Genomic DNA, 144,179 nt, shown 5'->3' on the forward strand with positions numbered 1-144,179 from the left:
ACAAATAAAAGAACATGAACTCATTGCTAACCACTAGAGACAATACATCAGGATGCTAAGTTGAAGATGTTTATAGTTTATATTGATAACCACACAACAAGCCACGTATGTACAGGACGCATGCAGCCACGCATGTACACACGCCAACGCACTAATGCCATCCGATCCAACTCATGCACATACGTGCACAGCATGGAGCACACAACGCATGTACACAACACGTGCATGCACACACACTCGGCCGTAGAATGCACGTGAATAACACATGCATGCGCACACACCCGGCTGCATGGAGGCGTGCGCCATCTGTGACGACGTCCGGTTCGTCGTGCTACAACGAAGCTCGCACACAACGGCGCCTACGCATCTCTTGCAGCACCTCTTTGCCGACATTGCTCAAGAACTAGTCGGAGACGAAGACGACCGCAGCCTCGGCCTTAGAGCTAGCACCAATGGAAAAACATGCACGCTGCATGCACACAAGCACGTACAAAGTGCCCACAACGTGGTGCGTCCGTAGTCGCCTCTATTCCTTCTGCGCATGTTGTCTACCAAGGCGGCTGCAGGCCTAATGATGATGTGGGTGAGATCTTCTAGGACACAGATGATGACGAGGAAAATTATGAGACTACCCACAGTGGGAGTAACATAGATAGTAAGATCACACATGTCTAGATAAAGTAGATGATCTGGCAAGCAATAAATGAAGAAAGAGAGGAAAGTAGTAACATCACACATATCAAGGCAAGATGTGTCTATAACATAATAAATGAAGTGTTGCATATTACCACACATATGTTACTATAGAGGTAGTAACATAGACTAGTAACATGAGCATGTTACTAGTCTATGTTGCTACCTGTTGTGGCTACTTTGAGGGGGGTGTCTCCAACAGTGTTCCTCGACTCGCACCTCTTGCATCACGATGGTCGAGCTTGGAGTCATTCATCTGGTACATGTGGCATCTCAGACCTGGACACAAGGTGACGTACACCATCAAGGTCCACGGTCAAGGGGGTTGCTAAGTGCTAAGTGCTTCGATCTGCTTAGATGATGTGCTAAGTGCATTAAATGGCTTAGGAACTCAAGTCTCCAATGAATAATAGGTGCTTAATTTGTTGTTGCTAAGCTTGTTTCATTTAATTAGCTATAGACTCAAAACTGTTTTCCACCGTTTCATCCTGCGGTCACCAAACTAGTCTCTCTCTCTTCTTAATTAACTTGCCACATCATATTTTCTGCCTACGTGGCAAGCTTAGCAGCTATACATGGTGGAGAACTTGGAGAGGCCAAGGCTGGTCATAGTGGGGAGTAACTTATACTGTAACATATTACTATGTTACTATAAACATCTCTATAAACCGGAAAGGAGGGAGTAGTAACATAGACTAGTGTCATATGCATGAAACTACTAGTGAGTATGGGAGCACATGATATTTCCCCGTCCGGAGAGACCCCAAGTTGGCTTCTCACCTTCTTATCCCAACAAACCCCCCCTTCCCGCGCGCGCTTCCTGCCCGGCGCCAGCTGAGCTCGCCGCTCCACATTGATGGCAAGTCAGTGCGACGCGACCTCTCACTACTTCCGCCATTGAAGCGGCACGCCGACCGAGGGCATCACCCACTGCACGCCCGACATTTCAGACTACACAATGGAGAGTAACTTTAGAGCAAGTACTACAATTCGATGACATAAGCAGGCTATAAGGATTTAAATATAGTATTTGTGCTTAGTTCAAGGAGAGAGAAGAGGAGAGAGAAGAGAAGCGGGTTGTAAACTTGTAGCCGGTTGTAGCAGGAGCTCCAACATACTTTGTGAGAAAAAAGGTGGGGCCATTATTAATGATATAGTATTATACTAAAGGGACTAACTATTGTACTAGTAGGCTATTAGGTTGGTTCTAGATGATGTGTCAACTTCATATAGCCGAATGTTGGCTATACTATTAACCATGCTCTAAGTGTGGTGTGAGTGGGACTAAAGTTTAGTCCCATACTGCTAGGTGGGTGTGATTTGCGCCACTTTATAATGTGATCTATTTTAGCATTTGCATGAGCATGATAACAGGAAACCTACATGCGCACTTTCGGGAATGAGCCTGTCTAAGGACAAAAGCTATCCACGTGGTCTATATCTTTGTTGGTCGGAAAATTTATTTTAAGTCATTAATTAATAATTAACGGATGCCTTAATTACTTAGCTTTTTTTAGACAAACCTTGGTGGGGCTATTATTGACTTGGACGTGGGGTTCTGGCCAAGGAAAACGTTTAAAATCCACCGGATGATAATGAGGAAAGATAAGCCGCTCGTGTTGCTTGACACATGGCCTCTAGGCCCATCCACCGCTTCCCCCAGCTCGCCTTATCTCTTCGACCCCCTCTCTCCTCCACACATTCTCCCTCCTTCCTCTCTTATTCTCGTCCACATTCCTCGTACTCAGGCGAGGACTCCCACCGCAATGGCGACCACCATGCCACCGCTGCTGCAATTTTCGAGAGAACAAACGCGACCACGTCCACCTGCAACTGCCGCAACTGCACCTTTTTTTGCCGCACTGCTGCTATGCAACAAGCAAGGGCGGCAGAAGCGGGGCTGCTCGCCGCACTGCTATGGCGCCATCGCTACCCATGCTCACCGCCAGTGCTGCAATCTAGTACCAAGAGGAAGGCCAGAGGGGGCGCCACTCCCGCCCGTGTTGCAACATAGCAGCTGGAGGCAGCAGCCGGTGCTACAACATATCACGAAGAAGAAGCCCGGACGAGACCGCTGCTCGATGTCAGCACGGCAACGCAACAAGAAGAGGAGGCCGGAGGAGACCGCCGCTCGACGTCAACGCTGCAACACAGCAAGAAGAGGGAGCCCGGAGGTGGAGCCACACCCCGTCAGTGCTGCAATGCAACACCAAAGCGCGGTTGCCGGTGGCCGCCGCTGCTCGTCGTCGGTGCTACAACGCAGCAGACAAGGGAGGCGGAGGCGTGACGCTGCAGGGAGCCACCTGGTGCTATGATGCAACTTCGATGACTTGGTGCTCCTGCTGTTGTGATGCAGCACACAGGACGCTACGATCCAGCGTCGCTGCAGGGAGCCACCTAGTACTATGATGCAACTTCGATGACTTGGTGCTCCAGCTGTTGTGATGCAGCACGCCGGACGCTGCAAGCCGGCGTTGCTGCGACGGCTTCCTAGTGATGCTGCATGGCAGCTAAGAGTTAGGGGGCGATGCTTTTCCAGCGGGCGACGGCGCGTGTTGCATAGATGCAGGCAGGAGAACAAAAGGAGGTTGCATAGATGCAGCCTGAGGGCGATGACCTGGGCGTTGGCGTTGACTGGATCGAATGACTACGCAGGGAAGGATCTGACGGTTACGACCCAACTGATTTCTCTGGGAAATCAGCCAATTAATTTGTAGCAGTGGCCTTGGGCCAAAGGCCTACTATTATACTTGGTCCTACTCGCACGACCGACCTGACATGCTCTACCCTAGCCATCGTTGTATCATATGGTTTCGCACTGTTCCAGATCTTAGCGCCGCCACATAATTCTTCTGCAGCCCTCCTTCGGGCGTGCACCGTGAGAAGGGACAACAGTCCTTCGAACCCCGCCTTTCATGGTCCTATACGGGAGAGGGGCGATCAGGTTTTTGGGGAGCACACTCCTGTGACTGCTGCCAGGACGACTTCCTCAACGATAGCCTTCTTCCTCGACCTCAGTAACCTCTTCATCAACGACATGAGTGACAACATCAACCACAACGGTTCTGCTCCCGCTGTACAGTATGTGATTCTATCCTCCTGGTTTATTCCACATCATTACTTTGATCTTTGCAATTGTCGTCACGATCTATTTACTGTTGATTTGGATTAAATCGCATAGTAAATTTCTCATATATTCAACAATCCAATCCAAAAACCTGACTATAGTCAATTTACTCTGAGTGATTTTGTTGCGCTTTTGAAGCCGCCTACTTTTAAGAGGCTGCAATGTAAAAGGTGGCGCACAAGAGCAGTATATTGGTTTCAGATCATGTACTGCTATGACGCCACTAAGGGTAAGCCTGAGGGCGATCTTAATCCTACAAAGCAGGAAGCTTTTGAGAACATGGATACCCTCTTCAAAGCCGCCCTGCTGAGTGTTCTTGACGATTCCATTGTGGATTCATATATGTTGTTTGACAGCGACAAAGACATGTGGGGCTGCGCTCGAGTCCACGTTTGGGGCCTCGGGCGCTGGCAACGATTTCTACGTCATGGAGCAATTCTGTGACTACAAGATGAATGATGAGCGCTCTCTTGTTCAGTAGACTCATGAGATACAGTCACTCTCTAAGGAACTTAAGTACTTTAAGTGTGTGTTGCCGGACAAATTTGTTACTGGGACCATCATTGCCAAGCTTCCACCTTCGTGGACCAATTTTGCTACTTCTATGAAAAACAAGAGACATGAGTTTTCTGTTTTGGATCTCATTAGCACTCTTGATTTTGAAGAGAAGGCGGGAGCAAAAGACACATGTGATCGGGTTGCTGAGGGAGCTTCTAGTGCCCACATGGTACATGAGAAGAACTTCTAGCCCAACCAGCCCCAAAACAACAAGAACAAATCTCAGGGGAAAGGCATGTTTGATGCAAAGAACAAGTCGTCACATTCTACCAACTTCAAGAAGAATTCTCATAATAGGAAGGGATACAAACCTCAATTTTGGTAGCACCGCACAAAATTTATATGGCTGCATCTACCTGCTATCAGCGAACCTCATGGTGCTCCAGGTATTCCTACATTGACTAGGTACAATGACCACCGCAAGATGAAATAAGCTTATTCGTACGTTGACTTGCTGATCGTGGTGCGGAACGATCCTGTCATGTGTGGATGAGCAAACAAGCAGTGCACCCGAAGGTGGAAATCAACCAAGGACTTATGAAATTATATACAATCTTCCTCAGGTAGGTTAGTATCCCCTTCGTCTAGATGATCGTGTTTTGTCATGCCGAGCTATTGATATGTGCTACTATTTTGCAACATCATTTAAGTATAGCTATTGTTTTCCTATCTTTTCAGATTCAGGACAATGAAGATGATTTGAGGGGAACTGCACAATATGGACTCATGTTGAGCAATCTCTATTGCCTCATGTGTTTGCTGCAAATGTGTCAACATCAATTGCAAGATGAGGCAGCTAGCTAGCTGTGGAGTTGCCAACATGCTCAAAGTGCTCGCAACATTGAGAAGAAACAAGCATGCCTAGGAAATTAATGCGTGCGCAGGGAGGCCCTTTGCTCAGAGAAGCATCGATTGAGTTTCTTTATTTCGACACCTTCTCACAACTTTGTATTGGTTATAGTATGGTGAATCATTGAGATGCATAAACATGCTAAACTTTTGTTCTTCTCAATGTTAGTATGCATACCATATCTTCTGAAGCTTAGTTTAGTGTGAGTGTCTGCATCCAGTACCGCATCCTCTAATTTGGTGGATGCCAATTTGAAAAAGGTTACCGATGAGTAGCCATAAGCTGGAGGCGTCTCTTTTTTTTCTTTCGAATGGGCAATAAGCTGGAGAGTGTCTCAGGCTGCCTCTAGCACAAGGCCCTCCAGTACGAAACACGGGCAGCCGACTGGGCCAATACAAAATCCTATCCATCTTAAAGCCCATTTATTTTTGTTTTTTGCGAGGAGTAGCCCATATTTCTTGAAGAGGAGGCGTTCCCAGAAAACCCATCCTTCCTCCTTGCTTCCACTTATACTCCCTCCATTTGGGTTTATTAGGCCCATGAGCCAATTGCTAAGACCAAGAAGATGCACACAGAAAAAATAAATCTCCTTAATTTACTCCATAACCACCCTATTAAATAGGCCTAGTAATAAACTAGGCGCATGCAGTGGCCGGCGGGCACATGCATCCTCCATGCATGGCCAATGAGCCAAGTCCATGCGCCAGCTCCAATGCAGCAACACAAAAGAAGAGAGCGATTCTTGGGAAAAAAGCGAGTAGTTTGTGCAGTGGCCTTATAAACACAAACAGCTCGCTCTCCCGCTTCCGTCTCCCCCAACCCTCCTGCTCCCCATCTTCCTCACTCATCCAGAAAACCCCACTCACCTTCTTCCTCACTTGTACAAAAAAGCCTGCTCTTCTTCTTCCACTCCTACATAAATCCCCAGCCCTCCTTCCCCACTCACACTGCCACTAGGCTTGTCTCTGGCTACTCTACTAAAACCCGTGAGCTCAGCGCAACACCCACACAGAAAAAGGAGTTGGCTGGCCCCAGGGCCTATAAGATGAGGCTCCTGCCAGCGGCGACGCTGGTTGTAGATCTCGCACCCGGCAGTGTGGGGAGAAGCGGCGGGCCACCACCACACGGATCTGAGGAACCAGTAGAATCTCCGGTGGACTGCATCAGCGATCTCTCGGCTGGCATCCTTGAGAAGATCATCTCGCTTCTCCCCACCATGGATTGCTGCCGCACACAAGTCCTCTCAACTTGGTGGTGCCCTCTATGGCGCACCGCGCCCCTCAATCTCTACTGTCGTCAGATACCTGTCCTTCCTGAATTTGATCTCCTCAGAGACATCATCTCCTCTCACTAGCAGGGCCCCATTCAACACCTCTGCATTCCGACACGCTACCTGTTGTCCATACCCGGCACTGTGGAAGCTTGGCTGACATCCCCTGAATTCGGAAAACTCCAGTAGTTTGAGTTGTACCATTACCACCAAAGTTTCATTCCACGAACACACCAAGAATTCATGCCCACACCACCATTGTCCATCTCGCGGTTTTCCTCCTCTCTCCACACCGCCACCTTCGCCCGGTGCCATCTACCAAACGATCTAGTACAAATGCTTTGACTCCCACTGCTAAAAAAACTTTCGCTTGTGGTGGTTTATCTGTCGGAGGGCTCACTGCACAGCATCATCCACTCCAGTTGCCCTGCCCTGGAGCGCTTGCTGATTGTTTTGGGAATAGAAATCATTATCAGTTGTCTTCAAATAAAGTCGCCTCATCTTAAAAGCATTGGAATTTGTTTTGAAGGACAGCAGCTCATCGAAGATGCCCCTTCACTTCAAAGGTTGCTCTTTTATAGTTGTTATAAACCTTCACAAATAACTGTCGTCTCTGCACCCAAACTGGAGACCTTGGGTGTAATTCGTGACCTGTTTAATGATGACAAGAAGTTGGTGTTTGGCTCCACACTTTTTCAGGTACTGTATATTATCAGCTACACATTTGTAATCATAAGCTGCATTTTTCATTTGTGCGCATAAGTTTTATATCATCTTGGAGTACACTTTGGGTCCTAATTATATGTTATATGCTCAATGAAGAGTTCGTCCATTGATATTCTATCAATACTGCTGGATTATGTCAAGATCTTATGTATCGGAATGTTTAGTTTTGATCTGAGCATAATTATTGGCTTGCCGCGATGCTTTTGATCTCTGGAGAATTTATATATAGAGGTGATGATTTCATGCACATTGAAAGCCCGTATATATTGTACTAGAATTAACCGTTCAGCTATCGTTCTTTCGACATACTCTTTTTTCAGACATTAACTGTTTTCAATCTTCATGTCTTCTTAGGCACAACCACGTGGAGCAAAATATATAACCAATCAGTGGCGTAATAAGCAGCATGATTTTCTCAGATCTCATGAAATTCGTTTGAGGACGATGGAAGGGTATGCATCCAACTAGGCAAACAGAAGCTTTGTCACATTCTTTCTGTTGAATGCGAGGTTACTATTGTCCATGAGGCTTAAGTTTTACCGCAAGAGATTTCTCACAGACGGACACGTTGAACAACAAAAAAAGAAGTTTCATGTGGACAAATGGGCTTCTAAACGTGCTTGCCTTCTATTCACAACAAGTTGTAGTCTGTCGGCGTTCTGGGAACGGGGGTCCCCAGACTTGCTTGCCTGCGGCCTGCGGCGTGGCTCAAGGGGTGGCCTAGTACGGCCCATCTTCATCAACTCAAGATCAAGACCCTCGCGAGGGGCCAAGCCTTGTGGGGCGGACGACGCAAGGCTTCCTCAGGAACGGCCTCACTAGGCCGGCTCGCGAGGAGGCGGAGAGATCAAGACAGGGGTACCTCACAAGGTGCTCATGACGCAAGCCGTGACGATCGAGACCAGGCGGGCACCGGCCTGCGCAGTGTCCTTGTTTCCTCTTTGGCCCAAAGGGGGCAAGCGCATGCGTGGAGTACCGAGGCATCAAGCAAAGGTTACCATTTCGGTGCAACGAGACCAGGACCAGCAGAGCGGCAGGACGGAGGTCACCGTGGAGCCCAAGACGGCGTCATCGCCAGTGCCTTTGGTAGCCGAAGACCAACTTTAGTCAGGATAACTTGTACTAGATGTTCCCCTTCAAAATGGCCGTTGTTGGCGCCCTTCCCGCTCAATATTTGGGAAGAGGCAGACTAAGGCATAGCCTAGTGGTGGGAAGGGGCTGATGCCTTCCCACCCACCCAGGTTCAAGGCTTGGTACTTGCAATTTGGGTTTGTTGCACCAATTATGCTGTAGGGGGTTCCCTTACAGTCTTTCGATCAAAAAAAATATTTGGGAAGAGGACCAGGGCCTCTATATATAGAGATAGCCACCACAGTAGAGGGCATCGAGTTCTCATCAGACCCAGAGGCGATCGAACTCACCCAAGTAGTTCATCGCACCAGCTCAAGAACACCTCTCACGAGGTTGTTCTTCCTTTGTACTATTCATCATCAGCCCCTGAGGCAATCCAGTGGCCACCGCAGGCTGCCGCGCCTTCACCACCGAGCTACACAGTGTCGCCTGGCCGGGCAAGTTCAAGCCGGATCTGCCTCCTCGCTACGACAGCACTGCCGACCCCGCAGAGTTCCTACGGCTCTATGATCTGGGCATCGAAGCGGCCAACGGAGTCTAGAAGGTCATGGCGAATTGGTTTCCAATGGCGCTCAAAGACGGTGCCCGCACCTAGCTTCTGAACCTGCCTCCTAGCACGATCTCATCCTGGTACGAGATGCGCACCCGCTTCATCGCTAACTTCCAGGGCACTCACGACCGTCCTCCGGTCGTGGGTGACCTGCGCTGCATTAAGCAGCAACCTGGAGAAACCCTGTAGAAGTACATCTAGCGTTTCAAGAGCGCTTGCCTCAAGATTCCCAAGGTGGCCGAGGAGGCCATCATCTCAGCGTTCTCTGATGGCGTCCATGATGTCAAGATGAAGGAGGAACTGGCAATCCACGAGGATCTGTGCACATCTCTGGAGTTGTTCAACCTGGCGACCAAGTGCGCAAGGGCTGAGGAGGGACACCTCTCCCTTCTCGAGCTCCCGGCTACTGACCCTAAAGAGAAGAAAGCCAAGGCCAAAGATGAGAAGCGCAAAGGAGCAGCCGTGCTCGCAGCAAAGCCAGACACGAAGCGCGTCAGGGACAAGCCGGAGTCGTCCAGGGGAAGCCGGTACTATGTGTACCACGACCTCCACACCCACAACACCAATGAATACGAAGAGCTCAGGGCTGTGCGAGAAGGACGTACTGGTCGACGCCCCGTGCGCAATGATCAGGGCTATGGCCGAGGAGGAGGAAGAGGTGGAGGACGATGGGACGACAGAGGCCCTTGCCAAGGGTGGCGTGACCGACCTTGCGAGGACCGCTGGCAGGACCAGCCTCGCGAGGGGGCTTGGAGGGATCAGCCTCGCGAGGATCGCCCGCAGGGCAACGCATGCCTTCCTCCTCTACCGCCACCGCCAAGAAGATATGACGACCATCATCAGGAGGAGGGGGCTGGGGGCTTCCAGGAGCCGCGTGCTATCGCTTGCATCTTGGGCGGTGCCTAGGCCCCAGCCTCTCAGCGCATCTTCAAGCATTTTGCTCGCGAGGTGAATGCAGTCCTCCCCAAGCTCGAGGCCACGCGCCCTCTGAGGTGGTCCACGTGCGCCATCACATTCAGCTCAGCGGACCAGCTCAAGTGCGCGGCAACAGCCGGGGTCCTCCCGTTGCTTTGTTCCCCAGTCATTAGCAATGTGCAAGTTACCCGGACCCTGATTGATGGTGGCGCAGGGCCCAACGTCCTGTCTGTCGAGATGTTCAACAATCTCCAAGTGCCATATGATCAGCTTCAGCCAACCAAGCCTTTCTCAGGAGTCACTGACGGCTCCACCACCCCGATAGGGCAGGTCCGCCTCCCTGTCACCTTTGGACAGCGCAAGAACTACCGTACCAAGCTCATCGACTTCGATGTTGCCCACATTCACCTTCCATACAATGCCATCCTCGGGTATCCAGCCCTGGCCAAGTTCATGGCAGTGACTCACCATGGATACAATGTCCTCAAGATGTCGGGAAGCGGCGGAGTCATCACAGCCCCCTGCGAGGAGAATGATGCGGTGTGCTCTCTTGAGCGTGCCTTCCAAGTTGCATCAGTTGAGGACCCAGACAACAAGAGTGGGAACCTTCCCGAGGCAGTTCTTAAGAAGAAGAAAACATCACCCAACTCAAGGCCTCAGGAGGCAGGCATCTCCGGAGGCACCGCGCCAGGATCTGCGCCCGTCCAAGGGGCGCCTCCCTCCGTCGCATAGGAAGGCGCGCCCGGTGCCCACCTCGGGCAAGGCTCGGGGCTCTCTCCTGGAGGGCCTCAGACTTTGCCAAGGTCACGAGGGAGGCGCTCGGGCACCAATTGGAGGCGTGCTTCGCGGCACGTTTCACTCAGGAAGGCATGAGGCAAGGAGGGCCCAACCCTTAGGAGTTCATCACCAAGGTTACTTAGGAGCTGCAGGAATCAAGAGTCATGCGCGGCGATCGCCGCCTACCCAGTGTAGCTCCCCATCCAGGCGAGGATGGCAGGCTGCGCGTCTGCATCGACTACCCAGGGCTCAACCGAGTCGCGTCTCAGGAGCGTTTCTGGCCTTCGCGCGTGGGACGCTTCGAGGGTCCACCTCACAGCTATGATTGCATCCATTTCGGCCTGCCGAACGCGGCTGCTGCTCACCAGCGCTGAATGAGAAGCATTCTGGAAGGTCAGGTGGCCAGGCACCGCGCATTCCTGGCGGAGATGGAGATGGACCTCAAGGAGCCGCCCGGACCCCTGAGCCTCTTCCTGGCGGAGATGGAGATGGACCTCAAGGAGCCGCCCGGACCCCTAGAGCCTCCCGAGGCTTCGGGCTTCGAAGGCTCGTGAGGATTGGCTTCTTCACCGTGCATCATCAGCTACTCCAACACCCGCTCTCTAAGGATACTAGGTGACATATTTTCGAGTTTCATTTCATTTGGGAGCACCCTCAGGGCTGCATTATTCCTAGGCCGCGTGGGTCCGTCCCTGCAGCACGTATCCGTTTTGCTTATGTCTTTAGTTCACTTCGCTGGGGGCGCCCCTCGGGCTGCATCATCCCCAATCCGCTCGGGCCTGACCCAGTGGCGTGTAACGTTCCTGCATCTATCTAAGCTGATTTGCTCTTCATGCTTAATTTGCCTACGATTATCATCTCCCGTCTATCGCGGTCCCTTCTTTCTCCCTCATGCAAATCGCTTGCACATTAAAAGGGGGGCGCCTGGGCATCGCGACTCAGGAACTCTTACCGGCTCTCCAGCCCTCACCCCCTGGCCTTGTCCACAACATCGCGACCTGGCATACAAGCGGCGGCTGAGCTTGCTCGAGGGCCGGGACCTGAGGACGTAGAGAATTTGCATCTAACCACCTTGCAGGAACACTCAGCCACCCAAGGCTCAAGATCAGGCACAGCCCGCCTTGAGGTAGGGCCTCGTGAGTCCCGTGCTGGCTCACGAGTGCCCAGATACACCTCGTCTAGCCCTACCGTGCTAGCCATGTGTCTGGGTGGGGCTGTACACGCCCCGGGGGCTCCTCCTAGACGGGCCCCCCTCCCACGTACCAGTGGAAGCACCATGCTCCGCGCTGGCTGACGACACTACCGAGGAGCGGCTATGCTCGTACACATATGGAAGCGCTATGCTCCATGCTGGTGATAAACAACTGAGGGCAGCCCACGGCTGTGTCAACCTCAGGGAGCCCAGAGCTTAGTGTCTGGCCTCGGGAGCACCGTGCGAGTGGGCTGGACACGGGAGCTACGCCCGGGTCATGCCCGAGCGCACGCCACCCAGCCAGGTCCCTCGGACCTGGTCGTCATGCGCCCCTCCCCGAGCGGAACCAAGGTATGAAAACCGTTTGAGCATCGCGACTCAGGATCCTAACTAGTCATGTAGCCCCTCACTCCTTACTTCCGAAAGACTAATGGTGGTTGAGGTATGCGCGGGGCTGGGCCCTGCCGACGTAGAACGACAGATCTACTCCTACACCCCTCCCTATTTGTTGTTTGCGCGTCAAGGGGGACTCCTAAGCATCGCGACTCAGGAACCTAACTTGCCACGTAGCCGCTCACTCCTTGGTCCCGTCTTGCTGATCCGGTCGGGGCTAACAGAGGCTGAGGTATGCGCGGGGCCGGGCCCTGCCGGCGTAGAACACAAAGCAAATAGGAAGGAAACCGCCAAATGTCGCAAATTCAGAAGCAAATATTACAGACCATAAATTGTCCTCATGATACCAAACACAAGCTTAAACGCCTCCACGAGGCACGGTGCATGTTGCAGGAGTTCAAACAGGAAAGAAGCCATGAGGAGATCACCCTTGGGCAGCGCCGTCGCTCGTGGTGGGGTCGGGCTTGTCAGGTCCACCTCCCGAGGCCGCGGAACCAGCAGCACCTGCCTTGGGCGTAGTGGCGAAGGCGCGGAACTTCGCCAGCAAGGCCTCCGCTCGGCCCTTCACGGTCTCAGCAGCAGCGGTGGAGCGCTCAGCGTCCACAGGCTCCAGGAGGTCTTCAAGGTTGGCGTCGGGGTTGCGAAGGTAGACGTGGCTGAGGATCCGCGTCAGCGCTATGGAGGAAAGGACGCGAGCTTCAACCTCAGCCATGGGGCCGATGCTGGTAACGACCTCTTCAAGCGCCTCGACCAGGAAGGGAAGCAGCTTGGCGGGGCCTTCCGTGGCTTCGGCCAGTGGCTTCTCCAGACTATCGTCATAAAGCGACTTCAGCGCCTGCGAGATCTCACCTCGTAGTCCATGAAGGCCGCGCGATCATCGGCCAAGACCTTCGCCTTGGCGTCCAGCTCAGTCCTCTCCGCCTTCAGCTTGTGCTCCAGTGTCTTCAGCCGGCCGCGATCAGTGGGCAGTTTGGTGTCGCGGTCCTTGACGGCGGCCTCCCGATCCTTCATCTCTTCCTCTTTCGCCTGAAGGTCGCGAACCTCCTTGGCGAGCTCATCACGCAAGCCCCGCAGCTCGTCCTCCAGCGCCTTGCAGCGGCCCCGGATAGTTGAAGCATTTTTCAACGCCACGTCGCGAGCGGCTATGGCCTGGGAGGTGACTTGCTTCTCCTCCTCGGAAGCTGTCACAGCCTGGCTAAGCACCGCCCGGACGGATGCACCAGAGTGAACCTAGCCAGAGACGAGCTCTAGGCGCCCGACCACCAGGTGGGGGTTGGCACCCTGGAGATCTTCTCGTAGCTGACCCGGCTCAACAGCGGCATGGTCGAAGGCGGCGGAGGAGGCAGAGGAGACAGGAACCGGTGGAGTAGGAGGAGAAGACGACAGCGTGATCACGGCTTGAGAGGCCGGGATCTCCTGAGCCTTACCAACCTCGGCGACAACGTCAAGCGCAGGGGCCTCTAGAGTCAGCGGGGCCACGGGGGCTAGCCCCACGCCAGAGTGTCCCTCCTGGCCTCGCCAGGATGATCGGGTAGGGGAGGTGCGACCTCCACTGCCTCCCCTTCCCGCAGATGAAGGCACGGCCACAGCAGACGATCTTGCCTCGACCGGGGCCACCGTGTCCCCCTTCAACCTCTTCGCTGTAGGCGGCGGCCAACCCAAACAATGGAGGGTGTCAAGCCTTGACAGCAAATCGAGAGCAAAGCAGAGTTCGAGCACTTATTGATTAGCCGCGGCAAGCTCCAACGGCCTCTTGCCGAGCTTAAACCCCGAGAGCCTCTTGTGGAGTGCCACCTCGAGAGGTCCGGCAGTAGAGGAGGGCACACCAGAAGGGCTGGAGCTGGCTTCGGGCAGCACCGGGGCTGGGGTAGACCCCTCGGAGATCATCCCCGACTGTGCTTCTTCGGGATCACGAGTGGGTCCTCTCCCCCTCGCATGGTGCCGGCCTTGTCGTCGTCCGGCATGGAGCAGAGGGCGTTGGACCTGCGCTAGGGGGAAGTCTCCCCCGTCTCCTCGGTGGTCGCCTCAGAGTCATGCTCCTCCTCCTTCTCATCTTGCTCCTCTTCCCCGCCGGAATCATCGAAGGACAAGTCCACTGTCGCCGCCTCTGCCTGGCCCTCAGGAGGCACTACCGACACTAGAACGTCCCCGTCAAAGGTGGGCATGGCGTCCACCACCCGCTCCCAGTCATTGCGGAGGAACAAGAGGACCGGAGCGCCCTCCGAGCTTGCCACATCCTCTCCGACCAGGAAGCGGAGAGCTGCGGCCAGATCTTCATCAGCCAGGGCCTCCGAGTTCAAGCGGAGGTTGGCGTCCGCATACTCGAGCGTCCACAACGGGCGTGAGTGCGCCTGAAGTGGAGCCACCCGATGCGCCAAGAACTCCCTCAGGAGTGAGGCCCCGGTCAGCCTTGCCGCCTTCATGTTGCTCGGCCTCAGGTCAGCGTTCATCTTCTCCAGCACCAGCTTCGCCCGTCGGTCGTCAAGCTTCACACGGGACCATGCCTCGATGGTCTGGGGCAGCCCCATGGGCAGCGCCAGCCGAGAGTTGATGCATCCGGCATCCAGCATGAGCCACTTGCTCCGGAAGCCGCCGGCCCTCTTCCCGGCCTTCGAGACTGCGTTGGCTTTGGAGTACGCAACAAATCTTGCGCACGCCGAGATATTGGCGCTAGTGACTCCGAGGAAGAAGAAGTGGCGCAGCAAGGCCACGGAGGGCATCACCCCGACGTGTGCCTCGCAGTAGTAGGTGAAAATCGATAGAAGGAGAACAGAGTTGGGATGGAGATCCAGAGCCTGCATCTTATAATGGCGGAGGACAGCATAGAAGAACTCGGAGAAAGGAGGCACCAGGCCAGTGGTGATGACGCTCATGAAGAAGGGATAGAAGGTGCTCATCTTGTCCTCCGGCTAGGCAGAGCCAGGCCGGAGCACAGTCTCCCCCATCTCGCTGCCTTGCGCCGCCATCATCAGGCGTGTGAGGGCGAGATTCTTCTTTGTCATTTTTGGGGGATCCAAAGCCGGCGAGTACCAGCCCGATGGAGCCCCGGCCGCGGTCTTGCCGGGCGCCATTGCTCGCTGAAGGAGATAGGATGAGGCGGATCTGGAGATTTCAGAAGCAGGAGGGCAAGAGCAAGAAAGGGGATCTGGAGCAAGGTGAATGAGAGCAATGAAGGTAAGCCTAACCCGAGCCAGCCTTTTGGTCAGACGGGCAGCTGTCGAGGCAGCATGGGGAAGCGGAGATACCCACGTCCAATCAACGGCCACACGACGACCAAGGCCATAGGCTGTTGGGGCCCGCGGCGCTCCGCTCTTGCCCTTTGCTTCGCTGCTAAGAGAAGTTCGAGCGTGCCTTGGGCCCGGGGGCTACTGTCAGCGTTCTGAGAACGGGGGTCCCCAGACTTGCCTGCTTGCGACCTTCGGCGTGGCTCAGTACGGCCCATCTTCATCAACTCAAGCTCAATACCCTCGCGAGGGGACAAGCCTCGCGGAGTGGACGACGCAAGGCTTCCTCAGGAACGGCCTCACCAGGCCGGATCGCGAGGAGGCGGAGAGATCAAGGCAGGGGTACCTCACGAGGTGCTCATGACGCAAGCCGTGACGATCGAGACTAGGCGGCCGCCGGCCTGCGCAGTGTCCTTGTTTCCTCTTTGGTGCAAAGGGGGCAAGCGTAGGCGTGGAGTACCAAGGCATCAAGCAAAGGTTACCATTTCGGTGCAACGAGACCAAGACGAGCAGAACGGCAGGACGGAGGTCACCATGGAGCCCAAGACGGCGTCATCGCCAGTGCCTTTGGCAGCCGAAGACCAACTTTAGTCAGGATGACTTGTACTAGATGTTCCCCTTCAAAATGGTCGTTGTTGGCGCCCTTCCCGCTCAATATTTGGGAAGAGGACCAGGGCCTCTATATATAGAGATAGCCACCACAGTAGAGGGCATCGAGTTCTCGTCAAACCTAGAGGCGATCGAACTCACCCAAGTAGTTCACTGCACCAGCCCAAGTACACCTCTCGCGAGGCTGTTCTTCCTTCGTACTGTTCATCATCAGCCCCTGAGGCAATCCACCACACCACACACTCGAGTAGGGTATTACACCACAACGGTGGCCCGAACCAGTATAAACCTTGTGTCCCTTGTGTTGTTCATCATGTAGCTTAGATTCATAGTGAAGCATTGGGACGTGGATCGGTAGGGGGTAGATCTTCGCGCGCACCCCAGAGTTCAAACCTTAAGTGTTTTGGCGAAACCCGATATCCGACATTTCGCTCGCCAGGTAGGGTGCGCCGGAATCTTTCTGCCGTTGTTCCGTGTTCGATCTATCGTCACATCCATGGCTGATGCTCGCCGAGCTCGCACCGAGCGTCGGGCTGCTCTCACCGCCCGCGTTGCCCAGACAGCTCCCGTCGATGGGCCTCCCCGTCGTTTCCTGTTGCCTGCCGCCAACGCCGCCACCGGCCCGGCGGGGAATGAGTAGCAGGCATCGTCGCTGCATCCCTCGGTGCGGAGTGAAGGCCGAACCGCCACTCTGTTGCTGACTCCAGCTGGTTCATCATCGTATGCCCGTCGCGGTCCCACAAACGCGCATGACGCGTTGCTCCTGGCACGTGAGCTCCTACACTACTGCCCTGTCGACGACCTCTATGAGGAGTGGCTCGCTCGCATCACCGAGCTCGTCAGCACCGCAGGGGGCTGTCGTGCGCCATCCCTCTCGCTACCTCGCCCCCTGTCCTGAGTGGGTGATGCAGCTCAGGAGGTGCCTCCGCCACCTCCTCCCCAAGAAGGCGCCATGGCCCCAAGGTGCGCGGCCCCTGGACGAGACCCACCGTGTCCAGCGCCCGCGTGACAAGAAAGGAGTTGCCAAGAAATCCCGTGCTGCCCATAGCGGTGGCAGGAGGGAATTCCCTGGAGCAAGCCCCGCATCTGCAAAGGGCTCCGGTGGCCACCGCAGGCTGCCGTGCCTTCACCATCGAGCTACGTAGTGTCGCCTGGCCGGGCATGTTCAAGTCGGATCTGCCTCCTCGCTATGATGGCACTGCCGACCCCACGGAGTTCCTGCAGCTCTACGAGCTGGGCATCGAAGCGGCCAACGGAGACGAGAAGGTCATGGCGAATTGGTTTCCAATGGCGCTCAAAGACGGTGCCCGCACCTGGCTCCTGAACCTGCCTCCTGGAACGATCTCATCCTGGGACGAGATGCGCACCCGCTTCATCGCCAACTTCCAAGGCACTCGCGACCGTCCTCCGATCGTGGGTGACGTGCGCCGCATTAAGCAGCAACCTGGAGAAACCCTATAGAAGTACATCCAGCGTTTCAACAGTGCTCGCCTCAAGATTCCCAAGGTGGCCGAGGAGGCCATCATCTCAACGTTCTCTGATGGCCTCTGTGACGTCAAGATGAAGGAGGAACTGGCAATCCACGAGGATTTGTGCACATCTCTGGAGCTGTACAACCTGGCGACCAAGTGCGCAAGGGCTGAGGAGGGAAGCCTCTCCCTTCTCGACCTCCCGGCTGCTGACCCTGAAGAGAAGAAAGCCAAGGCCAAGGATGTGAAGCGCAAAGGAGAAGCCATGCTCGCAGGAAAGCCAGACACGAAGCGCGACAGGGACAAGCCGGAGTCGTCCAAGTGCAGCCGGTACTACGTGTACCACGACCTCCATACCCACAACACCAACGAAGGCCAAGAGCTCAGGGCTGTGCGAGAAGGATGTATCGGTCGACGCCCGAGCGCAATGATCGGGCTTATGGCCGAGGAGGAGGAAGAGGTGGAGGACGATGGGACGACAAAGGCCCTCGCCAAGGGTGGTGTGACCGACCTCACGAGGACCGCTGGCAGGACCAGTCTCGCGAGGGGGCTTGGAGGGATCAGCCTCGCGAGGATCACCCGCAGGGCAACGCATGCCTTCCTCCTCTACCGCCACCGCCAAGAAGGAATGACGACCATATCAGGACGAGGGGGTTGGGGGCTTCTAGGAGCCGCGTGCTATCGCTTGCATCTTGGGCAGTGCCTAGGCCCCAACCGCTCAGCGCATCTTCAAGCAGTTTGCTCGCGAGGTGAATGCAGTCCTCCCCAAGCTCGAGGCCACGCGCCCTCTGAGGTGGTCCACGTGCGCAATCACATTCAGCTTAGTGGGCCAGCTCAAGTGCGCGGCAACATCCGGGGTCCTCGCGTTGCTTTGTTCCCCAGTCATCAGAAATGTGCAAGTTACCCGGACCCTCATTGATGGCGGCGCAGGGCTCAACATCCTGTCCGTCGAGATGTTCAACAATCTCCCTGTGCCATATGATCAGCTTCAGCCAACCAAGCCTTTCTTAGGAGTCACTGACGGCTCCACCACCCCGATAGGGCAGGTCCGCCTCCCTGTCACCTTTGGAAATCGCAAGAACTACCATACCGAGCTCATCGACTTTGATGTTGCCCACATTCGCCTGCCATACAATGCCATCCTCGGGTATCCAGACATGGCCAAGTTCATGGTAGTGACTCACCATGGATACAATGTCCTCAAGATGCCGGGAAGCGGCAGAGTCATCACAGTGCCCTGCGAGGAGAAGGATGCGGTGTGCTCTCTTGAGCGTGCCTTCCAAGCTGCATCAGTTGAGGACCCAGACAGCAAGAGTGGGAACCTTCCCGAGGCAGTTCCTAAGAAGAAGAAGACATCACCCAGCTCAAGGCCTCAGGAGGCAGGCATCTCCGGAGGCACCATGCCAGGATCTATGCCCGTCCAAGGGGCGCCTCCCTCCGTCGCATAGGAAGGCACGCCCGGCGCCCTCCTCGGGCAAGGCTCGGGGGCTCTCTCCTGGAGGGCCTCAGACTTTGCCAAGGTCACGAGGGACGCGCTTGGGCACCACTTGGAGGCGTGCTTCACGGCACATTTCCCACAGGAAGGCATGAGGCAAGGAGGGCCCAACCCTCAGGAGTTCATGACAAAGGTTACTCAGGAGCTGCAGGAATCAAGAGTCATGCGCGGCCATCGCTGCCTACCCGGTGTAGCTCCCTATCCAGGCGAGGATGGCTGGCTGCGTGTCTGCATCGACTACCCAGGGCTCAACCGAGTCGCGTCTCAGGAGCGTTTCTGGCCTTTGTGCGTGGGACGCTGCGAGGGTCCACCTCACAGCTACGTTTGCATGCCTTTCAGCCTGCCGAACGCGGCTGCTGCTCACCAGTGTCTAATGAGAAGCATTCTGGAAGGTCAGGTGGCCAGGCACCGCGCGTTCCTGGCGGAGATGGAGATGGACCTCAAGGAGGCGCCCGGACCCCCAGAGCCTCCCGAGGCTCAGGGCTTCAAAGACTTGTGAGGATTGGCTTCTTAACCGCGCATCATCAGCTACTCCAACACCCACTCTACAAGGATACCAGGTGACATCTTTTCGAGTTACATTTCATCTGGGAGAGCCCTCAGGGCTGCATTATTCCTAGGCCGCGTGGGTCCGTCCCTGCAGCATGTATCCGTTTTGCTTATGTCTTTAGTTCACTTCGCTGGGGGTGCCCCTCGGGCTGCATCATCCCCAAGCCGCTCGGGCCTGACCCAGTGGCGTGTAACGTTCCTGCATCTATCTAAGCTGATTTGCTCTTCATGCTTAATTTGCCTACGATTATCATCTCCCGTCTATTGCGGTCCCTTATTTCTCCCTCTTGCAAATTGCATGGACGTTAAAAAGGGGGGCGCCTGGGCATCGCGACTCGGGAACTCTTATCGGCTCTCCAGCCCTCACCCCCTGGCCTTGTCCAGGCATCGCGACCTGGCATACCAGCGGCGGGTGAGCTTGCTCAAGGGCCGGGACCTGAGGACGTAGAGAATTTGCATCTAACCACCTTGCAGGAACACTCAGCCGCCCAAGGGTCAAGATCAGGCACAACCCGCCTTGAGGTAGAGCCTCGTGAGTCCCGCACTGGCTCACGAGTGCCCAGATACACCTCATCTAGCCCTACTGTGCCAGCCATGTGTCAGGGCGGGGCTGTACATGCCCGGGGGCCTCCTCCCGGACGGGGCCCCCTCCCGCGTACCAGCGGAAGCACCATGCTCCATGCTGGCTGACGACACTGCCGAGGAGCGGCTATGCTCATACACATACGGAAGTGCTATGCTCCACGCTGGTGATAAACAACTGAGGGCAGCCCACGGCTGTGTCAACCTCCGGGAGCCTAGAGCTCAGTGTCTGGCCTCATCGCAACGGCTCCCCTTAGGAGCGCCACACAAGGGGGCTGGACACGGGGGCTACGCCCGGGTCACGCCCGAGCGCACGCCACCCAGCCAGGTCCCTCGGACCTGGTCGTCGCGCGCCCTTCCCCGAGTGGAACCAAGGTATGAAAACCGTTTGAGTATCAAGGGGGACTCCTGAGCATCGCGACTCAGGAGCGTAACTGGTCATGTAGCCCCTCACTCCTTAGTTCTGAAAGGCTAACGGCAGTTGAGGTATGCGCGGGTCCGGGCCCTGCCGACGTAGAATGACAGATCTACTCCTACACCCCCTCCCTATTTGTTGTTTGCGCGTCAAGGGGGACTCCTGAGCATCGCGACTCAGGAACCTAACTTGCCATGTAGCCCCTCACTCCTTGGCCCGTCCTGGTGATCCGGTCGGGGCTAACGGCGGCTAAGGTATGCGCGGGGCTGGGCCCTGCCGACGTAGAACACAAAGCAAATAGGAAGGAAACCGCCAAATGTCGCAAATTCAGAAGCAAATATTACAGACCATAAATTGTCCTCATGATACCAAACACAAGTTTAAACGCCTCCACGAGGCACGGTGCATGTTGCAGGAGTTGAAACAGGAAGGAAGCCGCGAGGAGATCACCCTTGGGCAGCGCCGTTGCTCGTGGTGGGGTCGCGCTTGTCAGCTCCACCTCCCGAGGCCGCAGAACCAGTAGCACCTGCCTTGGGCGCAGTGGCGAAGGTGCGGAACTTTGCCAGCAAGGCCTCCGCTCGGCCCTTCACGGTCTCAGCAGCAGCGGTGGAGCGCTCGGCGTCCACAGGCTCCAGCAGGTCGTCAAGGTTGGCATCGGGGTTGCGAAGGTTGACGTGGCTGAGGATCCGCGTCAGCGCCGTGGAGGAAATGACACGAGCTTCAACCTTGGCCATGGGGCCGATGCCGGTCACGACCTCTTCAAGCGCCTCGACTAGGAAAGGAAGCAGCTTGGCGGGGCCTTCCGTGGCTCCGGCCAGCGGCTTCTCCAGACCATCGTCATAAAGCGACTTCCGCGCCTTGCGAGATCTCACCTCGTAGTCCGTGAAGGCCGCGCGATCCTCGGCCAAAACCTTCACCTTAGCGTCCAGCTCAGTCCTCTCCGCCTTCAGCTTCTGCTCCAGTGTCTTTAGCCGTCCGCGATCAGCGGACAGTTTGGTGTCGCGGTCCTTGACGGCGGCCTCCCGATCCTTCATCTCTTCCTCTTTCGCCTGACGGTCCCGAACCTCCTTGGTGAGCCCATCACGCAAGCCCCGCAGCTCGTCCTCCAGCGCCTTGCAGTGGCCCCGGATAGTTGAAGCATCCTTCAACACTGCATCACGAGCGACTATGATCTGGGAGGTGACTTGCTTCTGCTCCTCGGAAGCTATCACAGCCTGGCTCAGCGCCGCCCGGACGGATGCATCAGAGTGAACCCAGCCAGAGACCAGCTCCAGGCGCCCGGCCACCAGGCGAGGGTTGGCACCCTGGAGATCTTCTCACAGCTGACTCAGCTCAACGACGGCACGGTCCAAGGCGGTGGAGGAGGCAGAGGAGACGGGAACCGGTGGAGTAGGAGGAGAAGACGGCAGCGTGATCACGGCTTGAGAGGTCGGGATCTCCTGAGCCTTAGCAACCTCGGCGGCAGCGTTAATCGCAGGGGCCTCCAGAGTCAGCGGGGCCATGGGGACTAGCCGCCCGCCCGAGTGTCCCTCCTGGCCTCGCAAGGACGATCGGGCAGGGGAGGTGCGAGCTCCACTGCCTCCCCTTCCCGCAGGTGAAGGCACGACCACAGCAGACGAGTTTGCCTTGAGCGGGGCCACCATGTCCCCCTTCAGCCTCTTCGCCACAGGCGGCGGCCTACCCAAACAATGGAGGGTGTCAAGCCCTGACAGTAAAACGAGAGCAAAGCAGAGTTCGAGTACTTACTGATTAGCCGCGGCGAGCTCCAACGGCCTCTTGCCGAGCTTAAAGCCCGAGAGCCTCTTGCGGGGCGCAACCTCGAGAGGTCCGGCAACAGAGGAGGGCGCACCAGAAGGGCTGGAGCTGGCTTCGGGCGGCACCGGGGCTGGAGTAGACCCCTCGGAGATCATCCTCGACTGTCCTTCTTCGGGATCACGGGTGGGTCCTCTGCCCCTTGCATGGTGCCGGCCTCATCGTTGTCCTGCATGGAGCGGAGGGCGCTAGACCTGCGCCAGGGGGAAGTCTCCCCCGTCTCCTCGGTGGTCGCCTCCGAGTCATGCTCCTCCTGCTCCTCATCTTGCTCCTCTTCCCCGCCGGAATCATCGGAGGACAAGTCCACCGTCGCCGCCGCCTGGCCCTCAGGAGGCACTGCCGGCACTAGAACGTCCCCGTCAAAGGTGGGCATGGTGTCCACCACCCGCTCCCAGTCGTCACGGAGGAACAAGGGGACCGGAGCGCCCTCCGGGCTTGCCATGTCCTCTCCGACCAGGAAGCGGAGAGCTGCGGCCAGATCTTCATCAGCCAGGGCCTCCGAGTTCAAGCGGAGGTCGGCGTCCGCATCCTCGAGCGTCCACAATGGGCGCGAGTGCTCCTGAAGTGGAGCCACCCGATGCGCCAAGAACTCCCTCAGGAGCGAGGCTCCGGTCAGCTTCGCTGCCTTCATGTTGCTCGGACTCAGGTCAGCGTTCATCTTCTCCAGCACCAGCAGAGAGTTGATGCATCCGACATCCAGCATGACCCACTTGCTCCGGAAGCCATCGGCCCTCTTCCCGGCCTTTGAGATTGCGTTGGCTTTGGAGTACGCAACAAAGCTTGCGCACGCCGAGATATTGGCGCCAGTGACTCGGAGGAAGAACAAGTGGCGTAGCAAGGCCACGGAGGGCATCACCCTGACGTGCGCCTCGCAGTAGTAGGAAAAAAATGATAGAAGGAGAATAGAGTTGGGATGGAGATGCAGAGCCTGGAGCTTATAATGGCGGAGGACAGCATAGAAGAACTCGGAGAAAGGAGGCACCATGCCAGTGATGACGGCGCTCATGAAGAAGGGATAGAAGGTGCTCCCCTTGTCCTCCTGCTGGGCGGAGCCAGGCCGGAGCACAGTCTCCCCCATCTCGCTACCTTGCGCCGCCGTCATCAGGCGCGTGAGTGCGAGATTCTTCTTCGTCATGTTTGGGGGATCCAGAGCCGGCGAGTAACAGGCCGATGGAGCCCCGACAGCGGTCTTGCAGGGCGCTATTGCTCGCTGAAGGAGAAAGGATGCGGTGGATCTAGAGATTTCAGAAGCGGGAGGGCAAAAGCAAGAAAGGGGATCTGGAGCAAGGTGAATAAGAGCAATGAAGGTAAGCCTAACCCGAGCCAGCCTTTTTGTCAGACGGGCAGTTGTTGAGGCAACGTGGGGACACGGAGATGCCCACGTCCAATCAACCACCATGCGGCGACCAAGGCCACAAGCTGTTGGGGCCCGCGGTGCTCCGCTCTTGCCCTTCTCTTCGCTGCTAAGAGAAGTTCGAGCGCGCCTTGGGCCTGGGGGCTACTGTCAGCGTTCTCGGAACGGGGGTCCCCAGACTTGCCTGCCTGCGACCTGTGGCGTGGCTCAAGGGGTGGCCCAGTACGGCCCATCTTCATCAACTCAAGCTCAATACCGTCACGAGGGGCAAAGCCTCACGGAGCGGACGATGCAAGGCTTCCTCAGGAACGGCCTCACCAGGACGGGTCGCGAGCAGGCGGAGAGATCAAGGCAGGGGTACCTCGCGAGGTGCTCATGACGAAAGCCATGACGATCGAGACCAAGCGGGCGCCGGCCTGCGCGGGTGTGGGGTACCGAGGCATCAAGCAAAGGTTACCATTTTGGTGCAACGAGACCAAGACCAGCAGAGCGGCAGGACGGAGGTCACTGTGGAGCCCAAGATGGCGTCATCGCCAGTGCCTTTGGCAGCCGAAGACCTACTTTTGTCAGGATAACTTGTACTAGATGTTCCCCTTCAAAATGGCCATTGTTGGCGCCCTTCCCACTCAATATTTGGGAAGAGGTCCAGGGCCTCTATATATATAAATAGCCACCACAATAGAGGGCATCGAGTTCTCATCAGATCCAGAGGCGATCGAACTCACCCAAGTAGTTCACCGCACGAGCCCAAGAACACCTCTCGCGAGGCTGTTCTTCCTTTGTACTGTTCATCATCAGCCCCCGAGGCAATCCACCACACCACACACTGGAGTAGGGTATTACACCACAACGGTGGCCCGAACCAGTATAAACCTTGTGTCCCTTGTGTTGTTCATCGTGTAGCTTAGATTGATAGCGAAGCGTTGGGAGGTGGATCGGTAGGGGGAAGATCTTCTCGCGCACCCCAGAGTTCGAACCTTAAGGGTTTTGCCGGAATGCAATACCCGACATGGTCATCCTAAAATAATTGTTTTTGCACATGATGTTGATTTTATGGATCAGACCGATCCATTTGTTTGTGACTGCGAAAAAGAGTGGCTGGGTTAGATGTTACTGCCCTGTTCAATCTGGGTTTTGTCTAAAAATTTGATGAACAATTAATCCTTGGGCTTTTTGTACCATTTGTAAGCTGGAGTTGCATGCTGTTGCCCTCATACTCCCCTCCACCTGCCACTACACTACCGCATCTTCCACGGCTACTGATTGTTCCCGTCTGAGGCCTCGCCGTCATTCTCCGCCTTGGTTCGCTCACTATGCCTGCCGCCATCTCGCGTTGTCAACATGGTCAAAAATCAAGAGCAATTAGGAGATGATTGTACGCGGAGAAGCTGACAGTAGGGACCCACCAGGGTCATTGCATTACGCAAGCAGGTGCCTCGTTATTACAAGCCAAAAAGATACTTCCTCCTAATTGTTTGAAAACTAGGTCCCACGCCATTGTCTATGTAGCCAATAAATGATAAAATTACACAATGAGCGGATAACACCAGGGACCCAACAGCTCACCCAGTTGTTTTTTAGTTTCAGAGATGGAGTTCAACTGCGCGCTGTGCGGAGGTTGTGGCCCGTCTAGCCCACGCTTACGCTTTTATTTAAGCACATGACGAGCCCAGTTGATATATTTTTTTCTTTCTGAAAATGGCTAGCGCACTTCTTTTTTATGGATAATACCAAAACCAAGGCCTACTTGCTTTCTCAGCCCTGCTGGGCTGCAAATCTTTCAAGACAAGGAGGGATGTAAGTAGAAAAATGGGCTTCCCCAGAAAATGGGCTATAAGTTGTAAGAAATGGGCTGTAAATTTTTAAACCAAAGCCAACCAGCAGTTGCATTAGAATATCATTTTTATGGATTTCTCTACTCTCTACTCTTATAAAAACCAAAGCAACCTGGCAATTACATTAAAATATCATTTTTTCTCCCACAAGATAAACTACTCATACAAATGCATCTTCATGTTCCGTGCAATGAACTGGCATCTTGCTAGCTAAGATTTTAAATTTCATTCATTTTTTTGTGGATAATTGTTTTTTGAATTTTATTTTGATATAATTTTTTAAAAACTATTTTTAACGTGACTCGAAATCTGGGCATACGCAAGGCTTTGTCAACTTAGTCAACACAGAGCAGTGACTGTTGGATGTCCATCCAACGGCAGCCGTGATTCTTCAATCTCTAATCTTCCTTCTCCAGCCGCCCAAACCAGTGCCGATGGGACTGCCTGCTCCTTCCTCTCGTGGCTGGCTGTGCTGCCACCAGGCCATCCCTCTACCCACCCACCCATCCTGTTATTTTTCGGCGACGTCAGCCTCACCCCGTACCCAACCAGCCCATGCTCGTACTCCCCTCAGCGTGGGCATTCGCTGCGGTGGCTTCGCAGGCTCCGGGTTGTTCCCTTCCTGGGCCTCGCCCTCGTCCACCACGTTTGTGCTCTCGGTGCGGCGAGGTCAACATGGTCAACAAATAACAGCCATCGAAAGACGCTGACAGTAGGAGGCCACACAAGGAAATGCCTCCTTATTATGTGCAAAATAATGATTCCTCAACCTGACAGCTGGGACCCACCGGAAGGGCCTCTGTATTTCATGAAAATATTGTTCCCCCCACTGTCAGCTCAGACCCACCAGCTATATCTTCGCACGCAAGGAAGTTCCTCCTTATTACACACAAAAAATGAATACCCCCTGCTAGCTGGGACCCTCCATGGTGGGAGGCTGACTTGTGGGCCTACTAAGTTGACAAGGACGGAGGGCTTTGTCAACTTAGTGAATATGAATGATTCTAGCTCCAGTGACCATATGATGTCCATCCAACGGCCGTAGTGCTTCTTCAACCTCTGGTCTTCTTGCTCCAGCCGCCCAAAGCAGCGCCGGTTGTGCCGCATGCTCCTACCTCCCATGGCCGGTTGTGCTGCCGCGGAGGCCTCACCGCCCCCTACTATTCCCACATTTGGCCAGGCCCTGCAGCGACGGCAGCCTCACATCGCAGCTGAACCAGTGAACCCTCATACTCCTCTCTGCGCGGGCTTCCACTACCGCGTCTTCCCCGACTCCGCATCATCCCCTTCCTAGGCCTCACCATCTTCCACCGCCCTGGTGCTCTCGGTGCAGCGTTGTCAAGGAATGACTTCCATCAGAATAGTATTGTACGTCGAGAGGCTGACAGCTGGGTCGACGGCGGCCGCAAGGAAGTGCGTCCTTATTACGCGCAAAATAGTTATTCCTCCACCTAACAGCAGGGACCCACCTGACTGCTGGGACCCACCAGCTACATCTTCGCACGCAAGGAAGTGTGTCCATATTATGGAGAAAAATGATTCGCCCCCCTGACTGCTGGGACCCACCAGCTACATCTTCGCACACAAGGAAGTGCCTGACAGTCGGGACCCACCTGGTCGAAGCGTTGTCATTCTGGTCGCGAATGTGTACGTACATACTGGTCGATGTAGAGGCGCGCACATACCGTAGTAGAGGCGCGCACGTGTCATAGTAGAGGCGCGCACGTAGCATGTACACGTACGTACAGCGGCCAGGGTGAAAGAAAGAAAATACAGCCACGTATGTACATACGGGCGAGATCTCGAACGCCTACTCGCGCATACTTATGGCCAGGGCTCGTGTACATGGCTGCGTCAGAATGGAGAAACTGCGTCATCGTCGTGTTCATGGGGAGGCAACAAAATGCGTTATGTTCATCGGGAGGCAACGGAACGTGTGCTGTTCATCAAGAGCCAACCGGCTTGGACGGAACAACCGATGGAAATGAGGCCTGGTGTACCGCAGAATAGAGGAAACGGCCTTGTGTTGGACTGGCCACGGTCGAAACGGGATCCTGTTCATTGGGAGGGGTCTGGTGTACTGCAAAATGGAGGAAACTGACTTTTGTTGGACCTCCTACGGTCGAAACGAGGTCATGTTGATTGGGAGGGGTGTGGCATACCGCAAATCAGAGGAAACGGACCTGTGTTGGAGCGCTATGGTCGAAACAGGGGGTCTTGTTCATCAGGAGGGGTGTGGCGTACCGCAAAACGGGACTCCACGGGATACTGTTCATCTCCACCATCGACCTCCTCCAGCGTCCACGGGCTACTGTTCATCCACCGTCGACCTCCTCCAGCCTCCACCTGTGACTGTTCATCCACTGGCTCCTGTTCATCCAGCCTCCACCGCATGCTCCTCTACCGGCTACTGTTCAACCAGCCCTCTCCATGGGGTCCTGTTCAACCACCCCTCCACGGACTACTGTTCATCCAGCCCTCCACCGGCTACTGTTGAACCAACCCTCCACGGGGTCGTCCTGTTCATCCAGCCCTCCAAGGGGTCCTGTTCATCCACCCCAACCAGCTGAATTGGGGTCCTGTTCATCCAGAGGCAACACCATGGGATCCTATTCATCCACCCCCACCAGGAACTGTTCATCCACCCCCCCTAATGATCATTGTTCATCAAGGGAAGGAGGCAGCAGGGTTCGATCGGCTTCAGTTAGCAGCAGTAGCGAAGGAATCACTCGGGTTCAGTTAACAGCTAGGGATCGATCGCTCGGGTTGAGTAACGTTGCTAGTGCAATCGCTTGGATTCAGTTAGAGCCCAACACCTCGCTCGGGTTCAGTTAGCGCCCAACGCCTCGCACACATGCGCGTACGTTTACGAGAGCAACACGCATCGCTCGGCCCCCGACCACCCACCATAACTGGGAACTCCCCGAAATTTTCCTCGCCCTTGCTTCTACCAGTGGTTTTTTCGTCATGGACGGCCCAAAGAATGTCATGCAGCTCTGTCTCCAGCCCACCCCGGACAAAAAGCCCATTTTCTATCATGCTTTATTTTCATAGAAGTAGGAGCCCACCACGTCTATGATGATACCGGGTTTTGTCACAATTATTCTCATAGAAGTGTCATAACATTGACAGAAGAAAATTTGTTCGGCCCAAAATGTCACGGATGTGTCTTTTTTGTAGTGAATAGCCCAATGGATTGATCGGAAAGAATAACTTTGAGGTGGTTTCTTAACCTACAATAATCTCTTTGTTTTTTCTCTGCTATTAGTGACTTTGGAGTGACTCTTTGTTGCATGTTGAGGGATAGTTATATGATCCAATTATGTTATTTTTGTTGAGAGAACTTTCACTAGTGAAAGTATGAACCCTAGGCCTTGTTTAGAAGCATTGCAATACCATTTTCGCTCACTTTTGTTACTTGCTACCTTGCTGTTTTTATATTTATAGATTACAAAAATCTATATCTACCATCCATATTGCACTTGTATCACCATCTCTTCGCTGAACTAGTGCGCCTATACAATTTACCATTGTATTGGGTGTGTTGGGGACACAAGAGACTCTTTGTTATTTGGTTGCAGGGTTGTTTGAGAAAGACCATCTTCATCCTATGCCTTCCAGGGATTGATAAACCTTAGGTCATCCACTAGAGGGAAATTTGCTACTGTCCTACAAACCTCTACACTTGGAGGCCCAACAACGTCTACAAGAAGAAGGTTGCATAGTAGACATCAAGCTCTTTTCTGGCATCGTTACCAGGGAGGTTCGTGCTTGAAGGTATATCTTTAGATCTTGCAATTGAATCTTTTTGTTTCTTTTTTATCACTAGTTTAGTCTATAAAATAAAACTACAAAAACAATGGAATTGAGGTTGCCACATATGCTTCTTCTTTTAATGTCTTTCATGAAAATAAGGATTCCGATAATTGTGCTCAAGTGTTAGAAGAAGAATGCATTAAAATGTTTAGCACTAAATCTTTGAATGATGAGCATGGTTGCAATGTTGTTAGTATGAATTCCTTGAATATCCATGATGCTAATGATATGCAAAGCTACAAGCTTGGGGATGCTATATTTGATGAATATGATATTTTTAGTCCACCAAGTTTTGATGAGAATATTTATTATGATGAAACATGCCTCCTATGTATGATGATTATGTTGATGAAAGTGGGTTTGGAAGAGTGTAAACTGTCGTGGAAATATCACGTCAAATGTCCTAGCAGAAGGACTTAGTCGTGGAGCCATCGCAATGAGGTTAGCCTGAAGGGGTTAAACCGGACAAGGGACACGAGAGTTATACTAGTTCGTCCCCTTTGATGAAGGTAAAAGCCTACGTCTAGTTTTGTGATGGGATTATTAGGGTTTCGATTACCAGGGAGCAAACACGCTAGCCTGGGTCTCGAGTTGTTGTCTGTTTACCCTGAACCGCCGCCGGGTCGTCCCTTTATATACACATGTCAACGCCTGGCTGGTTTACAGAGTTCCGAGGCCGACTCATACAAGTGTTCGGCTTGGTCTCTCCCTTTCCCTAGCTTACAATACAAGTAAACAACTATGGCTGTTTACCGCTATGGGCCTTAATCCGCCTCTAGCCTTGGGCCTCTAAGCTTCATCAGTAAAGCGCCATCTTCTTGTCTTCACGGACTTCAGTATGGTCGAGCATGAACCGACCCCTCCTGGGCGGTTTATACTCAGTAGTTATATCCTCAACATTAGGCCCCAGATTGATATGAACCTGTTCATGTCGATCGTCAACACTTAAACAAATTCCACGGGCATCTTCTGATGATTCTTGTAAACCGCCATGTTGCCGTTTCCCTGTAAATTTTGGTGAACCGCCATGACGTCATCTTCTGTCACTACAGCAAATCATCATGATGTCATCTTCTGCATAAAAAATTCCCTTCATTAATTACATCCCGAAGATCAAGGCGATAGCTGCGCCCCCTTTCGCCGCTTCAGGCCCCTTGATTTTCGCGCCTGCCGTTTTTCCCCTTTTCTTGATAAACAAGGCCGGGGGGACTTTCCATTTCCCCCCTTGCCTCCCGTCTTCCTCCTCACGACTCGAAGAACTCCAGTGCCGCCGCCACCGCCGTCCGTCCTCGAATCTGCACCAACCTTGGCCGCTGCATCACCCTGTTTGGACCAGAGCTCCTACGATACTCCGCCTCCGCTGTGTGGCCCTAGTAAACATTCCTTCCCCTAACCCTAGATCTCCATTAGGGCTTCAAGTTCCTCTGTGTTCATCGATGTTCATCAGCGCTTCTCTACCTTTCCCTTAGCCTTTTACTGAATCTAGCTATACCTGGTTGTTTCTTTTGTGGCTAGATCCGTAACTTTTACTCTGCCACACCATAACGCCTTACTGTTCATAGAAAAACTGCATCTGGACCTTCTCTTTTCCTCTTAGCGCCATTGTAGGGCTTCAGATAAAATTTCTTTACTAAACCATGGTAGATCCAAAATTATACTGCCACACTATGAAATCTGTTTCTGTAAACACTTAGTAGATTTCAACTCTGCCCCTTCTGTTTAAGGGCGGTTTAACTTTTAATAATTGATAATCCGCCATATCCATTAGCCCTCACTTAAACCGCCGTCTTATCTTGAGTAGAAAACTCCGGTTTAACTCACATATATGCTTTCATCAAATTCTTCGGTTTAACACCAATTACTACATATCAACCATCTATCGTAAACCGGCCTTCATTTTTCCTTTTACAGTTCGTTTCCGAGATGACCAAGCAATTCGCCGCTTGCAACTGGGTTCCTTCCCGGATCACGGAAGCAAAAATCAATGGATACGTTGTAACTGGCACTTTAGCCTCAAAAAATATCCTTCACTGGCGAGTTCTTGGCCCTGAGTGCCCTCCTGAGCCTCAAGATGGCGAAGTAATTGTTTTTATGGAGTACTTAGACCGGGGATTGAGCCCTCCCGGATCAAAGGTCTTCCGAGATGTTCTTGCCAGCTTTCAACTCCATCCTCAGGACATTGGACCAAATTATGTGTCCAACATATGTAACTTCCAAGTGTTCTGCGAAGTTTACCTTCAAGAGGAACCAACTATTGAGCTCTTCCGGGATTTCTTCCATTTAAACCGCCAGACTAAGTTCTCTAATGGCCCCAATACTGAACTTGGTGGGGTTTCAATCCAAAAGAGAAAGGAAGTTGATTTCCCTCATGCAAAGCACCACAACCACCCTAAAGACTGGAACCAAACATGGTTTTACTGTAAAAATACTGCCCCTGCTGGAGAAAATCCCTTGCCACGTTACCCGCACAAAGGCTTAGCAATGGCCATCCACTGCCTCAACGGCTCACCGCCAAGGAGCGATAGGCTTACGCATCTCAACTCGCTAAACTCCGGGCTCTCCTAGCCAACGGTTTGACTGGCGTTGACCTCGTTCGCTGCTGGGTTGCATGGCATGTCCTTCCTTTAATCCGCCGCCCCAGATTGATGCACGAGTATAACGTCAATGCCAAGGATCCTCAATGGTTTAATGAGATAGAAATGACTGATGATGAAGTCACAGAATCTATGAAGAAGATGCTAGATGAACCGATCGCTGCAGGCAGCCAAACTGGGCTGGCCCCTTTTTACTCCTCCAACAAACCGCCAGAGGTAAAGATTTTAACCTTGTGCTTTCTTGATCCGCCTCCGCTTTAACATTGCTCTAATGAACCATTGTTTAATTTTCCAGGCCAATAGCTCCTTTTGGAAAAGGAAAGCTTCGGACAAACCGGCAAGGGCTCCTCGTGCCAAGAGCAAAGTTATAAAGAGAGCAGCCAAGAAGAAGATCGGCGAAACTGCTGATCCACCCGAAGATATTGAAGATTCGGATCAAGAGGTAGAACTTGACTCCCTTGGCTCCTTTTTCATACACCTTATTAACAATGACTATTATCAGGATGATGCGGAAGCCAGCCGTGCTGATCATGTTGAGGTAATCTCCCTTTCCTCCAGTTCAGATCATGTGCCGGTTCAGAAATTTCGTCTGCAGTTCGGAAAGTAAAACACTCTCACCCACTTGCTCATTTGGATCCACAACTTTCTTTGAAGACACAGCAGCAAGAAGGTCGTTGCACAACCCGGCACAATGGTCAACAGGTCACTTCCTCCGGTTTACCAGACACTCCACCCCGGAAGCGTCGTCCAGAGGTCTCTTCTTCTTTTAATAATCCTTGTCCCTTGGCGGGTTGCTTCTGGAACCCACTTAATCCGCCTGACTCGAATTATCAGGTGTCCTCTAATTCCTCATCTGGCGGTTCATCAACCACTCAGCTGCCTCCCCTTAAAACTGTCCCCGAGTAAGTATACTGCCCTTTAACTTTTTCCTTCGTGTATCGGTTTACCATACTAATCTTCTGTTTTGATCTTGTAGTGCCAAGGGACGGTTGAGCAAGAAAGCCAAGACCAGTGAACCTACTGATGAAGTTGAACCGGAGAAGACTCCAAAAATGTCGGTAGAGACACTTATGTTGTTATGGATGATTCTGCCCCACCGGATCCAGCCACTGACGCTAATCCGCCGGAAGCTGACCTGGCTACACATGTTGATACATCAAGTCCACATGTCACGCCTCCAAGTCCAGCAGCTGATCTGCTGAGTCCAGCTGCTAATCCGCCAAGCACTGCTGCTAATCCACCGAGCCCAGCCAAAGATAGTGTCAATCCACCAAGCCCATCAAAAGGTGGCGATGATGTTATTATCACGGGCACTGCTTATACCGCCCCAGGCAATCCAGTTGCTTTATTGAAACATACTGCTAAGGACGAATTTGCTGCTATGGGCAAGGGGAAAGGGAAGACAGATTTGTCGAGCTATGTTAATCTTTCTGCTCAGGATCTTCATTCCGGATTCTTGAACCGGCTTTACACAAGCCGAGATTATGAGGCCGGTTTGGTGAATCTGATGAAGGAACGCTATGAGGTAATCTTCCAAACACTTTCATCCTTATTCTGTACATTCAGTGTATTGTAGCCCCCAAGGGCCGGTTTGTCTCGTGAAGACAAACCGGGACTTTAAAGATAAAGAATACTTCGACTGAGTAGCCCCCAAGGGTCGGTTTATCTCTTGAAGATAAACCGAGACTTTTATATTCCATACTGTATTTTGTTAACTTCCCTTGCCTATGTATTTTCTTGATCAAACACACATTAGCCCCCAATTGCCAATATTAAAACTTGTATTGATCCTTGGGACTTCAAACAATCAGTAGTAAAGAAGCAATCCGCATTAGCCCCCAAGTTCCAAGTGTATAACTGGTTATATGCTTGGGACTTTTGATAAAATATTTATATGCTCCTCATCTGACTGTGGCAGGCTGATATAAATCACCAAGGCTCTCAAATTGCTGATCTTCAAGAGAATATCAAGTCCCAACAAGCAGAGACTTCCAAGGCCAAAGATGAGCTTAAAACCGCTTTGGCAGCGACGGAACAACTGAAAGAAGGGTTCAAGAATGAGCGTGCCAGCTGGGAAACAGAGAAGACAACATTGTTGAAGCGGGCTGTGGACGCCGAGTCAGCTCTTAACCCGGTGGCGGAAGAACTAACTGGGTTGAAGCGCCAAGTAAATGCCATGACCTCTGTGATATTTGGTAAATACTTCTGTCAAGATCTCTTGAATAACCATCTTTGAAATTTGCCGGTTTAACATCAAAATCTTAAACCGTTGTAGGTGGCCGTGTTGCTCATCTGGGCTCTGACATGCGGATGAAGCTGAAGGCAGCCTATACGTTGATAGAGCAACTGTATACCGGTGCCCAATGGGTTATCTGTGCAGTCTCCTACAACAAACCGGCCCCAACATTGATCAAGGACACTCTAGCAAGGTTATCCATGATGCCGATGCAGATAGAAGAAATGAAGCGATCCGCTGCCAGGGCTGGCGCTCTGTTGGCACTTACCCGAGAGAAAGCATGGATAGCTGGTCTGGATCCGGTTGATATTGCCAACGGCTTTCCTGGTGAGCAAGAAAACGGGGCAGAATTTGACAATGAAGCCCTCAAAGTTCTGACAAAGGAGATGCGTCCCCTGGCGAGTCAATTGGCGGAAGAAGCTAACTTGACTGTTCACCAGTCCTTTTATGATGCAAACAACCAGCGGATTGACACTGCTGTGAAGGAAGTGCAAAATCTTATCCCACCAATCCATAAGCACACTTACACCCCTGACGTTGATCCATCCGAACTTATAAGTGAAGAGGCTGTCTTTCAAGCTTTAACCCGGATTGACTGGACCACCGTCGACTTCCAGCCACTGGATGGAGAGGAGGAGGCTGAACCGACACCAGATGATCCATAAACTTCACGTCAACATGGTGATGAGCCTTGATCTGACAATCGGGTTGATGTTTCACAAACTGTGCTTTACGTAAAGAACAATCCTTTATTTTGGGCTATAAAACGCCTTGTAATAGGCTAGTTTGAAAATACTTTGATCTGCTGCCATCGTGCACTGAGATATGACTTTGTTTGATCCGCCATGATAATTGCAGTACTTGCTTATGTACCTTTATAACATTATGCTGTCCTTATATCTGCATAACAAAAGATCTGTCCGGGCGGTTTACCGCTGGACGGGTCATAATGCCCAATACATAACCTGGTAAGTAACCAAGGCTGTAAAAATAGCAAAAAATGAATCATACCTAGGATATGAAATTATGTTGTTGATTTACCAACTTATTTGTAGTAAGGGTGAATACCCAACTTTCACCATGCAATGCTGGTATTGTATGAAGTAAAACCGGGTTGTGATGAACACCGGATGATCATACTGGCGACAATTAGTCAAAGCCAGACCGGATTGAAAGATGCCAGTTAACCATTGATTAAATGGTTGAACAAATGATATCTGTAAGCCACACGGGGTTAAAAAACACCGGGTTGAGATGAAGACATATAGCCTGGCCGGATCAAGAGATGTCAGTTTACCTTAAAAGGTGACCAAATAAGGATAAAACTTGCAAAAAACAAAGCAAATAAAAACTTGTAGTCAAGGCTTTTCGAGGGTTGCCAGGCCCAAATTCGAGGCTTTTCGTGGGCTGCCAGGCCGTTGAGTTAAACCATTTGACAAAGCCTTTTAAGATGGGCCTCCAACTAACCGATCGTTGTTTTAACTTTGACAAGTTCAGGGTCTCAATGAGTGTAACTGTCAAACGTTCGGCGGGTCATGCCAGGATTACCTGGATAGGAGTGGTTTACTTGATGAAGGCAGGTTAACCCGGGGTTTTAGGTGAATACACCAGGCTTCCAAGCCGTGGGTCGATACCCGGTTACAAGGGTCCTTTCAAACTCTTTGTTACTTTACAGAAAGAGCCCCCAAGTAACTTTGTGAGCTGTGCTCAATGGGTGCCTATGTTTGAGTCGTGCTAGTAGCAACAGATCTCTCTTTCGCCCCTTGGGTGTGAAGCTCCCAAGCTGTATGATGGCATAATAGCCGGTTCAATGGACAAAACAGGTCATTGCTTTGAAAGCAGAAGCCCCCTTGTATCCAAGCAACATTGGAAGAACGGCAGAGGCCCTGCTTTATAGCAAGGGTGCCGGTTTATTATATTGATCATAATATATACATTGTCATAATATGTACATAAGAAGAGCCTATAACTCAAGTGTAGTATGGCCGAAGGAGAGCTATGTTCCACGGTCACCGGGTCTCCTCCTCAGAAGTGCGTGAGTCTTCTTGAACGTCAATGAGGTAGTATGATCCGTTGTGCAGAATCTTGCCGACCACAAAGGGCCCTTCCCAAGGTGGGGATAACTTGTGCATGTCGGTCTGATCCTGGATGAGCCGGAGCACTAAATCGCCTTCTTGAAAGGTTCTTGTTTTAACTCGGCGGCTGTGATAACACCACAGGTCTTGCTGGTAAACCGCCGAACGAGCCAAAGCCATATCCCGCTTCTCATCTAACAGGTCCAGTGCTTCTTGACGTGCTTGCTCATTGTCCGCTTCAACATAATTGGCAACCCGAGGCGGGTCATGACGAATATCACTAGGGAGTACTGCCTCTGCTCCATAAACCATTAAGAAAGGCGTATAACCTGTAGATCGGTTTCGGGTGGTGTTTATGCTCCATAACACAGATGGTAGTTCTTCCACCCAGTAACCCGGTGTCCGCTTCAAGGGGACCATAAGCCGGGGCTTGATACCCTTTAGAATTTCCTGATTAGCTCATTCAACTTGACCATTGGATTGGGGATGAGCCACAGACGCTACATCAAGCCGGATGTGCTCTTGTTGACAAAATCCTCCATGTCGCCTTTAGAGAGGTTCGTGCCATTATCCGTGATAATGTTGTGTGCAAAACCGAAACCGAAGATCACCTTTTTAATGAATTGAACCGCCGTGTCTGCGTCACACTTGCTTACTGGCTCCGCTTCAACCCATTTAGTGAACTTGTCAACCTCCACCAATAGGTGGGTCTTCTTATCCTTTGATCGCTTGAAAGGCCCTACCATGTCAAGCCCCCAAGTTGCAAACGGCCAGGTGATAGGAATCATCCGTAGCTCCTTAGTCGGCACATGAGCTCGTCTTGAGAATTTTTGACAGCCGTCGCACCGCCTGACCAAGTCCTCGGCATCAGCATGAGCTGTCAACCAATAGAAACCGTGACGAAAAGCTTTAGCAACCAAGGATTTTGAACCGACGTGATAACCACAGTCTCCTTCGTGGATCTCACGTAAAATCTCATGGCCTTCTTCAGGAGAAACACAGCGCTAGAATGCCCCAGAAACACTTTAGTGGTGTAACTCGCCGTTGTGAACAACCATGGACTTGGACCGCCGGACAATCTGTCTGGCTAAAATTTCATCATCTGGTAGCTCGCCCCGGTTCATATACGCCAGGTATGGAACTGTCCAATCCGGAATGATATGTAAAGCGGCCACCAACTGTGCCTCCAGATGAGGAATGGCGAGGTCTTCTTCTGTGGGCAGCTTAACCGATGGGTTATGCAAGACGTCCAAAAAGGTATTGTGCCGCACTGGTTTACGCCGAGATCCTAGCTGGCTTAAAGCGTCAGCTACCTCATTTTTGCGCCGATCAATGTGCTCCACTTGATATCCCTTAAAGTGACCAGCCACAATATCCACCTCTCATCGGTAAGCCGCCATGAGTGGATCTTTGGAATCCAAAGTACCTGAAACTTGCCGGGCTACCAAGTCTGAGTCTCCAAAGCATCGTACGCGGCTTAAGTTCATCTCCTTAGCCACTCGAAGACCATGGAGTAAAGCTTCATACTCAGCTGCACTGTTAGTACAAGGGAAAATTAAGCGAGGAACATAATGAATTTTATCACCTCGAGGGGAAGTAAGGACAACTCCAGCCCCCGAGCCCTCCAATTGCCTGGACCCGTCAAAGTGAATAGTCCAGTATGTACTGTCCGGTTTGTCTTCTGGAGCCTGCAACTCAGTCCAGTCATTGATGAAATCCACAAGATCCTGGGACTTGATGGCTGTGCGAGGCATATACTTCAAACCGTGTGGTCCAAGCTCAACAGCCCACTTAGCAACCCGGCCAGTTGCCTCCCTGTTCTGGATTATATCCCCCAAGAGAGCAGAACTGACCACTGTGATGGGATGACCTTGAAAGTACTGTTTAAGCTTTCGACTTGCCATAAACACCCCATACACCAACTTCTGCCAATGAGGATACCTTTGCTTTGACTCAATGAGCACTTCACTGATATAGTAAACCGGCCTTTGAACAGGGTACTCCTTCCCATCCTCCTTGCGCTCCACCACAATGGCAACACTAACAGCCCGAGCATTAGTAGCCACATACGACAGTAGTGGCTCCTTATCAACGGGAGCAGCAAGAACTGGCGGTTCAGCTAACTGCCGCTTCAAGTCCTCAAACGCCACATCAGCTGCATCACTCTAGACAAAATTGTCAGTTTTCTTCAGCATCTCATACAGAGGAATTGCCTTCTCTCCCAAACGGCTGATAAACTGGCTTAAAGCCGCAATACAACCTACCAATTGCTGAACATCATTGATACACGCCGGTTTAGCCAAGGATGTAATTGCCTTGATCTTTTCCGGGTTAGCCTCAATGCCTCTGTTAGACACCAGAAAGCCTAAGATCTTCCCTGCCGGAACACCAAAAACACACTTAGCCGGATTGAGCATCATTTTATAGACTCTCAGATTATCAAAGGTTTCTCCAAATCAGATATGAGTGTCTCTGCTTTCCTAGACTTGACCACAATATCGTCCACATAAGCATGAACATTGGGCCCAATCTGAGTATGAAGACAATTCTGCACGCAACATTGATAAGTTGCCTGGGCACTCTTGAGTCCAAAGGGCATGGATACATAGCAGAAGGCTCCAAAGGGAGTAATGAAAGATGTCTTCTCCTGGTCCTTAACTGCCATCTTGATCTGATGATAACCAGAATAAGCATCCAGAAAACTCAAACGCTCACAACCCGCCGTAGCATCAATGATTTGATCAATACGAGGGAGGGCAAAGGGATCAGCTGGGCAAGCTTTATTCAAATCTGTGTAATCCACACACATACGCCAAGTGCCGTTTTTCTTAAGCACCAGCACCGGATTAGCCAACCACTCTGGGTGAAACACTTCAACAATAAAACCAGCAGCCAACAAACGGGCTACCTCTTCTACAATGGCCTTGCATCGTTCCTTGTTGAAGCGGCGAAGGAGCTGTTTGACCATTTTAAACTTCGGATCAATATTGAGAGTGTGCTCAGCGAGTTCCCTCGGTACACCTGGCATGTCAGAAGGCTTCCATGCAAAAATGTACCGGTTCTCACGGATGAACTCGATGAGCGCGCTTTCCTATTTCGGATCCAGATTTGTGCTGATACTGCTTGGATGAATCGCCAGGAACGAAATCAACAAGTTTAGTTTCATCAGTTGGTTTGAACTTCAGGGTCAGATCATGTTCTGTAGAAGGCTTCTTTAAGGAAGTCATGTCTGCCGGATCAACGTTGTCCTTATAGAACTTTAACTCCTCCATTGCACAAACCGATTCAGCATATGCCGCATCTCCTTCCTCACACTCTAGAGCAATCTTACGGATGCCATGAACTGTAATGGTCCCTTTGTGACCCGGCATCTTGAGCTGTAGATAAACATAACACGGCCTTGCCATGAATTTAGCATAAACCGGCCGTCCAAATAAAGCATGGTACGGACTTCTGATTTTGACCACTTCAAAGGTTAGTGTCTCGGACCTTGAGTCATGATCATCTCCAAAAACCACGTCCAGAGCTATCTTACCAACTGGGTAAGCCGATTTGCCAGGCACCACTCCGTGAAAAACGGTGTTTGACGGTATAAGATTCTTATCTGTCAACCCCATACGCTGGAAGGTTTCATAGTACAAGATATTGATACTGCTCCCTTCGTCCATGAGTACCTTGGTGAACTTATATCCTCCCACCTGAGGTGCAACCACCAAAGCCAGGTGACCCGGATTGTCAACCCGGGGTGGGTGATCCTCCCTGCTCCAGACAATAGGCTGCTCAGACCAACGTAGATAACAGGGCACCGCCGGTTCAACAGAGTTCACAGCTCTTTTATGGAGCTTCTGATCGTGCTTGCACAAGCTAGTGGTGAGGACATGATACTGTCCATTGTTTAACTGCTTTGGGTTGCTCTGATAACCCGACTGCTATTGACTCCCCTGATTACGCTGTTGACGGTTACCACCTTGGTTGTTCCAATTGCCCTGATGATTCTGGAATCCTGAGCTTGAACCGCCAGCACCGTAACCCGGCCCATGGAATCCTGGACCGGAACCACCAGATGGACCCTGATCATATCGAAAAGATCAGAATTTTTGAACTCCCTAATGATGTGGCAATCCTTCCAAAGGTGTATGGTCGGAGCCTCCTTTGTCCCATGCTTCGGGCAGGGCTGGTTTAACAGGCGTTCCAGATTCATTCCTCCACCGCGCTGGGGCGGTTTACCCTTACGACGCTGCATATTACCCTGCACATTGGTGTTAGCCAAAAGATCGGAATTATCCGCTTTACGCTTACCACTGTTTCCTTGGCCCGTCTGATTATGCTGTCCTTTTGAACCGGCATTCTTCTTTCCCTTCTCCCGTTTCTCTTCATCAGAATCAGGATCTTTGGTATTATCAGAATCAGCATACTTAACCAGAGCCGCCATAAGCGTTCCCATATCATTGCAGTGGCGCTTGAGTCGTCCCAACTTCATTTTCAATGACTTAAACCGGCAATTACGCTCCAATATTACGATGGCCGTGTCAGCATTGATACGGTCTGACGAATGCAAAACTTCTGAAACCCGACGCACCCAATGAGTCGTTGACTCGTTCTCTCCTTGGACACATGCATCTAAATCCACAATGGACATAGGTTGTTTACACGTATCTTTGAAGTTTGCTATGAACTTGGCCTTCAATTGGTCCCATGATACGATGGAGTTGGCGGGCAAGCTTTTTAACCAAGTGCGGGCCGTTCCTTCCAACATCATGGTGAAGTATTTTGCACATGCAGCTTCATCTACATCCAGTATCTCCATTGCCATCTCATAACTTTGAACCCATGCCTCAGGGGGCTGATCAGCAGTGTAATTAGGCACCTTGCGCGGCCCTTTGAAATCCTTGGGCAGCCGCACATTACAGAGAGCCGGGAGAGACACGGCACTCCCCAAGAGCTGAAGGTAAGCCCTGTCCCTCGCTCTATCGATGTTGTTGGCTGAACTGGGATGGGTTGATGATGACCCGCGTACTATGCCGCTAAAGCGGCCTCCCTTCACGCTCTGCCATTATCCACTACGTCCTAAGCATTCCGACCACCGTTCGCCGGATTAGCCCCTCGAGGCGCATCTCGACGCCGCGCACTGCTTGATAAGGTCAGCTCGTCCATATGCCTGCTATAACTCTTGCTCGGATGGGGGGTTGAATGTATTCTGTCTCGGCTGTAGGAATAAGCCTGTTGCTGAACAACGGCGGTTTGAAGAAGATCCCTGGCTCGTCGAGTCTCGATCGCTGCTAAGGAATCATCCTCCATCGGAATAGCCGCCAAATGTGACGCTGCTGCAATCATGTTATCCAAAGGACTGGAAAAGTGACCAGGCGGTGTTGTGACATACTGTGGCGGGTTGTCCATCCGTCGAGGCGGGTCCATCGCTCGTGGGTGATCCGGCGCCGCCCCCGGTGCCTCGGTCCGGTTTACTCCTGCAGGATTCCCAGGCCCAGCTCTTGGTGTGCTGAAGAGATTCAGACCCTCGTAAATTTGCGGCAATCGAGACCGGTACTTCCTTCTCATAACTTCGTTTGATGCGTTTTGATCCAACGTAAGTCGGTAATTCTGCGCTTGGATTTCCTGTGATCGGGCATCTAAAGCGGCCCGTTCTTCATCCATCCTGGCCTCCTCAACCGCCAAGTCCGCCTTGGCCTGAACTATCTGATCCTTTAACTTGGCAACATCCGCATTGTGCTGAACCTGAGTCTCCAGAGTTACCACTGTGGTCAAAAGTGTCATCCAGTCATCCAGTAAATTGGCAAGAACTTGAGCCGGCCGGCGCACCGGGCCTCCTGCCACGGCTGCCGTTCCGGAGACCATTGCCGCTGTAGACGAAGATTGTACGGTGGGCTGTGTACCGGCCATGAAGATTGCAACCCGGTTTGGTGGTTCGAGGGGATACGGAATACTGTCACCATCGGAGTATCCCTCAAACCGGCCATCATGAAGTTGGTATAGCGACTCGGTTTCACCAGTGGACGATTCATCATCTGAGTAGACGGCCATCTCACCATTGGATACCAATTCAGATTCCGCTCCATGGATGAATCCTACGAACGCACACTTCACGGAAGGCCGACCCCGGGGCAGGACATGCACGCTGAGACATCTTGACGAGGTCGGTGGAGATGTCTCGCTCAGGGCCCGGTTCGCCGATCTTGCCGATGAAAATGTGAATTCCGCCAAAGGGGACCCGGTACCCATACTCAATTGAGCCGGCCTTAGGGCCCCAGCCTGCATCGTCGATCTAGAGCTTGCCGCGACGACTCTTGGTCATCCGGCCAACCACGTACCCCTTGAGTCCTTCAAAGCTGACCTTCAAGAAATCGAAACCATCGTGCGATAGCCCCACGGTGGGTGCCAACTGTCCTAGAAATATCACGGCAGATGTCCTAGCAGAAGGACTTAGTCATGGAGCCATCGCAATGAGGTTAGCCTAAAGGGGTTAAATCGGACAAGGGACACGAGAGTTATACTAGTTCGTCCCCTTCGATGAAGGTAAAAGCCTACGTCTAGTTTGTGATGGGATTATTATGGTTTCGATGACCAGGGAGCAAACACGCTAGCCTGGGTCTCGAGTTGTTGTTTGTTGTCCCTGAACTGCCGCCTGGTCATCCCTTTATATACACAGGTCGACGCCCGGCCGGTTTACAGAGTTCCGAGGCCGACTCATACAAGTGTTCGGCTTGGTCTCTCCCTTTCCCTAGCTTACAATACAAGTAAACAACTATGGCGGTTTACCGCTATGGGCCCTAATCCGCCTCTGGGCTTGGGCCTCTAAGCTTCATCAGTAAAGCGCCATCTTCTTGTCTTCATGGACTTCAGTATGGTTGAGCGTGAACCGGCCCCTCCTGGGCGGTTTATACTCAGTTGTTATATCCTCAACATCAACTTTAGGAAGTAATGGTCCCACTATTTTGGAGGGTGTTGAATATTGTTGTGATAATTATAAAAGTGAATTTGGAGAGGTCATGACTTTATTTAGTGATGAATCCACTATTTCAGAAGAGGTTCCAATTGATTACAAGAACAAAGTTGCTATCTATGATGATTATTGTGATGACATGTATGCTATAAAGAATAATGATAACCATGAAACTTGCCATCTTGATTTTAATTTTCAATTGGATTATGCCTCACATGATAGTTATTTTGTTGAGTTTGCTCCGACTACTATTCATGAGAAGAAATTTGCTTATGTGGAGAGTAATAAAAATTCTATGATTGGGGATCATGAAAATAATGCTTTATGTGATGGTTATATTGTTGAATTCATTCATGATTCTACTAAAAATTATTATGAGGGACAAATATATGCTTGTAGGAATTGCAATAATATCAAGTTTCCTCTCTATATGTTGAAAATCTTGAAGCTATGCTTGTTGTGCTTTCCTATGCGAGTTGATTCTTGTTCCCATAAGTTGTTTGCTCACAAAATACCTATGCATAGGAAGTGGGTTAGACTTAAATGTGCTAGTTATATGCTTCATGATGCTCTCGTTATGTTTCAATTCTTATCTTTTATGTGAGCATCATTATCATCATCATGCCTAGCTTAAAAGGCATTAAAGAAAAGCGCTTGTTGGGAGACAACCCAATATTTACCCCTACTGTTTTTTTGTGTTCGCATGATTAAGCTACTGTAGTAATCATGTTCTATAGCTTTGGTTTCAATAAAGTGCCAAGTAAAGCTTTTAGGATAGCTTGTGGTGATAGTTGTGTTGATCCTGCTGAAAATAAGAAACTTTTGCGCCCAGTAAATAATTTCTGGAATCTTATCAAGACGTGATTTTGACCAGATTCTTTTTTCTATGGATTATTGAACAAATTTCTCAGGTGGAACTAATTTGTTCAGAATTTTTGGAGTTACAGAAGTATTCGAGAGTTACAGATTACTACAGACTATTCTGTTTTTGACAGATTCTGTTTTATATGTGTTGTTTGCTTATTATGATGAATCTATGAGTAGTATCGGAGGGTATGAACCATAGAGAAGTTGGAATACAGTACCAATATGAATTTAGGATGAGTTTACAACAGCACGAAAAGTGCCGATTTATAGTAACGGAGCACCAATATGAATTTAGAATGAGTTTATATTAACGGAGCTTACGAGTTTTCTGTTGAGTTTTGTGTTGTGAAGTTTTCAAGTTTTGGGTAAATATTCAATGGACTATGGAATAAGGAACAACAAGAGCCTAAGCTTGGGGATGCCCAAGGCACCCCAAGGTAATATTCAAGGACAACCAAGAGCCTAAGCTTGGGGATGCCATCTGGGGCATCCCCTCTTTCGTCTTCGTTCATTGGTAACTTTACTTGGAGCTATATTTTTATTCACCACATGATATGTGTTTTTCTTGGAGCGTCAATTTATTTTATTTTGTTTTGCTTGCTGTTTGAATAAAATATTAAGATCTGAAATTCTTAAATGTTAGAGATTCTTCATAGAGTTGCACAATTATTCGACTACTCATTGATCTTCACTTATATCTTTTGGAGTAGTTTGTCGTTTGCTCTAGTGCTTCACTTATACCTTTTTAGAGCACAATGGTAATTTTATTTTGAAGAAATAGATGAAATCTCATGCTTCATTTATATTATTTTGGGAGTCTCTAAACAGCATGGTAATTTTCTTAGGTTATGAATTTAGTCCTAATATGATGGGCATCAAAGAGGGATATAATAAAAACTTTCATAAAAAGTGCATTGAATACTATGAGAAGTTTGATTCTTTATGATTGTTTTGAGATATGAATATGGTGACATTGGAGTCATGCTAGTAGAGTAGTTTTGAATTTGAGAGATACTTGTGTTAAAGTTTGTGATTCCCGTAGCATGCACGTATGGTGAACCGTTATGTGATGAAGTTGGAGCATGATTTATTTATTGATTGTCTTTTCTTACCAATCTATCCCCCTAGCAGCATGCGCGTAGTACTTCGTTTCGATAACTAATAGATTTTTGCAATAAGTATGTGAGTTCTTTATGACTAATGTTGAGTCCATGGACTATACGCACTCTCACCCTTCAACCATTGCTAGCCTCTCTTGTGTCGCGCAACTTTCGCTGATACCATACACCCGCCAAATATCTTCCTCAAAATAGCCACCTAACCTACCTACTGTGGTATTTCCATAGCCATTCCGAGATATATTGCCATGCAACTTTCCACTATTCTGTTTATTATGACATGCTTCATCATTGTCATATCGCTTTGCATGATCTTGTAGTTGACATCGTATTTGTGGGAAAGCCACCTTTCATAATTCGTTCATACATGTCACTCATGATTCATTGCACATCCCGATACACTTCGGGATGCATTCATATAGAGTCATATTTTGTTCTAAGTATCGAGTTGTAATTCTTGAGTTGTAAGTAAATAAAAGTGTGATGATCTTCATTATAGAGCATTGTCCCAGTGAGAAAAGGATGATGGAGACTATGATTCCCCCACAAGTCGGGATGAGACTCCGGACGAAAAAATAGGCCATAAAAAATAAAAAATAAAAGAGAAGGCCCAAATAAAAAAATGAGAGAAAAAGAGAGAAGGGGCAATGTTACTATCATTTTTCCAAACTTGTGCTTCAAAGTAGCACCATGATCTTCATGATAGAGAGTCTCCTATGTGTTCACTTTCATATACTAGTGGGAATTTTCATTATAAGAACTTGGCTCGTCTATTCAAATGATGGGATTCCTCAAAATGCCCTAGGTCTTGGTGAGCAAGCAAGTTGGATGCACACCCACTTAGTTTCTTTCTGAGCTTTCATACACTTATATCTCTAGTGCATCCGTTGCATGGCAATCCATACTCACTCACATTGATATCTATTGATGGGCATCTCCATAGCCCATTCATATGGCTAGTTGATGTGAGACTATCTTCTCCTTTTTGTCTTCTCAACAACCACCATTCTATTCCACCTATAGTGCTATGTCCATGGATCATGCTCATGTATTGCGTGAAGATTGAAAAAGTTTGAGAACATCAGAAGTATGAAACAATTGCTTGGCTTGTCATCGGGGTTGTGCATGATTTAAATATTTTGTGTGATGAAGATAGAACATAGCTAGACTATATGATTTTGTAGGGATAGCTTTCTTTGGTCATGTTTTTTTGAGAAGACATGATTGCTTTGTTAGTATGCTTGAAGTATTATTGTTTTCATGTCAATATTAAAATTTTGTTTTGAATCTTATGGATCTGAATATTCTTGCCACAATAGAGAGGATTACATTGATAAATATGTTAGGTAGCATTCCACATCAAAAATTCTGTTTTTATCATTTACCTACTCGAGGACGAGCAGGAACTAAGATTGGGAATGCTTGATACGTCTCCAATGTATCTATAATTTTTGATGTATTCCTACCATGTTTATAATATTTTTACATGATTTTGGTATGATTTGGTTAGAACTAATCCGGACTGACATTGTTTTCAGCAGAACTACCGTGCTGTTGTTTTTGTGCAGAAATAGAAGTTCTCAGAATGCGCTGAAAATCAACGGAGAATATTTTTGAAAAATATAAAAAATACTGGAACGAAAAGTTACCGGAGGAGAGTCCTGAGGGCACCACGAGGGTGGAGGGCGCACCCCTAGGGTGCACCCCTGCCTCGTGGACTCCCTGTGGGGACCCCTGACGTGAAACCGATGCCAACCCCTCCTATAAATCCCAAAACATCCAGAACAAAACCTAGATCGGGAGTTCCGCCACCGCAAGCATTTGTAGCCACCAAAAACCAATCGGGACTCTGTTCCGGCACCCTGCCGAAGGGGGGATCCATCACCGGTGGCCATCTTCATCATCCCGGCGCTCTTCATGACGAGGAGGGAGTAGTTCACCCTCGGGGCTGAGGGTTTGTACCAGTAGCTATGTGTGTGATCTCTCTCTCACTCTCTCTCTCTCTCGTGTTCTTGATATGGCACGATACATATATACCGCGAGATTTGCTATTATTGATGGAGCTTATGATGTTTCTCCCCCTCTACCTTCTTGTAATGGATTAAGTTTTCCCTTTGAAGTTATCTTACCAGATTGAGTCTTTAAGGATTTGAGAACGCTTGATATATGTCTTGCATGTGCTTATCTGTGGTGACAATGGGATATTCATGTGATCCACTTGATGTATGTTTTGGTGATCAACTTGCGGGTTCTATGAACTTATGCATAGGGGTTGGCACATGTTTTCATCTTGACTCTCCGGTAGAAACTTTGGGGCACTCTTTGAAGTTCTTTGTGTTGGTTTGAATAGATGAATCTGAGATTGTGTGATGCATATCGTATAATCATACCCACAGATACTTGTGGTGACATTGGAGTATCTAGGTGACATTAGGGTTTTGGTTGGTTAGTACCTTAAGGTGTTATTTTACTACAAACTCTAGGGTTGTGTGTGACACTTATAGGAATATCGCAATGGATTGATCGAAAAGAATAACTTTGAGGTGGTTTCATACCCTTCAATAATCTCTTCGTTTGTTCTCCGCTATTAGTGACTTTGGAGTGACTCTTTGTTGCATGTTGAGGGATAGTTATATGATCCAATTATGTTATTATTGTTGAGAGAACTTGCACTAGTGAAAGTATGAACCCTAGGCCTTGTTTCGAAGCATTGCAATACCGTTTTCGCTCACTTTTGTTACTTGCTACCTTGCTGTTTTTATATTTTGAGATTACAAAAACCTATATCTACCATCCATATTGTACTTGTATCACCATCTCTTCGACGAACTAGTGCACCTATACAATTTACAATTGTATTGAGTGTGTTGGGGACATAAGAGACTCTTTGTTATTTGGTCGCAGGTTTGTTTGAGAGAGACCATCTTCATTCTATGCCTTCCACGGCTTGATAAACCTTAGGTCATCCACTTGAGGGAAATTTTCTACTGTCCTATGAACCTCTGCACTTGGAGGCCCAACAACGTCCACAAGAAGAAGGTTGCGTAGTATACATGAGGAGGAAAGTTCCCAGAAACAAAGATTGCGTCGACATCGACTAAGAAGATGACGACGAGACCACTAGCCAGAAGAAGACGAATAAGAAGCGCAAGGATAAAGCAGTGATGAGCGTTGAGAGATAGGGCACACCTAGTACCGACAAGAAGGCTAAATCTGAAGCCCCGACAAGGAAGTTGCCACGCGCGCTGACTGCCAGGAGGCTTCCGCTGCCGAGAAAGCTGGGAAAGGTGATGGGCTGTACTACAAGATTCATCGGACCAAGGGCCACAATCTCCAGGAGTGTCATCAAGTTGAGCAGCTCGTCAAGAATTAGAGAGCTGAGTATGAGAAGGGAGATAAGGAAAAATATCAGAACGGTACTAGCGGTAAGGGGCGGGGCGGTGAAACAAATCACCCGCAAGGATCCATGGAACCAAGGAAAATCCGCTAGGGGCCGAGAGAAAGAGGATTGCAATGCTGGAAATGATGAAGGGGATGAATAGGAATCTAGTGAGCAGGAATTCCAGAAGACCACTGACGCCATGTGCATCGACGGGGGTGTGCATCTTTGCAATCCTCTCACCGCCATCTTAAATAGTGGGCGTGTGAGGTCAATGCCATGGAGCCAGTAGCATGTTCACGGAAGCCGCTCAAGTGGCCACGCATGCCCATCACATTTGATGAAGAGGACGACCCCGACCGCACCAGTACGGTAGGGTGCTTGCCGTTGTTGGTCTCCCCAATGGTCCACAACCTCAAGGTCACAAATATGTTGGTTGATGGTGGGGATGGGTTGAATCTGATTTCCCCACAAGTTCTCAGCAAACTCCAGATAGCATAGGAAGAGCTTAAGGCCACTGGCACGTTTCAAGGAGTTAATCCCGGGAGGAGCCGTCCTAAGGGAAAGATCACGTTGCCAGTAACGTTTGGGGGTAAGTTAAACTACCAGACTTAAAAGATTGTGTTTGATGTGGTCAACCTCCCCCTGCCGTACAATGGAATCCTTGGGCACCCAGCCCTGGCCAAGTTTATGGCAGCATCCCTCTATGCCTACAACACCTTGAAGATGCCAGGCCCGAGGGGCGTTTGCTACCTCTTGAGCACTGTGTTGGTTCTCCCTTGAAGAGGAAAGGGTGATGCAGCAAAGTAGCGTAAGTATTTCCTTCAGTTTTTGAGAACCAAGGTACCAATCCAGTAGGAGGCTCCTTAAAAGTCCCACGCACCTACACAAACAAACAAGAACCTCGCAACCAACGCGATAAAGGGGTTATCAATCCCTTCACGGTAACTTGCGAAAGTGAGATCTGATAGAGATAATAAGATAAGATAAATATTTTTGGTATTTTTATAATATAGATTGGAAAGTAAAAGATGCAAATAAAAGTAGATGGAAAACTTGTATGATAAAAGATAGACCCAGGGGCCATAGGTTTCACTAGTGGCTTCTCTCAAGATAGCATAAGTATTACGGTGGGTGAACAAATTACAGTCGAGCAATTGATAGAGAAGTGCATAGTTACGAGAACATCTAGGCATGATCATGTACATAGGCATCACGTCCGTGACAAGTAGATCGAAACGATTCTGCATCTACTACTATTACTCCATACATCGACCGACTCCTGCCTGCATCTAGAGTATTAAGTTCATAAGAACAAAGTAATTCATTAAGAAAGATGACATGATGTAGAGGGATAAACTCAAGCAATACGATATAAACCCCATATTTTTATCCTCGATGGCAACAATACAATATGTGCCTTGCAGCCCCTGCTGTCACTAGGAAAGGACACCGCAAGATTGAACCCAAAGCTAAGCAGTTCTCCCATTTCAAGAAAGAACAATCTAGTAGGCCAAACCAAACTGATAATTGGAAGAGACTTGCAAAGATAACCAATCACACATAAAATAATTCAGAGGAGATTCAAATACTTCTCATAGATAAACCCTATCATAAACCCACAATTCATCAGATCTCGACAAACACACCGCAAAAAGAGTTACATCAAATAGATCTCCAAGAAGATCGAGGAGAACTTGGTATTGAGATTCAAAGAGAGAGAAGAAGCCATCTAGCTAATAACTATGGACCCGATGGTCTATGGTAAACTACTCACAACTCATCGGAGAGGCCTTGGAGATGATGTAGAGGCCCTCCATGGTCGATTCCCCCTCTAGCGGAGCGTCGGCGAAGGCTCCAAGATGGGATCTCGCGGATACATAAGGTTGCTGCGGTGGAAATAGTTTTTCGTGGTGCTCCTGGATGTTTTCAGGGTACGGGAGTATATATAGGCGAAGGAAGTACGTCGGTGGAGCCACGAGGGGCCCATGAGGGTGGGGGGGGCGCACCCACCCCCTTAGGGCGCACTGGTCACCCTCATGGCCGGCTCGTTTGCAGCTTTACGTCCACTCCAATTCTCTTGGATTGCATTTGTTCCGAAAAGATCGCTCCGGAAGGTTTCATTCCGTTTGGACTCCGTTTGATATTCCTTTTCTTCGAAACACTGAAATAGGCAAAAAAACAGCAATACGGGCTAGGCCTCCTGTTAGTAGGTTAGTCCCAAAAATGATATAAAAGTGTAAAGTAAAGCCCATAAACATCCAAAATGGGTAATATAGTAGCATGGAACAATCAGAAATTATAGATAAGTTGGAGACGTATCAAGCATCCCCAAGCTTAATTCCTGCTCGTCCTCGAGTAGGTAAATGATAAAAACAAATTTTTTGATGTGGAATGCTACCTAGCATAATTCTGAATGTCATTGTCTTTATTCTGGCATGAATGTTCAGATCCAAATGATTCAAAATAAAAGTTCATATTGACATAAGAAATTTAATACTTCAAGCATACTAACAAAGCAATCATGTCTTCTCAAAATATCATGGCATTAGAAGGTTCATCCCTACAAAATCATATAGTTAGACTAGGTTTCATTTTCATCACACAAAATACTCCCATCAAGAACATCCCTGGTTTCAGCCAAGCAATTGGTTCATACTTTTTAACGCGCTTCAGCTTTTTTCAATTCTCACGCAATACATGAGCGTGAGCTATGGATATAGCACTATGGGTGGAATAGAATATGATGATGGAGGTTCTGTGGAGAAGATAAAAAAGGAGAAAGTCTCCCGTTGACGAGGCTAATCAATGGGCTATGGAGATGCCCATCAATTGATGTCAACATGAGGAGTAAGGATTGCCATGCAACGGATGCACTAGAGCTATAAATGTATGAAAGCTCAACAAAAGAAACTAATGGGTGTGCATCCAACTTGCTTGCTCACGAAGACCTAGGGCATTTTGAGGAAGCCCATCGTTGGAATATACAAGCCAAGTGTCGGGGAAACTGATCCACGAACACCTATGGGGATCGGCGGACCGAGCCCCTTTCGATTCGGTGAGGGCGGAGGTTGAACAAAGAGCGGATCAAGGCAGTACACGCGGGCGGTTTTACCCAGCTTCAGGCCGCACGGATGCGTAAAACCCTACTGCTGCTTCTTTGTGTGTATTGAATCTTTGCTCAGGAGCGATCGACGCTACCAGACTGAGCGTGGGAGTGTTTCTGGTGTTTCCAATGAGTCGAAACGGCCGAACCCCCCTCTACGTTGCGCCTGGGCCTCCTTTTATACTCTCAAGGGGTTACCCACAGGTGGCAACGTAGACTAGAAGGGTAAAAATGGAAAAGGATGCGGTAGGTGCAGCTACCGCTACTGTGGATACAGTGCACCCTACCTAACTCTGACGACAGGGGACAAGGGCATTAAATGCCAGTCTGAGTCTCCTAAACAGTGCAAAAGGTGACCGTTAGGAGCGCCACCATTTGCCACGATGGCCTTCTCTTCATCTCCGCTTGCCACCACGTACCCCTAGCTGCACAGCCTCCTACCACGTGTGCTTGGGAGAGTCCTAGAGCGACACGTTAGCAGGTGTGCTGGAGCACGGGCATGAAGTGGGGGTTTCCCGCGGCAAGCTCCTTGCCGCGGCCGTCGTCTTGTCGCGTCCGGAAGCTTGTCGCTCGCCGGATCTTGCCGGGACGCAGGGGGCGTCGCGGCAAGCTTTCTTGGTATGCCTTGAGTGGTCTTCCCGGCAAGCTCCTCTTGCCGGGGTCTTGTCTCTTCCCGGCAAGATCCTCTTGCCGGGGCCTTGGTTGGCCTTCCCGGCAAGCTCCTCTTGCCAGGGCCTTGGTTGGACTTCCCGGCAAGCTCCTCTTGCCGGGGCCTTGGTTTGAGTACTTTGTTCTTGAATGGTCTTCAAGGGAACCACAGAGGGTCTTGGCGGTCACCCGGCAAGCCTTGCCGCGGGGTGCTGCAACTGCCCGTGCACGAGTTCGGGATACTAGGGTACCCCTACTCTAGTACACCGACAGGAGCCCCCGGGCCTGGGCCATACACGGTGCCGAGCGCTGTTGGGCCAGGCCCAAAACAGTGCACGGGCACGCGCGGCCTAGGTCACGCCGCATATCTCTCCGCTCCCACCGCGCACGCCCAGAACGGCACGCGTCAAAACGCGGCGTCGTGGGAGAGATCGTGGGTGGTTGTTTACTTGGAAGGTCGAAACGTCCGCCCCGTCCCCCTTTATAAGCAGGTGAAATAGGGGCATTTCCCCTATCTTCGTCATTCGCTGCTGCAATCTCAGAAACCTCCGCCGCCCTCCTCCACTTCCAAAGTCGAAAGAGAGCAGCGCTCCGCTCCCGTCGCCGCCGCTACCACCAGCGCCGTCGATCTCCCCCACCGCCTCCGCCATGCCTCCGAAGCCTGGGAAGGGGAAGGCCACGAAGGCCACGACCGCGAAAGCTGTGAAGTCGACCGAAGCGCAGCGGCTTGAGGCGCTGCGGAAGGAGCGGGCCACTTTCCCCCCGAGCTCTCCGCGGAGGATATGAGGGAGTGGTACTATCTCTTCTGGTCGACGGAGACGCGGGCGCATCCGCGCACAAAGGTACTCTTCGCCGTCGCCTCGCAAGCAGCTCCAGTTGGCGGATATCCTTTCTTCGCCGTGTTCTTCTACTGCGGGCTCTGCCCGCCATTCTTTGATTTCTTTTGCGACGTCATGAACACCTATGGACTCCACCTCCTTGACTTCAACCCCAACGCTGTTCTGACCATGGCAGTTTTCGCCCATCTATGCGAATAATTTGTCGGAGTCCACCCCAACGTAGCTCTCTTCCGCCATTTCTTTATGCCTCGTGTCGAGAGAGGGGAACCTCTTGCCGGTGGGATCGCCTGGATCTCGCGGGCTGGCAAGAAGGAGACCTATCTGGAGGGGGAGCTCCGCAGCAAGTGGGATGAGTGGAGAGCAGATTGGTGCTGGGTTGTAGAAGAGAGCCCACAGCCGTTCACCGCCCTGCGCCAAGCCCGAGCAGTGCGTGGCAATGACTGGAGCACTCTGTCCGTGGACGACGACAAGCTGACGATCGCCACCACTCAGATCTTGCGTCTCAGGCTTGCCGGGCTGACTGTAGGAGCTGTCGGCACAGATTTCCTTCGCCGGCGCATCGCCCCTCTGCAGGCGAGGGGGAGACCTTCCTGGGAATTTGGAGGCCCGGCAGATATAATGAGGTTGCGCCCAGGCCTCAACTTCAATTTCACCGTCATAGAGTTGGACGGGATACTTAAGGAGATATTCAAGCATGACCCACAGCATCCCGAGTGGTTCAGGTTGCCGGCAGACGTCGTGCCTCTGTGTAACAACTCCTCACGCGACCGCATCTGCGCAATGATGCCGTTATGCGACTCGCACGGGATCGCTTCAACTTGGCAAGAGCCCGCCGGCGACATCGTGCAGCAGTTCTTTGACAGCCTAGTGGAGGTGGCGGTCAATGCTGACGAGAAGAAACTCCTCACCCGCGACACCACTGAGCAAGAGATGGAGCGCATCGCCACCAGGGCGGAAGTGGCGGTGGCAGCCGCGGCCGCGGGTGAATTCGGGTTCACCGTGGAGGAAGCGGACGCGGCGTTGGCGATGAGTATTGCCGAACGGGAGCAGCCCGAAGAGGAAGAAGAGCTCGCCGCGCCCGACGCCGAGTCGAACGAGCCCGCCGAGGGTACGAGCGGCCCGCCACCTCCGGGGAGCTTGCCGGGAGCAGGGCCCGGAACGCAGCCCCCAGTGCAGCCAAGAAGGCGCCTCAGCAGGATCGGGGACGCAGCAGGGCGGCAAGCTGGTCAACAGCCGCTGCGCCGCGCGACGCGCTCCACCGCGGCAAGTACGGTCGCCGCGGGTGCGCCTCCCGCCGCAGTGGCAACTGGGGCGGGGTCGTCTCGGGCTGGCGCCGCAGTCCCCACCAAGCAGCCAAGGGATCCCACCCCTCCACCTCGTCGCGCCGGAGGTGGGCCGAACTTCGACCTCTCCGCGCTCAGCTCCGACGAGGAAGAGGAAGAAGAGTAAGATTCCCTTGCTTGTTCTTGTAGTTCTTCAACTTGCTGATCTTGTCTTGCATCGGATCTGATTCACCCTGGGCTCTCCTTTTCAGGACTCTGGCCCAGAGGGCGGCGAAGAGGGCCAAGGCTCAGGTAGTGGTCATCGAGGACGAGCCCACTGCAACGACAGGAGGCGCGCCCGAGACTACCTTGCCGGACCCGGCCATCACTTCGCAGAGCAACCCCCAGCGCAGCCCCCAGCGTAAGCATATGGTTTACTTTCTGCTTCTGGGTGCGCGTGGTTGCTCTTTTCCTTTGTTGACATCCGATCACTAGTTTGTTTGTGCAGGAGCAGAACAGCTTCATCAGGAGGGCATGGTGATCTTCTCTGACTCATCGTCTGCTTCGACTACGCCGCCAAGGGCGGACTCCCCGGCAAGGGAGCGTTCTCCGGCAAGGAAGCGATCTCCAGCAAGGGAGGAGTCTCCGGCAAGGGGGGAGTCTCTGGCAAGGGACAGCGCCAACGAGCCCCCGGTGGTGGAGGTCATGACAGCAGATCCCAGCACAGGTAGTCCTTCTTGCCTGAAACTTTCCTTGTAGTCTTCCGCTGATTTCTTTTCTCGGATACTTGTTTGATTTCTCCTTCTTCTCCGGTCGTCAGACCCACCCTCCGCGGATCCGATGGAGACCGAAGCGGGCGGCGAGGAGGACGCGCGCGGCAATACTGATGATGCCGCAGCCACCGAAGAAGGAGCCGGTGCTGACGTGCCCGCCGGCAAAGAGGCCGCCAAGGCTGCCGCCGAGGAAGCTGGCGGGGGATCGGGCGATCGCACTGACGGCCCTGAGGCCGCAGGAGCGTCTGGCGCTGCACCGACCGCCGATCCCTCCGCCGCTGCTGCAGCGCCAGGCTCCGAGGAGCCCCAGCCCGGCGCTTATCTGAAGGCTGGCGAGGGCATCTTCATCAAGCTCCCCTGGGTGTCGAGCTCCAGGGCGCCGGTGGAAGGAGAAGCTCTGGATGGGGAGGTGCTTGCCTCCGTCGGGTTGTCGATCGTCGATGCGCCGGGAAGCAGCAGCGGCGAGCCTGAGGAGGAACGGCTGCTACGGAGGCTGCTGGCGCTCTACCGCGCCCGCCAGGTCAAGTTGGAGTCTCGGGAAGCACTTGTCGCGAGGGCGAGCGTGGACATAGAGAAGTGCGCGGAGGAGCTCCGGGGTCTTCGCCAAAAAACTCTCCGAGCCTTGGCGGAGGAGCGGGAGCAGCTTGCTGAGGAGCGGAAGGCCTTCCTCCTCGAGAAAGCTGAGGCTGAAGAGCAGCAGCGGCTCACCAGCGAGAAGCTGTACGCGCGAGAAGGCGAGCTGACTCAGTGGAAAGTGAATCTCGACAGCCACGAAGAGGAGCTTGCCGCGCGCGAACGGGCACTTGGCGGGACGCTCCAAGAGGCAAAGGATGCGGCTGCGGCTGCCGAGGCCGCCAAGAAAGAATTGGAGGCAAAGGTGGCGCAGCTAGAAGCTGATCTGAAGGTTGGTGGCAAGAGCTTGCCACGCTCAAGCTAGAGCGCGAGAAGGACGCCCTTGCCCACGGTGAGCTACAGGGCCAACTCTCCGAGAAGGGCAAAGAGCTGCGTGCCGCCAAGGATTCCAATGCTGATCTGGAGCTGAAGCTGGCCACCTTGACGGAGACGTTGGACAGCGCTAGGAAACGGGAGGCAGACTTGAAGCAAGACATCAAGGCCAACGATGCGCTGCTGGCGAGGGCCGCCGAAACCCAGAATCTCCTCAGAGACACCGTGGAGCTCTGGACGGAGGGCCTCGTGAATATTGCTGCAGTCATCGAAGAGGAGCTAGTGCATTTGGGGGTGGAAGGCTTCGGGTACTCCTCCGACGAGAACCTCCAACCCAGCGCCAAGCTCACTCTGTTCTTCAAAGGCGTGGCGGCGGCGCTCCAGCAACTCCGGGAACGGATCCCAAAGCAGTTGGCCGACGAGTCACGCTCGATTTGTGCCGGAGTTCTAGAGAAGGTGCTGGTGAAGGTGGCCTTCCGCAATCCGGGCCTCAACCTCACCAACGTCCTCAAGAAGCTGCCGGCAGACGCTGATCTTGACGCACTTAAGGCCCTCGTCGCACCCATTGTGGACAGGGTGAACGAGCTCAAAAGGGTTGACGGCGGCCGCGTAGATTAGGCCGTCCGCTTTCTTCTTTCCTTGTCGCTGCCAGCCATGTCATAGGAACACTTTATTAGAGGCGCGACAAGTTATTTTTGTAATATAACTCTATCTTAGGCAAAAAATTGTTGTGTTACTTCCTTGACTCGACTCTTGGCTTTGTATGGTCCTGCCCTACGCTTTCTAGGGAAACTTGCCGGTGCAGGCACCCTTGCTGCGAGCACCGAGTGCGGAACTTTAGCAGCCTGCTGGCGGGGTCGCTACCGACAAGCAACCTTGCCGCAACTAGTTGCAGCTCACTTAAGTTGTTGAGCGGACTCGAAACAAAGTAAGGGCGCTAGCGGCTCACTTAAGTTGCTGAGCGGACTCGAAACAAAGTAAGGGCGCAGCTAGCTGCGAATTGGTTCCTCCGCGCACAGGTTTTCCAAACAAAGCACGGTCGTTCAAGGAAAATAACTCAAAAACTTAAAAAACTGATTGCTCAAACTTTAGCAACTTAGCTTTTCTGTCGTCTGCTTCCCGGTAAGGAGAAACTTTTTTGAACGGCCTGGTCCACACCATTATCTTCTCCTTCCCCCCCCCCCCCCCGGTAAACCTTGTGGGCGAGGGAACCTTCCTTCTTTTGAGAAAGAGACAGAGAAATAAAGTAATGATATGCAGCCTTGGGCTCGTTATCGCTTACCGGGGTCTGGTGCTGCACAAAGTGTCAGATAACATATGCGAAAAAGGATTATAGCATAAGGAAACTGACAAGATGTGCGGGGCACATGAACTTCACTAGTGCACGGGGTCTGCGCCTGGCTCTGTACAAAGGATTACATGCAACAGCGGCAAGACTTGTACAAAGGATTACATGCAACAGCGCCTTACGGGTAAAACTTACGAAGATGCTCGATGTTCCAGGAGTTGCTCACCGGAATGCCATCTTCGGTCTCAAGGCAGACAGCGCCGGGCCTAGTGACTCGTTTCACCCGATAAGGGCCTTCCCACTTCGGCGTCAACTTGTTGGAATTCTTGGCCGACTGAACGCGCCGAAGAACAAGGTCGCCTTCCTCGAGACTCCTGGCATTGACTCTGCGGCTATGGTAGCAGCGCAGAGCTTGCTGGTAGCGAGCAGCTCGCACAGCAGCCTGGAGACGGTCTTCCTCAAGGAGTAGCGCGTCATCTTGCCGCAGCTGCTCTTGCTCGAGCTCATCATAAGCGAGCACTCGAGGTGACCCGTATACGAGTTCCGTGGGGAGAACTGCCTCCGCTCCATAGACTAGAGTGAAGGGTGTCTGGCCAGTGGCTCGATTTGGCGTCGTTCTGATCGACCAAAGAACCACCGGCAGCTCCTCGATCTAGTTTCTTCCGCACTTGTGCAGCCTGTCGAAAGTTCTGGTCTTGAGGCCTCGCAGCACTTCAGCATTTGCTCTCTCCGCTTGACCGTTGCTTCTCGGATGAGCAACTGAAGCGAAGCAGACCTTGGCGCCAAGATCTTGGACGTACTGCATGAAGGTGCGGCTCGTAAATCGCGTGCCGTTGTCGGTGATGATCCTGTTAGGGATCCTGAAACGGCAAACAATCGACCGGAAGAACTTGACTGCTGACTGTGCTGTCACCTTCCCCACTGGTTCCACTTCCGGCCACTTTGTGAACTTGTCGATTGCAACGTACAAGAACTCAAAGCCCCCGACAGCTCGGGGGAAGGGGCCGAGGATGTCGAGCCCCCAGACCGAAAATGGCCAGGATAAAGGGATCGTCTGGAGAGCTTGAGCTGGCTGGTGTATCTGTTTGGAATGGAACTGGCACGCTTCACACTTGGTTACTTGTGCAGTTGCATCCTGGAGGGCTGTCGGCCAGAAGAAGCCTTGTCGGAATGCTTTGCCGACAAGTGCTCTTGCGCCAATGTGGTGACCAGATATGCCTCCATGTATCTCTGCCAACAGATGTTGTCCATCTTCCCGGCGAATACACTTCAATTTCACACCGTTGAGTCTTATTCTGTACAGTGTGCCGTCGACAAACTTGTACATACTTGACTGCCGGGCTACTTTTTCAGCTTCTTCTTGCTCTTCGGGAAGCTCTCCCGTCTGAAGGAAACGGACAATCTGCTGCGCCCAAGCTGGAGCTTGCGGCTCGACAACAAGGACTAAAGGCATATCTGTTGTTGCGGGAACATCCGCTTCTACGGCAAGAACCTGCGGTTCTGCCGGAGCGTGATATTCCCCGGGAAGCTTGCCGGAGCGAAACTTGTCGGGAGCGTTTGCTTCGACGGAACAAACCATAAGGTTTGCCAGAGCAGACTGCCCCTCAGCATCCTTGGTGTTGATCTTGGGGACTTTCTTGGCGGCGGCTTCGGGGAGCTCTGCCAAAAAGTAGTCACCAGAAACCAACTTCCTCTTCTTATTCTGTCCAGTTGATGGTGTCACGGATGGTTGAGTCAGCTTGAGCACAAAGATCCCTGGTTCCACAGGCAACTTTAGTGCAGCGCACTTTGACAGGCCATCTGCAATGTCATTCTGAGCTCTTGGAATATGCTCCGTTTGTAGGCCGTCAAAGCGCTCTTCTAGCTTCCTCACTTAATCAACATATGCTTCCATCAACGGACTCTGGTAGTTCTTGTTCACTTGGTGGACGACAAGCTGCGAGTCACCCCTGATAATGAGCTTCTTGATCCCAAGGTCGGCTGCGATTCTGAGACCGGCAAGCAATCCTTCATACTCTGCAGTATTGTTGGTTGCTTGCTCTTTGGGAAAGTGCATCTAGACTACGTACTTGAGGTGCTCTCCGGTGGGTGCGACAAGCAGCACGCCAGCACCGGCGCCTTGCAGCAAGAAGGCACCATCAAAGTACATCAACCACTCTTTTCTTGTCTCCTTGACTGGGATGCTCGTCTCTGGTATTTCTTCATCCGGGGTTGGCGTCCACTCTGCTATGAACTCTGCCAATGCCCTGCTTTGGATAGTTGCAGTGCTCTCAAACTTGAGGCCAAAGCTTGACAGTTCCAATGCCCACTCGACAATCCTGCCTGTTGCTTCTGGATTTTGCAGTATCCTCTTCAGCGGAAAGCGAGTGACGACTGTGATCTCGTGTGCCTGGAAGTAATGGCGCAGCTTTCTCGAGGCCATGAGAAGGCCGAAAATCAATTTTTGCACACCAGAGTACCTCGACCTAGTCCCCTGGAGAAGGGAGCTGACAAAGTAAACTGGGCGCTGCACCATCTTCTTCTGCACGTCCTTGCACGTCTGCGCAGATCCATCTTTGTCGGGACCAGAGCTTGCCGGACCAGAGCTTGTTGGAGAAGCCCCCTGCTTGTCGCTGGATTCACTTGCCGCGGTTGCTGGATCATCGTCCGCCTCCCTCTCCGCTACTAACGCAGCACTAACCACTTGATTGGTTGCCGCTAGGTATAGCAGCAACTTTTCTTGTGGCTTAGGTGCGACAAGTATTGGAGTGGAGAACAGGTACCTCTTCAAGTCCTGCAGCGCAGCCTCCGCTTCCGGAGTCCATTTCATTGGACCTGCCTTTTTCAATATTTTGAAAAACGGCAGGGCGCGCTCAACAGACTTAGAGATAAACCTGCTGAGAGCAGCCATGCAACCGGCAAGTCTTCGGACATCCTTGACGCGCTTTGGTGCTTCAATCTGCTCAATGGCCTTAATCTTGTCGGGGTTGGCTTCAATTCCCCGCTGAGACACAAAGAACCCGAGAAGCTTGCCGGAAGGGACTCCAAACACGCACTTCTCGGGGTTGAGCTTGAGGTTGATCTTGCGCAGATTTGCAAAAGTTTCTTCTAAATCTTGGGTCAGGGTAGCCTTGTCCTTACTCTTGACCACTATATCATCCATGTAGGCTTCCACATTTCTGTGTATCTGTGGCTCAAAAGCGACATGGACTACCCTTGCAAATGTTGAACCAGCATTCTTCAACCCAAAGGGCATCCGTACAAAACAGTATGTGCCACAAGGGGTGATAAATGCGGTTTTTTCCTCATCCTCTTCTGCCATGAAGATTTGATGGTATCCTGAATACGCATCAAGAAATGAAAGCAAATCACATCCAGCTGTGGAGTCAACAATCTGGTCAATGCGCGGCAAGGGAAATGGATCTTTGGGACAAGCTTTATTGATATCAGTGAAGTCTATACAAAGCCTCCATTTCCCGTTCACCTTGCGCACGACTATAGGATTGGCCAACCATGTGGGATGGAGCACTCCTCTGACAAGGCCTGCTGCTTCCAATTTCCTGATCTCTTCTGCAATGAACTCTTGGCGCTCCACTGCCTGCTTCCTGACTCTCTGCTTGACGGGCCGCGCATGAGGACAGATGGCCAGGTGGTGCTCGATTACTTTCCTGGGAACACCGGGGATATCTGACGGTTGCCATGCAAACATGTTGACATTCGCCCGCAGGAAAGCAATGAGCGTGCTTTCCTATTTGGAGTCAAGCGTGGCACTGATGGTGAAGGTACCACCAGTGCCGTCCTCCTTGGCGGACAACTTCTTGGTCTCGGGTGGAGCTGCCATCGTCTTCTTGTACTTGCCGGTGGAGCTCGATGGTGCGTCCTCGACGGTAGCGCAGCACTCCGAAGAGGTGCGCTTGCCGGAGTGGGCATCAGAGCTCTTGCCGGACTTGGCCTTCTTCTTCCCCCCGGGAGCTTCAGCGGCAAGTGTGTGGTGATCAGATGCGGCTGCTGCTTCCCGGTAGATCTTGTCGGCGCAGATAAGGGCATCCTTCTTGTCGCCGGGGACAGAGATGACACTTATCGGGCCTGGCATTTTGAGCACGTTGTATGCATAGTGAGAGGCTGCCATAAACTTGGCGAGCGCTGGACGGCCAAGGATCCCATTGTAGGGCAATGGAAAATCGGCAACGTCAAATGTGACCCTCTCAGTTCTGAAATTCAGCTCGCTGCCAAATGTGACCGGCAGCGTGATCTTCCCTTTCGGCATGCTCCTTCCCGGGTTGATTCCTTGGAATGTGCCGGTCTCTTCGAGCTCGCTGTCAGGGATCTGGAGTTTGCGAAGGACCGCGGAGGAGATGAGATTCAAGCCGGACCCGCCGTCAACTAGCATCTTTGTGACCTTGAGGTTGCGGATAGTTGGTGAAACAAACATCGGCAAGCACCCGACCGCAGTTACGCGATCAGGGTGATCCCCAATGTCGAAGATGATAGGCGTGCTGGACCATTTCAGGGGCTTGCGTGACTCTATGGATGGCTCCGCTGGATTCACTTCCCGCATCCACTGCTTGAGCTGGCGGTGCGAAGTATGCAGAGAGGCGCCACCGTCAACGCACAGGACCTCTGTGGCTTTCTGAAATTCCTGCTCATCGGCCTCATCATCATCCACGTCTTCGTCATCGTCGTCATCTTCATCCTTGTCGCGGCCGCGGGGAGGTCTGTCTCCTTGCCGCTGCTTGGCCTTGCCGCGGCGTCCTCCCCGGCCGGGGCGTTTCTTGCCGGATCCACCGGTTCCTTCCTGGGCCTTCTCTTTTTCGCGTCGCTCGTATTCAGCTTTCTGCTGCTCAGCAAGCTGTTCGACCTTCTTGCAGTTCTGGAGATCGTGACCCTTGGTGCGGTGAATCTTGCAATACTGCCTGCCGGAGCTGTCCTGCTTGTCTGCGGCCGCCACAGGATGGGCCTCCTTGTCGGAGCCACCAGCCTTAGCTTCCTTGGCGCCACCTCCGTTGCCGGTCTGCTCGACAGCTAACACTTCCTTGGCCTTATTCCTTCTGTTGTTCCGCCGCCGGCCTTTCCTTGCCGGGGCGGCATCCTCACTGTCAGATCCTCCTGCTCCTGTACTCTCTCCGGGGAGCCTCCTCCCCTCTTCAGCGCGTGCACACTTGTTAGCCAGGGCGTAAAGCTCACTGACGTCTCTAATCTTACACATCGCCATCTCCTCCCTCATCCTTCGGTTTCGCATGTTCTGATGGAACGCGCTGATGATCGCAGCGGGGTGGACGTCTGGGATGTTGTGCTGTACACGGCTGAATCTCTGAATGTATTTGCGTAATGGCTCTCCTTCCTTCTGGGCGAGCAGATGAAGATCGCTCTCTTGGCCATGTGGCTTGTGGCCGCCTGTAAAGGCGCCGACAAACTGATGGCACAGATCCGCCCAGGAGGATATGGAGTTGTCCGGCAAGTGCATGAGCCAGGATCTGACATTGGGCTTGAGCACCAGCGGGAAGTAGTTGGCAAGGATCTTGTCATCTCGCCCCCCGGCAGCCTGCACCGCAATGGTGTAGATGCTGAGGAACTCCGACGGATGCGTCTTGCCGTCATACTTCTCCGGCACGTCTGGCTTCAAATTCTTTGTGCTGGGCCACTGGACTTGCCGCAGCTCACGGGTGAACGCAGGACAACCTACCGCGTACGGCAGATCGCCTGGTTCCCCTGGCGCGCCAAAGATGTCGGGGAAACTGATCCACGAACACCTATGGGGATCGGCGGACCGAGCCCCTTTCGATTCGGTGAGGGCGGAGGTTGAACAAAGAGCGGATCGAGGCAGTACACGCGGGCGGTTTTACCCAGCTTCGGGCCGCATGGATGCGTAAAACCCTACTGCTGCTTGTTTGTGTGTATTGAATCTTTGCTCAGGAGCGATCGACGCTACCAGACTGAGCGTGGGATTGTTTCTGGCGTTTCCAATGAGTCAAAACGGCCGAACCCCCCTCTACGTTGCGCCTGGGCCTCCTTTTATACTCTCAAGGGGTTACCCACAGGTGGCAACGTAGACTAGAAGGGTAAAAATAGAAAAGGATGCGGTAGGTGCAGCTACCGCTACTGTGGATACAGTGCACCCTACCTAACTCTGATGGCAGGGGACAAGGGCATTAAATGCCTGTCTGAGTCTCCTAAACAGTGCAAAAGGTGACCGTTAGGAGCGCCACCGTTTGCCACGATGGCCTTCTCTTCATCTCCGCTTGCCACCACGTACCCCTAGCTGCACGGCCTCCTGCCACGTGTGCTTGGGAGAGTCCTAGGGCGACACGTTAGCAGGTGTGCTGGAGCGCGGGCACGATGTCAGGACCCCGACTCGATGTCACATCGATCTAGCCGGTAACACCTCATATCACTTTGCGGCCTCACGCACGGTATCCCCACGGGTGTCGCCTTACCCTTGCCCGGGACCGTTTGCACCTTTTGGCTCACGTATATGATAGTGTCGCTAGCATCCATATGATAAGGAGCCCGGGCTAACATGACTAGTCGTAAACCCAAAGTGGCACAGACTTACAGGGACAGGCATCCATGACCCAGCTTCGCACGTGTCGGTCATCAGCAAGTGGGTCCGGGCTGTAGCACTGGGCTAGCAGGACTCCGGTAAACTGGGCTGTAGCGGGCTAACAGGACTCCGGTACTCAATGCGTGACATTTCCCCGAAGGGACAGACACCGGAACGAAGAAGGACACATGCCGGTCAGCCTAAGTGTTCCAGAGCAGTAGCAAGCTACCATGGCTCAGCGGTAACACTAGGAGACATTTCCCGGTAAGAGAGGCTACTAAAGATAAACAACTAGATAGTCAGATCCCACACATACCAAGCATTTCAATCATACACACAATATGCTCGATATGTGCAAATACAACGAAGCATCACAACATGACTCTACGACACAAGTACTTTACTTAAGGCTCAGGGAGCCATACATAACATACACAAAGGTACGGGTCTCACGACCCAGCATTCAAGTCATACAGTCATACAAACCAGCAGCGGAAGTACTTGTCTGAGTACAGACAACTAGTAAAATAAAAGAGGCTTGGAAAGCCTAGCTATACTACATGGTCCTTCACAAGCTCAAGATCACCACCTGGGCCTTTAGCCTACTCGTTGATGTCAACGTCTACGTAGAACCCATCAGAAGGGGTTGCAGCGTCTTCTGTAAAATGTAAATTATAGCAACATGAGTACAAAGGTACCCAGCAAGACTTACATCAGATCCTACATACATGCATATTATCAAGAAGGGTTGGTGGAGCTATTGCAGCAAGCCAGCTTTGACTCTTGGCTAGACTATCCTACGATACTTCAACTTGAAACGGTTTTGCGCACACGAGTCCACTACCCACCAATTCAATACACTACCGGGGATCCCCCTCCGTCTTCCTACGGAAGAGCCATCCTCGGCACTCACACTTATCTTGAGGCTTTTAGTAGTTTCCATTTACTTGTCTATGAACTGTATAGGCAACCAAGTAGTCCTTTACCGCGGACGCGGCTATTCGAATAGATCATGATAACCTTGCAGGGGTGTACTTCTTCATACATGTTTCCACCACTTAGCGTCTGCACACGACATGTGCTCGGCAGACTTCAAGCGAAAGCCGACGTGGGTGTAGACCACGACCTACCTAAACACTTAAGCCTCTAGTCCAGGTTTATCGCCTATCCAGGTTCCATCCGCAGGGAGTCCGGCCGAGGTTTCCCATACGGCCCCGAACGATGTGAACAGGGTTCCCGAGATACCTAACGGGTATTCGGTACACCCGGCCACGTACCTACCGCATCACAGCCCACCCCTATGGTCAGCGCTGTCCGCGGCCTCCAGTAGGCTACAAACACCAGAAACTACTTGCAACTCCTGGACAGAGAGCTAGGGTGAATAAGAAGTCGAGCGAGGTCATATTTCAGGGCCCAATGCATGGTAGTAGCTGTATCTTAAATCACACATACAGATCTCAGTGCTTAAGGTCGGCTTCAATGAAACAACCCACCATGTACTCCTACATGGCCTCTCATCGATACCTTTACCAAATCGTGTTCACCACACCACTCTCATTACCGACATAATCATTTCACTCTAGCCCATCACCCAGATGAACCAGACCTGACACGACTCTAAGCATAGCAGGCATAGCAAGGTAGGAACAACACATACATATGGCTCAATCAACTCCTACACATGCTAGTGGGTTCCATCTAGTTACTGTGGCAATGACAGGTCATGCAGAGGAAATGGGTTCAACTACCGTAGCACACAGCAGTTTGAAACGCGTTGTCTTAATGCAGTAAAAGAGAGCAGGAGCGAGAACATGTGATTCTATCGATATGATCAAATGGTTGGTTGCTTGCCTGATGGTTCGATGCACTGATACGGTTCTTCGTTAGGGTAATCACGGTACTCCTCGGGGACAGATCCTGCCGCAAAGAACACCGATATACAACCATCACCAAACAATGTGCAACAATATGATGCATGCATGAAACATAGCAATATGAGTGTGTTGGGCTAATGCAACTAAGACCAGAAGGGTTTGAACCAATTTGAATCAAAGATTCAAATTTCAAACTCAAACATGGCCCTTTAAAGTGTTTTTCCTTGTTCTGCATTAAACATCAAGTTAACTTGTTTAGTCATGCATGAAAATAGTACAGATGGATAGATTGGATTTTTCTGATCATTTTTCATATATAATTTGTCTGATTTGGAGTTACAGAATAAAAGTTATGAATTTTTGAAGTTTAAATTATATTCTGGAATTTCCTATATTAGAATAATTCCAGAAAATCAATTACTGCGTCAGCCTGACGTCAGTGTGACGTCAGCAGGTCAACGGAACAGGTCTGGGTCAAACCTGACAGTGGGTCCCGCATGTCAGGGTGATTATTTTAATTAAAGTTTAATTAAAACTAAACATGTTTAATTAACAGGGCTGGGCCCCACCTGTCATTGACTCAGGGGAGTCAACCAGGGCCCACCCGTGGTCAAAGTCAAAGCCAGCGACGCCGGCGTTTAGCCGCCGGCGAGCCCGACGCGGCGGCGGGAGTGGTTTTGGCCATTTTGGCCACCAAATGGGTCGCGGAGACCACCGGAGTGGAGCTGAGGACAAGCCGCAGCTCTTGGTGGAGTCCGTTGGGGTCGGGGTGGCCGGAGTTGGCGCCGGCGACGACTTTGGCGGCCACCAGGGTTCGGCCGGAGATGAACTTGGCGCTAGAGGGGTCGGTGAGGCTCGGGGAGTGGCTAGCTAGGTGCTGCGGAACTCGGTGAGTAAGATGGACACCATCTTGTGGCCGGAGTGTGGCCGGAAGCACGTCGGCGACGAGATCCGCGGCGGTGCGGGCGTGTGATCCTCGTGCGGTGGCTACACGGCTCGGGAATGAGAGAGAGAGGGTCGGAGGAGTAGCTAGGCTCACAGCGCTCCCGTAGAGGCCACCGGCGGGGTCGGGCACGAGCTGAGGCAGCGACGGCGTTGAAGGGGATCTCCGGCGACGGCGAGCTCGGGCGAGGTCGGTGCGGTGGTCTCGGGCCACACGAGCGCACGGGGCTCGGCTAGCTCGATGAAGTGGACAGCGGCGGAGCTCCTGGACACGGTGGTACGGCGTGGGGTGGACGGAGGGCGTGGCTACGGCGAGGGGGTGGCGGCGATGGCGTCGGCCATGGCTGGGGCGTGCGAAGGGGAGAAGCTGGAGAGGAGAGGGGGTGTCTGGGGGGTTCGAGGGAGAGAGGGAAGCCGATCCGCGGCGTTAGCCGGGCGAGGGAGGCGGCGAGGCGGCGAGCAGGTGCGTGACACCCATGCGGTGCTTGCCGTCGAGCACCTGCCTGCCTGCCTGGCCGGAAGCAGCTCGCTGGCGCGGTGCTGGGCTGGGCCGGCAGGTGGGCCGGTGCTGGGCGACAGGTAAGTTTTTTCCATTTTCTTCTGTTTTCTGTTTTTTTAATACCTCTGCAACTTTGTTGAGTTTAATAAAATACCTAGACAACTCCAAAAATCACCAAACTACTCCTGGTCCATAGTTGGATTATTTCCAACATGAAACATTTTAGTTTGGAGTTATTTGAGCATTTAAATATTTTATATAATTTTAAATGCCCAAATTCAAATATTTATGATTTAATCCAAAAACCCTAGGATGGCCTAGGAAAATGTGCACCACTTTTGGCAGAGGTTCTGAACCAAGACAAAAATGATGGGCATTTTAGAAGGGCATTTCAGGTTCATTGAAAATTATTTTTAGTAACCCTAGTTGGTTTCAGGGGGGACTGGGGGTTCTGTCATCCCCATTTCAAGTTTCTGATGAAAGAGTAAACATGATGCAACACTCTAATGCATGACTAGCTAGGGTGTGACAACTCACCCCCACTCAAAAGAATCTCGTCCCGAGATTTGGGTTCCTCCGGGAAGAAGGCGGGATACTCGAGTCGAAGACGATCCTCCCTTTCCCAAGTTGCTTCATCCTCAGAATGGTGCGACCATTGTACTTTGAGAAACTTGATATTATGACGTCGAGTGGTACGCTCGGCCTGATCGAGGATACGAATGGGGTACTCTCGATATGTAAGATTATCTTGGAGATCAAGCGTTTCGTGGTCCACTCCACGGGTAGGATCCGAGAAGCAACGCCTGAGTTGAGAAACATGGAAGACATCATGGACTCTGGAGAGGTGCGGAGGTAGTTCCAATTGGTAGGCAACTTCTCCTCGCTTGGCGAGAATGCGAAAAGGTCCAATGTAACGAGGAGCCAATTTGCCTTTGATACCGAAACGATGGGTTCCCTTCAGAGGGGTAACCCTAAGATAAGCCTTCTCGTCAACCTCGAAAGTCATAGCCTTATGTTTTCGGTCATATTGACTCTTTTGACGAGATTGGGCTGTTTTCAACTTTTCACGAACGATGCGAACTTGCTCTTCTGCTTCCCGAATCATATCCGGGCCAAAGAATTGTCTTTCCCCGGTCTCTGACCAGTTAAGGGGTGTTCGACACCGTCGTCCATAGAGAACTTCAAAAGGGGCTTTACCCAAGCTAGATTGATAGCTGTTGTTGTAAGCGAATTCGGCAAATGGAAGGCACTTCTCCCAATCCATTCCGAATGAGATAACAGAGGCTCGAAGCATGTCTTCTAGAATCTGGTTGACGCGTTCTACTTGACCACTCGACTGAGGGTGGAAAGCGGTGCTAAAGGAGAGACGGGTTCCCATAGCATTTTGGAAGCTTTCCCAAAATCGAGAGGTGAAAATACTTCCTCGATCCGAGTTAATTTCCAAAGGAACACCATGGAGAGACACTATCCGGGAGATGTATAAGTCTGCCAGCTGACTAGCGGTTATACTCTCACGAACAGGTAGGAAATGGGCTACTTTGGAAAGACGATCGACAACGACGAAAATAGCATTATTCCCACTCTTGGTCCTGGGAAAACCGGTAATGAAATCCATACCAATTTATCCCATTTCCATTCAGGAATAGCTAAGGGTTGAAGGGTGCCAGCAGGCCGTTGATGCTCTGCTTTTACACGACGACAGACATCGCAATTAGCAATATACTGAGCAATTTCTCTCTTCATCCTAGTCCACCAGAACCTCTGGCGTAGGTCCTGATACATCTTGGTACTACCGGGATGAATGGTGAGAGGAGATTCATGAGCCTCCTTAAGGATCAACTGCCGTAGATGCTGGTTCTTGGGAACCACTAAACGGTTCTCAAAGTATACAACACCATGATCATTTGTGGAGAACCAACTAGCACCTCCGCTAGCAATGTTCTCCTTGATTTTAGATATTCCCTTATCTCGCTTTTGGGCAGCAATGATTTGATCCGTAAGAGTAGGTTTCGCCACCAAGGTGGAAAGAAATCCTTGAGGAACAATGTGAAGGTTAAGCTTCCGAAATTCCTCATGGAGAAGCGGTTGACTTTGTTGTAACATTAGGTTGTTACAATAAGATTTACGACTTAGCGCATCAGCCATGACGTTGGCTTTCCCTGGGGTGTAAGTTATTCCTAAGTCGAAATCTGTGATTAACTCAACCCAACGTCTTTGCCTGAGATTCAAATCCGGTTGGGTGAAAATGTACTTCAGACTCTGGTGATCAGTGAATATTTCGCAACGGTTACCGAGGAGGTAATGTCGCCAGGTCTTGAGTGCATAGACTACGGCTGCAAGCTCTAGATCATGAGTAGGATAATTCTCCTCATGTGGGTGCAATTGCCGTGAAGCGTAGGCAATTACGTGTCGATCTTGCATGAGAATGCAACCTAGTCCTTGTCGCGAGGCGTCGCAGTAGATAACAAAGTCCTTGGAGAAGTCTGGCGGTACCAGTACGGGAGCAGAAGTCAGGCATCTTTTCAGTTCCTGAAAGCTGTGCTCACATTGTGGAGTCCATTCGAACTTCTTATCTTTCTTGAGGAGTTCGGTTAGAGGTTTGGCAACTTTGGAGAAGTTTTCGACGAAGCAACGGCAATAGCTCGCTAAGCCCAGAAAACTCCGAACTTGCTTGACCTATTCAGGTGGAGTCCAATTAAGGACGGCTTGAACTCGCTCAGGGTTAACAGCAATACCTTTACCAGATATTACATGACCCAGATAGGTCACTTCTGACAACCAGAATTCACATTTAGAAAATTTGGCATAAAGGCGATGCTCTCGAAGTTTCTTCAACACTAGCCTTAGATGTTCGGCATGTTCTTCCTCGTTCTTGGAGTAGATGAGTATATCATCGAGGTAAACCACGACGAATTTATCCAAATACTCCATGAAGATTGAGTTCATTAACCGAGAAAAGGTGGCTGGAGCGTTGGTTAAACCGAAGGACATGACGGTGTACTCGTATTGGCCATAACGAGTAACAAAGGCCGTTTTAGGAATGTCCCCGTTTCTGATTTTAATTTGATGGTAGCCCAACCTCAAATCCATTTTGGAGAAGACTGAGGATCCAGCGAGCTGATCATACAGGTCGTTGATCCTGGGGAGCGGATATTTGTTCTTGATTGTGACCAAATTGACAGGTCGATAATCTACAACCATCCGGTCCGTACCATCCTTCTTCTTGACGAAGAGGACGGGGCAAGCCCACGGAGATGAACTAGGTCGGATGAAACCCTTTTTCAAGGACTCGTCGAGTTGTTTCTTAAGCTCGGCTAGTTCTAGTGGTGCCATCTTATAGGGTCTTCTAGCAATCGGAACGGTTCCTGGAATGAGGTCTATTACGAACTCAACATCCCTGTCAGGTGGAACACCTGGCAATTCCTCTGGGAAGACATCCGGGAAGTCACGGACTACCGGAACGTCCTCAAGGTCTGGCAAAGGGCTGGCGTTAAGAGAATATAATTGTCGCTTGGCTAATCGGGTTAAGACATTGACTTTCTTACCCGAAGGGTGAGTGAGTTGAGCAGTCCTAGAGAAGCAATCAATTTTGGCATGATGAGCTGACATCCAGTCCATACCCAAAATGATATTAATATCTGAAAATTTAAGGGCTATCAACAATGCAAGGAAAACAAGTCTGTCGACTTGGATTTCATTTCCATAACTTACCCTAGAGGTCTGCCATCTAGAACCAGGAGTAGAAATTTCCATGGTGGATGGCATGTCACAGAATGCGGTGTTATGCAAACGAGCATATTTCTCGGATATAAATGAATGAGAGGCTCCTGTATCGAAAAGAACAGATGCCGGGTGGCAATTAACAAGGAGCGTACCGAGAACGACGTTGGGATCTTCTTGAGCTTCTTCGGCAGAGATACAGTTGACATGGCCACGTGTAGCGGTGGCCGGCTTGGCGTGGAACACTTTCCCTGTCGGTTTGCCACGTCCAACAGCTTTAGCAGACTGGTTGGGGTTGGTCTGGGGACACTCACGCATATAGTGACCAGATTCCCCACACTTGAAACCGGTCACGGAACTGGTACGTGGGGGAGCATTGTTGGTTGGACCCCCATAGGGCTTGGCTGGTGCAGACTGTTGAACAGGGCGAGGCGCCTGGAAAGACGGCCTCGGTGTGAACCTGGGTGGCAGGGCGGTGTTGGGTACCCACACGCGGCGCTTCTGAGGACCAGCACCGGATGAGGAACCCATGTCACGGCCATGCTTGCGTGTTGCGTCATAATCAGTCTGACCAGTTTCAGCACTGATGGTCTTGTTAACAAGTTTCTGAAAAGATGTGCACTCATGCAGACGGAGGTCGCGGCGAAGCTCAGGACTAAGGCCCTTACGGAACCTTGCTTGCTTCTTGGCATCAGTAGAAACTTCCTCAGTTGCATAACGTGCGAGGTTACCAAACTCCCTGCTATAAGCATCCACAGAGAGTCGGCCTTGGGTGAAATTGCAAAATTCCTCACGTTTATGGTCCATGAGACCCTCCGGAATGTGATGTTCACGGAAAGCCTCGCTGAATTCAGCCCAAGTAGTGACATGGCCCGCTGGGCGCATAGCTCCATAATTCTCCCACCATAGACTGGCGGGGCCTTCAAGATGATATGCAACAAAGGTGACCTTGTCAGCCTCCGCTACCAGCGCGGAACGCAGTTTGTGAGAGATACTGCGAAGCCAGTCATCAGCGTCGAGAGGCTCGACGGAGTGGTGGAACGTGGGTGGATGTAATTTGATAAAATCACTGAGTGACACCACGTTAGACCTCTGATGGTGTGCTGTGTTCTCTTCGATACGCTCCAGCAAACGGTTGGTCTCCCGCTTGTTTCTCTCAGCTTCCATCATAACCTCGGCTAGGGAAGGAGGATGAGGCAGATTTGCATCCCTGACTTCACTGCCTTCGGCCTGCTCTTGAGGAGCAGGGTTAGTGCGCGTGTTGACCATCCTAGGTAAACAAGACAATGATTTAGTCAGGATGATAAATTCCGACATAGGATACCAAATGTAAAGGATAACTCGAAATGCAAGATGATCATCCATATGACATGGTAGATACAGAAACTGCTTCTTTATTCCATCATCATACACACCATACAGGGTTTAGTACAAGACCAAACAAAGTACTATTACGGTGAAAAAAGGATTACATCTCATCGGAGGTATTCCAAGCTCCTATACATTATTTTTCTACATCTCCGGAAAGAGTACAAACTAGGTCATATCCCACGAGTCACGTAGGACGATAGACGACACAGCTAACACGAACTAGTGATACTACCACTAACTCAGACCGATCCGTAGTAGTCCTCGTAGAAGTCACCTCCATAGCCTGGAAGCTCAACATGATCATCCGGAAACAGACGATCTCGCGGAGCTTGTGGACCATAGGGACTAGGATGAGGTCTTGGACCAACAGACGGTGGTCTGCAGGGACCGCGAGGTGGGGTGATGCCTCCTACATCACGCCAACCCATCACGTCTGGCAGAGCAGATCTCACAGGATAGAGATCGCGCATATCCGAATATCCAGCTTGCACCGCCGGTGCGAACCGAGTCAATGTGGCCCAGTGGTCAGCACGGGTATTGAAGAGCTCTAATCTCAAGGCCCGATTTTCACGGTCCTTATCCTCGAGCATCTCAGCAGTGGTGCGAGTCCGTGAATCCTCCTGGGTGGGGTCAGCATAGATAGCCTGGAGATACCCTTGTGCTCCCGGAAGTGATCCTGGCATATACCGGAAATCAGAGTCCCGAAATAGACCAGATCTGACTCGCATGATGGTCATCATAGAGTAGGCGGCGTCCTGCACAGCCATCTCAATAGTAACCCCGAGTCCATAGGAGCAGTGAAGGGGCTCGGTAGACCCAGGATAAGATGGAAATATCCTGACAGTGCAGAGATACTGGCTTTGATTGAAGTCCCGAAATTGCTCTTCGACCGTGTACTCAGGATACCAACGGTATCCTGCCTCAGTCATTACCCTGACCAACATGGCAATATGGCCGGGTACATCTAGGCACCGAGTCAGGCGAACCACTTGATTGAGGTCGCGAGTGGCCATCTGAAAGCACAATCATAATGCAAAGGCATTAGAATTTCTAGCAAAATTTCGGCAGCATAACAGCTGTAAATGCTCAAGAAGGATTTTGAGACATTTGACAAAGGATTTCATACACACTCAACATCATCATATCAAAGTTCTGAGACCATCCTAACAACATAACGTGGTAGTAGAATTGAACTAGGCTTGTATCCATCAAACCTATAAGGTACTACTGATTAGTAACACGTGATCCTGATAGAGAGAATAGATCCTAATTCCTTAACCCCCGGTGGAAGAATAGACTGACTCAGATCAAAATGTTATAAGATAAAGGAGTAAAAAGAGCCTTACGTTCCAACCCACAAACAATTCCCCTACATATAACTAAAGAATTTCTAGACTCAACATTGACCAGTTTGGCTTGGAGAACCTACAGGCAGTCCGGCTCTGATACCAACGCTGTCAGGACCCCGACTCGATGTCACCTCGATCTAGCCGGTAACACCTCATATCACTTTGCAGCCTCACGCACGGTATCCCCACGGGTGTTGCCTTACCCTTGCCCGGGACCGTTTGCGCCTTTTGGCTCACGTATATGATAGTGTCGCTAGCATCCATATGATAAGGAGCCCGGGCTGACATGACTAGTCGTAAACCCAAAGTGGCACAGACTTACAGGGTCAGGCATCCATGACCCAGCTTCGAACGTGTCGGTCATCAGCAAGTGGGTCCGGGCTGTAGCACTGGGCTAGCAGGACTCCGGTAAACCGGGCTGTAGCGGGCTAACAGGACTCCGGTACTCAATGCGTGACATTTCCCCGAAGGGACAGACACCGGAACGAAGAAGGACACATGCCGGTCAGCCTAAGTGTTCCAGAGCAGTAGCAAGCTACCATGGCTCAGCGGTAACACTAGGAGACATTTCCCGGTAAGAGAGGCTACTAAAGATAAACAACTAGATAGTCAGATCCCACACATACCAAGCATTTCAATCATACACACAATATGCTCGATATGTGCAAATACAACGAAGCATCACAACATGACTCTACGACACAAGTACTTTATTTAAGGCTCAGGGAGCCATACATAACATACACAAAGGTACGGGTCTCACGACCCAGCATTCAAGTCATACAGTCATACAAACCAGCAGCGGAAGTACTTGTCTGAGTACAGACAACTAGTAAAATAAAAGAGGCTTGGAAAGCCTAGCTATACTACATGGTCCTTCACAAGCTCAAGATCACCACCTGGGCCTTTAGCCTACTCGTTGATGTCAACGTCTACGTAGAACCCATCAGAAGGGGTTGCAGCGTCTTCTGTAAAATGTAAATTATAGCAACATGAGTACAAAGGTACCCAGCAAGACTTACATCAGATCCTACATACATGCATATTATCAAGAAGGGTTGGTGGAGCTATTGCAGCAAGCCAGCTTTGACTCTTGGCTAGACTATCCTACGATACTTCAACTTGAAACGGTTTTGCGCACACGAGTCCACTACCCACCAATTCAATACACTACCGGGGATCCCCCTCCGTCTTCCTACGGAAGAGCCATCCTCGACACTCACACTTATCTTGAGGCTTTTAGTAGTTTCCATTTACTTGTCTATGAACTGTATAGGCAACCAAGTAGTCCTTTACCGCGGACGCGGCTATTCGAATAGATCATGATAACCTTGCAGGGGTGTACTTCTTCATACATGTTTCCACCACTTAGCGTCTGCACACGACATGTGCTCGGCAGACTTCAAGCGAAAGCCGACGTGGGTGTAGACCACGACCTACCTAAACACTTAAGCCTCTAGTCCAGGTTTATCGCCTATCCAGGTTCCATCCGCAGGGAGTCCGGCCGAGGTTTCCCATACGGCCCCGAACGATGTGAACAGGGTTCCCGAGATACCTAACGGGTATTCGGTACACCCGGCCACGTACCTACCGCATCACAGCCCACCCCTATGGTCAGCGATGTCCGCGGCCTCCAGTAGGCTACAAACACCAGAAACTACTTGCAACTCCTGGACAGAGAGCTAGGGTGAATAAGAAGTCGAGCGGGGTCATATTTCAGGGCCCAATGCATGGTAGTAGCTGTATCTTAAATCACACATACAGATCTCAGTGCTTAAGGTCGGCTTCAATGAAACAACCCACCATGTACTCCTACATGGCCTCTCATCGATACCTTTACCAAATCGTGTTCACCACACCACTCTCATTACCGACATAATCATTTCACTCTAGCCCATCACCCAGATGAACCAGACCTGACACGACTCTAAGCATAGCAGGCATAGCAAGGTAGGAACAACACATACATATGGCTCAATCAACTCCTACACATGCTAGTGGGTTCCATCTAGTTACTGTGGCAATGACAGGTCATGCAGAGGAAATGGGTTCAACTACCGTAGCACACAGCAGTTTGAAACGCGTTGTCTTAATGCAGTAAAAGAGAGCAGGAGCGAGAACATGGGATTGTATCGATATGATCAAATGGTTGGTTGCTTGCCTGATGGTTCGATGCACTGATACGGTTCTTCGTTAGGGTAATCACGGTACTCCTCGGGGACAGATCCTGCCGCAAAGAACACCGATATACAACCATCACCAAACAATGTGCAACAATATGATGCATGCATGAAACATAGCAATATGAGTGTGTTGGGCTAATGCAACTAAGACCAGAAGGGTTTGAACCAATTTGAATCAAAGATTCAAATTTCAAACTCAAACATGGCCCTTTAAAGTGTTTTTCCTTGTTCTGCATTAAACATCAAGTTAACTTGTTTAGTCATGCATGAAAATAGTACAGATGGATAGATTGGATTTTTCTGATCATTTTTCATATATAATTTGTCTGATTTGGAGTTACAGAATAAAAGTTATGAATTTTTGAAGTTTAAATTATATTCTGGAATTTCCTATATTAGAATAATTCCAGAAAATCAATTACTGCATCAGCCTGACGTCAGTGTGACGTCAGCAGGTCAACGGAACAGGTCTGGGTCAAACCTGACAGTGGGTCCCGCATGTCAGGGTGATTATTTTAATTAAAGTTTAATTAAAACTAAACATGTTTAATTAACAGGGCTGGGCCCCACCTGTCATTGACTCAGGGGAGTCAACCAGGGCCCACCCATGGTCAAAGTCAAAGCCAGCGATGCCGGCGTTTAGCCGCCGGCGAGCCCGACGCGGCGGCGGGAGTGGTTTTGGCCATTTTGGCCACCAAATGGGTCGCGGAGACCACCGGAGTGGAGCTGAGGACAAGCCGCAGCTCTTGGTGGAGTCCGTTGGGGTCGGGGTGGCCGGAGTTGGCGCCGGCGACGACTTTGGCGGCTACCAGGGTTCGGCCGAAGATGAACTTGGCGCTAGAGGGGTCGGTGAGGCTCGGGGAGTGGCTAGCTAGGTGCTGCGGAACTCGGTGAGTAAGATGGACACCATCTTGTGGCCGGAGTGTGGCCGGAAGCACGTCGGCGACGAGATCCGCGGCGGTGTGGGCGTGTGATCCTCGTGCGGTGGCTACACGGCTCGGGAATGAGAGAGAGAGGGTCGGAGGAGTAGCTAGGCTCACAGCGCTCCCGTAGAGGCCACCGGCGGGGTCGGGCACGAGCTGAGGCAGCGACGGCGTTGAAGGGGATCTCCGGCGACGGCGAGCTCGGGCGAGGTCGGTGCGGTGGTCTCGGGCCACACGAGCGCACGGGGCTCGGCTAGCTCGATGAAGTGGACGGTGGCGGAGCTCCTGGACACGGTGGTACGGCGTGGGGTGGACGGAGGGCGTGGCTACGGCGAGGGGGTGGCGGCGATGGCGTCGGCCATGGCTGGGGCGTGCGAAGGGGAGAAGCTGGAGAGGAGAGGGGGTGTCTGGGGGGTTCGGGGGAGAGAGGGAAGCCGATCCACGGCGTTAGCCGGGCGAGGGAGGCGGCGAGGCGGCGAGCAGGTGCGTGGCACCCATGCGGTGCTCGCCGTCGAGCACCTGCCTGCCTGCCTGGCCGGAAGCAGCTCGCTGGCGCGGTGCTGGGCTGGGCCGGCAGGTGGGCCGGTGCTGGGCGACAGGTAAGTTTTTTCCATTTTCTTCTGTTTTCTGTTTTTTTAATACCTCTGCAACTTTGTTGAATTTAATAAAATACCTAGACAACTCCAAAAATCACCAAACTACTCCTGGTCCATAGTTGGATTATTTCCAACATGAAACATTTTAGTTTGGAGTTATTTGAGCATTTAAATATTTTATATAATTTTAAATGCCCAAATTCAAATATTTATGATTTAATCCAAAAACCCTAGGATGGCCTAGGAAAATGTGCACCACTTTTGGCAGAGGTTCTGAACCAAGACAAAAATGATGGGCATTTTAGAAGGGCATTTCAGGTTCATTGAAAATTATTTTTAGTAACCCTAGTTGGTTTCAGGGGGGACTGGGGGTTCTGTCATCCCCATTTCAAGTTTCTGATGAAAGAGTAAACATGATGCAACACTCTAATGCATGACTAGCTAGGGTGTGACACACGAAGTGGGGGTTTCCCGCGGCAAGCTCCTTGCCGCGGCCGTCGTCTTGTCGCGTCCGGAAGCTTGTCGCTCGCCGGATCTTGCCGGGACGCAGGGGGCGTCGCGGCAAGCTTTCTTGGTATGCCTTGAGTGGTCTTCCCGGCAAGCTCCTCTTGCCGGGGTCTTGTCTCTTCCCGGCAAGATCCTCTTGCCGGGGCCTTGGTTGGCCTTCCCGGCAAGCTCCTCTTGCCGGGGCCTTGGTTGGCCTTCCCGGCAAGCTCCTCTTGCCGGGGCCTTGGTTTGAGTACTTTGTTCTTGAATGGTCTTCAAGGGAACCACGGAGGGTCTTGGCGGTCACCCGGCAAGCCTTGCCGCGGGGTGCTGCAACTGCCCGTGCACGAGTTCGGGATACTAGGGTACCCCTACTCTAGTACAACGACACCAAGTTCTATAATGTAAAATTCCCACTAGTATATGAAAGTGACAACAAATGAGACTCTCTATATGAAGAACATGGTGCTACTTTGACGCACAAGTGTGGAAAAAAGATAGTGACATTGTTCCCCTTTTTTATTTCTTTTATTTTTTCTTTTCTTTGGGCCTTTGTTTTCTTTGGCCTTTCTTTTTTTGGGCTTTCTTTTTTCTATTTTTATAAGGGACAATGCTCTAATAATGATGATCATCACACTTCTATTTATTTACAACTCATGAATTACAACTCAAAACTAGAACAAGATATGACTCTATATGAATGCCTCCGGCGGTGTACCGGGATGGGCAATAAATCAAGAGTGACATGTATGAAAATTATGAAGGTGGCTTTGCCACAAAATCGAGTCAACTACATGATCATGCAAGGCAATATGACAATGATGATGGGTGTCATGATAAACCGAACGGTGGAAAGTTGCAAGACAATATATCTCGGAATGGCTATGGAAATGCCATAATAGGTAGGTATGGTGGCTGTTTTGAGGAAGATATAAAGAGGTTTATGTGTGATAGAGCGTATCATATCACGGGGTTTGGATGCACCGGAAAAGTTTGCACCAACTCTCAAGGTGAGAAAGGGCAATGCACGGTACTGAAGAGGCTAGCAATGATGGAAAAGTAAAAGTGCATATAATCCATGGACTCACATTAGTCATAAAGAACTCATATACTTATTGCATAAGTTTTATTAGCCCTCGAAGCAAAGTACTACTACGCATGCTCCTAGGGGAAGGGTTGGTAGGAGTTAACCATCGCGCGATCCCGACCTCCACTCATAAAGAAGGCAACCAAAAGAGCATCCCATGCAACAAATTTGTTACACAACTTTTACCATATGTGCATGCTACGGGACTTGCCAAGTTCAACACAAGTATTCTTTAAATTCACAATTACCCAACTAGCATGACTCTAATATCACCACCTCTATATCTCAAAACAATTACCAAGCATTAAATTGATCATAGCATCCAATTCATTTCCTATGATAGTTTTATTATACCCAACTTGGATGCCCATCATTCTAGGACCCATTTTGTAACCATAGCAAATACCATGCTGTTCTAAAAGACTCTCAAAATAATATAAGAGAAGCATGAGAGATAAATAATTTCTACAAAATTAAAGCCACCACCATGCTCTGAAAGATATAAGTGAAGCACTAGAGCAAAACTATCTAGCTCAAAAAATTTAAGTGAAGCACATAGAGTATTCTAATAAATTACAAATTATGTGTGTCTCTCCCAAAAGGTGTGTACATCAAGGATGATTGTGGTAAACTAAAAATCAAAGACTAATATCATACAAGACGCTCCAAGCAAAACACATATCATGTGGCGAATAAAAATATAGCTCCAAGTAAAGTTACCGATAGACGAATACGAAAGAGGGGATGCCTTCCGGGGCATCCCCAAGTTTAGGCTTTTGGTTATCCTTGAATATCTTGGGGTGCCATGGGCATCCCCAAGCTTAGGATCTTGCCACTCCTTATTCCATAGTCCATCAAATCTTTACCCAAAACTGGAAAACATCACAACACAAAACTCAACAGGAAATCTCATAAGCTCCGTTAGTGCAAGAAAGAAAAACCACCACATAATATACTGTAATGAACTCATTCTTTATTTATATTGGTGTTAAACCTACTGTATTACAACTTCTCTATGGTTCATACCCCCCGATACTAGCCATAGATGCATCAAAATAAGCAAACAACACACGAAAAACAGAATCTGTCAAAAATAGAACAGTCTGTAGCAATCTGTAACTTTTGAATAGTTATAAAACTATAAAAATCCTACAAAAATAGGAAGTCCTAGGAAATTTGTCTATTGATCTACTTCAAAAAGAATGAATGCAAAACCACGTTTCTGTGATTTACAAATTATTCTCGTGCGCGCAAAAGTTTCTATTTTCAGCAGAATCAAATTAACTATCACCGTAGGTTATCCTATAGGTTCTACTAGCACATATGCCCGTGCGTTGCAATTGGAGATAAAATAGTATGCATTAAAGTCAATGAGAATAATATGCGCAAGCAAAACCCTGTGTGCACACGAAAAAGGATTTTTTGCTTCTCGGTTTTTCCTCGTGTGAAGGAATCAATCCGCTATTTTTTCATTCATTGATCAAGGGCATTTAAGAGTTTTGTTGCGTCATCGTACGCTAGAGAAGGCCCATGAGTTATTTAATCTACGTTTCCTTTCAATCCTTTCATTCGAGGGGATTTTAAGGTATGAAGTTTCTGAACATTCTAGTAAACATGAACAATTTTTTAAATCTTGAACAGTTTTTTAAAAATTATGTACACTTCTGGAAAAACGCGAACAAAATATGAAAGGGCAATCTTATAAAATTAAGAAACATTTTCTGAACACACCAACTTTTTATAAATACATGAACATTATTTGAAGTTGAGGACATTTTTTTAGAACGGGAACATGTATTGAAATTCATAAGATTTTTAGAAAATGTGTATCTTTTATACACGAATATTTGTTTTAATTGTGAAAAATTCACTAAAACATGAATGTTTTTCGAATCTATAGCATTTTTTGGAATGCCATATTCTTTTTAGAAATCTTGAACAATTTTGCAAAACAATATATATTTTTGAAAAAATGGGAAATTTCTTGCAAGTTTCGAATATTTTTCAAAATATCAACAAAATTTTGGAGTTCTAAACATTTTCCAAATTTTGTTTTCTTTAATTCTTAATGTTTACTGAGAATTTTTTATTTCCAAAATAAATTCTGAAAGAAAGATAAACTTTAAAGCGAAAAGAGATAGGGAAAGGAGAACAAAAATAGAAGTAAAACACAGAAATAAAGAAAAATGGGCCAGCCCATTATAGGTTGTCATGTGCGAAACTCCAACTACTTATCGCCCAGTGCGGAAAATAGAATTTTCCAAGCTGCATGGGCTGAAAAATAAGGGGGCTTGCTTCGCTGGGCCACAACACGTGGCCCACGCACAAAAAATCTTTTTCTAGTAGACAAACGCATAAGAATTTAGTACCACATCGAATGTAAAAAAATTTATACCGCCTCCGATAGAAAAAAATCTTTTCGGTGGTGAACGGATGAAAAAATTGGCGAAACGCACTTTGCTTTATTAGTAGGTATAGACTTGGCACAAACACTAATTAAAACATAAAACCACATCTAAACAGAAGCTAGATGAAATATTTATTACTAAATAGAAGCAAAAAGCAAGAAACAAAAATAAAATTGTGTTGCCTCCCAACTAGCGATATTGTTTAACGACCCTAGCTAGGCATAAAAGCGAGAATAGATCTACGTATTGCCATCTTTGGTATTCAATTCATAAGTGGCTCGCATGATAGATTCATAAGGTAATTTAACTTTCTTTCTAGGAAAGTGTTCCATGCCTTTCCTCAATGGGAATTGGAATCTAATATTCCCTTCCTTCATATCAATAATTGCACCAATAGTTCTAAGGGAAGGTCTACCAAGAATAATAGGACCTGAAAGATTGCAATCTATATCAAGAACGATAAAATCTACGGGCACATAATTCCTATTTGCAACAATAAGAACATCATTGATCCTTCCCATAGGTTTCTTAATGGTGGAATCCACAAGGTGCAAGTTTAAAGAGCAATCACCAAAATAATGGAAACCTAGCACATCACATAAAGTTTTCGGAATTGTGGAAACACTAGCACCCAAATCACACAGAGCATAGCACTCATGATCTTTAATTTTAATCTTTATAGTAGGTTCCCGCTCATCATAAAGTTTTCTAGGTATAGAAACTTCCAATTCAAGTTTTTTTCCTCATAAGATTGCATCAAGGCATCAACAATACGTTTGGTAAAAGCTTTATTTGGACTATAAGCATGAGGAGAATTCAACACGGATTGCAACAAGGAAACACAATCTATTAAAGAACAATTATCATAATTAAATTCCTTGAAATCCATAATTGTGGGTTCAATGCTATGTAAAGTTTTGACCTCTCCAATCCCACTTTTACCAAATTTAGCATCAAGATCTAAAAACTCCGAATCATTGGGACGCCTTTTAACTAAAGTTGACTCATCTCCAGTCCCATCATTTTCAAGATTCATATTGCAAAACAAAAATTTAATAGGGGGCACATCAATAAATTTTAGATCTTCATCATTATTTTCATGGAACCCAGAAGAACACGCTCTTACAAAGCAATCTTTCTTAGCACGCATCCTAGCTGTTGTTTATTTGCGCTCATCAATGGAAATTCTCATAGATTTAAGAGACTTATTGATATCATGCTTAGGTGGAATGGATCTAAGTTTCAAAGAATCAACACCAAGGGAAAGTCTATCAACGTTTCTAGCCAATTCATCAACTTTAAGCAATTTTTCTTCAAGCAAATCATTGAAATTCTTTTGAGAGATCATAAATTCTTTAACACTATTCTCAAAATCAGAGGGAATCTTATTAAAATTTCCATAAGAATTGTTGTAGGAATTTCCATAATTATTAGAGGAATTATTAGGAAACGGTCTAGGATGAAAGTTTCCTCTATACGCGTTGTTTCCAAAACTATTCCTACCAACAAAATTCACATCCATAGATTCATTATTATTCTCAAACAAAGTAGACAAAGGCATATCATTAGGATCATTAGGAGCACTCTTATCATAAGTTCATCCATCTTTCCACTCAAAACGTTAATTTCTTCTATAGCATGCACTTTCTTACTAGTAGATCTTTCGGTGTGCCATTGAGAATAATGAACCATGATATTATCTAGGAGTTTAGTAGATTCTCCTAAGGTATTTTCCATAAAAGTGCCTCCCACGGCCGAATCTAAAAGATTTCTCGAAGCAAAATTCAATCTGGCATAGAAATTTTGTATGATCATCCATAAGTTCAAACCATGAGTAGGGTAATTGCGAATCATTCATTTCATTCTTTCCCAAGATTGGGCAACATGCTAATGATCAAGTTGTTTAAAATTCATAATATCGTTTCTAAGAGAGATGATCTTAGCGGCAGGAAAATACTTAGAGATAAAAGAATCTTGGCACTTATTCGAAGAATCAATACTATTTTTAGGCAAAGACGAAAACCAAGTTTTAGCATGATCTCTAAGTGAAAACGGAAATAACTTCAATTTAAGAATATTCATTATCCGTATCTTTCTTCTTTTGCATATCACACAAATCAACAAACTTGTTTAGATGAGTAGCGGCATCTTCACTAGGAAGGCCGGAGAATTGATCTTTCATAACAAGATTCAACAAAGCAGCACTGATTTCACAAGATTCAACATCCTTAAGAGGAGCAATCGGAGTGCTAAGAAAATCATTATTATTGGTATTGGAAAAGTCACACAGTTTGGTATTATCATGCGCCATCGTGACAAGCAATACAACACACAAGCACACAAGAAGGCAAGCGAGAGAGAGAGAAGAACGGGAAAGAGAGGGTGATTAAAACGGCAAGGGTGAAGTGGGGGAGAGGAAAATTAGAGGCAAATGGAAAATAATATAAATGTGAGGGAGATGAGTTTGTGATGGGTACTTGGTATGTCTTGACTTGAGCGAAGACCTCCCCGACAACAGCGCCAGAAATCCTTCTTGCTACCTCTTGAGCACTGCGTTGGTTTTCCCTTGAAGTGGAAAGGGTGATGCAGCAAAGTAGCGTAAGTATTTCCCTCAGTTTTTGAGAACCAAGGTATCAATCCAGTAGGAGGCTCCTCAAAAGTCCCACGCACCTACCCAAACAAACAAGAACCTCGCAACCAACGCGATAAAGAGGTTGTCAATCCCTTCACGGTACCTTGTGAAAGTGAGATATGATAGAGATAATAAGATAAGATAAATATTTTTGGTATTTTTATAATATATATTGGAAAGTAAAAGATGCAAATAAAAGTAGATGGAAAACTTGTATGATAAAAGATAGACCCGGGGGCCATAGGTTTCACTAGTGGCTTCTCTCAAGATAGCATAAGTATTACGATTGGTGAACAAATTACTGTCGAGCAATTGATAGAAAAGTGCATAGTTATGAGAACATCTAGGCATGATGATGTATATAGGCATCACGTCCGTGAAAAGTAGATCGAAACGAGTTTGCATCTACTACTATTACTCCACACATCGACCGACTCTTGCCTGCATCTAGAGTATTAAGTTCATAAGAACAGAGTAACACATTAAGAAAGATGACATGGTGTAGAGGGATAAACTCAAGCAATATGATATAAACCCCATATTTTTATCCTCGATGGCAACAATACAATACGTGCCTTGCTGCCCCTGCTGTCACTGGAAAAGGACACCGCAAGATTGAACCCAAAGCTAACCACTTCTCCCATTGCAAGAAAGATCAATCTAGTAGGCCAAACCAAATTGATAATTCGAAGAGACTTGCAAAGATAACCAATCACACATAAAAGAATTCAGAGGAGATTCAAAATACTTCTCATAGACAAACTTGATCATAAACCCACAATTCATCGGATCTCAACAAACACACCGCAAAAAGAGTTACATTAAATAGATCTCCAAGAAGGTCGAGGAGAACTTGGTATTGAGATTCAAAGAGAGAGAAGAAGCCATCTAGCTAATAACTATGGACCCGAAGGTCTGTGGTAAACTACTCACAACTCATCGGAGAGGCCTTGGAGATGATGTAGACGCCCTCTGTAGTCGATTCCCCCTCCGGCGGAGCGCCGGCGAAGGCTCCAAGATGGGATCTCGCGGATACAGAAGGTTGCGGCGGTGGAAATAGTTTTTCGTGGTGCTCCTGGATCCTTTCAGGGTACGGGAGTATATATAGGCGAAGGAAGTACATCGGTGGAGCCATGAGGGGCCCACAGGGGCGGGGGGGCGCACCCACCCCCTTAGGGCGCGCTGGGCACCCTCGTGGCCGCCTCGTTTGCAGCTTTACATCCACTCCAAGTCTCCTGGATTCCGTTTGTTCCGAAAAGATCACTCCCGAAGGTTTCATTCTGTTTGGACTCCGTTTCATATTCCTTTTCTTCGAAACACTGAAATAGGCAAAAAAACAGCAATTCGGGCTGTGTCATCGTTCTGGGAACGGGGGTCCCTAGATTGGCCTGCCTGCGGCCTGAGGCATGGCTCAAGCAGTGGCCCAGTACGGCCCGTCTTCATCAACCCAAGCTTAAGACCCTCACGAGGGGCCAAGCCTCGCGGGGCGGACGACGCAAGGCTTCCTCAGGGGCGGCCTCGCCAGGCAGGCTCGCGAGGAGGCAGAGAGATCAAGGCAGGGGTACCTCGCGAGGTGCTCGTGACGTAAGCCATGACGATCGAGACCTGGCGGGCACCAGGTGGGCGCCAGCCTACGCAGTGTCCTCGTTTCCTCTTTGGTACAAAGGGGGCAAGCGCGGGCGTGGAGTATGGAGGCATCAAGCAAAGGTTACCATATCGGTGCAACGAGACCAAGACCAGCAGAGCGACAGGACGGAGGTCACCGCGGAACCCAAGACGGCGTCATCGCCAGTGCCTTCGGCAGTCGAAGACCAACTTTAGTCAGGATAACTTGTACTAGCTGTTCCCCTTCAAAATGGCTGTTGTTAGCTCCCTTCCCGCTCAATATTTGGGAAGAGGACCAGGGCCTATATAAATAGAGATAGCCACCACCGTAGAAGGGGGATCAATCGAGTTCTCACCAAGCCAACAGAGACCGAATCCACCAAAGTAGAACACCGCACCAGCTGGAGAACACCTCTTATGAGGCTGTTCTTCCTTTGTACTGTTCATCATCTGCCCCAGAGGCAATCCACCACACACACACTAGAGTAGGGTATTACACCACAATGGTGGCCCGAAGTAGTATAAACCTCGTGTCCCTCGTGGTGCTCATCGTGTAGCTTAGATTCACGGTGAGGCGTTGGAGCGTGGATCGGTAGGAAGTAGATCTTCGCGTGCACCCCAGAGTTCGAACCTTAAGGGCTTTGCCAAAACCCGATATCCGACATTTGGCGCGCCAGGTAGGGGTGCGCCGGAGCTCTCCCTTCTGTCGACCTGCGCTCCATCAACACCGCGCTTTGCCCTCATGGCGGACAACGCGCCGCCCGCTCCGGCTGCCAACGCTGGCACTAGGGCCAGGGGGCTCCGAGCCTTGGGCCCCGCCTTGCGACAGGTGCAGTGGCCGCACAAGTTCAAGCCAGAGATGCCGCCGTGCTACAACGGTGTGACATACCCACTGGCTTTCCTCCTGGCATACGAAAAGGCCGTCCTCAAGGCTGGGGGCGATGGCAGGGTCATGGCTAACTGGTTTCCCATGGCCCTCACCGGCGTCCCGCACATGTGGCTGCTCCACCTACCAACGGCTTCTGTGGCCTCCTGGGAGGAGCTGCGCGACCTCTTCCTCGCCCATTACACTGTGTCGGCGCCCCTGGTCATCGCAGCTCTCCTGGGCGGCTCGCAGGCGCCACCCTCGGACCGCCACATCAAGCCATTCGTCCGCCAGATCGGCGCCGCCCTCACGCGGCACGGAGCTCCTTCGGGTTGGGCGGCACCCAAGGCCGACTTGACCTTCAGCTCGGACGATCACCCCGCCAACATCGCCTGCTCGTGTGCGCTCCCTATGCTTTGCACGCCCACCATCTGCCAGGTGGCCATCACTAGGAACCTCATCGATGGCGGTGCCGGCCTCAACATGCTCTTGATGGAGGCCTTCAACCTCCTCCACGTGCCACTGGAACGACTCCGATCCAGCAAGCCATTCTCGGGTGTCGGAGGTGGTTCCTCCCTCTCCCTTGGGCAGATTCGCCTTCCGATGACCTTCGGCACCCAAGACAACTTCCGCACGGAGCTGGTCAACTTCGACATCGCCCGTATCGGCCTCCCATACAACGCCATCCTCGGCTACCCTGCCTTGGCTCAATTCATGGCAGCGACTCACCCGGCCTACAACCTCATGAAGATGCCCGGGAGCAACGACGTCCTCACCATAGCTGGGGATACAAAAGATGCGCTGGAGGCACTCAAGCTCGCTCTCAAGACAGCCGCAGCGGCGCATCCCACCAGCGCCGACGCCCCCAAGGCCAAGTGTGCTGTGCCAACCAAGAAGAAGCAGATGTTCACCCAAGACAAGGCGGAGACCAAGCAGGCACCAGTTAATGAGGATGGATCCTCCAACGCCACCTTCACCATAGGCGCCAACCTCGACCCCGACCAGGAGGAGGCTCTGGTGAAATTCCTGTGCACGAACAAGGAGGTGTTCGCGTGGGAACCCAAGCAGCTAGCAGGGGTCCCAAGGTAGGTGATTGACCATCACCTGAATGTGTGCCCCAATGTACGCCCCGTGAATCAGAAAGCAAGGCGGCAGTCCACCGAGAAGCAGGCCTTCATCATCCAAGAAACCCACAAGCTGGAGGCTGCAGGTGTCATTCGCAAGGTTCGCTACCCCGAATGGCTGGCAAACCCTGTTGTTGTGCTGAAGAAGGGAGGAAAGGAGCGCATGTGCGCCGACTTCACCAAACTCAATAAGGCCTGCCCTCAGGATCCATTCCCACTCCCTCGCATCGACCAAATCGTCGACTCCACTACTGAGTGCGATCTGTTGTGCTTCCTGGATGCCTTTTCAGGCTATCACCAAATCAAGATGGTGATAGAAGACGTGGAGAAGGCTGCCTTCCTGACCCCGTGCGGGGTGTACTACTACACCTGCATGCCATTCGGGTTGCGCAACGTGGGTGCAACCTTTCAGCGAGTGATGCATATCGCCTTGGGCCGGCAGCTCGGGAGAAACGCTGAGGCCTACATCGACGACATTGTGGTGAAGTCTCGGGAGGCAAAGACCCTGATACAGGACCTGGAAGAAACCTTCGCGAGCGTTCATGAAGTGGACCTGCGGCTCAACCTGGAAAAGTGTGTGTTTGGCGTTCCCTCTGGCAAGCTTCTGGGCTTCCTTGTGTCCCACAGAGGGATCGAGGCCAACCCAGAGAAGGTCAAGGCAATCGAAGACATGAGTCCGCCGCAAACCCTCAGGGAAATGCAGAAGCTCGCCGGACGCGTAACTGCGTTAGGGCGCTTCATCTTCAAGCTGGGGGAACATGCCCTGCCCTTCTTCAAGCTGATGAAGAAGAAGGGCCCGTTCGAATGGACACAAGAGGCTGATGAAGCATTCCAAGATCTCAAGACGTACCTGACCAACCCTCCGATGATGGTGGCGCCACGCCCTCAGGAGCCCCTGGTGCTCTACCTCGCCGCCACACCCTACTCCGCCAGCGCTGCTCTGGTGGCGGTTCGGGAGGAGCGCCAGGCCAAGGCTGCATCGCAACCGACCGTGGCCCCGACCGCGACAGTGCAAGACCAGGAAGGCCTCGTGAAGGCCATGGCCTTGGCAGATGGAGACCAGCCTCAATAGGGAGACGCCCCCTGGGCTGAAGGGAGCTTACCAAGCAGTCAGGAGCTGGGGGCTCCGACGTCTCAGGAGGCGCTCAACTCTCCGGAGGGTGCGGGATCTGTCAGCGCACTCACCCTCATCAAGCATCCTGTGTATTTCGTCAGCACTGTGTTGGAGGACACAAGGGAACGGTATCCCATGCCCCAGAAGCTCTTGCTCGCGCTATTGGTGGCCTCACGGAAGCTGTGGCACTACTTTCAAGGTCACCCCATCAAGTTCGTCTCAGCCTACCCATTGGAGAGGCTACTCAGGAGTCCCAACTCTGCTGGAAGGGTCGCTGAATGGAACATCGACCTGCAAGTATTTCAGTTGGAATTCAGCATGACCAGGGTCGTCAAAGGAGCCGCACTTGCAGACTTTGTGGCAGAATGGATAGAGCCACTAGGGCTCGAGGCAGGTGAAGATCGGTCACTTTCCCCAGGAAGCGAAGCGCCAGACGGCTGGGTTATGTACTATGATGGAGCATTCTCACGACATGGCGCGGGGTCCGGGCAGTGCTTATATCCCCCACTCAGGACAAGCTCTAGTACGCCGTCCAGCTCTGCTTCTAGCAGCGCGAGAAGGTTTCCAACAACATAGCAGAATACGAGGGCCTCATAGCAGGCTTAAAGGCCGTGGCAGCTCTGGGGGTGAAACGCCTCGTCATCAAGGGAGACTCGCAGCTCCTCGTCAACTTCTCAAACAAAATATACGAGCCCAAGGATGAGCACATGGAAGCATATCTTGCGGAGGTGCGCAGAATGGAGAAGCAATTTTGGGGGCTGGAGTTGTAGCATGTGCCCCGCGACACCAACCAAGAAGCTGATGATATTGCCAGGAGGGCATCAAGGCGGCTGCCTCAGGAGCCTGGCATGTTCGAGGAATGGCTCTTCAAGCCCTCGGCAGCACCGACGCTGTCCAGCACGGTGCAACCTCAGGAAGAGCTCCCTCAAGCACCTGCCTCTGGAGCTCCGGCCTGTGGCCCGACCTCGGGAGCATGCTTGCTCCTGGTGCTGGAGCCTCAGGAGGGATGCTGGACTGCGGAGTTCAAGGACTACCTGACGCAAGGGACATTACCAGAGAAAGAAGAGGACGCAGAATGCGTAGCCCGGCAGGCCACGACCTACCGCATCCAAGACGGAGAGCTCTACCGGAAGCGGCCAAACAATGTCTTCACGCGTTGCATTTCCAGGGAACAAGGAAAGGAGTTGCTGGCAGACATTCATGGTGGAGATTTGTTGGCACCACTCGTCGTCACGAACCCTCGTCGGCAAGGTGTTTTGCAGCGGGTTTTACTAGCCTACAGCACTCAACGACGCAACCGAGCTGGTGAAGGCTTGCGAAGCCTGCCAATTCCACGCCAAGTAGATTCATCAGCCAGCTCAGGGCCTGCAGACCATCCCACTCTCGTGGCCATTCGCGGGCTGGGGGCTGGATATCCTGGGCCCATTTCCTCGAGCGCATGGGGGCTACCGCTACCTCTACGTCGCCATCAACAAGTTCACCAAGTGGGCGGAGGTAGAAGCCGTTCGCACCATCCCAGCCGGATATGCGGTCAAGTTCATCAAGGGCCTCGTGAGCCGATTCGGAGTCCCTAATCGCATCATCACTAACAACGGTTCGCAGTTCACAAGCAATCTCTTCAAAACATATTGTGCTAACCTTGGAACGCAGATATGCTACGCTTTGGTGGCACATCCCCGGAGTAACGGCCAGGCAGAACGTGCCAACGAAGATGTCCTGAAGGGCCTCAAAACCAGGACCTTCAAGAAGAAGCTGGAGGCCTGCAGCAGGGGCTGGTATGACGAGCTCCAGTCCGTGTTGTGGTCCATCCGCACCACTGCCACCAAGTCAACTGGCGAGACCCCGTTCTTCCTCGTCTACAGAGCAGAGGCGGTCCTCCCTCACGAGGTCAGGGGTCGCTCCGCGTAGGTCTAGGTGTCTGATGAAGCACAACAGGATGCCATGCGGGGGACGGACCTCGTGCTGGGGGAGGAACACCGTGTGGAGGCCGCGCTACGCACAGCAAGATACTAGTAGGCGTTGAGGCGGTGTCATAGCTGCCACATCCACCCCAGGACTGTCGAGGTAGGTGACCTCGTGCTCAGGCGGGTGCTCTCCAGGGAAGGGCTGCACAAGCTCTCACCCATGTGGGAGAGCCCATTCAAGGTTGTTCATGTTTCCAGAACTGGCGCCGTGCGCCTGGAAACCTAGGAAGGGGTGCCCATCCCGAACTCGTGGAACATTCAGCACCTCCAGAGGTTCTACCCTTGAAGTAAGGCCCAGTGCCTGTAAAGAAGGCCTGGTGCCTGTGAAGAAGGGCCTAGCGCCTGTAAAGAAGGCCCGATGCCTGTGAAGAAGGGCCCAGTGCCTATAAAGAAGGCCCGGTGCCTGTGAAGCTCGCCGACCCAAGTAAGGCCCGGTGCCTATGAAGAAGCTCCAGTGCCTGTGAAGCTTGCCGCCCCAAGAAAGGTCCGGTGCCTGTGAAGCTCGCCGCCCCAAGAAAGGCCCGGTGCCTGTGAAGCTCACCGCCTGTGACACTCTCACGTAATAATGAGTTGGGGCTCTACACGCCCCGGAGTCTCCGGAGTGCCGCCCTTGGGCCTCGGGGGCTCCCGCCCACGCCCAGTGGCAGCACTTAGCTCCGCGCTGGTGTGAAGACGTCGAAGACTAGACTAGGGGCCGGACGCGGCTTTTCATTTGCTTTCTGTAGTTGGCTTGTTCTCCCTTGTTTGAAACTTTATTGGAGTTGCTTCTAGTGTTGTTTGCCGTCCCCTGCCCTTGATTCTCTGTTTTTGGTTTTCGCCCGGCTCGTTCTCTCTCTCTCGCAAGCCTTGCGAGGGGGCCACATGGGCACCCTCGTGAGCCCCTTCTCGCCTGATTTCGTGAGGCTCCCTCACTCAAGTTCACAGCGGGAGCACCCCTCCCGGTCCATGCCGCACGGGCATCGCGACACAACACGCTGGTCCTAAGCTGGTCACCCTCACTGCAAATGTTTGAAAACTATTCTCCCAACTGATCCTTGCAGACCTTAAGACGCCCGACGAGGCCTCAGGCGAGTACCTCGCGAGGCGGAAACTGCGGCGAACCTCCCAAGCTATGTTGTTCCTATGTGCAAGCACATAGCCGCCACACCATTACATAGCACGGGAACGATAAAAATAGCATAATAATTAGGGACGATAGTCTTGCACCCCCCCCACGGGAGTCCATACTTCTCTCTCTCTCTCTCTCTCTCAATTCAGGAAAAGGAGGTAAACAAAATAAACACGGTGTGCCCCGCAACGGCTCGCGAGGAGTGATCTGCACCGCCCTCCCGAGCTCAATCAGACTCCTACTCGCGCTTCACCGAGGAGCGACAACGGGATGACCTGCTACCACCCTCGAAGCGGGCACGACGGTGCGGTGGCTAGTCGTGGCCACCACTGGAGGAGCTGTCACCAGAGGAGGAGCCACTGAAGCTTGGTGAGCTGCGGGCGCCGCCAGGAGCGGGCTCGCCTTCGTCCTCGTCACGGCCGTCGCCAAGGCCAAGCACCTGGTCGCCGTCATCATCTTCAGGGAAGCACCCGACACGGCGGCCGTCTTCTCCGAACACCCTCATGTAGAGGGTCGCGTCGCCGTCAAACTTGAAGTGCAGGGTGCACCGCTGGCCCAGGCCACCCGCACGGGCAAAAGTCTGCCCGCCGCGGGCCAAGGCCAGGCGACGTAGATCTCCACCGTGACCCAGGAAGCCCTGCTGCAGCAACCATCCGCCTGCAGCTAGAGCCCACCAGGGCGAGCAGCCGGCAATTCGCCAGCAAAGAAGCGGGGGAGCTGGAGCCAGTTGCCGGCCGGATCTGCCGACCACACGAAAAACTCCGGCAGCACCTCTGCTAAGTGCAAGCGTGGCCGGGGAGGCTGTGCAGTGCTATGTCTTGAGCTTGCATTGGTTTTCCTTGAATAGGAAAGGGTGATGCAGAAATAATAGCGTAAGTATTTCCCTTAGTTTTTGAGAACCAAGGTATCAATCCAGTAGGAGGCTCCTCAAAAGTCCCACGCTCCTACACAAACAAACAAAGAATTCGCAACCAACGCAATAAAGGGGTTGTCAATCTCTTCACGGCCACTTGCGAAAGTGACATCTAATAAAGATAGTAAGATAAGATAAATATATTTTTGGTATTTTATAATATAGATGCAAAAAGTAAAGATGCAAATAAAAGTAGATTGGAAGCAAATAAGATAAGAGATAGACCCGTGTGCCATAGGTTTCACTAGTGGCTTCTCTCAAGATAGCATAAGTATTATGGTGGGTGAACAAATTACTGTCGAGCAATTGATAGAATAGCGAATAATTATGAGATTATCTAGGCATGATCATGTATATAGGCATCACGTCCGTTACAAGTAGACCGACTCCTGCCTGCATCTACTACTATTACTCCACACATCGACCGACTCCTTCCTGCATCTAGAGTATTAAGTTCATAAGAACAGAGTAACGCATTATGCAAGATGACATGATGTAGAGGGATAAACTCAAGCAATATAATATAAACCCCATCTTGTTATCCTCAATGGCAACTATACAATACGTGCCTTGCAACCCTTTCTGTCACTGGGTAAGGACACCGCAAGATTGAACCCAAAGCTAAGCACTTCTCCCAAGGCAAGAAAGTTCAATCTAGTAGGCCAAACCAAACTGATAATTCGAAGAGACTTGCAAAGATAACTCAATCATACAATAAAAGAATTCAGAGAAGATTCATATATTATCAACAGATAAACTTGATCATAAACCCACAATTCATCGGATCTCGACAAACACACCGCAAAAAGAGTTTACATCGAATAGATCTCCACAAGAGAGGGGGAGAACATTGTATTGAGATGCAAAAAGAGAGAAGAAGCCATCTAGCTAATAACTATGGACCCGTAGGTCTGTGTAAACTACTCACAACTCATCGGAGGGGCAAGGATGTTGATGTAGAAGGCCTCCCTGGTCGATTCCCCCTCCGGCAGAGTGCCGGCGAAGGCTCCAAGATGAGATCTCGCGGATATAGAAGGTTACGGTGGTGGAAATTGTGTTTTGTTGGCTCCCTGGATGTTTTCGGGGTACGTAGGCTTATATAGGAGGAAGAAGTACGTCGGTGGACGCACGAGGGGCCCACGAGACAAGGGGCGCGCCCTATAGGGGGGCGCCCTCCTATCTCGTGGAGGCCTCGGCTGCTTCTTGACATGCACTCCAAGTCCTCTGGATCACGTTCGTTCCAAAAATCACGCTCCCGAAGGTTTCATTCCGTTTGGACTCCGTTTGATATTCCTTTTCTTCGAAATACTAAAATAGGCAAGAAAAAACAAAAATACGGGCTGGGCTTCCGGTTAGTAGGTTAGTCCCAAAAATGATATAAATGTGTAAAATAAAGCCCGTAAACATCCAAAAGGAGTAATATAATAGCATGGAACAATCAAAAATTATAGATACGTTGGAGACGTATCAAGCATTCCCAAGCATAATTCCTGCTCGTCCTCGAGTAGGTAAATGATAAAAAGAGAATTTTTTATGTGGAATGCTACCTATCATAATGCAATTTTCTTTATTGTGGCATGAATGCTCAGATCCAAATGATTCAAAATAAAAGTTCGTATTGATAAAAGAAATAGTAACACTTCAAGCATACTAATCAAAGTAATCATGTCTTCTCAAAATAACATGGCAAAAGAAAGTTCATCCCTACAAAATCATATAGTTAGGATATGCTTCATTTTCATCACACAAAGATGGTCCCAACTTCTATACCCCTGATGACAAGCCAATCAATTGTTTCATACTTAAATAATCTCAAACTTTTTCAATCTTCACGCAATACATGAGCGTGAGCCATGGATATAGCACTATGGGTGGAATAGAATATGATGATGGGGATTGTTTGGAGAAGACAAAAAGGAGAAAGTCTCACATTGACGAGGATAATCAACGGGCTATGGAGATGCACATCAATTGATGTCAACATGAGGAGTAGGGATTGCCATGCAACGGATGCACTAGAGCTATAAATGAATGCTCAACAAAAGAAAACTAGTGGGTGTGCATCCAACTTGCTTGCTCATGAAGACCTAGGGCATTTGAGGAAGCCCATCGTAGGAATATACAAGCCAAGTTCTATAATGAAAAATTCCTACTAGTATGAAAAAGACAACTTATGAGACTCACTACACGAAGAACAAGGTTCTACTTTGAAGCACAAGTGTGGAAAAAGAGATAGTAACATTGCCCTCTTTATTTATTTTCTCTATTTTTTTTCTTTGTTTCTCTTTTTTTTGGGCCTTTTTTTTGGCCTTTCTTCTTTTTTTTATTTTTTTTATTTTTGGGCAATGCTCTAATAATGATGATCATCACACTTTCATTGATTACAATATATGAATTACAACTCGAAACTAGAACAAGATATTACTCTATATGAATGCCTCCGGCGGTGTGCCGGGATGGTGCAATGAATCAAGAGTGACATGTATGAAAATTAATGCATGGTGGCTTTACCACAAATACGATGTCAACTACATGATCATTCAATGGCAATATGACAAAAGTAAAGTATGTCAATATAATAAATAGAACGGTGGAAAGTTGCATGGCAATATATCTCGGAATGGCTATGGAAATGCCATAATAGGTAGGTATGGTGGCTGTTTTGAGGAAGATATAAGGAGGTTTATGTGTGATAGAGCATATCGTATCATGGGGTTTGGATGCACCGGCGAAGTTTGCACCAACTCTCAAGGTGAGAAAGGGCAATGCACGGTACCGAAGAAGCTAGCAATGGTGGAATGGTAAAAGTGTGTATAATCCATGGACTCAACATTAGTCAAAAGAACTCTTATACTTATTGTAAAAATTTAGAAGTCATCAAAAATCAAGCACTACGTGCATGCTCCTAGGGGGATAGATTGGTAGGAAAAGACCATCGCTCGTCCCCAGCCGCCACTCATAAGGATGCACAAGCCAGGTACACTTCATGTTTCAAATTTGTTACACAACTTTTACCATACGTGCATGTTACGGGACTTGCCAACTTCAACACAAGTATTCTTTTAATTCACAATTACCCAACTAGCATGACTCTAATATCACCACCTCTATATCTCAAAACAATTACCAAGCATCAAATTGATCATAGCATCCAATTAACTTCCTATGATAATTTTTATTATACCTAACTTAGATGCCTACCATTCTAGGACCAATTTTATAACCATAAGAAATACCATGCTGTTCTAAAAGACTCTCAAAAAGATATAAGTGAAGCATGATGTCAGAGTAAATGACCACGGGTAGCCTAGCCGGCTCCCCCTGGTACTTCAGAAAAATAATAGGCCGATCGAGCCTTCAAGCACCCAAGACATGGGGCGGCCTTCCCCTGGCCGGCTGTCTCACAAGCCGACTACCGGAAGGCGGCCTGGCCCTGAACTCTCATGAAGAAAGCCACGAGAAGGCCGACTCCAAGAAGCCGGCCACGAGATGACCGACTCCATGAAGCCGGCCCCCGGCAAGCGGCCAGGACCGTGCCCTCAAAGTCTGCACCCACATAACGGTGATTAGACGGGACGTGGCAACAATGAAGCCTGCCACCCCCGAATCCCGGAGCATGCATGACCACAGTACACCGTACGGGGCAGCCACGACCCGTCCGACGTGGCACTGTTGCCATGCTGACCATGACGCCATCCACGACAGGCTGTCAGTACGGCCCGCCGGCGGCAGGTCCCTTTAGTCAGAGAGAACCCGAAGGCGGCCGCGCCTCCCCTAGTCGGCCGGGGATGTAGCCGGCTCTCACCAGCCGGCTCGCTCCCTCCCTCGAAGTATGCATACCATTAAGGAGACAAGACGAGGTAGGGCTACAGTGAGAGCCCGCCAGGTGGCGGCACTGTATCCATGCTTACCTTGACAAAGCCCTCGTCATCAAGAGAGGGGCAAATAACCAGCCCCCAACAAGACCCCCAAGCGGTGGGACCTACCTGTCGACCAGGAGGCCGGCAGCTGGCGGGCCCCAGCGGCCGGCGGAGAAGCCGACGAACGTGGACACTGACGGCTAGGGCCCACGCCCAGTCGGATTACCATTGTACCCCTGGGTGGTAGGCCTATATAAACCCCCCAGGACACCCATCCAAAGGGTTGATCTCTTAGAGTTTTAGACACTACATTGAGGGGAGAAGAGAGCTAGCCTTGCCCTTCTTCTTCCTCTCACCGAACAGCTCAAGGAGCCTCTTGTAGCTACTTGTTGATCTAGTGATCATGCGGAGACCCCGCAGAGCAGGACTAGGGGTGTTATCTCCACGGAGAGCCCCGAACCTGGGTAAGATCCACCGGTGTGCATGTCTTCGCCTCATCCCGTTTCAAGGCACCGGCGATGTCTTATTGGCTCCCACAATGATAAGCTACCCATTGGCATATGTCGCACCAACCACCCAACATTTGGCGCCCACCATGGGGCCAGGTGCACCGTCGTCCGGAGACCTGCTCTGGACGGGAACCCTTTTTCTTCCCAGCGAGTGTAGCCAGCCCGGCACGCCCGATGGCGCTTGCCCCATCGCGCTGCAAGCGTCACCGATGCCTGCGCAGCGAGCTATCTTGCCGATCTTCTTGGCGAAGCCCGCATCTCCGACGTGCCCACGTCCGACGCGGGCACGGGCTGCCCCGAGAGCCACCTCGTCAGCCTCCTCCACCAACTCCACGTCACCAGCGAGCCTGCTGTGGATTTGGAGTCGGTTGGCTCCACCGACCCGATGCTTGTCGACTCTGACACGGCATCGCTTGATGCTTTCCCCACCAATGTAGTGACCTTCGACGACCCTCTTCCTCGAGCCGACAGCGGCGGCAGCACCATCACTAAGGTACTAGTCATCAGCCACGGCAGCGCCTCTGGCGAGAACGCCCACGACGCCCTGCAAGCGGCGCTGCACGACTTATCCGCCCCCATCCCGGCCGACGCCGACGCCGAGACGCTGGAGGTACGCCGCCTCGCCCTCATTACGGAGGGCCAAAAGATAGCCACCATGAGACGCCTCACTGAGGCTCACCAGCGCGAAGTCGACTGCGCCACCACCGACGGGCCGAGCCGAGCCGGTGTCGTCAAGAAGCATGGTGCGGCCATCACCGACATGCTGGGAGCAGACCGCCCAGTCTATGCCACACCCCTCGAGAACCTACGCGCCGCCCAGGCTGTCATAGACGAGCTGAATGGACTGGGGGCCGACAAGCTCCCCTACATGACCAGACGCATCCAGCAGTTGATCGATGCGGCCGCAGAGCGGCATGAAGCCGGCGTCCGCGCTGGAAGCCCCCCCCCCCACGCCGAGATCACGGTGCGACATCATGGACGCCGACTGCGGGCGGCGCCCGCACAAGGCAAGAAAAGGAGCCGGCTGCTAACCGTAGTCGGACTCGAATCACCATCGAGCGCGACATAGAAGGCCGCCTCCTCCTCCGCCTCGTGGGGAGAGATACCGCACCCCGCCACCTGTCATGCATCCGACTCTCAGCGGCCGACTAGGCCGCCGCGAAGGAGTTGGCGAGAACGATGCCCGCCATCGGATTGACTGCCTAGCGCGATCCCTAGCGCTAGAAGAAGAAGATGATGTCGGCCCGCCCTGCTTTGGCCCCCGCATCCGCGACGAGCCCTTCCCCAAAGGGTTCTCGCTCCCGAGAGACACACCCAAGTACAACGGCTCCGTGAAGCTGGAAGATTGGTTGATCGATTACTCCACCGTAGTTCGCATAGCAAACGGCAATAGATGTGTTGCCGTGAAATATGTCCCCCTGATGCTCCAAGGCACGGCGCGCACCTGGCCCAATAGCCTCAAGTCTTACAGCGTCAACAGCTGGCTAGACTTCACAGAAGCCTTCATCCGCAACTTCACCAGCACCTACAAAAGGGCTCCCAAGCCCCGACAGCTCTCCTTGTGTGTTCAAGGGCCCGATGAATCAACCCGCGACTACCTCATGCGTTGGGCCGAGCTCCGCAACTCCTGCGAAGGGGTGCACGAGGTTAAAGCCATAGAGTACTTCACCGCCGGGTGCCGAGAAGGCACCCTCCTCAAGCATCGACTGCTCTGTGACGAGCCGACTACCCTTGATGAGCTGCTGATCATAGCAGACAAGTATGCCATGACCGACTCTTCAATGAAGACTGAGCTTCGAGTAGACACCTCCGGGAAGGTGCTCACTCCGGCTCCCATGAAGCCGGCTGGAGACTCCAACCGACGCCCGTACCAAAACGACAACAAGCGCAAGGCCCCTATGCCGCCTTCCACCAGTTGGCAAGTGGCCATAGTCGAAGACGAACAACCCGAAGGGCAACCCGCGCCCAAGAAGCGGAAGGGCGGCAGGCCGGCTTGGCAGCCGGCTTTCTCCTACGAGCAAGCCCTTGATGCCCCCTGCAAGTTCCACAGCGGCGCAAAGGCGTCCAACCACACGACTCGGAAATGCCATTGGCTCACGCGGATCTCAAAGGCCGAAGGGCTGGTGCCGCCTCCGCCGGCTGGCCAGCCGCCTCCGGCTCCTCAGTAGCCGCCCGCTCGGCCAGCGGTCGGGGCTGTTCAAGACGAGTTCCCCGACGAGCATGCCGCCTACGTCGTCTTCACAAGCCAGCCTAAAGACTGGCGCAGCCGGCGCCGACAGCACCAAGAAGTTAACGCGGTCGCCTCCAACAACCCTGAGTTCATGCACTGGTCGGAGAAGACTATCAGCTGGAGCCGGGCCGATCACCCAGAGGTGATGCCGTCTCCCGGATCTTAAGCATTGGTTTTGGACGCCACCATCACAATAGAAAGGCGAGCTGCCTGTTTCTCCCGCGTGCTGATAGACGGCGGGAGCAACATCAACATATTGTACCGTGACACCATGGAGAAGCTGAATGTCAAGACGAAGCAGCTCATGCCTAGTCGGATTGTGTTCCACGGCATCGTACCCGGCCTGTCCTGCTCACCAATCGGCAAGATCAAGATAGATGTTCTCTTTGGGGATAAGGATCATTTCCGCCGAGAAGCAATATGATTTGAAGTAGTGGATCTGGAGAGCCCTTACCATGCATTGCTTGGCCGACCTACTCTAGACAAGTTCATGGTTGTGCCCCACTATGCCTACCTCAAGATGAAGATGCCGAGTTCCAAGGGCATCATTACCGTAGCCGGAGACTACAAGAAATCCTCTGAGTGTGCGGCAGCCAGCAGCCGGCTGGCCGAGTCCCTCGTGATTGCTGAAGAGAAAAAGATGCTGGACCGAGTCATGGCCATGGCCGGCAAGCAGCCGGCCCTGTCCCCAGACCCCAAGGAATATGATGCTCAAGGTTCTTTCCAGCCGGCCAAAGAAACAAAGAAGATACCTCTAGACCCGGAGCACCCGGAGAGGCATGCTATTGTGGGCACCGGCCTTGACAGCAAATAGGAAAGCGAGCTCGTCGATTTCCTCCACGAGAATCGAGACATCTTCGTATGGTCTCCCAAAGACATGTCGGGTGTCCTGATGGATTTCGCCGAGCAGAAGCTACATGTCCGATCTGACGCCAAGCCGGTCAGGCAGCCCTTGCGCCGCCTGTCGGAAGAGAAGAGAAGAGTTGTCGGAGAAGAAATAGCCCGGCTCCTAGCAGCCGGATTCATCATGGAAGTGTTCTTTCCAGAGTGGCTGGCCAACCCGGTCCTGGTATTGAAGAAAAACAAGCAGTGGCGCATGTGCATTGACTACACCAGCCTCAACAAAGCCTGCCCTAAGGATCCCTTTGCTCTGCCAAGGATTGATCAAGTGATAGACTCCACAACCGGATGCAAGCTGTTGAGTTTCTTGGATGCTTACTCAGGCTATCAAAGTTGGATCCAGCTGACCGCCTGAAGACCGCCTTCATCACACCATTCAGAGCTTTCTGCTACCTGACTATGACATTCGGCTTGAGAAATGCCGGTGTCACTTTTCAGCGTTGCATGCAGAAATGCCTCCTCAAGCAGCTCGACAGAAATGCCCACGTCTATGTAGACGATATTGTAGTGAATACGGAGAAGCACGACACCTTGCTGGAAGACCTCAAAGAGACCTTTGAAAACTTGCGCCGGTTTCAGATCAAGCTCAACCCCGAGAAATGTGTGTTCAGAGTACCAGCCGGCCAGCTTCTAGGCTTCCTGGTCTCCGAACACGGCATCAAATGCAACCCGGTGAAGATCAAGGCCATAGAGAGGACGGAGATTCCTACCAAGCTATGAGACGTCCAAAAGATTACCAGATGCCTGGCCTCCCTGAACCGCTTCATCAGCCGGCTCGGAAAGAAAGCTCCCCCCCTCTACCGACTCATGAAGAAGACCACTCACTTTGAGTGGAACGACCAAGCAGACCAAGCTTTCCACAAGCTAAAGAAGATGCTGACCACGCCGCCTGTCTTGGCGGCACCAACTGAGAAAGAGCCCATGCTCCTTTACATTGCCGCCACTAGCCAAGTGGTCAACACCGTTATCGTGGTTCAGCGCCCAGAAGAAGGCCGAGCTCAGCTAGTCCAGAGGCTGGTGTATTATTTGAGCGAAGTACAGTCCACCTCGAAGCAGAACTACCCGCACTACCAGAAGATGTGCTATGGTGTGTATTTCGCCGCCAAGAATCTCAAGCCGTACTTTCAAGAGCACCCCATCACGGTCATATGTACTGCCCCGCTCGCCGAGATCATAGGCAGCCGGGATGCATCCGGCCGGGTGGCAAAATGGGCCATTGCGCTGGATCCTTACACAATCGTCTACTAGCCTCGCACCGCCATCAAGTCCCAGGCATTGGCTGACTTCCTTGTCGACTGGGCCGAGACCTAGTACCTGCCGCCGGCCCCCAACCCCACTCATTGGCGGATGCACTTGGATGGATCCAAGATGCGCACCGGCTTGGGAGCCGGCATCGTCCTCACCTCTCCCAAAGGAGACAAACTCAGATACACATTGCAAATCCATTTTGCCGCCTCCAGCAATGTGGACGAGTACGAGGCACTCATACACGGGCTCCGGCTAGCCAAAGAACTCGGCATCCGCCAGATCCTGTGCTATGATGACTCGGATTTGGTAGTCCAGCAATCATCTAGCGACTGGGACGCCAAGGACGCAAACATGGCAAGCTACCGCTTCCTCGTTCAGCAACTCAGTGGATTTTTTGAAGGATGTGAGTTCCTCCATGTGCCACGGGCCGACAACGAGCAAGAACATGCCCTGGCACGAATAGGCTCCACCCAACAAGCTATACCAACCAGCATCTCTCTCCAAGGCCTCCTCAAGCCGTCTGTCAAGCCATCTCCAGAATCTGATTCCATCTTCGTGTCGCCTGACCCCGACGCAGTCGGATCCAGCTTGGGAAACCAAGCAGGCGGCTCGGGGACTTCGACAGGCGGCTCGAGGACTTCGACAGGCGGCTCGAGGACTTCGACAGGCGGCTCGGGGACTGCTATAGCCGCACCAGGCCCGGGGACTTCAGAGCCCGGCCCGGGGACTGCAACGACACAACAGGCGGTGGCCGAATCCAACTCTTCACCACCCAGCCCACCCGCCCGGGTCGCAGTAGCCGTTTTGACAATAGAAGAAGTCACAGCTCCATCATGGGCCTAGCCCATCCTCAACTTCCTGTTAAATACAGAGCTACCGACTGACGAGATCTCGGCAAGACAAGTCCAACGCCGAGCCAGAGCATACACAATAGTGAACCGAGAGCTCGTTAGGCGCAGCGTCACTGGAGTTTTCCAGCGTTGCGTCGAGCCAGAGAAGGGCATAGCAATCCTCAAGGACATCCACCAAGGAGAATGCGGCCACCATGCGGCCTCAAGATCACTCGTCACCAAAGCTTTCCGCCATGGATTCTTCTGGCCGACTGCTTTGGAAGACGCCAAGGAGTTAGTCAAACACTGCAAAGGGTGCCAAGTCTTCAGCTCCAAGCAACATCTGCCGTTTGGGGACTGGACATGGTGGGCCCATTCAAGACGGCGCGCGGCGGCATGACACATCTGCTCGTCACTGTGGACAAATTTACCAAGTGGATTGAAGCAAAGCCGATCAAGAAAGTGAATGGGCCGACTGCCGTGACATTCATCGCAGATATTACAACCCAGTATGGCGTACCACACAGCATCATCACTGACAACGGCACGAATTTTGCCAAGGGAGCAGTGGCGTGTTTCTGCGCGACACAGGGTACCCGCAGTCAAACGGCCAAGTTGTGCAAGCAAACGGCCTCATCCTCTCCGGCATCAAGCCCCAATTGGTCGTGCCATTGGAGCGTTTGGCTGGCTGTTGGCTTAACAAGCTGCCGGCCGTCCTCTAGAGTTTGCGCACTACCCCGAACAAGTCAACCGGCTTCACCCCCTTCTTCCTTGTATATGGTGCCGAGGCTGTCATCCCAACTGACATTGAGTTCGACTCACCTCGGGTCACCATGTACACGGAGGTGGAGGCCAAGGAAGCGCGAGAAGACGGTGTCGACCTGCTGGAAGAGGGCCGGCTGTTAGCCCTCAGCCGGTCTGCCATCTACCAGCAGGGTTTACACCGTTACCAGAGCCGGAAGGTCAAGCCAAGATCCTTCCAAGAGGGTGATCTTGTGCTCCGGCTGATCCAGCGAACAGCCGTACAGCACAAGCTCTCGGCCCCTTGGGAAGGCCCCTTCGTCATCAGCAGGGCTTTAGGCAACGACTGCTACTACGTGATCGACGCACAGAAGCCGAAGGCACGCAAGAGGGATGATTCTGGCAAGGAGTCGGAACGGCCATGGAACGCCAATCTCCTCCGAAGATTTTACAGTTAAAATGCAGTATGTACCACGCTACCTTTTGTATTAAGTACGAGACAACGGGCCCCCCAGGGAGCACTCGGGGACTACCCTCTTTTATCTATGAATGATGAGTATCATGCCTAAAATTATGTTACTACATTTGTTTTTCTCGTCCGGCACCGGGTTCGATCAGTCGGCCCGGGGACTTGCCGCCTTGAGTTATATTTAAGTTCTACCTGCAGTCAGACAAGTAGTGTGCCGGAACCCAAGCCCTCTCTTGTTGAAAGTCACAGCTCGAAGGATCGATTGTCCGACTGGGAGCCAAAGGCAGGAAAGGATGCCCACATGAAAAATGGCTAAGGACTAACGAACTCATATAACACAAGCCGGCCTCCCACCCCGCCAACCGGCTGTCAGGGTAGCCGGCTGGCCGGCTTCCCTTTCACCTTGCTACAATCTAAGAATGCTTGAGTACTTGTCCTCCCAAGCGGCTAGGCCCTTCCCCAGCCACAAACTGCGGAGTAGTTGTCCGGCTAGCAAGGAGGCGACCAAGGGAGGGCAGCAAAGGAAAACAACCAAAGGATGAAAAGCAAGTATGGACGGAAGCCAAGCACACGCATAATTATATTTACACAAAAGGCCTTCGAAAGGCCAGTATTCAACAAAGTTTGTATACACCCCCAGTGGGTGGAACTGCGCAAATTTAATAAAGTTGTTCAAAGAGTAACGAGCAGGAAAGCAAAGACAGCGAATCAGGCCAAGGGAGCAACAGGCGAGTCGGGCAGGTTGGTGGAGACGGCAGTGCTGGCTGGAGGAGTGGCCGGCTGACAAGTCTCGGCATGATCGTCACCTGCTGCAGGCGGCGCGCTTGCATGCGCCTCACTGCTGGAGGCACAATTAGGCTGGGGCTGGATGGTCGCTCCATCGTTTGGCACGATGTCTTCACCATCCTCCCCCTCTTCCTCTTCGCCCTCATCGCTGGAATCGATCTCCTCCACTGAGTCTTCACCTTCTGACAGGTTCAGCCCGAACCACTCCTCCGGCTGAGCAACGCCGTCTTCACTTACCTCTAGGGCAAAGGCACTGGTGTTGGTGTAATCGGCGATCGCCGAGGCACGCTGGATGATAGCCGGCCACACCGCCTCCAGCTCCTCATTAGCCACCTACCGCCAAGTGCTCAGCTGGGCCAAATTCAGCCCAGGATACCAAGCCCAGACAAACTCTAGCGCCTGTCGGGCGCCGGACCGAGCTGCAGAAGCCTTCCAGGCCTTGAAGCGGCCGACTGCTAGCTCCAGCCAGTAGGTAGTCCGACTGGGAGTGCGGGGAACCACCTCGCCGGGCCAGAGAGCAGCCAGCACCTGCGCCCTGGCATGCTGAAGATGGCGGAGCATGCGGTAAGCCAGCTGGAGGCGGGCTTAAATCGCCAGAAGCTGCTCCTCAAGCGGCCGGCCAGCATCCGGCGCGATCTCAACCCCAGCCTGCCGTCGTGCATCACAGTGAGCCTCGATGGCTTGGTTGGCAGCAGCGGAGTAACCAGGGAAGTAATCTGCACAAAGAAGAAAGAAGTAGACCAAAATCAGAAGATAGACCAGATGACAGGGGGCGAGCAATGGGACGAAGAAGAAGGCGGCCTACCATCAATCAAATCTTCAATCCGGCTATAGCCTTCGCTCAGCGCTTGCCTCGCCTCAGCCCAGCTTGCCGCCTCGGTCTCATATTCGGCTTTGAGGGCAGCCTCGCTGTCCCGCGATGTCTTCAGGGCCGCCTTATGGTTCTCCTCCTGGTCGGCCAGTTTTTTGGCCAGGCGATCACGTTCCTGAGCCAACGCGTTGCACTCGGCTTCCTTGGCATGAAGGGCGGTCTGGGCCCCACCTAGCTGCTCCCTCAAGTCGGCATTGGCCACTGCAGATATGAAGAAGAATAAAAAAGCAATAAGGAAGAAGTCATCGGGAAAGATCCGACCCGACTGCTCAGCAGTCGGCCCGAATCTCGGGGACTACACCCAGTGGGTGTGCTGACGTGCCCCCACATGAGATAAAAAATGAAGCACTTATTCCGGCTCTCAGTAAGATCAGCGGTCTTCTGATTCATTTCCCGGGCCTGGGAGTTGAAGGTAGCCACGTGGAGGTTGTGATAGTTCTGCAGTTCCAAGCCGCCTGCTCAGCAGCTGACTCGGAACTCGGGGACTACACCCAGTGGGAGCGATGACGCGCTCCCATGGAAGAAATCAAGAGCGATCGACGAAAAGCGAGAAGGCTCACCCGAATGGACAACCGCGTTGCAAGAAACTCTTGAGTATACTGCTTCACCGCGGCGGCCTGGGACTGAAGCTGGTTCCGGACGTCCTGCGCCGCCATGTTCAGCACGGCCGTCCCACTGCCCGGTGTCCACCCTGGCGAGCTGATGCTGGCCGTCTCTAGATCCTGGGCCAACGAGCTGGAGCCTGCGGCCTTCTGCGGGTCCGGCTCTGAAGTCGCCTTCCCAGCGCGCTGACGAGACGGTGACAGGACCACAAGATCCGCCCTGACAGTCGGCTCGCTTCCAGCCGACTGCTCAGGCGGCGCCTCAGGCCGGCCGCCTTGGCCCGTTCCAGCCGATGATGGCGGTACCGCCTCCCCCTCCGGGACGATTGTGTCGCCCTCCTCCCTCTCCATCGCCGGCTGGTCACGGCCGGCTTCCTCTGGCGGGGGCACTGGGATATCGGGGGCCACAATGCGGAGGGAGATGATGAGCTGTGGAGGCTGGCTACACAGGGCCTCCGCCGCCCTCTCCGCGGCCGCGGCCTCCGCTTGACCCTTGGCTGCTGCGTCGGCCTTCGCCTCTGTCGACTCCTCCGTCGTCTCCTGAGCCGCCCTGGCGGCGGCTGCCCTCTGCTCCTCCGCCTCCCGCTCCTCCCGCACCTCCCGCGCGTTCTGCTCCGTCGCCGCTAGGAGATCGGCACAGGGATCCACGCGGTGGGCGCTCTTGGACCCTCCACGCGGTGGCCCGCTCGAGAGCAAGCGGAGCCCTGTTTGATAAGTCAAGAAAAGTCTTAGAAGAATGCCAAGTAAGAGAAAAAAGAAAGGCGTGAGAGAAGTGACACTTACTCCGAAACTGCCTGCGGCTGCTTCACCACCTTGCGGAAGCGGGCTGCCTTCGCGGCCCCCTTGTCCCGTTTGGTCGCTGCCGCAGAACCCTTGGGCTTCTTCAGCTGACTGCCGAAGAGGGTCGGCGCAGCCCGGTGTTTCTGCGCGCTACCCCGAACAGCCGGCGCGGCAGATGAGCCCGTGCCTTGATGATCGGATACCGGCTGGCAGCGCGGAATAGCTTCGGCCTCGTCATCATCCAGCCAGTCCTCGAAGCCGACGGTGAGCCCGAAGCCGCCTGCCTTGCTGCCTCCCTTACGGCGTCGTCGTCTAGGGTGGCCGCCCCCAGGTCGGGATCGTCCAAGTCGTCCGTCGCACAGTCGGGGACGAACTGGCGCTCCACCCCCGCGGCTTCGACCGCCGGCTGAAGGAGGGGGCTCTGATTAAAAACAGGCCGACTGGTCAGGAGTCAGCCAGTGAGAACTCGGCAACAAGGAAAGAAGGAAGGCTTACCATAGGCAGGGGATTGGCGCGAGAATACGGCTCCTTGCCGAGCCGCCACTCTTCGGTGAGCTTGCAGTTGGCGATATAATTCACCATGTAAGATACCTCGTCATGAGGCATCTCCTTGGTGCTTACCCGACTTGGGTCGAAACGACCGCTCATCTGGCAAATCATGTGAGGGCGGCCTTGGAGCGGGAGCACCCGAGGCTCCACGAAGGCGGCTATCAGGTCGGACCCGGTCAGGCCTTCCTGCTGGACCAGCACCCAGAGCCGGGCGACGGCACCAGCCCCAGCCGGAGTCAGCGACCTTGCTCGGTAATACCATGAAGGCTCCCTCCCAGCCGGCAGGCCGGCTACGTAAGCCGGCAGATTGACGAAGTCGCCTTGCGGAGCGACATTCTTTACATAGAAGTAAGATTTTTGCCAGAGCTTCACCAACTGGATTAGTGCGATGGGCGGAAACGGGTTGTCGCCCGTCGATCTCCGCACGGTGATGAAGGCGCCGCATGGGGCAGGCACGCCCGCGATGACGGTACCAAGCTTGGACTGGAATAACTCCCCCCAAAGTTCGAGGGTGGGGAGGACACCGAGGAAGCCTTCGCACAGAGTGACGAAGGCCGACAGCAGAACCACCGTGTTTGGAGTAAGGTGGTGCGGTTGGAGGTTATAGAACTCGAGGAAGAAGCGGAAGAAACCGCTTGCCGGCTGGCCGACACCACACAGGCAGTGCGAGCGAAAGATTACCCACTCGTCCTCTTCCGGCGCTGGCGAGATCTCTGTCGGCTTTCTGGGAACGGGTGTACCCAGACTTGCCTGCCTGCGGCCTGCTGTGTGGCTCAGGGAGTGGCCCAGTACGGCCCATCTTCATCAACACATGCTCAAGACCGTCGCGAGGGGCCAAGCCTCACGGGGCGGATGACAGGAGGCTTCCTCGGGCACAACCTCGTAAGGCTGGCTCGCAAGGAGGCGGAGAGATCAAGGTGGGGTACCTCACGAGGGGCCCATGACGCAAGCCATGACGACTGAGGCCAGGCGGGCACCAGGCTGGTGCTGGCCTACGCAGAGTCCTTGTTTCCTCTTTGGTGCAAAGGGGGCAAGCGCAGGCAGGAGTATCAAGCAAAGGCAACCATTTCGGTGCAACAATACCAAGACCAGCAGGACGGCAGGATGGAGGTCATCGTAGAGCCCAAGCCGGCGTCACCGTCAGGGTCTTTGGCAAGCGAGGACCGACTTTAGTCAGGATAAGTGTACTAGATGTTCCCCTTCAAAATGGCCAATTGTTGGCGCCCTTCCCGCTCAATATTTGGGAAGAGGCCCAGGGCCTCCCTCTATAAATAGAGCTAGCCACCGCAGAGTAGAGGGAGAGATTTTGGGTAGACTAGAGGGAGAGGGAGATGACTGAACTCGCCCAAGCAGTTCATCGCACCAACCAAGAACAGCCCCTCGCGAGGCTGTTCTTCCTTGTAATGTCCATCATCAGCCCCTGAGGCAATCCACCACACCACAAACTGGAGTAGGGTATTACACCACATTGCTGGCCTGAACCAGTATAAATCTCGTGTCCCTTGTGTTGTTCTTTGTGTAGTTTAGATCCTTGCGAGGCGACGAGACGTGGGTAGGCAAGAGGTGTGATCTCCGCATGCACCCGAGAGTTCGAACCTTGAGGGTCTGCCGGAACCCAAAATCCGACATTTGGCGCGCCAGGTAGGGGTGCGCCGGAATCCGCTTTCCGTCGCCTCGTGTTTCGCCGCCCGTCGCATCCATGTCAGACGCTCGTCGAGCCCGCGCCGAGCGCCGGGCCACTCTCGCAAGTCGCGTCACCCAGACGGCCCCTATCTGCGGGCGCCCCCGCCGTTCCCCGTCGCCTACCGTCAACGCCGCCACCGGCCCGGCGGGGAACGAGCAGTAGGTGTCGTCCCTGCATCCTTCGGTGCGGCGAGAAGGCCGCACCGCCACCCCGTCGCTCACTCCAGCCGGTTCCTCGTCCCACGCCCGTCGCGCTCCTGCGGACGCGCACGCCGCGCTGCTCCTGGCGCGGGAGCTCCTGCACTACCATCCCGTCGACGACCTCTACGACGAGTGGCTCCCCCGCATCACCGAGCTCGTCAGCGCCTCTGGGGCCTCCCCTGTGCCATCCCTCTCGCTGCACCGCGCCCCGCCCTGCGCGGGTGACGAAGCTCCGGGGGCGCCTCAGCCGCCTCCCCCGCAAGAAGGCGCCTTGGCCCCAACGCGCATGGCCCCTGGGCGGAACCCACTCCGTCCGGCGCCAGCACAACAAGAGAAGAGCTGCCAAGAGATCGCTCGCCCCCAAGAAGCTGCCTGTGTGCTTCCCGCACCGGCCCGACATGAACGCACTCCTGCTCCAGCACGTCAAGACCTCGCCTTGCCCCTGGCGGCAGCGCACAGAGACTTCCAAGATCAAGCTCTCCGTCACCCAAGGCCTCCCGCGGCCACTGCAGGCTCCCATGCCTTCACCGCCGAGTTGTGCAGCGTGGCCTGGCCGGGCAAGTTCAGGCCAGATCTGCCCCCGCACTACGATGGCACGGCTGATGCTGCGGAGTTCCTCCAGCTCTATGAGCTGGGCATCGAAGCCGCCAACGGGGACAAGAAGGTCATGGCGAACTGGTTCCCCATGGCGCTCAAGGACGGTGCCCGCACCTGGCTCCTGAAGCTGGCTCCTGGCAAGATCTCCTCCTGGGAAGAGATGCGCACTCGATTCATCGCCAACTTCCAAGGCACCCGCAACCGGCCCCCGACCATGAGCGACTTGCGCCGCATCAAGAAGCAGCCGGGAGAGACCCTGCAGAAGTTCATCCAGCATTTCAACAGCGCTCGCTTTAAGATCCCCAGACTGTCTGAGGAGGCCATCATCTCAGCCTTCTCCGACGGCGTGCGTGACGTCAAGATGAAGGAAGATCTCCTGATCCATGAGGACCTGTGCACCTCCCTGGAGCTATTCAATTTGGCGACCATGTGCGCTAGGGCTGAAGAAGGGCGCCTTTCCCTCCTTGAGCTACCAGTTGCCGACCCAGAAGAGAAGAAGCCCATGGTCAAGGACATGAAGCGCAAGGGGGCTGCTGTGCTTGTGGGAGAGCAGGACACCAAGCAAGGCAGGGATCAGCGTGAGTCATCCAAGGGCAGCGGGTACTGCGTGTACCACGACCTCCACACCCACAACACCAATGAATGCCAAGAGCTCAGGGCCGTGGGGGACGTGCGTGCTGGCCGACGCCCCGAGTGCAGCGACCGGGGCTATGGCCGAGGAGGAGGAAGAGGTGGAGGACGATGGGAAGACCGTGGCCCTTGCCAAGGGTGGCGTGACCGACCTCGCGAGGACCGCTGGCAGGACAAGCCTCGTGAGGGAGGTTGGAGGGACCCGCCTCGCGAGGGAGGTTGGAGGGATCAGCCTTGCGAGGATCGCCCACAAGGCAATGCGGGCCTCCCTCCTCTACCACCACAGCCGAGGAGGAATGAACACCATCATTAGGACGAGGGGGCTGGAGGCTTCTAGGAGCCACGCGCAATCGCTTGCATCTTAGGCGGCGCTCAAGCCCCAGCCTCACAGCGCATCTTCAAGTAGTTTGCTCGCGAAGTGAATTCAGTCCTCCCCAAGCTTGAGGCCACACGCCCTCTCAGGTGGTCAGCGTGCGCCATCATCTTCAGCTCAGCGGATCAGCTCAAGTGCGCGGCCACAGCCGGAGTCCTCCCGATGCTTTGTTCCCCAATCGTCAGCAATGTGCAAGTCATCAGGACCCTCATCGATGGTGGAGCAGGGCTCAATGTCATATCCGTCGAGACGTTCAACAATCTCCAAGTGTCATACAATCAACTGCACCCAACCAAGCCTTTCTCAGGAGTCACTGATGGTTCCACGGTTCCGATAGGACAGGTCCGCCTTCCTGTTACCTTCGGGAAGCGCGACAACTACCGCACCAAGCTCATAGACTTCAATGTCGCTCACATTCGCCTGCCATACAATGCCATCCTCGGGTATCCAGCCCTGGCCAAATTCATGGCCGTGACTCATCACGGTTACAATGTCCTCAAGATGCCAGGAAGCGGTGGAGTCATCACGGTGCCTTGTGAAGAGAGAGACGCTGTGTGTTCCCTGGAGCGTGCTTTCCAAGCCGCATCAATTGAAGACCCGGATCATAGGAGCGGGAGGCTTTCCGAGGCTGCCCCTAAGAAGAAGAAGACATCGCTTGGTCCGACCCCTCGGGAGGCAGGCCCCTCAGGGGTCGCGCCTGTTCAGGGGGTGCCTCCTTTTGTCGCATAGGGAGGCACGCCCGGTGCCCTCCTCGAGCAAGGCTCGGGGGCTCTCTCCTGGAGGGCCATTGACTTCGTTAGGATCACGAGGGAGGCGCTCGGGCACCACTTGGAGGCATGCTCCAAAGCATGTTTCCCTAAGAAAAGAGCAAGGCAAGGAGGGCCAAACCCTTAGGAGTTCGTTAGGGACATCATTCAGGAGCTGTAGGAGTCAAGAGTCATGAGTGGCAGCCGCCGCTTACCCGCCGTAGCTCCCCATCCTGGCAAGGATGGTGGGCTGTGCGTCTGCATCGACATACCAGGACTCAACCGAGCCGCCTCTCGGGAGCGCCTCCGGCCCTCACGCGTGGGACGCTGTGAAGGTCCACCCCACAGCTATGTTTGCATGCCTTACGGCCTGCCGAACGCGGCTGCTGTGCGTCAGCGCCTCATGAAGAGCATCTTGGAGGCTCAAGCAGCCAGACATTCCACAGTCCTGGCGGAGATGGAGATGGTCCGCGAAGAGCCGCCAGCGCCTCCGGAGCCTCCCAAGGCTCCTGGGCCTGGGGGCTCGTGAAGATCGGCTTCCGCAGCGCACACCATCCGCTACTTCAGCATCCCTTCATCTTCAACATCATCAGGTGACATCCTTCAAGTTTCATTTTCAGCTGGGAGCGCCACCCAGGGCTGCATCATTCCCAGGCCGCGTGGGTCCGTCCCTGTGGCATGTATCCCTTTGGTTCATGTTTTTAGCTTACTTCATCGGGGGCGCCCCTTGGGCTGCATTATCCCCAAGCCACTCGGGCCAGACCCAGTGGCATGTATCCCTCTCGCGTTTATTCGAGTCGTGCGTTTGACTCATCATGATCATTACTTGATGCCTGTCCACGACACCCTTTTTCCTTCATGTTGGCCGCTTGCACGTTAAAGGGGGGTACCTGAGCATCGCGACTCATGGGCTCTTACTGGCTCTCCAGCCCTCACCCTCTGGCTTAGCCCACGGCATCGCGACCTAGCACACCAGCGACGGCTGAGCTCGCTCGAGGGCCGGGACCTGAGGACGTAGAGCGTCGGCATCTAACCAAATTTGCAGGAACACATTACAAGTAAAGGCCCAGAGCCAGGCGCAACCCGCCTTGAGGTAGGGCCCCGTGAGTCCCGCGTTGGCTCACGGGTGCCCAGATACACCTCGTCAGGTCCTACCATGCCAGCCACGTGTCAGGGCGGGGCTGTACACGCCCCGGGGGCTCCTCCCGGAGGGGAGCCCCCTCCCATGCACCAGTGGAAGCACCATGCTTCGCGCTGGCTGACGACACTGCCAAGGAGCGGCTGTGCCCGTACATATACGGAAACCCTATGCTCCGCGCTGGTGATAAACAACTGAGGGTGGCCCCCGGCCGCATCAACCTCAAGGAGCCCAGAGCTCAATGTACGGCCCCATCGTAATGCCTCCCCTCGGGAGTGCTGCGCGAGGGGGCTGGGCACGGGAGCTACGCCTGGGTCACGTCCAGGGACACGCCACCTAGCCAGGCCCCTCGGGCCTGGTTCATCGCACGTCTCTCCCCGAGCGGAGCCAAGGTACGAAGGCCGTTTGAACGTCAAGGGGGACTCCTGAGCATTGTGACTCAGGAGCTTAATGGGTCACGTAGCCCCTCACCCCTTAGTTCCGAAAGGCTAAGGGCGGTTGAGGTATGCGCGGGGCCGGGCTCTGCCGATGTAGAACGGTAGACTTACTCATACATCTCCTCTCCCTACTTGCTATTCGCGCGTCAAGGGGGACTCCTCAGCATCGTGACTCAGGAGCCTAACTTGTCACGCAGCCCCTCACTCCTTGGTCCCGTCCTGGTTTCTGGTCGGGGCTAACGGCGGCTGAGGTATGCGCGGGGCCGGGCTCTGCCAATGTAGAACACAAGCAAGTAGGAAGGAAAAATGCAAATCTCAAAGAATTGAAAAGCAAATATTACAGTCCATAGAGTACTTTCACAACGCCAAACACAAGTTTAAACGCCTCCATGAGGTATGATGCATGTTGCAGGAGCTAAAGACAGGACAGGAGCCGCGAAGGGGTCACTTTCTGGCAGCGCCATCGCTGGTGGCGGGGCTGCGCTCGGCGACTTCGCCTCATGGAGCCTCAGGAGCAGTGGCGCCTCGCCTTGGATTGGTGCTGAAAGCACGGAACTTCGCTAGCAGAGCCTCCGCTTGACCCTTCATGGCCTCAGCAGCGACAGCGGCAAGCTCGTCGCTCACAGGCTCCAGCAGGCTGTCAAGGTCAACGCTGGGGTCGCGGAGGTAGAAGTGGGTGAAGACGTGCATTAGCGTTGCAGAAGAAAGGACACGCGCCTCAGCCTCAGCCGTTGGGCCAAGGCCGAGGGCGACATCTTTAAGGGCGCAGACAAGGAAGGGAAGCACCTTGGCGGGGCCGTCCTCGGTGCCAGCCAGCGGGCTCTCCAGACCGCTGTCATAAAGTGTTTTCAGCAAGTTGCGAGCCTTCTCCCCCAGCTTCGCGAAGGCCAGACGGTCCTCGGCCAGGACCCGCTCCTTGCCATCCAGCTCGATCCTCTTCGCCTCCAACGCCTGCTCCAGCGCACCTAAGCGGCCATGGTGTTCATCAAGTTTGGCATCCTGGTCCTTGGCGGCAGCCTCAAGAGCCCTCATATCTTCCTCCTTCTCCTGGCGGTCACGGGCTTCCTTGGCAAGCTGGTCGCGCAGGCCTTGCAGCTCGCTCTCCAGCACCTTGCAGCGACCCCGGACATCCGCAACCTCACCCAAGGCAGCGTCGCGAGCGGCCTTGGCCTCAAGGATGGCCTGCTTCTCCTTGTCGCAAGCTGTCGCGGCCTGAGCCAGCGCCGCTCGACTGAAGCATCAGAGTGGACCCAGCCGGAGGCTGGCTCCAGACGCCCGGCCACCAAGCGAGGGTCAGCGCCCTGAAGATCTTCTCGCATCCGGTCCAGGTCAGCAGCAGCACGATCCAGGACAGTAGAAGGAGTCGGAGAAACGACAGTTGGCGGAGTAGGAGGAGAAGACGGGAGCATGATCACAGCACCATGAGTTGGGACCGTCTGCGCCCTGATGACTGCGACAGTGGCGTCATGCAGGGACACCTCGGGAGTCGCTTGGGCCATGAGGGCTGACCTCGCCCCAGCTCGCCCCACCGGGCCTCACGAGGATGACCGGGCAGGGGAGGCCCACGTCTTGTCGCTCCCTTCTGCCGCGGGTGGAAGTGCTGGTCCGGATGAAGCCTCAGGGGGCCCCTTCAGCTTTTTCACCATAGGCATCGGCCTAGCCAAGGAATATGTACGTCAAGCCTTAGCAATGAAGCAAGAAGCAAAACGAGAATCAAGCACTTACTGGTCATCGCTCGCGGGCTTAAGCAACCTCCGGGCGAACTTGAAGCCCGAGATCCGGCTGCTGGGATCAACCTCAAGAGACTCGGGAGAAGGAGGCACGTCTAAAGATCGCCTCAGAGCCGGAGCAAGCCCGCGGAGAACCAGCCTTGTCCTGTCCTTCTTCGGGATCAGGGGTGAGCACTCACCGCCTCGCTTGTCGCCATCCTCGTCGTCGTCTGGCATGAGGCGAAGGGCGCGGGACCTGAGCTGATGGAGGGGTGCTCTCGACTCCCCGTCGGTCGCCTCGGGGTCGGGCTCCTCTTCCTGCTCCTCTTCTTCCTCCTCTCTGCCGGAGTCGCCGGAGGATACGTTCATCGTCGGCAGGGCCGCCAGGTCCTTAGGAACCTCCGCGGGCACAGGCCCGTCCCCGTTGAAAGGGGTCATGGAGTTCACCACCTGCTCCCAATCCTCCCGAAGGAACAGGGGTACGGGGGCACCTTCCAATCTCGCCACGTCTCCCCCAACCAAGGATTGGAGGACCGTGGCTAGATCTTCGTCGTCCAGGACTTCAGAGCTCGGGTGAAGGGCGACATCACCCCCCTCCCGAGCCTTCACAGCAGGAGCGAGTGTTCCCGGAGCGGAGCCACCGGGTGCTCCAGGAACTCCCTCAGGAGCGACGCCCCGGTCAGTTTCGCCGTCGCCATGTTGCCCAGCACAGGTCCGTGTCCATCCTCTCCAGCACTGGCTTTGCGCGGGGATCGACAAGCTCCATGCGAGACCAAGCGTCGACAGACTTGGGCTGCCTCATGGGCAGAATCAACCGGGGATGGGTGCGCCCAGCATCCACCATGACCCACTTGCTCCTGAAGCCTTCAATCTTCTTCCCGGGCTTCGAGATAGCATTGGAGCTAGCGTACGCAACGAAGCTTGCACACACGGTGATGGGGCCGCGAGAGACCCGGAGGTAAAAGTAATGGTGTAGCAAGGCCACCGAGGGCCTTACCCCAGCATGAGCCTCGCAGTAGTAGGCGAAAATCGCCAGGAGAAGAACAGAGTTGGGATGGAGGTGCAGAGCTTGCAGGTTGTAATGGTGGAGAAAAGAAAGGAAGAACTCGGAAAAGGGGGGCACCAGACCGGCGGCGATGGCGCTCACGAACAGCGGGTAGAAGGTGCTTCCTTTGTCCTCGGGAAGGGCGGAACCAACCTTGAGCACGGCCGCCTCATCGTTGCCTTGCGCCGCCATCATCTGGCGCATCCGAGCAAGGTTCTTCTCCGACACATTCGGAGGATCCAGAGCGGGCGAGTACCATGCTCCCGCCAGGGTCTGGCGAGGCGCCATGCCTTGCTAAGATGCAGGGTTGGAGTAGATCTGGGGATTTCGGAAGCGAGAAAGGGGATCTGGGCAATGACTGGAGAAGGAAAAGAAGGTAAGCCTAGACGGGTACCTCTCTCTTGTCAATTCGTGTAGTTGCCGAGGCGTCGTGGGGGAGCCAGGACGCCCACGTCCAATCAACCGCCACGCGGCGCCCAAGGCCGCAGGCTAATGGGGCCCGCGGCGCTTCGCACTTGCCCCTTCGCTTCTCTGCTAAGCCAAGTCCAGGCGCGCCTTGGGCCCGGGGGCTACTGTCGGCGTTCTGGGAACGGTGGTACCCAGACTTGCCTGCCTGCGGCCTGCGGCGTGGCTCAGGGACTGGCCCAGTATGGCCCATTTTCATCAACACCTGCTCAAGACCCTCGCGAGGGACCAAGCCTCGCGGGGCGGATGACAGGAGGCTTCCTCGGGCACAACCTTGTCAGGCTAGCTCGCGAGGATTCCCATGATGCAAGCCATGACGACCGAGGCCAGGTGGGCTCCAGGCGGGCGCCGGCCTGCGCAGAGTCCTTGTTTCCTCTTTGGTGCAAAGGGGGCAAGCGTAGGCAGGAGTATCAAGCAAAGGCAACCATTTCGGTGCAATAAGACCAAGACCAGCAGGACGACAGGATGGAGGTCATCGTGGAACCCAAGCCGGCGTCACCGTCAGGGTCTTTGGCAGGCGAGGACCGACTTTAGTCAGGATAAGTGTACTAGATGTTCCCCTTAAAAATGGCTAATTGTTGGCGCCATTCCCGCTCAATATTTGGGAAGATGCCCAGGGCCTCCCTCTATAAATAGAGCTAGCCATCATAGAGTATAGGGAGAGATTTTGGGTAGACTAGAGGGAGAGGGAGGCGACTGAACTCGCCCAAGCAGTTCATCGCACCAGCTAAGAACAGCCCCTCGCGAGGCTGTTCTTCCTTGTACTATCCATCATCAGCCCCTGAGGCAATCCACCACGCCACAAATTGGAGTAGGTTATTACACCACAATGGTGGCCTGAACCACTATGAATCTCGTGTCCCTTGTGTTGTTCTTCGTGTAGTTTAGATCTTTGCGAGGCGACGATACATAGGTAGGCAGGAGGTGTGATCTCCATGTGCACCCCAGAGTTCGAACCTTGAGGGTCTGCCGGAACCCAAAATCCGACAATTTCCCTCTCCGGTGCGAGACGGACCCGCACATAATCTTTGCCCGGCAACCGCCGCGTCTTGCGGAGGAAGTCAACGTGGTCCTCATGGATGTTGGAGCCATCCCAGGAGCTAGACCGCGCCATGAGGACGAAGAGGCGACAGGAAAAGAGCGGCGGCGGAGGGCGCGCGATTTAGCCGCGGCGAAGCTACGGCGCGCCGAGAAGATTGGCGGAGGGGCGGCACGGCGGCGAGGAGCTGCGGCAACGGAGAGGAGGAAGAAGAGGAAGAAAATGGCGGAGCGAGGGCGAGCGTTCGAGCGTCTGCCACTCCCCCTCCTGCCCCTACTTATAGCCTCGTGCGGCGAAGCCGAGGAGGCGAGGCGTGGGGGGACGTGGGATTAACTGTGCCCACTCCCCCACGCCCCGCTATTATATTGTGCCCTGACGGCGTGCGGAAACTGCCGTCGGAAGGCGAGCGGCCCGTTCGGGCCGCAGAAGATCCACACTTGGGCCGAGGCATGGAAGTGGCGGGCCTCGGTCTGCGGCAACGTCCCGTCACGCGCATGGGCTGGCAGGCCATTCCAGCCGAAGGGTGCCATGTGGCGCGCAGGCGGCGGGCGGCCAGCCCGCAGCCAGGCTTGCGCGCCAGCTGGTTCCCGCCTTCAGACTTCAAAAAACCTTGCCGAGGCGGCACGCGTGTGCAAAGCCGGCTCCTAGCTGCCGTCTCTTTGGGATAGGAAGTTGATTGAGCTTCTCGTCCCCCTTTAGCCACGAAGCCCAACCAACTTCGGGGACTACTGTCGGAGTAACTGACCACGGGTAGCCTAGCCGGCTCCCCTGGTACTTCAAAAAAATAATAGGCTGATCGAGCCTTCAAGCACCCAAGACATGGGGCCGCCTTCCCCTGGCCGGCTGTCTCACAAGCCGACTACCGGAAGGCGGCCCGACCCTGAACTCTCTTGAAGAAAGCCACGAGAGGGCCGAGTCCAAGAAGCCGGCCATGAGATGACCGACTCCAAGAAGCCGGCCCCCGGCAAGCGGCCAGGATTGTGCCCTCAAAGTCTGCACCCACATAATAGTGATGAGGCGGGGCGTGGCAACAGTGAAGCCTGCCACCCCAAATCCTGGAGCACGCATGGCCATAGTACGCCGTACGGGGCAGCCACGACCCGTACGGCATGGAACTGTTGCCATGCTGACCATGACGCCACCCATGACAGGCTGTCAGTACGGCCCGTGGGCGGCGGGTCCCTTCAGTCAGAGAGACACCTGAAGGCGGCCGCGCCTTCCCTAGTCGGCCTGGGATGTAGCCGGCTCTCACCAGCCGGCTCGCTCCCTCCGTCGAAGTATGCGTACCATTAAGGAGACAGGACGTGGTAGGGCTACAGTGAGAGCCCGCCAGGTGGCGGCACTGTAGCCATGCTTACCTCAACAAAGCCCTCGTCATCAAGAGAGAGGCAACAGTAACCAGCCCCCGACAAGACCCCCAAGCGGTGGTACCTACCTGTCGACCAGGAGGCCGGCAGACGGCGGGACCCACCAGTCGGCGGGCCCCCAGCGGCCGGCGGAGAAGCCGACGAATGTGGACACTGGCGGCTAGGGCCCACGCCTAGTCGGATTACCATTGTACCCCTGGGGGGTAGGCCTATATAAACCCCCCAGGGCACCCATGCAAAGGGTTGATCTCTTAGAGTTTTATACACTACATTGAGGGGAGAACAGAGCTAGCCTTGCCCTTCTTCTTCCTCCCACCGAACAGCTCAAGGAGCCTCTTGTAGCTAGTTGTTGATCTAGTGATCATGCGGAGACCCCGCAGAGCAGGACTAGGGGTTTTTTCTCCACGGAGAGCCCCGAACCTGGGTAAGATCCGCCGACGTGCATGTCTTCGCCCCATCCCGTTTCGAGGCACCGGCGATTTCTTATTGGCTCCCACAATGATAAGCCACCCATTGGCATATATCTCACCTACCACCCGACACATGAGAGACTAGCAATTTCTACAAAAATAAGTCACCGTCGTGCTCTAAAATATATAAGTGAAGCACTAGAGCAAAAACTATCAAGCTCAGAAGATATAAGTGAAGCATATAGAGTATTCTAACAAATTCTAATCAAATAGGCTTCTCCCAAAAGGTGTGTACAGCAAGAATTATTATGGTAAACTAAAAAGAAAATACTAATATAATACACGACGCTCCAAGCAAAATACATATCATGTGGCGAATAAAAATATAGCTCCAAGTAAAGTTACCAATGAACGAAGACGAAAGAGGGGATGCCTTCCCGGGGCATCCCCAAGCTTAGGCTTTTGGCTATCCTTAAATATCTTGGGGTGCCATGGGTATCCCAAGCTTAGGCTCTTTCCACTCCTTATTCCATAGTCCATAAAAGCTTTACCCAAAACTTGAAAACTTCACAACACAAAACTCAACAGGAAATCTTATAAGCTCCGTTAGTGAAAGAAAACAAAACCACCACATAAGGTGCTGCGATGAACTCATTATTATTTATTTATTTTGGTGTTAAACCTACTGTAATCCAACTTCTCTATGGTTTATAAACTAATTTACTAGCCATAGATGCATTGAAATAAGCAAACAACACACGAAAAACAGAATCTGTCAAAAACAGAACAGTCTGTAGCAATCTGTAACTAACGCAAACTTCTGGAACTCTAAAACTCCTACCAAAATAGGAAGTCATGGAAAATTTGTTTATTGATCATCAGCAAAAAGAATGAACGCAAAATCACGTTTCTGTGATTTAATAAAACTAAATTCGCGCGCACAAAGTTTCTTTTTTTTCAGCAGAATCACATCAACTATCATCATAGGTTATCCTATAGGTTCTACTTGGCACAAACACTAATTAAAAGATAAAAACACATCTAAACAGAAGGTAGATGCAAGATTTATTACTAAACAGGAACAAAAACAAAAAAACACAAAGAAAATTGGGTTGTCTCCCAACTAGCGCTATTGTTTAACGCCCCTAGCTAGGCATAAAAGCAAAGATAGATCTAACAAGTGTCATCTTTGGCACTAAATTCATAAGTAGCCCGCATGATAGATTCGTAAGGTAATTTGAATTTCTTTCTTGGAAAGTGCTCCATGCCTTTCTTTAATCGAAATTGGAATCTAATATTCCCTTCCTTCATATCAATAATCGCACCAATCATTCCAAGGAAAGGTCTACCAAGAATAATAGGGCAAGAAAGATTGCAATCTATATCAAGAACGATAAAATCCACGGGCACCAAATTTTTATTTGCAACAATGAGAACATCATTGATCCTTCCCATTGGCTTTTTAATGGTGGAATCCGCAAGGTGCAAATTTAAAGAGCAATCATCAAGATCATGGAAACCTAGAATATCACATAAAGTTTTCGGAATCGTGGAAACACTAGCACCCAAATCACACAAAACAAAATACTCATGATCTTTAATTCTAATCTTTATAGTAGGTTCCCACTCATCATTAAGTTTTCTAGGTATAGAAACTTCCAAATTAAGTTTTTCATCATAAGATTGCATCAAAGCATCATCAGTATGTTTGCTAAAAGCTTTCTTTTGACTATAAGCATGAGGAGAATTAACAACGGATTGCAACAAGGAAATACAACCTTCTACAGAACAATTATAATAATCAAATTCCTTGAAATCCGAGATAGTGGGTTCAATGCTATTTAAAGTTGTGACCTCTCCAATCCCACTTTTACCAAATTTAGCATCAAGATCTAAAAACTCTGAATTCTTGGGACGCCTTCTAGGAAAACTTGACTCATCTTCAGTCCCATAATTATCAAGATTCATATTGCAAAACATAGATCTAATAGGAGACGCATCAATAACTTTAAGATCTTCATCATTATTTTTATGGAAACTAGAAGAACACGCATTTACAAAGCAATCTTTCTTAGCCCGCAGTCTAGCGGTTCTTTCCTTGCACTCATCAATGGAAATTCTAATTGCTTTGAGAGACTCATTGATATCATGCTTAGGAGAAGAAGATCTAAGTTTAAGAGAATCAACATCAAGCGAAAGTCTATCAACGTTCCCAGCCAAATCATTAACTTTGAGCAATTTTTCTTCAAGCAAAGCATGAGAATTCTTGTGAGAAATCATAAATTATTTCACACCATTCTCAAAATCAGAGGGAATCTTATTAAAATTACCATAAGAATTATTGTAGGAATTTCCATAATTATTAGAGGAATTACTAGGGAACAGTCTAGCATTAAAGTTTCCTCTATAAGCATTGTTTCCAAAACTATTCCTACCAACAAAATTCACATCCATAGATTCATTATTATTCTCAATCAAAGTAGACAAAGGCATATCATTGGGATCAAGAGGAGTATTTTTAGTAGCAAATAATTTCATAAGTTCATCCATCTTTCCACTCAAAACATTGATTTCTTCTATAGCATGCACTTTTTTACTAGAAGATCTTTCGGTGTGCCATTGAGAATAATTAGCCATAATATTATCAAGAAGTTTTGTAGCATCTCCTAACGTGATTTCCATAAATGTGCCTCCCGCGGCCGAATCTAAGAGATTTCTAGAAGCAAAGTTCAAACCGGCATAAATTTTTTGTATGATCATCCATAAATTCAAACCATGAGTGGGGCAATCGTGAAGCATCAATTTCATTCTTTCCCAAGATTGGGCAACATGCTCATGATAAAGTTGTTTAAAATTCATATATCGTTCCTAAGAGTGATAATCTTAGCTGGAGGAAAATACTTAGAGATAAAAGCATCTTTGCACTTGTTCCAAGAATCAATACTATTTTTAGGCAAAGACGAAAACCAAACTTTAGCACAATCTCTAAGTGAAAATGGAAATAACTTCAATTTAACAATATTGTTATCCGTATCTTTCTTCTTTTGCATATCACACAAATCAACAAAGTTGTTTAGATGAGTAGCGGCATCTTCGCTAGGAAGGCCGGCGAATTGATCTTTCATAACAAGATTCAACAAAGCAGTATTGATGTCACAAGACTCAACATCATTAAGAGGAGCAATCGGAGTACTAAGGAAATCATTATTATTGGTATTCGAGAAATCACACAATTTGGTATTATCTTGCGCCATGGCAACAAGTAATCCAACACACAAGCAAACAGAAAAAGGCAAGCGAAAGAGAGAGAGATTGGGAAAGAGAGGGTGAATAAAACGGCAAGGGTGAAGTGGGGGAGAGGAAAATGAGAGGCAAATGGCAAATAATGTAAATGCGAGGGAGATGGGTTTGTGATGGATATTTGGTATGTCTTGACTTGAGCGAAGACCTCCCCGGCAACGGCGCCATAAATCGCACGTTGGCGGGAGGTCAAATCTTGACTTGACTGGGTGGAAGCCTCCCCGACAACGGCGCCAGAAATCCTTCTTGCTATGTCTTGAGCTTGCGTTGGTTTTCCTTGAAGAGGAAAGGGTGATGCAGCAATAGTAGCGTAAGTATTTCCCTCAGTTTTTGAGAACCAAGGTATCAATCCAGTAGGAGGCTCCTCAAAAGTCCCACGCACCTACACAAATAAACAAATAACTCACAACGAAGGCAATAAAAGGGGTTGTCAATCCCTTCACGGCCACTTGCGAAAGTGAGATCTAATAAAGATAGTAAGATAAGATAAATACATTTTTGGTATTCTATAATATGGATGCAAAAAGTAAAGATGCAAATAAAAGTAAATTGGAAGCAAATATGATAAGAGATAGACCCGGGGGCCATAGGTTTCACCAGTGGCTTCTCTCAAGATAGCATAAGTATTATGGTGTGTGAACAAATTACTGTCGAGCAATTGATAGAATAGCGAATAATTATGAGATTTTCTAGGCATGATCATGTATATAGGCATCACGTTCGTTACAAGTAGACCGACTCCTGCCTACATCTACTACTATTACTCCACACATCGACCGACTCCTGCCTGCATCCAGAGTATTAAGTTCAGAAGAACAGAGTAACGCCTTAAGCAAGATGACATGATGTAGAGGGATAAAGTCAAGCAATATGATGTAAACCCCATCTTGTTATCCTCGATGGCAACAATACAATACATGCCTTGCAACCCTTTCTATCACTAGGTAAGGACACCGCAAGATTGAACCCAAAGCTAAGCACTTCTCCCATGGCAAGAAAGATCAATCTAGTAGGCCAAATCAAACTGATAATTCGAAGAGACTTGCAAAGATAACTCAATCATACATAAAAGAATTCAGAGAAGATTCAAATATTATTCATAGATAAAGTAGATCATAAACCCACAATTCATCAGATCTCGACAAACACACCACAAAAAGAGTTTACATCGAATAGATCTCCACAAGAGAGGGGGAGAACATTGTATTGATATCCAAAAAGAGAGAAGAAGCCATCTAGCTAATAACTATGGACCCGTAGGTCTGTGGTAAACTACTCACAACTCATCGGAGGGCCAAGGATGTTGATGTAGAAGCCCATTGTGGTCGATTCCTCCTACGGCAGAGTGCCGGCGAAGGCTCCAAGATGAGATCTCGCGGATACAGAAGGTTACGGTGGTGGAAATTGTGTTTCATTGGCTCCCTGGATGTTTTCGGGGTACGTAGGCTTATATAGGAGGAAGAAGTACGTCGGTGGACGCCCGAGGGGCCCACGAGACAGGGGGGCGCGCCCTATAGTGGGGGCGCCATCCTATCTCGTGCAGGCCTTGGCTGCTTGTTGACTTGCACTCCAAGTCCTCTGGATCACGTTCGTTCCAAAAATCACGCTCCCGAAGGTTTCTTTCCGTTTGGACTCCATTTGATATTCCTTTTCTTCAAAATACTGAAATAGGCAAAAAAACAACAATACGGGTTGGGCCTCCGGTTAGTAGGTTAGTCCCAAAAATGATATAAATGTGTAAAATAAAGCCCATAAACATCCAAAAGGGGTAATATAATAGCATGGAGTAATCAAAAATTATAGATACGTTGGAGACGTATCACGCAGCCACGACATGTCTTCCCCCGCCCACCGGGCGGCCATCACCGCATGAAGGACCGCCGCCGCGACCATGAAGAGCTGCTGCAGGAGTCGCAAGATGCTTGCGGGGACGACCTTGGCCGCGCTTGGGTAGAGGGGAGCCAGGCCCTTCCTTGCGAGCTTTCCCCTTCTCCGCGGTCGAGAACCTCTTCGTCGACGCCATGGAACACGGCAGGCAATTGGAGCAAGGAGGATGAAGAAACAGGTAGGGGAAGGAAGATGTGCAGCGGGGGATTGCGCCCCCCCCCCCACATTTATAACCCAAGGGAAGCCAACGGTCGGCCTCCACGATCACAGGTAATCATGACTCTTTTTTTCATGCAGAAGGGACTCGTCAAATCAGGCAGTTGCTGAGGTAGCGTGGGAAAGAGGATACACCCACGTCTAATCAATCGCCACGCGGCGACCAAGGCCGCAGGCTGTTGGGGCCCGCGGTGCTACGCACTTGCCCTTTGGCTTCGCTGCTAAGCCAAGTCCGAGCGCGCCTTGGGCCCGGGGGCTACTGTCGACGTTCTGGGAACGAGGTTCCCCAGACTTGCCTACCTGCGGCTTGCAGCATGGCTCAAGCAGTGGCTTAGTACGGCCCGTCTTTATCAACCCAAGCTCAAGACCCTCGCGAGGGGCCAAGCCTCGCGGGGCGGATGACGCAAGGCTTCCTTAGCGGCAGCCTTGCCAGGCAGGCTCGTGAGGAGGCGAAGAGATCAAGGCAGCGGTACCTCGCGAGGTGCTTGTGACATAAGCCATGACGATCGAGACAAGGCAGGCGCCAAGCGGGCGCCCGCCTGTGCAGTGTCCTCGTTTCCTCTTTGGTGCAAAGGAGGCAAGCGCAGGCGCGGAGTACCGAGTCATCAAGCAAAGGTTACCATATCGGTGTAACGAGACTAATACCAGCAGAGCGGCAGGACGGAGGTCACCGTGGAGCCCAAGACAGCATCATCGACAGTGCCTTTGGCAGTCGAAGACCAACTTTAGTCAGGATAACTTGTACTAGCTGTTCCCCTTCAAAATGGCCGCTGTTGGCTCCCTTCCCACTCAATATTTGGGAAGAGGACCAGGGCCTCTATAAATAGAGATACCCACCACCGTAGAAGGGGGATCGATCGAGTTCTCACGAAGCCAATAGAGACCGAATCCACCCAAGTAGAACACTGCACCAGCTCAAGAACACCTCTCGCGAGGCTGTTCTTCCTCTATACTGTTCATTATCTGCCCCAGAGGCAATCCACCACCACACACTAGAGTAGGGTATTACACCACAACGGTGGCCGAAGTAGTATAAACCTTGTGTCCTTCGTGTTGCTCATCGTGTAGCTTAGATTTACGGCGAGGCGTTGGAGTGTGGATCGGTAGGAAGTAGATCTTCGCGCGCGCCCCAGAGTTCGAACCTTAAGGGTTTTGCGGGAACCCGATATCCAACAGGCTGGGCCTCCGGTTAGTAGGTTAGTCCCAAAAATGATATAAAAGTGTAAAGTAAAGCCCATAAACATCCAAAACGGGTAATATAATAGCATGGAACAATCAAAAATTATAGATAAGAGAAGGATTGTAGGGACGCCGACAAGGAATCCGAGAAGTGTGCCCCTACCGAGTGCACGACACCCATTGATGACGTGCCAGAGTGTTCCAACAGCAAGAGGACCAAGGCTACTGCACCCCATGTGAAAAAAGTCCTGGCAGGGCTGGCTGGTACTGATGGTACCTTTACCATCAGTGCCACCCTTGATGACAAATAGGAAAGCGCGCTCATTGCCTTCCTGCAGGCGAATATCGATGTGTTTGCCTGGAAACCATCTGATATCCCCGGTGTTCCCCGGGAGGTAATCGAGCACCACCTTGGTGTCTGCCCACATGCCCGACCCGTCAAGCAGAAGGTGCGGATGCAGGCCTTAGAGCGATAGCAGTTCGTTGCCGAGGAGATTAAGAAACTTGAGGCAGCTGGTTTGGTTAGAGGAGTACTGCATCCAACATGGTTAGCAAACCCAGTGGTTGTGTGCAAGGCTAACGGGAAGTGGAGGCTTTGCATTGATTTCACATATTTGAACAAGGAATGCCCAAAGGACTCATTCACCTTGCTGCGCATTGATTAGATTTTGGATTCCACTTCCGGGTGTGATCTGCTCTCCTTTCTAGATGCTTATTCTGGGTACCATCAGATATTCGTGTCCAAAGAAGACGAAGAGAAGACCTTATTCATCACCCCATGTGGTACATACTGCTTTGTGCGCATGCCTTTCGAGTTGAAGAGTGCTAGGTCCACTTTTGCAAGAGCAGTCCAAATTGGTTTCGAGCCGCAGTTGCACAAGAACATTGAAGCTTATATGGATAACATTGTGGTCAAAACCAAGGACACATCAACCCTCATCCAGGATTTGGAAGAGACATTTGCTAATTTGCGCAAGATCAATTTGAAGCTAAACCTAGAGAAGTGTGTGTTTGGTGTTTCCTTCGGCAAGCTGCTTGGTTTCTTTGTTTCCCACCGCGGGATCGAGGCCAACCCAGATAAGATCAAGGCCATTGAGCAGATCCAAGCAACCAAGATAGTTAAGGATGTGAGGCCTTTGACGGGGTGCATTGCAGCGCTTAGCAGATTCATCTCCAACTCTGTCGAACACGCCTTGCCGTTCTTCCAAATTCTTAAGAAGGTAGGGCCCATGGAGTGGGCCCCGGAAGTCGATGTGGCATTGCAAGATTTGAAGATATACTTATATTCTGTGCCCACTTTGGTTGCACCCAAACCACAAGGGCCATTGCTACTATATCTAGCAACAATTAATCAAGTGGTTAGAGTAGCTTTAGTGGCACATCGGGAAGTAAAGGAGACAACGGCCTCGGGAGATGTCCTACCGAGGGAAGAAAGAGAGAAAAGCCTGACAATGCCAGATATGGATCAGGACAAAGAGAAGCACGGTAGCAGAGACAACCCCAAAGACACGGCACGAAAGAAAGTGGTGCAGCACCCAGTATAATTCGTCAGCTCCCTGTTGCAGGGGGCTAGATCCAGGTATTCTGGCATGCAAAAGTTGATCTTTGGCCTCATCATGGCCTCAAGGAAACTGCGCCACTACTTCCAAGCCCATCAGATCATGGTGGTCACACGATTTCTGTTGCAAAGGATATTCCGGAACCCAGAGGCTACCGGCAGAATAGTGGAATGGGCATTTGAGTCATCCAGCTTTGGCCTGAAGTTTGAAAGCACATTAGCAATTCAGAGCAGGTCATTGGCAGAGTTTATTGCAGAATGGACGCCAACCCCTAATGAGGAAGTGCTGGAAACAGTTATCCCCGGCAAGGAATCGCCCCAAGAATGTATCATGTATTTTGATGGTGGCTTCTCCCTGCAAGGTGTAGGGGTTGGCATGCTTCTTGTCGCTCCCACTAGAGAGCACTTGAAGTGCATCATCCAAATGCACTTTCCCCGGGAGGAGGAAACTAACAATACAACAGAGTATGAAGGGCTCCTTGCCAGGCTGAGGATTGCCATAGAATTGGGAATCAAGAAGCTGATCATTCGAGGAGACTCACATCTTGTGGTGAGACAAGTCAACAAGGATTACCAAATTCCATTGACGGAGGCATATGTCAAGGAAGTGAGAAGATTAGAGGAGCATTTTGACAGGTTGCAAACAGAGCAACCCTGTGCGGAAAACAACATAGTTGATGACATGTCAAAGTAAGTTGTGCAGAAGCTTCCTATGGAACCAGGAACTTTTGTTCTCCATCTTACTCAACCCTCCGTATCCCCCACAACAATGGCCCGAAAGAGGAGGAAATTGGACTCCAGTAAGCCTCTCCCAGTAGAGCCTCCCGGGGCTCCTGGCAGGGACCCAACTGGAAACCACTCCCCTTTGACTACCGGGTTGCACCCTCCTGCCGGGCCACTGGTCCCCACGGTTTAGAGATGCACCCCCATGAATGAGGAGGTGCCGCTAGTCCTCGTTGCCGAGCCTCGGGCTCCCACCATGGCAAGGCACATAGTCCATTTCCTCCAAACTAGAGAACTTCTCGAAGAGCAAGAAGAAGCGGAAAGAGTAGCCCGGAGGGCCAGTGTGTACCAGTTTGTCGATGATACTCTATACAAAAGGAGGCTCAATGGTGTGAAATTGAAGTGCATTTGCCAGTAAGAGGGAAAGGAACTGTTGGCGGAAATACACAAAGGCATTTGCGGCTCCCACATTGGATCAAGGGCTTTAGTTGGGAAAGCATTCCAGCAAGGAATCTATTGGCCCAAAGCCCTCCAAGATGCGGTCGAGCTAGTCACCAAGTGTAAAGCATGTCAGTTCCCTTCCAAGAACATCCATCTGCCAGCCCAAGCACTTCAGACAATCCCTTTGTTATGGTCGTTTTCAGTCTGGGGGCTTGATATACTTGGCCCTTTCCCCTGAGCTGTCAGGGGCTTTGAATTCTTGTTCGTTGCAATCTACAAGTTTACAAAGTGGTCGAAAGTAGCTGTCATGACAAAGGTGACTGCTCAGTCAGCTATCAAGTTCTGAAAGATTTGGTGTGCCGCTTTGGAGTTCCTTCCCGGATCATCAATCACAATGGCACCCCTATTCACGAGTCGTGCCTTCATGCAATATGTTCATGCCCTTAGAAGAAAGATCTCATTTGCCTCTGTTGCACATCCTAGAAGCAATCGACAAGCTGAGAGGGTGGAGGCTAAAGTGCTGTGGGGCCTCAAGACAAGAACATTTGATAAGTTGCTAAAGTGCAGCATGCGATGGATCGATGAGCTGCCGATGGTCCTCTAGTCCTTCAGAATAACACCAAATTGGGCTACGAGGCAGACTCCCTTGTCCCTAGTCTATGGGCAGAAGCAGTTATCCCCAGGAACTCATTTACGGGTCACCTCGAGAACTTGCCTACGATGAAGTAGCACAAGAACAACGCTGGCGTGACGACGCTGTGCTTCTCGAGGAGAACCGTCTCCAGGCTGCTATGCGTGTTGCATGCTACCAGCAAGCCCTGCGCCACTATCATAGCTGCAAGGTTCATGCCCGGTGTTTTGAGGAAGGTGACCTTGTACTTAGGCGCGTTCAGTCCGCCAAGGGTGCAAACAAGTTATCACCAAAGTGGGAAGGCCCTTATTGGGTAGAACGAGCCACCAGACCTGGCGCAGTCCGTCTGGACACCGGAGATGGCATTCAATTGAAAAACTCATGGATTATTGAGCATCTCCGCAAGTTCTACCCATAGGGCTCGGCTGTCGGGCCCTACCTGGCAGCCACCATTTTGTACAAGCCTTGCCTCAGTTGCATGTAACCCCTTGTACAAAGCTAGGCGCAGATCCTGAGCAACAGAGAAATAAATGAAAAGTTTGGGTTCCCCGACGAGTGCATAAGCATATCATGAGTATTGCATGTTCATGTAGATATGATCGCATCTGGCATAATCTTCATATGCATAAACTGCAGGCTCCTACCATGGACTCAGTCCCCAAGAGGAGATGAAAAGACAAGCCAGCACTATGGTCTCCGGTAAGCCAAACTGATAAGTTCATCCTCTTATCCATACGTGTCATGTAAGTAAAGGCATGTGCATAAGAAAATCCTGATCCCCTTTGAAACTTAGGGGCTCCCACCCTTCGACTGGAGGGCTGCTTCGGTCAGGGTGATCATGGTGGCCTTTGATGGATAAGGACCGGTAGGGGGCTGGTCCCTCTGTGTAATTTATGCCTGATGGGCTTACTTCCCGGCAACAACACAGAGGGTACCGGTAGGATACCCCGCCGGGAGAAACTCGTTTATCTGAAAATATAGTGGCATCCCACCTCTGCATGGACATACACATGCACGAGTCCGTGTCAAGGTTCATCTTTTTCATTAATATGCAGATCAAACAAGTACAGTCCTTACAGGCACACACATGGATTCGAGATATTACATTATTTGAACTAAAATTTGGCAAACGCCTATAGATTTAAGATTGAAAAAGATAAGTGCCCTGTATTGCCCTTTCTTGTCCCTCTCCTGCCGGGCACGGTAGGTGAAGGCAAGGAGGGCAAAAGGAGCACCTGGGTGGAAGCCCAGCCCAACCCCGTCGGGCTCCAGGAGAGGTAGCCTAGCGGGGATGGGAGAGCACCGACCAAGGCGGTGATGGAGAGCATGGCGGAGACGACCCGTCAACCGCCATCACCAGGCCAGCAGGACGTGGCAGGGCTAATGGAGCTGCAGCCCGAGAGGAAGCTTGGCGGGGTCCAAATGGAAGGCTGCCGGAAGAGACAAAGGCACCACCTTTACCTCTACTCCCCACTCCTTGGCAAATCACCTTGCCAGAGAGGAAGTGCAGATGCAGATGATGTTGTTGCCGCCTGACGGTGATGGTGCGGGTGGTGTTCAACCGGAGTCGGAGTTGTCGCCCTCCCGATCGATGTCGTTGTCATTGTTGTCACTATCCTCCTCGTCACTGTCACTCAAGGAGGAGCTTTAATCCTCGGTCTAGCTCTCCGCGCAGGACCCTATGCGAGCACTCGAGCTCCCAAAGACCTTGGCGGATAGAAAACCATCCTCCATTATATTTAAATGGAGGACATGTCCTTCTGACAAGCTATGGGCACGAGCAAAGGTCTTCCAGCCAGTGTCGGTGGAAGTACATGACATGAGGGGCGGGGAAGTCTACGTTAACAAGAATGCTGCCATTCCTACAACCCCTCATGTGCAGCCCCAATGCTTGCGGCTGCTCAAGCTCCGTTGCCCTTGCAAAGGGGGTGGGTAGGAAGACGCAGGCGATCGTATGCGGCTTGTACAGCCTGATGATGAAATCCAGGGGCTGGTCTTCGACATGGCCTTCCATCGGAGGAGGAGGAGCCTCCAGTAGGGGCACGGTTAGAGCGCCGCCCCGACCTCCTCCTCCCCAACCGCCGCGACGACCGTGGCCTCATCCTCTTCCTCCCCTCTCTTGCAGCGGGTGCCACCTCCATGCTCTCAGGAGGGGCAGGGAGACACTATCGAGTAGAAGCCCTCATCACCACCAATGAAGCACCACTATGTCCTCCCTCTTGTCATGGCGAGCAAAGAAAGCTTGAAGAGGGGGAGAAGAAGAGTGTGTGAGCCAACACGCCGCTCCTACCCCTTTTTATAGGAGAACAGAGCAGAAGGCTGGCCTCTCACCCGGAAAGAAACCGCCCCTCTCCTCTAATACGGCTTCTCCGCGCCTTTAACAGCTCAGGGAATCAGGGCCGGCCATCTACACCAATCAGCGACGCCTATATTTTTGCCATGGCGCCTGTTTTTGCACCCCCCGCATCCACCACCTACCCTACACAATGCATGCAGAACATGTGGCGGATGCACGAGGGACGGGAAGTAAGTGGGATGGCAGTTTCTATCCCGTGATCATGGGACGTGGGTGGCATATGGATTACGGTTCAATTTTTCCATGACGTTTTGCACGACGCACGGGAAAAACGAAAATTGATCCCCACTTCAAGATAAAGAAGAAGCAAAGAAGATCTCAAAGAGCGGAGCCATTCTTGCGCTCCTGTCTGTGCACTAGTTAGGGCTTGCCCCCGACGACGCCCAGCAGCACGTTCGTGCCAGGCCCGGGTGTCGGTGTCAAAATCGGCGGATCTCGGGTAGAGGGTCCCGAACTGTGCGTCCAAGGCTAATGGTAACAGGAGGCGGGGGACACGCTGTTTACCCAGGTTCGGGCCCTCTCGATGGAGGTAATACCCTACTTCCTGCTTGATTGATCTTGATGATATGAGTATTACAAGAGTTGATCTACCACGAGATCGTAGAGGCTAAACCCTAGAAGCTAGCATATGATTATGATTGTTTTCATCCTATGGACTAAACCCTTTGGTTTATATAGACACCGGAGGGGGCTAGGGTTACACAGAGTCGGTTATAGAGAAGGATATCTACATATCCGAATTGCCAAGCTTGCCTTCCACGTAAAGGAGAGTCCCATCCTGACACGGGACGAAGTCTTCAATCTTGTATCTTCAGAATCCAATAGTCCGGCCAAAGTATATAGTCCGGCTGTCCGAGGACCCCTTAATCCCAGACTCCCTCAGTAGCCCTTGAACCAGGTTTCAATGACAATGAGTCCGGTGCGCAGATTGTTTTCGGCATTGCAAGGCAGGTTCCTTCTCCAAATACTCCATAGATGATTTTGAACACGAGAGTCGTGTCCGGCTCTGCAAAACAAATTCCACATACCACCATAGAGAGCAAAATATTCCACAAATCTAATCTGCTGACAACTTTTCATAGCGTGACATCACGCCACGGCCCGGTCATTATTCGAACCATTTTTCTCCTCCAGCTACTACACACGCTGCCAGACGGTTTTATTGGCACGTGTTGTCGAAGCAGAGATCGTGTCCCCCTTATTATGGGATTCTCATCAATACAGGTGTGGGTAACCCAACCGCGCTTGTTTAATATGACTCCTCGATTTTAGGCAAGTCCCAAACGGACATGCGGGGGCGCTTGATATTCGTCCTCTTTATAAGGGGGCCAAGGCATGTCCTTTTCTTCCCATGCTCGATCCTTCCCCTCCCGCACCCCAAGTTCCAACACCCAAGGCTCAAGCGCACTTCTGACCTTCAACCATGTCCGTATCCAACCTTCAAGGCCGGTGGATGGCCTCCTCTATCACGGAGGAGGACATCAAGAAGCTTAGGGAGGCCAGGTATCTCACCGCCGAAATCCCGCACAGTCTGCCTACTCAAGGGCAGGTCATCCCCACTCCCGAACCCAACGAGAGTGTCGTATTTATTTCCCACTTCCTCTGAGGGCTAGGTTTTAGTCTTGATCCCTTCGTGAGAGGGCTCATGTTCCTCTGTGTCGTCGCTGCAAGGCTCGATGGCTCCTTCAATCATCAACAACAACATGGTCCAGGGTGAGACTTTTTTCCCCGGACAGATCTTCATGTTCGGCAGCTTCGCACTGCGGGCCAATTCGCTTGGCCATCTGGAGCAGATTGACAGCTATACCCCTGGCCATTAGGCTAGGTTTGGAAACCTGAAATACACGGCCGATATCTGCGGATACTTGATCTTTGACGGATTCGGGCCTACGCCAGGAGCGCCGAACAGTCACGACGAGCACGACTTAGACCTGCTATCGGACAATACTCCAGATATCGCACCTGTAGGAGCTCCGGACCTAAATCCGGGGTAGATTGCATCGTCCGAGGACGGGTGGATAGACCTCGCCCCGGAGGCTGCACACTCATCGGCGATAGAGCTGAGCATAGACTCCACCCCCAAGGAAGCCTATGACACCAGACCCCAGACTCATGTCCGGCTGTAGGTTCTAGTCGGCGCACCCCCGAGCCCGCCAAATCTGGTTGGGCTCCGGTAATGGAGTTCACCGCTGCGGATATCTTCCAGCACTCGCCCTTTGGCGACATGCTGAACTCGTTAAAGTCTCTCTCTTTGCTAGGAGACTCTTAGACGAACTATGTCCGGCTCGAGTGGGAAGTAGGCGATGAGGGAATTCGTTGCCCGCCCACCACCCACTTCATTGCCACGGTCAATGATTTGACCGACGTGCTTGACTTCGACTTTGAAGACATCAACGATGTGGATGCCAACATAGGAGAAGAACAGGAACCACCGCCCACGGGGCGCTGGACAGCCACCTCCTCATATGATATATATGGTGGACACTCCGAAAGAAACCAATGGCGATGAGGCAATGGAGGAGAACCCCTCAAGGAAGAAAGCAAAGCATGGGCGTCATCGGCGGCGCTCCAAGCCCCGCCACAGCAATACCGGCACAGGAGAAGAAAACAATCCAGATGGTGCCGAAGATGAATACAACCCCAATAGGCCTGCCTTCGAGCAGGCCGAACAGGAAGACGGGCATGTCAGCCTAGAGGAACAGGCGACGGACGGATACCCGAAGGAGGAAAACTACATGCCCCCCCTCCGAAGACGAGATGAGCCTCGGCGACGATGAATTCGGTGTGCCTGAGGACCCCATAGAGCAGGAGCGCTTCAAGCACCGGCTTATGGCCACTGCGAGGAGCCTGAAAAAGAAGCAGCAGCAGCTTCAAACTGATCAAGATCTGCTCACAGACAGATCGACTGAAGTCCTGGCAGCCGAGGAATATGGACTCGAGCGCCACACCAAAGGTTACCCAAAGCACAAGTTGCTACCTCAACTCGAGGAGGAGCCTGTACTACCAGCACAGGACGAGGCTGACCGGCCACCTCGTGGCCGGGATAAAACGGCATATCAGCCCGAATACCAGCCCGCACCCCCACGCCAACACACCACGACCCGGGGCAATAGGCAGGACCTGCGAGACATACTGGAAAACAAGGTAGGACAACCAAGATTGATCTACTGATTGCGGGGTCGCGCCCCAACACGTGACGATGATCGTCATGTCAGATACACTATCAACAAGTCCGGCTGGGCCGAACATAGCCAACCAGACTTATTCGAACTGCGTAGCCACATAGCCCGGCATAGAGGCGCTGCACACCCCCTCTGCTTCACTGACGAAGTGATGGATCATGAATTCCCAGAAGGGTTTAAACCCGTAAACATCAAATCATATGATGGCACAACAGACCCTGCAGTATGGATCAAAGACTTCCTTCTCCACATTCACATGGCCCGTGGTGACGATCTACATGCCATCAAGTATCTTCCTCTTAAACTCAAAGGACCGGCCCGACACTGGCTAAATAGGCTGCCGGCAAATTCCATCGGCAGTTGGGAGAACCTGGAGGACGTGTTCCTCGACAACTTCCAGGGGACGTACGTGCGACCACCGGATGCCGATGACCTGAGTCACATTACCCAACATCCAGGAGAGTCAGCCAGGAAATTCTGGACTCGGTTCCTAACTAAAAAGAACCAAATTGTTGACAGTCCGGACGACAAAGCCTTAGCGGCCTTTAAGCATAATATCCCCGATGAGTGGCTCGCCCGACACCTCGGCCAGGAAAAGCCAAAGTACATGGCGGACCTCACGACACTCATGACCCGCTTTTGCACGGGCGAGGACAACTGGTTGGCTCGCAGTAGCACCACACCAATAAACTCCGGCACTTCAGATGCCCGTGACAGTAATGGCAAGCCACGGCGCAACAGACATAAGCGTCGGAACAATGGTGAAAACACTGAAGACACGGCAGTCAATGCCGGATTCAGTGGCTTAAAATCCGGTCAGCGGAAAAAGCTGTTCAAAAGAAACAATCAGGGAACGTCCAGTCTAGACCGCATACTTGATCGCTCGTGCCAAATTCACGGCACCCCAGATAAGCCAGCAAACCACACTAACAGAGACTGCTGGGTGTTCAAACAGGCCGGTAAAATAAATGCGGAAAACAAGGACAAGGGGCTGCACAAAAATGATGACGAGGAGCCCCAGTGTCCGAACACGGGGGGACAGAAGAAATTTCCTCCCAGGTGAAAATAGTCAATATGATGTATGCCACCCACATTCCCAAACGGGAACGAAAACGAGCACTAAGGGACGTCTATGCGATGGAGCCAGTCGCCCCAAAGTTCAACCCATGGTCAGCCTGTCCGATCACTTTTAATTGTAGATATCACCCTACTAGCATCCGTCATGACGGTTCAGCCGCATTGGTCCTCGACCTAATCATCGACGGATTCCACCTTACGCGAGTCCTTATGGACGCTGGCAGTAGCTTGAACCTGCTTTATCAGGACACAGTGGCAAAATGGGCATCATTCCCTCAAGGATCAAGCCCACCAAAACCACCTTCAAAGGTGTAATTCCAGGAGTAGAGGCCCGTTGTATGGGCTCCATAACACTGGAAGTGGTCTTCGGATCTTCGGATCACTTCCGAAGCGAGGAGTTAATCTTCGATATCGTCCGTTTCCGTAGTGGCTATCATGCACTGCTTGGATGAACCGCATTCGCTCGATTCAATGCGGTACCACACTATGCATAACAGTCAATGGAAACACGGACCGCTCTCTCTATATAGAAGACCATACTGGAGCCCTCGCGGCAGAAGTACAAAGCAGCCTTCTCCGGCAAACCACCAATCCGACGACAACAACCCCGCACACAGTCAAGCTAGTCCGGAGTACCCTGCAACAGGATTGCCAGGCACGCCAAGAGCGCGATTAGCAGTCCGGCCTCCGCCCTAGCCTCATTCAGGAAGCATTCGTGCCGCATGTACACAATTGCGCACTCAAAATACCATGGGCATAGGCGGAGGCGCAATAGTGATGCGGTAAACAACGCAGTTCAGCCGCAACATACTTTAAATAACCCCCTTTTCTCTTTCAGGACCCTACTTTCGGGCAGCCTCGTCAGAGAGCCGGATCATCAGACTCATCACAGGAAGGAAAACCAAAGAGGCACAAGGTTGTACGCACAAAGGGAATACCCAGGTGGTATCTACCAATATACCTGTTTTATATACCTATATGCGGCCTTCCCTTGGATAGGACATGTCAAATAGTCCTATTTGCTTTTGCTCAATGCACTAATTGTACACATACGCTTGGACGTATTATTTATCGATGGGAGATAATATATAGCGTCAGCTTATTATTCCTATCTTCACATTTTCCCTAAAAAATGTATATTTAATATTGAACCCGTACACTTGGGTACGGTCAGTTTGCCAGGGGCTTCTCATGGTGCCCCTTAATACGACAAGATAAGTCCAAACACTTTCAATAGTGTGGCACCCCGAACTTATAACATTATATGCATTAGCTCCGAATCATGTCTTGGGTCAATAGTTGGGTTTTCCCGGCTCCCTTGTTTTGGTACCTTACGTTCCATTATATCGGCTAAGGTAGCGCAGGGAGAACTACTGCGATTGTGTCCCGGTTCTTCCGGACGAGCACCTCAGTAGAGAAAGCCAAAAACTGACTGTCATGATGCGGCGAGAGCTGGTCGCTGTTCGAGAGGTCTTAAAATCCTTAAAGATTTTTTCCGCTTTAGGCAAGGAGTCGGCCTCGTCCGATTTAGGCGTGTATAGCGCCCCAATTCGGCTTTTCGAATTCTATGGTCTTCGCCGCAATTTAAAATTGTAGACTTCTATGGCTAAGTGAGAGTTATAAAGCTGCATAGTCCGATTGCCTTGTTCGGTGCGCCAAACACCTCCTTCACGGACCAAAAATTTGGACAAAAGAGTGTTTTGGGTTTTCCACGAACACCCTAGTACTAGTTACGTGGGGGCGGAAGCCGATGATTGGCCTACTTTCAGAATCTTATAAACAGCCGCACAGAAGGTAATATTTTAAATCAACAAAATGCTATATAGCGCAAACAAGTTCGTTTTCATATTACAAAAGACGACATGAGTACATTCATTCAAAGATTGTTTCCTTGGTACATTCATCGGCCACGAGACGAGCACCTTTCATCACGCCATCATAATATTTCTCGGGGTAGCGATGCGCCTTGCCCTCCGGCGGTCCTTCCTTCACCAGCTTCTCCGCATCCAGCTTGGCCCAATGCATCTTCGCACGGGCAAAGGCCCGGCGGGCACCCTCAATACAAACGGATCTCTTGATAACTTCAAGTTGCGGACAGGCATTCACCATCCGCTTTATAAGACCGAAGTAGCTGGCAGGCAAGGGCTCACCAGGCCACATCCGGACTATGAAATCCTTCATGGCCACTTCGGCCGCCCTGTGGAGTTCAACCAATTGCTTCAGTTGGTCACTCAGAGGCATTGGGTGTTCGGCTCTAGCATACTGGGACCAGAACAGCTTCTCCATTGAGCTCCCCTCTTCAGCACGGTAGAACTCCACGGCATCTGATATGCTGTGTGGCAGATCTGCAAATGCCCCTAGAGAGCTCCGAATTCGGGTAAGTAAAAGAAATGTCTCCTCCACATGCTTACTTTGCATAATGAATGCCTTACCCGCCGCTGTCTTCTTGGCCGCCTGGATTTCCTGTTGGGCCTTTTGGGCTTCGGCCTTGGCGTCTTTCGCGCTCAAAAGGGCCTTGGCAACCTAAGACTCCTTCATCTTGAAGTCACGCTCCAAGGACTCGAACTTCTTGCCGAGCTCCTAGAGCTCTTGTTGTACCTCGCCCACCCTAGCATCTTGCTTTTCACGCTCAATCCACTCCATGGCCGCCTTGTTTTCGGCCTTGGATAGCACTTTCTTCAGGGCCGGCAATTCGGTCATGGCCCCTATTACAAAATCATGACGCTTTTGTTTAGCATCACTAATTTTTCCTACTATATGTGATATGTGAACGGAATATCACTCACCTTTGTTCTCCTCGAGCTGCCTCTTCATGAGGCCGAGCTCCTCTTCGGCCCACTCCAGGCCCCGTTTGAGTACGGTGACCTCTGCTGTGTGGGCAGCAGTGGCAAGCAACACCGCCTGCTTATTCACATAGACACATATTGTTAGACTCCTACGGTTTAGAGTTGACCCTCCGTTTGGCTTTTCTTTCCGAACACCAAACAGAGTATCAGGGGCTACTGTCTATGAGGTGATAATTTCTCAGACTTTTGATTACTTACCTCAAAGCCTGTCAGGAGGCTGGTATAGGCTTTGGTCAATCCGCTTTTGGCGGACCGAACCTTATGAATCACCGCACTCATAAGAGTACGGTGTTCTTCATCCATGGAAGCGCCATGAAGCACTTCCAGCATAGTATCCGATGCCTCTGGCACAACGGAAGTCATCAGCACGGCCAGCTTGCCCTCCTTAGCGAGGAGCGGCCTGCCCAAATCCGGAACCTTTGGAGGTTCCGGTACAGTGTCTGGCTGGGAGCCCAACTTGCTGCGTCTCTCGTCGGCATAATCCGCGAGGATCTGATGCCCCATGTGCCCGGCGTCTGGAATTTCGCCTTGGGGCGTCTCCAGAGTCGCCTCCCCCTGCTTTGGGACCCTTTGGGACCACACCTCTGTGTAATCTGCAGGCCGAGGGGAGGTGGTCGTCGGGAGAGAATTCATTGCCGAATCGCTCAAAGACCCATTCGAAGAGGATACCTCGGGATGGGCCCTGGCCGGACTACATATACGTGTTCGGCGTTATAACAACTATGAAGCTAAGTCGCACTAAAGTACAACAGAGTGCGGATACTTACGATCTTACTAGGGGCTTTCCCCTAGGCAGCCACTCCTCCTCGCTGTAGGCGGCCGTGGTGGAGTGATCCGAAAGGGACGCCTTTCCCTTCTTGGGTGTCCTAGCCTCCCCCTCCGGGGCATCTTTCCTTTTCTTCTCCTCCCCAGTGCAGGGAGGCGGAGTTTCCTCATGTCCCCCCCCCCCGCCTCCGCGGGAGGAATCTGCCTTGTTGTCTTCGAACGACGAGTCTATGACGGCCTTGCGCCGGGGAGCCTTCCTCGTCCCCTAGGCCACCCTCTTAGCCCCTTCGGCCTCCCCGGATGGGCCGGACCTTTCCTTCTCCACCTCCCCTTCGTGGGAGGAGTGTGCCTCATCATCTTCGGACGAGGCGTCCGGTATGACCTTACGCCGGAGACCCTTCCTGGTCCCCGGGGCCTTCTTTTCGGCCTTCTTTTCCGGCACCTTGTAAGGCATCGGGACTAGCATCTCTGTCAGGAGAGCGGTTGATGGACCTTCTGGCAGTGGAGCCGGACAGTCGATCCGCTCCGCCGTCACCACATAATCCTGATTAAATACACACGATGACTTAGAATCCTCCCATGAGTATGCTGAGAAAGCTGCATCTGGTGATGGTCAAAAAACTCACCAGATGGGGGAGCCACGTGGCATGGAGTCCGCGGTCCTGAGATGTGGGAGGAGGTATTTCGGAGGCCTTGAATAGCACCTTCCATGTGTCATTGTGCATCATGCCGTAAAGCTCTTGAAGTGTCTGGTGTTCGGTCGGATTGAACTCCCACATATTGAATGCCCGTCTTTGGCACGAAAGGATTCGGCGGACGAGCATGACATGGACCATGTTGACAAGCTTGATCTTCTTGTCCATCATATTTTTGATGCAGTTATGAAGTCCTGGCAGCTCTGCAGGTTCGCCCCAGGCCAGGCCCTTCTTCTCCCAGGAAGTAAGCTGCATGGGAATTCCGGATCGAAATTCGGGGGCCACTGCCCAGTTGGCGTCATGCGGCTCGGTGATGTAGAACCACCCCGATTGCCTCCCCTTCACGGTCTCCGCGAAGGAGCCATCAAGCCAGGTAACATTGGGCATCCTGCACACCATGGCGCCTCTGCACTCCGCTTGCTGGCCGCTCACGATCTTTGGCTTCACGCAGAAGATTTGTAGCCACAAGCAGAAGTGAGGCTTGATGCGGAGGAAGGCCTCACACACGACGGTAAACGCCGAGATGTTGAGGACGAAATTTGGGGCTAGATCATGGAAGTCCAGCCCATAGTAAAACATGAGCCCGCTGACAAAGGGATGAAGTGGGAATCCCAGTCCACGGACGAAGTGGGCGAGGAACACGACCCTCTTGTGGGGTCCCGGAGTCGGAGTGATCTGCCCTGCGTCTGGCAGCCGGTGCGTGATATCTGCGGACAAGTATCCGACCGCCCGGAGCTTCGTAATGTGCTCCTCCTTGATGGTGGAGGCCGCCCACTTGCCTCCTGCTCCAGACGTGTTTGGCTGTGCGGAGAAGGTGTGAACTAGGGTGCTGGAGCTCGAGGGTGCGAGAATGGATAAGCGAAGGAGGAAGAAGGCGTGGGTAAAAATGGAGAATCCTTATCCCTTTATAGAGGCGACGAAGACGGTGCGCCTCCCCACTTGCCCGTTGAAAAACGCTTACTTCCCAAGCGCCACGATTGATGGCGTGGTTGGGTTACCCGTACCCGCATTGATGAGAATCCCGCGATAAGGGGACATGATCTCTGCTTCGACAAGACGTGCCTAGGAAACCGCCTCGCAATATGTGTTGTGGCTGGTTGTGGGAAAACGGTTCGAATAATGACTCGACCATAGTTTCGTGGCACGTTATCTAAAGTTGTCAGCAGATTATATTTGTGGAATATCATTCTCTCTACGGTGGAATGTGAAAGTCATCTTGCAGAGCCGGACACAATTTAAGTGTTCGAGGTTTACTTTGGAGTATTCGAAGATGGAACCCGCCTTGCAATGCCGAAGACAATGTACGTGCCGGACTCATCATCATTGAAGCCTGGTTCAGGGGCTACTGAGGGAGTCCTGGATTAGGGGTATCCGGACAGCTGGACTATATACTTTGGCCAGACTGTTGGACCGTGAAGATACAAGACTCAAGACTTCATCCCGTGTCCGGATGGGACTCTCCTTTGCATGGAAGACAAGCTTGGCGATCCGGATATTAGACCTCCTTCTTTGTAACTGACCTTGTGTAAACCCTAGCCCCCTCCGGTGTCTATATAAACCGGAGGGTTCAGTCCATGGAGGGACAATCATAATCATCATAGGCTAGCTTCTAGGGTTTAGCCCCTACGATCTCGTGGTAGATCAACTCTTGTAATACTCATATCATCAATATCAATCAAGAAGGAAGTAGGATTTTACCTCCATCGAGAGGGCCCGAACCTGGGTAAAACATCGTGTCCCTTGCCTCCTATTACCATTAGCCTTAGACGCACAGATCGGGACCCCCTACCCGAGATACGCCGGTTTTGACACCGACAGCAAGTTCCACCTCCACGCTCTCTGGAGGGGCAGGGAGACACTGTCGAGTTGAAGCCCTCATCACCACCAATGAAGCACGACTACGTCCTCCCTCTTGTCATGGAGAGCAAAGAAAGCTTCAAGAGGTGGAGAAGAAGAGTTTGTGAGCCAACACGCCGCTCCTACCCCTTTTTATAGGAGAACAGAGCAGAGGGCTAGCCTCTCACCCGGAAAGAAACTGCCCCTCTCCTCCAATGCGGCTTCTCTGCGCCTTCAACGGCTCCGGGAATCAGAGCCGGCCATCTACACCAATCGGCGACGCCTAGATGTTTGCCATGGCGCCCGTTTCTGCACCCCCCGCATCCACCACCTACCCTACACAATGCATGCAGAACACGTGGCGGATGCACCAGGGACGAGAAGTAAGTGGGATGGCAGTTTCTATCCCGTGATCGTGGGACGTGGGTGGCCTATGGATTGCGGTTCAATTTTTCCATGATGTTTTGCACGACGCGCGGGAAAAACGAAAATTGATCCCCACTTCAAGATAAAGAAGAAGCAAAGAAGATCTCAACGAGCGGAGCCATTCTTGAGCTCCTGTCTGTGCACTAGTTAGGGCTTGCCCCCGACGACACCCAGCAGCACGTTCGTTCCAGGCCCGAGTGTCAGTGTCAAAATCGGCGGATCTCGGGTAGGGGGTCCCGATTTGTGCGTCTAAGGCTAATGGTAACAGGAGGCGGGGGACACGATGTTTACCCAGGTTCGGGCCCTCTCGATGGAGGTAATACCCTACTTCCTGCTTGATTGATCTTGATGATATGAGTATTACAAGAGTTGATCTACCACGAGATCGTAGAGGCTAAACCCTAGAAGCTAGCCTCTGATTATGATTGTTGTCATCCTACGGACTAAACCCTCCGGGTTATATAGACACCGGAGGGGGCTAGGGTTACACAGAGTCGGTTACAGAGAAGGAGATCTACATATCCAAATTGCCAAGCTTGCCTTCCATGCAAAGGAGAGTTCCAACCGGACACGGGACCCCTTAATCCCGGAGTCCCTCAGTAGCCCCTGAACCAGGCTTCAATGACGATGAGTCCGGCGTGCAGATTGTCTTCGGCATTGCAAGGCGGGTTCCTTTTCCGAATACGCCATAGATGATTTTGAACACGAGAGTCGTGTCCGGCTCTGCAAAACAAATTCCACATACCACCGTAGAGAGCACAATATTCCACAAATCTAATCTGCTGACAACTTTTCATAGAGTTACACCACGCCATACCCCCGGTCATTATTCGAACTGTTTTTTTCCTCCAGCCACTACACGCGCTGCCAGACATTTTTATTGGCACGTCTTGTCGAAGCAGAGATCGTGTTCCCCTTATTACGGGATTCTCATCAATACAGGTGTGGGTAACCCAACCATGCTTGTTTAATATGACTCCTCGATTTTAGGCAAGTCCCAAACGGTCACGCGGGGACGCTTGATATTCGTCCTCTTTATAAGGGGGCCAAGGCCTGTCCTTTTCTTCCCACGCTCGATCCTTCCCCTCCCGCACCCCAAGTTCCAACACCCAAGTCTCAAGCTAAGCACTTCGGACCTTCAACCATGTCTGGATCTAACCTTCAAGGCCGGTGGATGGCCTCCTCTGTCACAGAGGAGAACATCAAGAAGCTTAGGGAGGCCAGTTATCTCACCGCCGAAATCTCGCATAGGTTGCCTGCTCAAGGGCAGGTCATCCCCACTCCCGAACCCAACGAGAGTGTCGTATTTATTTCCCACTTCCTCTAAGGGGTAGGTTTTAGTCTTGATCCCTTCGTGAGAGGGCTCATGTTCTATTACGGGCTAGATTTCCATGATCTAGCTCCGGATTCCATCCTTCACATCTCGTCGTTTATCGTCGTGTGTGAGGGCTTCCTCTGCATGTCAGGACCCCGACTCGATGTCACATCGATCTAGCTTGTAAAACCTCATATCACTTTGCGGCCTCACGCACGGTATCCCCACGGGTGTCGCCTTACCTTTGCCCGGGACCGTTTGTGCCTTTTGGCTCACGTATATGATAGTGTCGCTAGCATCCATATGATAAAGAGCCCGGGCTGACATGACTAGTCGTAAACCCAAAGTGGCACAGGCTTACAGGGACAGGCATCCATGACCCAGCTACGAACGTGTCGGTCATCAGCAAGTAGGTCCGGGCTGTAGCACTGGGCTAGCAGGACTCTGGTAAACCGGGCTATAGCGGGCTAACAGGACTCCGGTACTCAATGCGTGACATTTCCCCGAAGGGACAGACACAGGAATGAAGAAGGACACATGCCGGCCAGCCTAAGTGTTCCAGAGCAGTAGCAAGCTACCATGGCTCAGTGGTAACACCAGGAGACATTTCCCGGTAAGAGAGGCTACTAAGGATAAACAACTAGATAGTCAGATCCCACACATACCAAGCATTTGAATCATACACACAATATGCTTGATATGTGCAAATACAACAAGGCATCACAACATGACTCTATGACACAAGTACTTTATTTAAGGCTCAGGGAGCCATACATAATCATACACACAGGTACGGGTCACACGACCCAGCATTCAAG

This window comes from Triticum dicoccoides, chromosome 2B (assembly GCF_002162155.2).
Source record: "Triticum dicoccoides isolate Atlit2015 ecotype Zavitan chromosome 2B, WEW_v2.0, whole genome shotgun sequence".
NCBI classification, from domain to species: domain Eukaryota; kingdom Viridiplantae; phylum Streptophyta; class Magnoliopsida; order Poales; family Poaceae; genus Triticum; species Triticum dicoccoides.